The sequence below is a fragment of the Camelus dromedarius genome, chromosome 9 (assembly GCF_036321535.1).
Source record: "Camelus dromedarius isolate mCamDro1 chromosome 9, mCamDro1.pat, whole genome shotgun sequence".
Classification (NCBI taxonomy): Eukaryota; Metazoa; Chordata; class Mammalia; order Artiodactyla; family Camelidae; genus Camelus; species Camelus dromedarius.
The window spans coordinates 65,565,013-65,678,131 of record NC_087444.1 but is presented as its reverse complement, the minus strand read 5'-3'; the positions used below and the strand labels follow the sequence as shown (position 1 = coordinate 65,678,131).

General features: G+C 39.0%; 2 protein-coding genes, 1 long non-coding RNA gene, 1 other non-coding gene and 1 pseudogene across 4 annotated transcripts; 2 read left to right on the top strand and 3 right to left on the bottom strand.

Annotated features, from left to right (window-relative positions):
• Positions 1–20,308: 20,308 nt before the first annotated feature.
• Positions 20,309–28,704, bottom strand: LOC116154618 (zinc finger protein 565-like; annotated as a pseudogene).
• A 10,040-nt stretch (positions 28,705–38,744) lies between these two features.
• Positions 38,745–50,664, bottom strand: LOC105088084 (uncharacterized). Its single transcript, XR_837068.3, has 5 exons — positions 48,245–50,664; positions 45,007–45,092; positions 41,651–41,727; positions 41,365–41,483; positions 38,745–41,113 (listed from the first exon to the last, which is right to left on the bottom strand). It is a non-coding gene; the product is annotated as an uncharacterized LOC105088084 (long non-coding RNA).
• A 16,176-nt stretch (positions 50,665–66,840) lies between these two features.
• Positions 66,841–86,782, bottom strand: ZNF146 (zinc finger protein 146). Its single transcript, XM_010978874.3, has 3 exons — positions 86,697–86,782; positions 78,080–78,316; positions 66,841–69,267 (listed from the first exon to the last, which is right to left on the bottom strand). The coding sequence occupies exon 3, from the start codon at positions 69,138–69,140 to the stop codon at positions 68,262–68,264; it is 879 nt and encodes a 292-aa protein (XP_010977176.1). The 5' UTR covers positions 69,141–69,267; positions 78,080–78,316; positions 86,697–86,782; the 3' UTR covers positions 66,841–68,261.
• Positions 86,783–86,884: 102 nt separating this feature from the next.
• On the top strand, positions 86,885–112,892 carry ZNF565 (zinc finger protein 565). Its single transcript, XM_010978875.3, has 5 exons — positions 86,885–87,261; positions 97,527–97,599; positions 101,345–101,471; positions 102,114–102,209; positions 108,272–112,892. The coding sequence occupies exons 2-5, from the start codon at positions 97,591–97,593 to the stop codon at positions 109,540–109,542; spliced, it is 1,503 nt and encodes a 500-aa protein (XP_010977177.2). The 5' UTR covers positions 86,885–87,261; positions 97,527–97,590; the 3' UTR covers positions 109,543–112,892.
• On the top strand, positions 107,922–107,997 carry TRNAN-AUU (transfer RNA asparagine (anticodon AUU)). The gene is given in 2 exon segments: positions 107,922–107,958; positions 107,962–107,997. It is a non-coding gene; the product is annotated as a tRNA-Asn (tRNA).
• Positions 112,893–113,119: the final 227 nt, after the last annotated feature.

Genomic DNA, 113,119 nt, shown 5'->3' with positions numbered 1-113,119 from the left:
TCTAGCTCCAGAGTCCTATGTTACAAAAGAAATAAGATACCAAAATCAAAGAACTGACCAACTATTAAAAGTGAAAATTAAATCCAAAGCAAAGAAAATAATAAAGAGTGGAAATCAATGAAAGAGAAAAATTGAGATATAGAGAAAGTCAATCAAAAATAAATTGGTTCTGTGAAAGGATCAATGAAATTGATAAACCTCTACCACAGGTGATCAAGAGAAAAGAGAGAACACACAAACTACCAGTATCAGAAATTAAAATGTGGACATCAAAATCTCAAACAACCCAACCTTACAACTAAAGGAACTAGAAAAGAAGAACAAATAAAACACAATGTTAATAGAAGAAATCATAAAGATCATAGTAGAAATAAAATATATACTAAAAAATAGAAAAGATCAGTGAAATTCACAGCTCGTTCTTTGAAGATAAACAAATTTGATAAACTTTTAGCCAGACTCATAGAAAGTACCCAAATCAATAAAATCAGAAATTAAAAAATGAGAAGTTACAACTGACACCACAGAAAATCTAGAACCAGACAGCTTCACAGGTGAATCTTAACATTTAGAGAAGAGTTAACACCTATCCTTCACAAACTATTCCAAAAATAATTACAGAGGAAGAAATGCATCCCAACTCATTCTACAAGACCAGTATCACCCTAATTCACCCTAATACCAAAACCAGACAAAGATATCACCAAAAAAAAAAAAAAAAGAAGGAAATTAAAAGTCAGTATCAGTGATCAACATAGATGCAAAAGCTCTCAACAAAATATTAACAAACTGAATTCAACAATACATTAAAAGGAAGGGGGAAGGCTCTAGCTCAAGTGGTAGAGCACATGCTCAGCACCCAAGAGGTCCCGGGTTCAATCCCGGGTTCAATCCCGGGTACCTCCTCCAACCACAAGTCAAACAAAGAAACCTAATTACCTCCCCCTCAGAAAACAATACAAACAAAAGAAAAAGTAACAATACATTAAAAGGATCATATACCATGATCAAGTGGGATTTATCCCAAGGATGTGAAGATGGTTCAGTATCAGCAAATCAATGAATGTGATCCACAACACTAACAAATTGAAGAATAAAAACCATATGATCATGGCTATAGATGTAGAAAAAGCTTTTGATGGAATTCAACATCCATTTAAGATAAAAACACTCAACTAAGTGTGTATAAAGGGAACATGCCTCAAAATAATAAAGGCCATATATGACAAACCCATAGTTATAGTTAATTTTGTATCTGTATGAAATGATGGAAACTAACTACAAGTATTGTGATAATCATGACACTCACGGTATATGTAAGTCAAATCATTATGCTATACACCTTAAACTTACACAGTGCTATAAGTCAGTGATAGCTCAATAAAACTGGAACAAAGAAATTTATACTTTTTTATAAAATATAGATACCAAAACTATAGTTACAAAAAGCAGATACGTAGTTTCATATGGACTAAGAGAAGGTAGGGATGGAAGGATTGACTGTGAACAGGCATAAGGGACACATATGGATTAATTAAGCAATTGTTCAACATTTGCACTGTACAACTGTTGTTGATAGATGGGCAACATTCATACATAGAAAAGTAATGTAACAAACAATGTCTTTAATTACATTCTTATAATAGATACAATAAGATTCATGAAGTGGTTTCTTAAATCATAAAAGTTGTTTGGCAATTGTGCTGTACACCAGAAATTGACACAACATTGTAAACTGACTATAACTCAATAAAAAATTTTTAAAAAGTTGTTTGGCTACAGTACAGAGAAAAACAACTGTTGGGACCAATAAGATATACCCTAGTTCTCTGCTTATTTGGCTTGATCCAGAGGTAAAAAGCATGAACTATTGGTCCATTAAACAATATTCTTCAAAGAAATTAAAACATTTATCCCATTGGCGAGTATTGTCCTATAGTCACAGGGAATATACATTCTGAATGTTCTAGGACAATTCAGTATAAAGTTCTTTTCCCAAAAAAGGATGACATGAAATATTTAACTCTTGTGAAATTTTTCACATAAATTTACAAATCAGTTTTTAAGTCATATTTTTAAAAGTACACATTGTAGGATTCAATTTGTATGAACTTCAAAAAAAAAAAGCAAAACGAATACAGTTGGTGTTAGTAACTGATTAGAAAAGGGAATAAAAGAACCTCCCATGGTGCTGAAAATATTCTGCTCAGCAAAAAAATAAGTACAGCTTATATTTCTAACTACAAAGGCAATATATTTCATGTCTGGAAGTTTCTGAAGTCCAAAATGTATACAGGAGTTAGAAGAAAGACATTATTTTATAATGGGAAAAGGCATAAAAGAATTTCAATGTACTTAAATAAGGAAATAGTTAAATAATTTATAGTACCTTCATGCAATGGAAAACAATATAACCATTAGAATAGGCTAATGAAAAATTAATATGAAGAAGTTTTCTATGTGTTGTTGGATGGAGAAAGATTTCAAAATACCATGTGTGGTGTGACCCCTATTTTGTCATGAAAAAATACTTATATAGGCCTATATTGCTTCTGATCAACTGAAGGAGAATGACTTTAACATCTCCATTTAATAACAGTAGCTTTTATTTATTCAGCACTGTATGCCAGGCATTCTTCTAGGGTTTCACACTTATGAACTCTCCTAAGCCTCATAAGGATCCTGTGTGCTGATACTACTATTATCCTCAATTTACAGAAGAGAAACTATGGAATAGAGAGATTATTTGCCCAAGCTCACACACCTACGAATTTTTAGAAGTAACATTGGAATCCAGATACTCTAGATCCAAAAAATACAGCACACGGCCTCTCACCGTCCACATAAATCTGTGATCTTAGATTCTTCTGGAAAATTTCACACACCTGTTAACACAAAAAAAACTCAGAGATTCGGTAAAAGAATACCTACTTCGTTGATGCAGACATCTCTGCTCAAACACCAGTTTTCACATTCCATCTTCTAAAAGCCCCACTAAGAAGGCCTTGTCACTTTCTGAGTGAAACTACTTAAATCATCTCCTTTTGGGGGGCGGGGCACAAGCAATTAGGTTTACTTAATATTTGGAGGAGGTACTGGGGATTGAACCCATGACCTTGTGTATACCAAGCATGCGCCCTACCACTTGACCTACACCCTCCCCCCATCTCCTATTTATTTTTGCTTCTAAACTCACGCCTGGAACAGAAGAACGCACTAATCTTCTTAACAAATAACTAAAACTATACTACTAATTCTCCAGGATATGTACTTCAATTCATCAGAATGCTCAGGAGGAAACACACACACACACACACACACACACACACACACACACACGCGGTGTTCAACAATTTGTCAAGGTGGAGGTAAATATTACCTGGAGAGTAGAAGAGGATTTAAGGGGCACTTGGGAAAGGAACCCATCCCACGATCCCATCATTGACTGGGAAGGCGGAGAACCAGGAGATAGAGAGGTCATCATCGGGCAGGGCATTTCAAGAGAAGGAAATCAAATATTCCAAACCCTAAAAAAATGAAAATGCACTTTCTAGAAAGAAAACACAAAACAACTTTGAATTTACCCCCTCCTCAGGGCTTCTCCCTTATGGAACTGCAGAACTAGAGAAGGAAATAAAAGGTACCCTAAGAAAACAGTTCTTTCTTGCAGCGCAGTCTGGTTAAAATAGAACTTTCCACAACCACTTTTGCCCCATCATCTACAGCAAAAATACGCAGTGGGAAATAAACAGTCAGGCGGTAACGCAGCTCAAGGCCAGAAGAACCAGGATGTACGGTCTGCGCGCGGAGTCCGCCAGGCGCAAGGATCGCGCTCCGACCCCAGACGCCGGTGGGTCAAGCCCCCGGGAGAGCGCATGCGCAGCCCGGTGTAGCCTGTTGAGAGGGGACGCTAGAGCCCGACGCAGGTATGCAAAAGCGGAAGAGGAAACCGAGAGCCACGCGCGGGAGCCTCGGACCTGCGTGTGCTAAGCCCCCGAGTTCGGTTCCAGGTAGGGACGCCCTTGTGGACCGTGGGTGTGACCTGGAATGAGCTGCGCGGCGGGGGGCGCGGGGGCGGGGGACATTTTGTGTTCTGTCCGCGCGGAAGCCTCAGCGCCCGGAACCGGGCCTGGCACACCGCGGGCATCGTGTACCTTTGTGTGTAGGTGAGTGTACGGAGTGGGCGGGCCCCTGTGTCTGACCTGGCGCGTGGTCGCGTGGAGCTACTCTGTGGAAGTGGGCAGCGTCGTGCTGCTGTGGGGCGTTTCCTTTGGTGTGTCTGTTTTTGGATTAGGTGTGAATTGTGTTTGAGATTGTATGTGACTCGGGGAGAAGTAACAGGAAGTGTTTTGTCCAGTGTGATATTCTGACTATGTGGAATTATTTATATGAGGTACAGAATGATATGGTGCCTTAGAATTGTGGGTTTGTTGAGTGGATGAATTGGTAGGTAACTGTGAATGTGTCTGTTATTAGATGTGTTAGTGTTTATATGATGGTTGTAGGTCTGTGGTTCTCTTCCGTTTCTTCCATGGTGACAGACTACTGAGTGACTCAGAATCTGTGCCTAACTTTGACTACCTGGGTATCTGATACTGGCTTTTATTTGTGCCTACAGGATTGTGACTGACAATTAGGTAAGTAAAATAATTACAGGTTTAAGAATATAAATCAAAATTGCTTTGGCTGTTTGGGGTATTTTGTGGTTCCATACAAATTGTAGGACTGTTTGTTCTATTTCTGTGGCAAAAAAAATGCCATTGGGTTTTTGATAGGGATTGCATTGACTCTGTAGATTGCTTTGGGCAGTATGGACGGACATTTTAACAAGATTAATTATTATAATCCATGAGCACAGAATATCTTTCCATTTATTTGTGTTTCTGTCAATTTCTCTCATCAGTATCTTACAGTTTTTCAGCATACAAGTTTTTCACCTCCTTGGTTAAATTTATTCCTAGGTAGTTTGTTCTTTCTGTTGGAATTGTAAATGGAATTGTTTTCTTAATTTCTCTTTCTGATTTTGCGTTATTACTGTATAGAAATGCAGTAATTTTTACATATTGATTTTGAATTCAGAAACTTGAATTTTTTTTTATTCTAACAGTTTTCTGAAGGCGTCTTTAGGGTTTTCTATATATAATATCATGTCATCTGCAAATAGTGACAGTCTTACTTCTACCTTTCCAATTTGGATGCCCTTCCTTTCTTTCCTCCTTCCTTCCTTCTTCCGTCCCTCCCTCCCTTGCCTAATTGCTCTGGCTAGGACTTCCAATACCATCATCCTTGTTTTGTTCCTGATCTTAAGAGGAAATGCTTTCAGCTTTTCACTATTGAGTTTGATGTTAGCTGTGGGTTTGTCATATATGGCCTTTATTCTGTTGAGGCATGTTCCCCTTCACCCACTTTGTTGAGAATGTTTGTGGTAAAGGAATGTTGAATTTTGTCAGAATCTTTTTCTGTATCTCTTGAGAAGATCATATGATTTTTATCCTTCATTTTGTTGCGATGGTGTATCAAATTGACTGGTGAATGTTGAACCATCCTTGTGTCCTTGTGATTAAATCCCACTTGACCATAGTATATAATCCTTTTAATGTACTGTTGACTTCACTTTGATAATATTTTGTTGAGGATTTTTGCATCTGTATTCATTAGAGATATTTGACAGTAATTTTCTTTTCTTGTGCTACCCTTGTCTGGTTGGTACCAAGGTAATGCTGACCGCATAAGAGGAGTTTAGAAGAGTTCCCCCCTTTTCTGTTTTTCAGAAGAGTTTGGGGAAGATTGGTATTAGTTCGTATTTGAATGTGTTGTAGAATTCACCAGTGAAGCTGTCTGGTCCTGGACTTAAACATATTGGGAGATTTTTGATTACTGATTCAGTCTCCTTACTAGTAATCAGTCTGTTCAAATTTTCTGTTTCATCATAATTCAGTCTCGGTAGGTTGTATGTGTCTCAGAATTCATCTGCTTCTCCTAGTTGTCCATTTGGCTAGCATATAATTATCATAGAAATGGAAATAGAATCTCAAAAAGATCTGCACTCCCACATTTATTGAAGCATTACTCAAAATAGCCAAGATGGGAAACAACCTAATTATATGTCAACAAGTGAGTGGGTAAAGATGTGATATATATATACATACACACACACACACACACACAAAATGGAATGTTATTCAGCCATAAGGAGGACATCCTGCTGTTTGAAACAATATGGGTGAAACTGGAGGATGTTATGCTAAGTGAAATAAGTCAGACAGAGAATGACAAACACTGTATGATCCCACTTATATGTGGAATCTAAAAAGTCAAACTCATAGTAACAGAGTAGAGTGGTGGTTACTGTGGATGGGGGTTGGGGAAACAGGGAGATTTGGTCAAAGAGGACAAACTTTAACTTCTGAGATAAGTAAGTTCTGGAAATCTAATGTACATCATCATGACTAGAGTTAATAAAAATATATATCTGAAACTTGCTTTAAAAAGTATTCATAGAAAAAAATTATTCATAGTAGTCTGTATGATCCTTTGTATTTCTGTGGTATCAGTTGTAACATCTCCTCTTTCATTTTTTATATTCTTTATTTGGGTCCTCTCTTTTTTCCTTGGTAAGTCTAGGTAAAGTTCTGTCAAGTTTGTTCACTTTTTTCAAAGAACTAGCTCTTAGAGGGGGGATATAGCTCAAGAGGTAGAGCACGTGCTTAGCATACACAAGGTTCTGGGTTTAATCCCCAGTACCTCCTCTAAAAATAAATAAATAAATAAATCCTCCCCACCAAAAACTTTTCTTAAAAAAGGAACTAGCTCTTAGTTTCATTAATCTTTCTTTTTAGTCTCTATTTCATCTCTAATTTTTGTTATTGTCTTCCCTCTATTAACTTTGGGCTTCATTTATTCTTTTTCTAATTCCTTGAGGTGTGAAGTTAGGTTGTTTATTTGAGACTTTTCTACTTCCCTCTTACAACTGCTTTTTCTGCATCCCATAAATTTTGGTATGTTACATTTCTATTTTCATGTGTCTCAGGTATTTTTTATCTCTCTTTTGATTTCTTCTTTGACCCACTGGTTTTTCAGTAGCATAATGTTTCATCTCTACGTTTGTGAATTTTCCAGTTTTCTTTCTGTAATTTCAAGTTCCATACCATTGTGATCTAAAAAAAAAGATGCTTGATATATCAGTCCTCTTAAGTTTGTTAAGACTTGTTCTGTGTCCTAACATGATCTATCTTGAAAAATGTTCCATATGCGCTTGAGAAGAATGTGTATTCTGTTGCTTTTAGATGGAATGTTCTGTAAATATCATTAAGCCCACTGGTATAACACTTTAAGGCCAATGTTTCCTTACTGATTTTTTGTCTGAATGGTCTCTCCATTAATATAATTGGAGTATTAAAGTCCCCTACTATTATTATATTGCTGTCTATCTCTGCCTTTAGGCCTGTTAATATTTGCTTTATATATTTAGGTGCTCCTATGTGCATAAATATTTACAAACATTTATCCTCTTGTTGGATTGACCTCTTTATCATTGTATAATGACCTTCTTTGTCTCTTCTTATAATCTTTATCTTAAAGTCTATTTTGTCTGATAAAGTATAGCTACCTCAGCTTTCTTTTGGTTTCCATTTGCATGGAATATCTTTCTCCATCCCTTTATTTTCTCTCTCTCTGTGTGTGTGTGTGTGTGTGTGTGTGTGTGTGTGTGTGTGTGAGTGAGTGAGTATCCCCTTCTGAATTCAGTCTCTTGTAGGCAACATGTAGTGGATCTTGTTTTTTTTAACCCAGTCAGCAGCTCTGTGTCTTTTGATTGGAGAATTTAGTCCATTACATTTAAAGTACTTACTGAAATTATGATTTTTTGTGTGCAACAGGTGTGTAAGATTTGCCAGAAGAATCTGAGATGACATGTTTGTGTGGATGTTGAGAGGCAGTATGCGGTAGTATCTTTGGATCTAGAGTATCTGGGTTGCAATCTTAACCTCTGAAAAGTAGTAGGTGTGTGAGCTTGGGCAAATAATCTCTATTCCACAGTTTCTCTTCTATATTGAGGATAAGAGTAGCAAAAGCACACAGGATCATTATGAGGTTTAGGAGAGTTAATAAGTATGAAGCTTTTATGAAGCCCTAGAAGAATGCTTGGCACATAATAAGTGCCAAATAAATAAAAACTACTGTTATTATATAGAGATTTGAAAGTCATTCTCCATCAGCTGTCTGTGGATCAGGAGCAGTATAGGCCTATATATGTATTTTTCGTGACAAAATTGGGGTCATACCAGACATGATATTTTGTAATTTACTTTCTGCATCCAAAAACACATAGTGTTTTGTAATCTACTTTCTCCATCCAACAACACATAGAAAACTTTTTCATTTTGATTTTTTATTAGCCTATTCTAATGGCTGTACTGTTTTCCATTGCATGGATGTACTATACATTATTTAACCATTTTCCTATTTGAGTACATTGAAATTCTTTTATGCTTTTTCCCATTATAAACAATGTCTTTCTGCAAATTCTTGTATACATTTTGGACTCCAAAAACTAACTCCAGACTTGAAAGATATTGCCTTTGTAGTTAGAAATATAAGCTCTGTACTTACTTTGTTGCTGGGTAGAACATTTTCAGCACCATGGGAAGTTCTCTGATTTCCTTTTCTAATCCATTACTACTGATAGTTTATACTTGCATATACTTTCGTATAGTTTCATGTTACTATTTAGTGTCCTTCCATTTTAGCTTGAAGAACTCCTTTTAGCACTTCTTGTAATGTAGGCCTAGTGGTAATAAACTCTCTCAGCTTTTGTTTGTCTGGGAAAATATTTCTCTCTCCTTCATTTCTGACTGCCAGCTTACTAGGTAAAATATTCTTGGTTGGTGGTTTTTTTCTTTCAGCACTTTGACTATATCATCCCACTCTCTTGGCCTGCAGGGTGTCTGCTTAGAATTTTGGTAGCTCTATGAGGTTTCCTTTATATGTGATGAGCTTCTTTTCTCTTATTGCTTTCAGAATTCTCTCATTGTCTTCAGTTTTTGACAGTTTTATTATACTGTGTCTGAGTGAAGATTGTTTTGAGTTAAATCTGTTTGGAAATCTAAGAGGTTCATGTACCTGGATGTCCATATCTCTCCCCAGATTTGGGAAGTTTTCAGCTATTATTTCTTTAAATAAGCTTTCTGCCCCTTCTCTTCTTCTCCTTCTGAGATTCCCATAATGCATAAATTGTTCCATTTGATGTGTCCTATAATTTACATCACTTTCGTCACTCTTTTTAATTATTATTTTTTCTTTCTTCTCCTCTAACTGGATAATTTCAAATGACTGTCTTCAAGTTCACAGATTCTTTTGCTTTCTCATGCTTGCTATTTTTGCTCTCTATTGCATTTCTTCAACAGAATCATGGCCTTAGTGAGACAAAAATTCTATTTTAAGACCTACAAAGAGGAGAGATATGTGAGTCGTTTAGGCTTTCACTGAGACCCAAAAGAGCTATACTGTAGAAGCAATGGTAAACTTGTGAGGTGATTGGCCCCATAAACGACTGAAGCTCAGCTTCAGATCATCTCAATCACTATTTAGATTAAGATGATCTGCAATTGCTAGTGCCCTAGCATAGTTACCTATGCTAGCAGAACAAATATAAATTCTCTCAAGAAGGTTAATATCAGGAGCTTCAAAATGATCCCTCCAGTTTTCAGTATACAATGCCTAGCACTCAATTAAAAATGACTGGGCATATGGGAGATAAATATTGAAAAAATCAAGAGAAAGAATTCATGATATAAACAGGCCCACAAGATAATAGAAGTTATCAGACAAAACTTTGAAATTAACTATGCTAATTATTTTCAGGAATATAAAAAGAAAAATTAGAATATTTGCAGATAAATTGAATCTGTAAAAATGAACCAAATGGAATTATGAAACTGAAAATAATTAAAATTAAGAACTTACTGGATTGCTTTATAGCATAGTAGACACAACTGAAGAAGAGAATTAGTTAACTAGAATATAGTTTGGGAAAAAAGTCTACACTGAGGCACAAAGAGACAAAAGGATGGACAATACAGAGAAGAACATAAAAAGACAAATGTGATATGGTGATACTGTCTATTAGATATGCACTTAAAAATCCAAGAAAAAGAACCAGGGCAGTGGGACAGGTGGAATATCTGGAGAGAAAGTAGCTGTTAATTTTTCAAAACTGATGAAATAAAAAATTAAGAAGCACTACAAATCTTAAACAGGAAGAAACAAAATCACATCTATGCCCCCTCTAAAAAAAGTTTTAAAACCCTCAGAGAAGAAAGGATACATTTCTTTCGAAGAAGCACACATAACTGCTTGCTCCTCAACATAATGGAAGCTAGAAGATAAGGTAATAATACCTTCAAAGTGCTAACAGAAAATAACTGCATTCCTACCATTCCAGTGAAAATCCTTCAGAAATTAAGATAAAGCAATGGTATTTTCATATTAAAAAATATGGAGAGAACCTGTCACCAGGGGACCAACAGTAAAGGAAACTCTAAAGGATGTTGTTTAATAGATAGAAGAAAAATGATCCCAGATCACAGCTTAGATAGGCAGGAAGTAAGCAGCAACATCAGCATGTAAAATGGTGATAAAATTGCAAAATCCATAAAGAGAAGACAGACATTTGTGTCAAATAAAATGACCCCTCCAATAAAAAAAAAAGTAAATGCCATGAAAAACTCATGATAGGGAAACTTTTCATAAATAAGACATTAGAAGCATAAAACATAAAACAAATAATTGAAAATGCCACTACCTCGAAATTAAGAAACTTTATTAAAACGTTTCATTAAAATAAAAAAGCAAGAAAAATAATTACAACATATATGGCCAAGAAATGATTAGTATCCAGAATATATTAAAACCTGGGTGTGACTTTTCAGGTCTGACTCTAGGTAACTAAAAAGGCTTTATGTGACAGCCTCTGAGGGAAAGCTGCCCTTCTCATACCAGACTTGTACGCGGCCCATGCACTGCAGTTTCTGAAGGGAGTTGCAATCAAGGACTCAGACCCTCCTGGATGGTTACGTTCTTCATATATTTGCATTCCTATTCCTGATGTCTTCTTTCCTAAGTCTCCTTAGCTGAGACCTTGAGCAGAGGTCGTCTTCAGGTATCTCTGCTGATACCTTCTTATCAGGGGAATATGGGGGAAACCTTGACAACACTTTTCCCCACTCTGACTCAGTACCCAGTACTTTTCCATTCCTGGGGGAACCCTCGTCTGCTCTCTGATCCCAAGGCCCATAAAAGTACCTTAGCCCTGTGTTCAGAACTCCCTCAGTAGTGAGAAGACCCCACATCTGCAGTCATCCACCTGACCCTTGACTGATGCAGCATTTCATAAGGGAAAGTGAAATGGGGGAGTCGGCGTCTACTCCAGTTTTAACATTTTTCTAACACTATTGCAGTAAGTGATTAAAGGCTTAACTCTTTCATTTTGGCTTGTTGCTTTAATTGGCTACCCTGACATCTGGCAGCTCAGGTCTAGCCCGGCTCAGCTGAGTCCCTGACAGATTGGTGCAGCAAGCAGGGTAGCCAGTTAAGCACAGTGCTACTCTAGAAGAACAAAAAGCCTTAAGAATTCTGTAAGGGTAACTTTAGGAGGTGCTAGCAGAGTCCATGGGGACATTCTGGAGAAGTGCTAGCAGATTGTTTACCTGAGTCTAAGGGCCACCAGTGGGTCTTGGGAGGTGCTAGCAGAGCCCACGGGCCACTTCACCAGCCGTGTCAGTGGGTCTGGGGGCATGCGAGCAGAGCCCATGGGGCTTTCTTGAAAGATGCTAGCAGATTGTTTATATAAGCTTTTCTTTTCTGAGGAGAACCTTCCATCCTTCTCTTTAGCCCCTGACTTCCCCAATGAGCTTGGCCAATGGGTCAGGTAAGACATGCAACAGAGGGGTTCAGAGAAAGCTAGGGATGCAATTCCTTCACCACTGTTTGCAGCCTTCCAACAAAAGGACCACAGACAGTCAGTGGGTTCCCATGAGCTGAGTAACTCTAAGCAGGTCCCTGGCATCAGTAAACACCCTTGGTGTAACAAGCTGTTCAAACTTTAAAGGAAAAGTGTAGAGCACTTCAGGTTTGCTTTACCCAGAAGCCCTGGAGAGACCGTAGAGATTTAGTTAGATTCCCTCTAGAGGTAATCTTGCTAAAGCTGGCCAGGGAAGGTGGTACTGTGGGAGACATGCAACTGCAAGCCGCCTCCTTCAGAGTGTTTCCATAGCGGTCCCTGCCAGGATACAGAAGACAAGCAGGTGCAGCTTTCTGGGGGATAACCCCCCCACCCAGGGACGCCTGGGCTTCATTGGAATCGGCCTGCCCTACACTGCTGCTGGAAGTCCTGACCTAGAATGAGCTGTCTGCCCTGGCCAGCCAGCTGCTCCACCCAGCTCTCCCAAACCTCTCCCTGACCCAGAAAACTTACGACCAAATCTTAACAGGTGGTCTCTGTGACTGACAGGTGTCCTGTTGCTTCTCTTATGCCCCTCCTTGTGAGCCTGGGAATTAATCTTTGGTCCATACATCTCAGTTTGCAAAAGTAAACAGGGACTAGGGGTTAGGCCAATGCCCCTCAGTCCCCAGGAGGCACCAGAAGCTCTGTGCCAAGGTTAAAGTCCAATAGGAAAATAAAAAGAAAATTTCACTTTTTAAGGTATGGGTGCACAGGTGACTGATGCCTGCAATTCCCAGCACCAAGAAGAGGGAAAAACATAATATTTTCTGATTTGGGGTCTGAGGCCACTACTACCTAAACCTTTGCCCAAGCCTAACTATGGGTGGGTCACTTCAGGCCTCTACAAACATCCATTATTATAGCCTCACTACTGAACATATTACTGTTACTGATGTACTGTCTGTGTGCACTTCAGCTAACCTTTGCTTTCATACCTGGTTGAGAATTGCTGCAGTTAGGGCCATTATAGAGGGGCATATGGAGGACTGTGAAATTATGACTCATGGGCTATGGGTAGTAATAGCCTGTCGTTTGATCAGGCCATTGGCAAGGCATGAACTAATATATAAAACTCATATGGATGTTCACCAGAGAGGACCCTGTGCTGACAAGGGGGAATATAACCAAAGAGCAAACTGTGCTTATCTACTCAACACAGACTGAACTGCCGTCTATCCCAGAGCAAAACTGATCTCCTGGATCCTGGAGAGGACAGCCCATAGAAATTCAGACACCATCCTAGGCTGGGCCTATTCTCATGGACTGCCACTGTCGTCCTAAGATGCCAAACCCACATGGAAAACCTGTCCTGCCTGCCAGACCCTGCCCAAGACTAAGAACAGTGCCCAGGGATAGATTTCCCAGCCAGTGGGCCAGGATATTCTTGGCAGGATTGGGCATCTCTACTCATCCAGAGAGTTTTGCTGGATCCTGACTGCAATTTGACACTTTGGGTTTTGCCTAGCCATCTCTGTGCATTCCACTGACCCAGGCCACATAGCCCAAACCCTACAAGACCACATTTGCTTCTTGTTTAGACTTCCTGAACATACTGCTTCTGATGATGGCCCCTGATATGTGGCCCAAGCTACACATCAGTGGGCCCAATCACAGGGCATTTTGTAGACTCTCCCCATGCTCCATATCACCCCCATGCTGCAGGGGTGATAGAGCATTGTAATGGACAGTTGAAGGACAGGATTTAGTGGCTGAAAGGAGGAGACAGGATAACCCCAACATGGACAGCACATCTCGGGCAAGCAGTTTGGGGTCTCACTGCACCAGTTCCCTGTAAGGACTTCTCTTTTATGCTGTATGTTTGATCAGACTGTCTGCTCCCTTCCTTCAATTATACGTCCTTCATTTACAGTTATTGACACCTTAGTCTCTGTTGGGCACCCTGCAAAGGTCTTACATCACCTTTGACCATTTTCTGAAAACTCGAATGGATGGAAAATTAAGATGACTATTAAATAGTAAGAGATGGAGGATTATGTAAACTCATTTTAAGATATTTTAAAAATTGAAAATTAAAAAAAATTCAAAATTTTGTTCTAACCAATTTTTAAACATAATGCGTCTTTCTGGTTAAATTACATAATTTTTTTCTGTAAAAATGCTTTTGTCCCTTGTCCATGCAACCCTTCTGGAAGAAAGGTCTATTGGTATTAAACAAGGAGGCAGGAAGACAGTAACCTACTCCTTCATTTACCCCCCAGGTGCAGGGCATGGATTTTTGCCTATAAGGTCTTTGAAGATAATAACCATCAATTTGAGGTTTCTAGGTCAATATTTTCCTTAAGGTGACCCTGCTGTTTTGTCCCAGGTAGCCTCATGGGTTGGGTATCAATATATAGAATAGAAACTTTCCTTGGGCCACAAGAGGATCCAAGCCAGAAGACTTGGATTCATTTTTCTGGGGGAAGTGTAAAAGGTGCTGTTCTTGCTCGTGGTGCAGGACACATCACAGTCGATGGGAAAAAAAATTCTCTTGGTAGGACATGAGTACCTTTGAGCCCATGAGCCCAGATAAAGGGTAGGGAGGGAATGGAGATTAACACTTCTCTCTCTCCCACAGAACTCTGACCTGTGCCTGGGTGTGGAGGCCTGTTTATCCCCTTGCAGCAAGAAGTACCTTTAGGGGAACAAATGTCTATCTGGCTGGCCAGTAGATAGCCTAACACTAAGTGATTATCTGCAACCATGGCTGCCATAGAACACTGCCCACCTTTTAGGGCTTTGAGGGCTATTAAGTTTTAATTACATATTTGGTTATTATCTTGGACATTTCCTGATTGGCATCAATTATTTTATTTTGTTATATAATATTGTGGGCTCCTAAGGCAGCACCAGTGATTCCCATTGTGGTCAGCTGAAGTTTATATTTTGCCCCAAAATGCAGATAGTGCAAGTCAAAGTAAGAAGAGAAGCCTAAGGCAAGGGAATAAGTGAGAACAGAAATGAGGAGATATTTAGGGCAATAATACCAGTAACCCTTAGGGGCTAAAATCTTAGCGTTTTACATGGACAACCAAGACTAACATGTTGCCAAAAGCAATTTGATCAGGACATATTAAGAAGCCATCATGAAAAAAAAAAAGGAAGCCATCATGAAGAGATGAAGTTAATATTTTAAAGGGGAGGCCAGGAAAGCATTTGATGTTTAGATCTAGGGATGCAGCAAACAAAATAGATTCACAGAGGATGGGTTCTAGTATTGTGAAGATTTCTTTAAGGTCAGCTAGATAGGCTGCAGTACAGCCTGGTGATTAAGAGGATGCCTGTGGCACCCCAGCAGCTATTATGCTTAAAACATGAGCTGTTCAATGATGCTTACATAAAATTATTTTGTAATGCCTCCTTGGGGGTTCAGGGAAATGTTATATTAGGGAGTGGGGCTAGAAGAGCAGAGTTCTGAGGAGCAGAGTTCTGAGAAGCAGAAAGCAAAAGAGTCAAAGGAGAAGGGAGTGTAGCTTGCTGTGGTTGGGACTGAATTGGGAAAGGAGAAGTGGAGAGAGGGGCGATGGGTTTAGGGAGTGGAGACTTGATGGCAGGGTATGTTGAGGGCTTGGGGTCATGGAAGATTCCACCTAGGAGGAGTCCAGCTGCAGGGCTGAGGTTATCTGATCAGGCCATCACAGAGTTGGTTAAGGCTGAGGCCATGGACTTTATCTACTAGGTTCATAATAATCTTTAGCCAAATTTAGGACCTTGCAGCATAAAACTTTGTTGCTTGGGAACCTCCGAAATTTATGTGGTTGGATAATGAGGGGCACAATGAATAAGAAGAGAGACCACTGTCTTGGCCTCATCTTGGGGACATAATCGCAAAGAAGCCTCATCGCATGCGTCTCCATGTGAAGCTTTCTGTTGCTCTTTCAGTAATGGTCTGACGTGTACTTTGAGAGGTCAGGCCTGGGCATAGGGACATTAACTCAAGAGACTTAACAATGGGGCATGTAGCAAATATAAATGCTGCTTCCATGTAGTGTGACTCCCTTGTGAATTTAAAAATAGCAAACAGGGGCTGCTTTAAACTCTAAACATATTTGCCAGCACGGTGAGCATGGAATTATGGTGCCATCTAGTGGTTGGCTATGGCAGTAGTGTCAAAAGAGCTGAAGTGAGTATGTATGGGTGACAGGCAGCCAGCTGGGGTCTGCTCATTGGCCTGCAATGTCCCAGGCCCGGGTTATTACCCAAAGTCGGCATGGCCAGGATATGAAAAGCTAGAAGGCCAAGCGATGACACTTGCTCCATGTGGGTGTTATAGCCTGAAGCACCTGGGGCTGCTGACCAGTATAGGTGTAGTGTGGATGGTTGCTCCAGTTTCCAGTCTCAAGTGGCTGGGGAGATCCTGCATTCCTTCGTGGGGGACGCTCTTGGATGAGACCACATTTTAAAATGTAGACCTTATTTTTATTCAGGTATGGTGAGACCAACATATTTGGAGACAAAAGATAGGTTATTACTCATCTTAGGTTATTACCCAAGGGGAGAGGGGCACACCATGCCATAAAGGGCAACATGAGAGAATGCCAAGGTCAGTGGCAGGCAGAGAGAGGGAAGGAACTGCGGGGGAGCCTTTATTGTGGTTTTCACAGAAAGGAATGGGCAAGGCAGGGTAAGCAGGGAAGCAGGTTTGGAATTGGCTAGTTTGAATAATTTCAGTGGGCTCAGAGTGTGGCTGCTTCCCCTAGTTGTCTGATACGTGGCTCCAGGGTGATTAGCGCAGGGGAACAGTGGCCTCAAGTATAAGGGGGTATAAAAGCCTAATAAAGGAGGTGACTGGAGATAAGTGCTCTGGATTGGTTAGTTTACGTATGAAAGGTGCACTCACAGGAGAGTCATTTGCTAACTCTAGGACTCTAACCCTGGGAGGGGCAGTCCCTCTTGATCAGCAAGGCCCGAGATGTCAAAGCATCAGATACAAAAACTAGAAAATGTCGTTAATGTACAAACCAGTTTTAATCTTCCTTGTCCTCTCTCTGCTGTCCACACCATTGTGGGTGTGGGTCCCGGGGTGAGATCATTATTGACATTATTTATTAAATACCCTTTATAGCTTAAAAATTTTGGCAAAGCTTGTGGCTTAGGCACATCATCATGAGGGTGCCTGAATAGCTCTAGTAGATAACCAGAGGAGCATTTGATAAAGAATGGATTATAACTAACAATCCATGTTTGGTCTGACTTCCATCAAAATTGGGGTGGGGGCAGGATTGCAGGATTCAAAAGGGATAGAAGCAGGAAGGGAGGAATTTCCTCTTCAATGTGATCTTCATAAACCCTGACTTGTGAAGTGTCATCACAGAAGGCAAGGATAACTGAGATGTTATCAGTGCATTTTGACATAGACTAGAGGGCCCCAGGGACAAGGAATTAGTTTAATGAGGGCCACTGGCAGGATGTAAAATCATTTAGAAAGCCACACTGCTTTTGTAATCTCAGTAAGATTTGTTTAAATAAGCCTGTATGGTGGTTTATAAGATTAGCAGTCTTGGGCTGAGGTTCAAGAGGCCAAGGTTGTGTATTTTGAGAAGTAAAGTGAATGCCTTCGTCAGTAATGTCTGGAACTCCAAAGGGAATGAAGAGTGTTTTAGTGAGGCCACGAAGGAGAGCTTCTGCAGTCACATGTCTATTGGGGTGGGCATATAAGATGCTCATGCAGGTATGCACTATGGCCAAGGCATAATGAATGGTACCAGCAGAAGAGGGCAGTGGCCTGATAAAATCTATTTGCCAGCAACTGTAGGGGCAGGACCACGGTGGGATAGCACCCCAGCAATTATACTGCCAGTGACAGGTCTTCCCACATAGAGAGCATTGGCTTGTCACCACGTTGGCCATGACAGAACAGGGGAAAACCCTTTTGCATTCATCCCAAGGACTAAAGGCTTCTCTGTGTTCTATATTTCATGGGCCCCCTGGACCAGAAGTAAGGAAATGGGATCTGAAGTGTCATCTGAGGAAGTTTTGGCCTTAGTCTCTAAAATGTGTGCTTATCTAGCAGCTTGGGCATTAAATTGGGCTTAAGCAATCTAAACCTTGGTGTAGGCAGAGATATGTGGGACTTTAATTTTTATCTTTGATGTCTGAGAGGCAAGGAATCACCCAGAGTTCTTTATTACACCAAAGGAGGAGGTCTTGAATGAGAAATTGTTGCCATTAGCTGGATTAGATGGCTAGATTATTGGCAGTGGTTCCAGATTTTTGAACAGAACATCTTCAGTGCTACCTAGAGTACAGCCAGTAGTGCTGATCCTTAGGTCCCATCTTTTATCAGCGATGTTTTGGTTAAGGGATACAAAACAGTAGCCCTCAAGCAAGCTCCATCATGTGAGATGGTAGTGCTACCATCCATAAAATATACAAACTCCATTTGCTATTCACTTAGTTGATCCCAAAGGGCTCCCAGGTTACCAAGGAGTCTGGGGAAGGGAAGACCTCCAGCATGGTGGCACCTGGCAAGGATCAAGGACAGAAGAGGTTACTTCCTCCTGCAGGTGTGGTATACCAGAGCCCAGGTTTGGCACTGTCCTGTAGGTACCACTTCCACTTCAGCAAGGAGATCTCAGTGGCCTTGCCAGACCTGCAGGGTGCTGTTTCCCTGACACAGAACATAATGGTCAGCTATGTGTGGAGAGTCACAATGTCAGGTCCTGTGAGAGCCTCCATTTCCAGAAGGGCCTAGTATGCAGCTAGGAGTTGTAGTTCTAATGGTGTGTAACGTGGTTCTGAAGTGGGCAGCTTTTTGCACCAGAAGCCCATAGGCAACTTAAGGCCATTGTGGGTGGTCACAGATTCCAAGAAGTATAACAGGGGGTTGCCAGAGCTTCCACCATGAAGGAGTCTCCAGGAGGCAGTAAAGGAAGTAATGTTATATGGTCATCTGGACTGACTCTGGTGCCTTCTGTTATAAAGGGCCCCCAATCACAGTGGTTTGCAAATGAAGCCATAAATAAGCTAGCAAATAAGTTACTAATATTGGTAAACAGGAATATGTTGCTTCTAGAAGCCAGAGAGACCTAATAGGTGTTGGGCTTGGTTGAGAGTGGTTGGGACTGATAAAGTTAGAAGTTGCCTTTTAACTGCATCAGGATTGGAGTTACCTTCAGCAGACCAGATGAGCCCTAAAAATCTAACTGAGGTGACAGGCCTCTGATTCTATGTGGGGCAAAAGCCATCCCCTCCCAGTAAGCGCAGTGGTAAATGTTTGTTTGTCCTGTGTCCATGTCTGGTGAGTATCCTAACCTGAGAATGTTGCCACACCTGGGAACATAGGGATTCCTGGATCCAACTGAGGTCTTACCAGCAGAGATTATGTACAACAGCCAGGCTACTTAGGTACCCTATGGGCAACTGAGTCAAAATATATAGCATCCTTTCAAGGCTGAATTTGAACAGAAAGGTTGTTGAAATTGGTACTGAATGGAATGTATTAGTCTAATCTATAACAGCAAAGTGTTTGGTATTGGAAGATTGAATGATGTTGGTCATTTCTTCTCCCTACCCCAGCTTTATTAAGGTATAATTGACAAGTAAAATTGTATATATTTAAATATATATTTAAAGTATACAACATGATTATATATATACATATGGTTATATATATATACTTATACACACACACATAGAGAGAGAGAGAGAGAGAGATACATAGAAATGGTCCCCACAACCAGGTTAACACATACATCATCACATATAGTTATCTTTTTGTGTGTGTATGTGGTGAGAACACTTATGATTTAGTGTCTTAGTGAATTTCAAGTATACAATACAATATTACTAACTTTGGTCACCATGCTATACATTAGATCCCCACAACTCACTCATCTTATAACTGAGAGCTTGTACCTTTGGTCATTTCAGTTTTGTTAGGTCCTATTTTAATGACTGGGGCATTAAGGTTGTAATAATTCACTGTAATGTACCATTCATTCTTTCCAGGTTTAAGACAGGCCAGACTGGGCTGTAAAATGGAGACAGTAGAGATAATCACCTCTTTTCTTAATAGATCATGTTTAATGGACCTCAACCTATAAAGGCCCTGTTTCAGTTTATATTGGCCATATCAACAATTGTAATGGGTTGGGACAGATCCACAAGGTCCCATTTGATAAGACCAACACTAAGGGCCAAGGTTTTAATTTTATTCTAATGGCCACTCAACAGGTAAGAGCATCCATCCTGAAAATGGAAAATCCAAAGAGGGTGTGAGATATGGCCACTGGAAAATGAGGCAGAGTTACTGTGCTCTGAACATTTCTATAGAGCAGAGGCCAATGCCTAGTAGAGACACATGACCAGCAGTCCCAGGCTGAGTCATTTCCCTGAGCCTAGCATCAGTCACAGCTTACGTTGGAACTGAGACACACAATTCTAAGACCCATAGAGATGTATCCAGGCCAAGAGCCTCCTTAGGGAGGGTCCCCATCATGCTACCCCATCTCTAAAAAATAATTATCAGAACTTTTGACTTAAGTTGATTAAATCTATAACCAGGGCTCCGTAGGACACAGCAGATGTAGCACAGAGCAGCACAACTCAAGAGCAGCAGAACCATCTCCCACACTATTTAAAGTGGTTTGTACCCAGTTAGTAAGCAAAGAGCAAGAGAAGAAAGATCTCAAGACAGTGGTGATCACAGCCTAGAGACTGTGCTGCCAGCTACACAAACTTGTGGTCACTCCATGGAGTTGGGATTAACCTCCCTCTCAATTTTACCTTGAATGTTGAGGCTGACACCACACATCAACAGATTTTGAAAGTTTGTTCCAAAAGGGCCTCCTGGGCGGAGTGAGCTCTGTCTGCACAAGCAGGTCTGGAGGGGCTTGAGCAAGACAGAGAGAACAGATCGGCGTTTCAACAGTGGGTAGGACTGGATGTAGGATGGAATTTGCAAAATTTAAATTTCCCACTGGCCCCAAAGGATGAGGTACACATAGGCTTTCTTGTCAGCCTTTTTAGATGTAGGGCCAAAGTGGATAGGGAAGATGAGGCTCGAAAGAAATCAGTGGTCATCCAAATGTCAAAACTTGAGTCAGGCTCTTTATTACAGATAGATACTATTACCATCAATAGTTTACCATTTAGTAAAATTAAGCACAAGGAAGTTAAGTAGTTTGCCTAATGTCACATAAATAGTAAATTTTCTCATTCACTACATTCTCTTGTATGAATCTGTAGAATTTTAATAAGGTTTGAGTCATGATAGAAAACTCTTCTACATTATCAGTTTTTTTTTTTCAGTATCAATTTTCTGGTTCTGAACAGATTGAACATCAGGTAAAAGGAACTGGCACATCCACTGTATTTTACTCATGATCCATGACAAATAAGTAGCAAAATGATATTAGATTCTGAATTCTCTGATGTTGAGTAAGGTGTGCAGTCTGTCTGAAGGTCTCCCCAGTTTCCTGACATTCATGGGGTTTCTCACCAGTATGAATGCTATGATGTCAGGTAAGCTCTGAGACACAGATAAAGGCTTTCCCACATTCCTTGCATTTATAGGGCTTCTTGGCAGTATGAATTTGCTGATGTTGAGTAAGTTGTGAGGCACAAATAAAGGCCTTCCCACATTGTGAGCTTTCACAGGATTTCTCACCAGTATGAATTTGATGATATTGGAAAAGTTGGAAACCACCAATAAAGGACTTCCCACATTCTTTACATTCATAGTGTTACATACCAGGATGAATTCTGTGGTGTTCAGTAAGTTGGGAGCCACGAAGAAAGGCCTTCCCACATTCCCTACACTGATAAGTTTTCTCACCAGTATGAAGTCGCTGATGTTGATCAAGTTGTGAACGCAGTCTGAAGGCCTTCCCACACTCCTTACAACCATAGGGTTTCTCACCGGTATGAATTCTCTCATGTCAAGTGAGTTCTGAGCCACAAATAAAAGATTTCCCACATTCCTTACATTTATAAGGTTTGTCACCAGTATGAATTCTATCATGTCGAGTAAGGTGTGCAGATTGTCTAAAGGCCTTCCCACATTCCTGACATTCATAGGGTTTCTCATCTGTATGAATTCTCTGATGTTGAATAAGATGTGAGCCATGAATAAAAGCCTTTCCACATTCCTTACATTCATAGTGTTTCTCATCAGTATGAATTCTCTGATGTTCAGTAAGATAGGAAAAATGACTAAAGACCTTCCCACATTCCTTACATTTACAGGATTTCTCACCAATATGAATTCCTTGCTGTCCCATAAGTCCTGAGCTACGGCTCATGTGACATTTATGAATGAAGGCCTTGCCACATTCTTTGAATTTATAGAATTTCTCTCCAGGATAAATTTGCTGATGCAGAGTAAGACATATTTGCAGGCTGAAAGTTGGTATTTTTTCATAAGTCAGTAACGCTTGCCCCAAATATCCCTCCTGATTTATCTGTTGTGTCTCAAACTACCTTTGCACTCCCAGTCATCTCTGATACTGGAGCCCACAAGGCTATGACTTTTTCCCATAATCATCCATTGGGATGATGTTTCTTCATAGATTTCTTTTTGCCAACACAGTTCATTGGTTTTACATCTGAAATCCAAGTCTGAAAGATAACCAGAAAGTAAACACATGTTGTTTCCCCTTTGGGGAGAAATGAAACTTCTGTGGTAGAAATGGGGGGAAAACTGAAAATAATGTCCATAAGAAGTAAAGATGGTATACATGGCTTTCGATTTGAAAAAGAAGTCAAGAGCATAAACACTTAAGGTGAGGGAGTTTGTTAGGAAAACAGGTTAAGTCAGTAGTTTCCAAATTCAGGTGTAGACAAGAATCACCTGAACGGTCTATTAAAAGATTGGATGTCAGTGTGCCACCTCACATCAAGTAAATAAGAATTTACACCAATATGTCTTGGGTTTCTTATTTTTAAGACATTCAACCAGCCAATTCTAATGTTGTACAAAAGTTAACAACCCTCCCTAAAACTTTGCAGTGGTTTCCAGCTGCACCAGAATAAAATCCAGGACTCCTAATCACAGTTTATGAGATTCTCCATAATCTTTTCTTTGACGTATCTCAACCAAAATCCTATCCAACATCTTCTCAACCCACTTTTCTCCACTGTTCATTATGTGTGAAATGTTCATCACTTCAGAGCGTCTGAAATAAGCCCAGTCCGTTACCTTTTCAAAATTTTCCAGACTGTTCAATCTTATAGAAATTCTCTAAATTTAGTTCTTTGCATGGCTGGCTTCATATCATACTGTAAGTCCCAGGTAAAACTTTACTTCCTTAAAAAGTGTGAGCTAGACAACGCTATTTAAATTCACTTCATTCTCTGTCTCATCATAGTATTTTCTCACTTTCAGGTTTTTAGAATTATACAATCACTTACTTAGTCATATGTAATCTTTTTTTTTTCTTACTGTCAAAGCTCTTAAGGGGCAGGAACAATGGCTGTTTCATTCAACACAAAATAACCAACATTTACTCATAAAAGTTGTTCCATAGATAACTGTTTAATGAATGAGTCACTGGATTAATGAAAAAAGATTACTATAAGGATGATAGGAAATACTATGCAGACATGGAAGTAGGGAGGCACTTAAGAATAGTAATGATCATTTGTGCTTATAGTTATAGAGTAGTTCTACACATCTGTCCCTGATTTTAATATCTCACATCTCTAAAGGATATGTCCCTTACTTCATCACTTCCTTCAGAAACTAAAACAAAATCACAACCAAAACTAGATTATTACATTGTGCAAATAGAAAAATGATACTATATATACCTAACCACCCATCCATCCAGTTGTTTCTCCCTTTACTTCTACCAGTGCTCACTGCCGTTTATGTGTAGTTATGACTGTCTTTTCCTTTTTCTCTATTTCAATTACTATAACGTGGTGCCTATTTTCTTAATCTTCACTTGAATTTGTAGTATTACTCAGCCTTTCTTCCAATACTCAATCTATTTTGTCCCTCCAGGCCCTTTCACAGGACTTCCCTTCCCTCCTTTATGTCCAAGACCACTGTATTTGTACTTACCAGAAAACTGTATTTTTTTTTTTTTCTCCAGGCATCATCACAGGACTGAAGGATAACAAAAGGGCTACGTAATGTTAAGCAAAGGGACTTGAGAATGTTGGGAGACTAGGATCACCAACTCTTTGGTAGAATAAGGCAGGTAGATTGGAGCGCTAGGAACTATAACAAAGGGTATGCTGGATGGAAACTGAAGGAAATGGAGGACTTTGAATATATCTTGCCACTCCCTTCTGGCCTGTAGTGTTTGTGTAGAGAAATCAGCTGAAAGCCTTATGGGGGTTCCCTTGTAACTCACTCTTTGTTTTTCTCTTGCTGCCTTTAGGATCATTTCTTTATCCTTGACTCTGGCCATCTTGATTATGATATGTCTTGGTGTTGGTCTGTTTGGGTTCTTCCTGTTTGGGACCCTCTGAGCCTCCTGTACTTGGGTATCTGATTCCTTCTTTAGGTTTGGGAAGTTTTCAGTCATGATTTCTTCAAATACGTTTTCAATCCCCTTTGTTCTTTCTTCCCCTTCTGGAACCCCTAGTATGTGTAGATTGGCACACTTTATATTATCCCATAGGTCACTTACATTGTTTTCATTGCTTTTTATTTGTTTTTCTCTCAGCTGTTCTGATTGGGTGCTTTCTGTTGTCCTGTCTTCTAGGTCACTTACTCATTCCTCTGCATTATCTAGTCTGCTTTGCACAGCCTTTAGGTCAGTTCTCATCTCAGCAAATGAGTTTACTAATTCTACTTGGTTCTTCTTTATAGCTTCTATTTTATTTTTGACAAATTTTATATCTCTAAACACTATTTCTTTTAATTCCTTCAGTACTTTGATCACTCCTTTTTTGAAATCTTGATTTAATAGGCCATCAATATCTATTTCCTTGATCATGCTTTCAGGAGATTTCTCTTGATCTTTTAATTGGGAGTGGTTCCTCTGCTTCTTCATATTGCTCATATCTCTCTGTCACTGTAGCCGGTGGGTGGGCGGGTCACTGCCCCTCCCGGTTTTGCAGTCAGATGCTGTGCTCGGGCAAGGCAGGTGGGCAGATCGCGCCCCCTCCAAGCACCGTGGTCAGGTGCTACGTTCCTGCCAGGAAGGCAGGTGGCCACCTGCCCTCTCCTGGCATCAGTCGCTCCACTGCTCTGTGCAGCTGCCCACTCCGCCTCGGGTTGGCACTCCGTAGGCGGGCTCGGGGAAGACCGCGGAACAGCCCCACCCCTGCTCTGTGCCAAATCTCAGCTCCTTGTTTGTCGTGGCAACGCGAGTTCTCTGAGGTGCCAGGGCAGAAAGATCTTATCTGCCTCAGGCTGTAAACAAGTCTCAGTCCTGCCTAGGAGGTTGCGGAGCCCCTGGGTGTGGATTCAGGGCTCGGCCCCACCCCCGCCCGGGCACTGCGCACAGGAGGAGATGGCGGCTGTGGCTGAGCCCCACCTCTCTTCTTGAGAGAAGTGCCAGCAATAGCGCTGCAGGTCTGAGGAGACAAAGGCTACGGTGCCCCTCCTCCCAGGGCACACCAGCCTTGTTGCTTTGCTTTTTTCGCAATTTATGGGGGACCGAGGTTGTTCTGCTCCATATCCTCTCCCAGCCACAGCACGCAGCACCCTGCAGTCTCCGGGGCTGCCTCAGTGCTGCCGCCCCAGTCCTCCACCCGGCTCAGGCAGCCTGTCCTGGCCCCCACCTGCCGGCTCGCATCTCGGGCTCGGTGTCGCAGGGAGTCTTTGTGCCCATTTAACTGAGTTCTGTTGGTCAAGGGGTGCTCGAGGCAGATCTGAGCCTTGGAGGCTCCCCCCCACCCCGTCCCACTGGCCTCTCCGTTGGAGGGGGGAGACCCAGTGAACGAGCGCTATTCATCCTTTGCTGCTCCCTCCCTGTGGGACCGGTCCCACACTGTTTTGTTTTTTCTTCTTTTTTCCTTTTCTCCTACCAGAGTTTTGGCATCTTTGTCTTTCGAAGAGGGCGATGTTCTGTCGGAGTTCAGCAGGTGCTCTGGTTGGCTGAGTGGGTCCGTAGATGTGAGTTTTGGTGTATTTGTGGGAGAGGATGAGCTACAAGCGTCCTTATACTCCGTCATCTTGCTTCTCTCTTGCTTTCCTTTTTTTTTTTTTTTTTTTTTGCATTAAAATAGTTTGCCATAGAAAAATGTAAACTTAAGAAAGTGAAAAAATGTGCCTGATATGACAGTCACTCAGTTTCAACAATTCTCAACTTACAATCTTGTTTATCCACCCACTTCTCATAGCTAGCTCCATAGATTAATTTGAGGCATCTTATAATTTTATCTGTAGGTATTTCCACATGAATCTCTAAGACCAGGACATTTTTGCAAAAACATAACAATGCAGCAGTCACACCTAGAATTTAACAGTAATTCTCTAAGGTCAAATATCCTATTTCCCCAATTGTCTAATTATAAATGTGTATTTTTTAGTTTGAATCAGGATCCATGTGAGGACTACATATGAGACTGGTTGCTATCTGTAAGACTCTTAATTTATAAGATATATAACTAAAGATAAAATACAGCTTGAGTTCAAAGTAATCCTTCCAATTCATCTTCAAGACTGCAGGGTTTTTACTTAATGTTATCAATCTTACATCTATTTCCTTTTTCCCATACTGGAAGTCTCAGTTTTCAAGACTCCAACTAAATTTCTCATTTATTTTATGCCACAGTCTCAGAATAACAATATCAACACTGCGACCACTAATATGTTACTAAAAACAATGTTAGGGTGTTTTTTGTAGTGTCTTTTTCTTAGGATGTATAACCAATGGATACACATTTAGATTGAATTGTTTCCTTTTTCTTTGGGGATTTTTCTAAAGTTAATATTGTTTTATAATTGTGTATGATATTTATACAGTTCCCAACTCAAATCTACCAAAAAGTATAGTGAAAGAAGTACTCTTCATTCTATTCCTTTCCCTCTGCTTGTAGATAACAATTAAACACTTTATTTCTATTTCATTTCCTCTCTGATCTTTATTATTTCCTTCCTTCTGCTGACTTTAGATTTTGTTTGTTCTTCTTTTTCTGTTCTTCTAGGTGATAGTACATTAGGTTGTTGAATTGAGGTTTTTCTTATTTTGTGAGGAAAGCCTGTATCACTATGACTGTATCACTTAGGACTGCTTTTGCTGTAGCCTATAGATTTTGTATGGTTGTGTTTTCATTGTCATTTGTCTCAAGGTACTTTCTGATTTCCTCATTGACACATTAGGTTTTTTGTAGCATGTTGTTTAGTCTCCATGTAATCATTTTTTCCTCTAATTTTTCTTTCTGTGGTTGATTTCTAGTTTCATGTCATTTGAAAAGATCAATCAATGATGCTTGAAATAATTTCTATCCTCTTAAATTTTTTGAGTCTTATTTTGTGTCCTAGTATATGGTCAATTCTAGAGAATGTTCCATGCATGCTTGAGAAGAATGTGTATTCTAGTTTTTTTTTTTTTAGATGTAGTGTCCTATAGATAATTAAATCTAACTGTTCTATTTTGTCATTTAGAATATTTATTGCCTTATTTTTAAAAACTGTTTAGATAAATAACAGCATATTTTAATATAATAATCAGTGTTTAGCCTTAGTTCTCTAATTTTGATTTATGATACATAAACACTCGAACATGCACACATCCATATGTTTTATCTACACAGTCTTTCACTATGTATACCATTTAAATTATTCTCTACTTGGGGACATATCTTTTCATATTTAGACAAGTTTATATTTTTACCTAATGGTTAGTTTTAGCCTAATATATTTATATAATAACAGTTGTCTTCCTCCTCTTTTGCTATTACCTATTGGTTTCCTAATATGAGAAATATAAAAAATAATTATTAACCTCTCTTTCCTTCCTCTGATTTGAAAGACTTACTCCCTGTTAATATCTGTAAGGCAATTTACAAGCTTATTGTACCTTCCGTATACCCCCCATTCTCATCCTGCTTGGATAATTGTAACTACATATATCTACTAAACAATGTAAGTAATAATACTATACTCTCTCCCTTAATACCACTACTTGGTATTAGAGATACAGGTTATTATATACTTAATGCTAACTCCAGTCCTAGGTTGATGTCTCTCTACTTCCATTGTCTGAAGCTTGTTTTCTGGTTGAGTCCTTGGGAAAAGGTTAGGGGAATAATACTCCCTGAGCCTCTGCATATATATAACAACTTGGCTAGGTATCAAATTCTTAATTCAAAATGTATATCTTTGTATAACTTAAATAGAAAAATAGACATTGTCTTCCAGAATAAAGCTTTGTGGTAGAAAGGCCAGATAATCTGATTTTCCTTTCAAGTGACTTGGTCTTTATGCTTGCATGACAAAGTTAAGATTTTCCTGGACACATGGTGTTCTTTTTTAAAATACAGCGTCAGTCCTTTGTTCTTAGTTTTAGTTCTCTTTCATCATTTTTGGCGATTGTTCTGTTTCATTGCACTCTTGTTGGACCTCTTTAATGAAGATCTTGGTCTTCCCTGCCTGTCTTCTATATCTATCATTCTCTCTAACCCCTTTTCTCTCCTCCTTCCTTTCTTCTTGATTTTGAAATTTTTTCCTTTCCATCTCCTATTTCTCCCAAGGCATTATCTGTCACACATTTTAATTTTTATTTTCCTTCTAGTTTGGTCTTCACCTCTGAAATTTTTTGTTTTATTTCTAATTGTTTCCTGATTCTGTCACCATCTTTTCAAACTTCTTCTCCAATTGCCTCATATCTGAGTTTTTCTAATTCTGTTGTATTGCTCTTTTAGAGTATCTACCGTTTTCTGAAATTTTTAGCTAGTTTTGAAACATCATGACAGTTTGTTGATATGGCTTGCTGGTGTGCCTTTCACTGTTTATACGAATGTTTTATTCTTTACTCTCTTTTAAGTCTGTGTAAGGTTAAACTAGTATTTTCCTATTACTTATATTTAAGCTGTTTAAATTAACATACAACAAAGTTTTCTTGTGCACAGTTCTATGAATTTTAATGCATGTAGAGATTCACATGACTACAATAATGATACAGAATAGTTCTGTCACCCTCCAAAAATTCCCGTGGCTATCATTTTATACTCCCTTCCTCCCTTAGTCCCTAATCTCTGGTAAACACTGATCTGTTCTCCATCTCTACAATCTTTTTTTCATTTTCAGATTGTTATATAAATGAAATCACAAAGTATGTAACCTTTAGAGATTTTTTTCCCATTCAGCTTAATGCCCTTGAGATCCATGCCAAGTTCCTTCATGTACTTATAGTTTGTTCCCTTTTATTGCTGAGTACTGTTCCACTGTGTGGGTATGCCATTCCTATGTTGAAGGACATTTGGGCTGTTTTCAATTTTGGGCAATCATAAACAGAGCTACCACAAATGTCCATGTATAGGCTTTTGTGTGAATATAAGTTACCATTTCTATAGAATAAATAGAAGTAGGACTGTTGTTTAACTTCGTAAGAAATTGCCAAACTCTTTTCCAAAGTGTCTGTACAATTTTGCATCCCTTCCAACAAAGTATGAGAGTTCCAGTTGCTCAGTATCCTTGCCAGCACCTGGCACTGGCAATATATTTTATTTTAGCCATTCTAATAGGTGTGTAATAGTATCTCATCATGGTTTTAATACACATTTTCCCAATGGTGAGTAATGTTGAACACCTTTTCATGTGTTATTTGCCATCCTTGCATCCTCTTTGATGAAGTTCTGTTCAAGTCTTCCTCTGACTTACAGGTTATTTAGAGGTGTGCTGTTCCATTTTGAAGTGTTTGGAGGTTTTCCTCTTTGTAAATTGATTTCTTGTCTAATCCCATTACGTCAAAGAAATTATATGGTTTCAATTCTTTTAAAGTTTGTTTTATGCTCCACGATATGGTCTGTTTTGGTGAATGTTCTTTGTACATTTGAAAAGACAGTGTATTCTAGTACTGTTGGCTAAAGTATACTATAAATGTTGATTATATCCTTTTGCATAATTGTGTTATTTAGTTCTTCCATATACTTGCTAATTTTCTGTCTACTAATTCTATCAATTACTGAGAAAGTCATGTTGAAGTCTATATAAAATTGTGGATTTACCTATTTCTCCTTTCATCTCTGTCAGTTTTTGTTTCATGTATCTTGGAGCTCTCTTGTTAGGTACATACACATTGAGGATTAGGTCTTCTCAGTGAATTGACGCTTTCATCACTATATAATATCCTTCTTTATCTCTGGAATTTTCTTTGCTCTCTAGCCTTTGTTTCCTGTTAATATAACCATTCAAGTTTTTTTTTTATTACTGTTTGCATAGTATATTTTTCTATCCTTTTACTTTTAATCTACCTATATTTGAAGTGAGTTTCTCATAGATAGCATATCCTTCAGTCATGTATTTTTATCCATTTGGACATTCTGTGTCTTTTAATTGGTGTACTTATTAGTCTATTTGCATTTAATGTAATTATTGATATGTTTGGATTCAGGTGCACTATTTTGTTACTTATTTTCTATGTGTATCCTGTTTTTCATTCCTCTTTCCAATTTCCTGCCTTCATCTGCACTGATACCTTTTTTTGGCCCATTACCCTTTTCTTTTTAATGGTGGTAAAATATACATAACATAAATTTCACTATCTTAACCACTTTTAAGTGTACATTCACAGTTTTAAGTATACATTCACATTGTCGTGCAACCAGTCTCCAGAACTTTTTCATCTTGCAAAACTGGAACTCCATACTCATTAAACAAACAACTTCCCATTTCCTTCTCCCCACAAGCCCTGGCAACCACCATTCTACTTTCTATCTCTGAGTCTAACTATTCTATATACCCTAGAAAATAAAATTATTCAGTTTGTCTTTTTTTGTTACTGGCTTATTTCACTTAGCATAATGGCCTCAAGTTTCATCCATGTTGTAGTATATGTCAACATTCCTTCCTTTGTAAGGCTGAATAATATTTCATTGTATGTTTATACTACATTTTTATTCATTCATTTGTTGACAGACATCGGGGTTGCACCCACACGTTAGCTATTGTGAATACTGCCGCTGTGAACGTGGTTGTACAAATACCTGTTTGGGTCCCTGCTTTCAGTTCTTTTGGGTATATACCAAAAAATAGTATTCCTGGATTATATGGTAACTGAACACTTTTTAGTGTTCCATTTTAATTCTTTTACTCATTTTTAATTGTAATTAGTGTTATTCTATACTTAGGAGGAAGAGTTGGGCCAGGGTAGATTTTATAGCTTCATATAGCGTTAGATCTCCCTCTCTGTGGTTTTCTATGAGTGCTCAAAACTGTAGTCTTAAATTTTAACATCTTGAAATCTCCTCTGCTCCCCTCTCCCACTTTTAGACTACCTTCTTCCTTTGCCTGTATCATCCCTGTCCTGTTCTTCAATTTGGATTCCACTACCAGAAATGTCTCCTGAGTAGTAGGTGTTGTCCTAAAAGGCACCTGTGGTTTGGTTTCTAGAGTTTGTGGGGCCCAGGCTGCTCTAACACCTTTAGCTGTGCTGTGTTTATGTTGCATTTACCTGCCTCCGGGAGGATGCCTTCTGGTCCCAGCTGCTGCTCTCAGAACTGGCCTGCTGTACTTTCTAGTGAGTAAATTTACAAGTTGAGGGTTCTCTTCTAAGAGCTATCAGACAGTCCCTTGCTTTGCTTCTACTTCATTCCACAAAGCTGCAGACACCAAAAGGGTCTTAGGGCTGTCAGTTTATTCCCAATTAATCTCCTTTTAGGGTTTGAGGGGAAGACTTGTCACTTACCTTTGATGTAGATGTTACTGTGGATTTGTATTTTGCTCTCTTAATTTCTCTTCTTTGGTTTGTTTGTTTTGTTTGGTGGGAGATGGGAAGGATTGAAGGAAAGCAAAGACATACATCCACTTCCACCATTTTCCCGGAATTCTCTTCCACTTTTGAAAAAGCCATCTCAATCAGGAATAGTTTTTACTTCACAACGCCACTGAAAAACCACTCTTTCTAAGACTACCAAAACCCTCCCATTTGTTAAGTCTGCTGGTCAGTTACTGTTGTTGATCTACTGTTACATCCACAGGTACCTTGGTCATTCTCCTACTTTGCTCACCAGTCTTTGTCATTCTCCTTTAAGATACCATCTAGGGTAATCAACCATCTCAGTTTGCCTGGGATTTTCCCGGTTTTAGCACTGAAAAGCCCCACATCCTGGAAAACTCCAGACTTGGGCCAACCAGGACATCTGTCAACCTAATGTGCCATCCTCCTTTCCTGACTTCTAAGTGGAGGAAGGTCTCAGAGCACAGTCTTCGACCCTCTTCTCCTCTCAGTATTTAACTCATTTATTAAGTGATCTCATAGCTTAATGAACTATCCGTATGCTGACGATTCCCAGCTCTACCCTCTCCACCCTGCCAGAAGCTCACATATCCAACTACTATTGATCCAGTTGGCTCAATCTTCTAAAAAATAAAATGCTGAATCTAATCATTTCTCAAGATTTCTACTGTTAACATCATTAAGTGTCAGCAAATTTTTTCTTAAAGGGCCAGAGAGTAATAAGTATTTTAGGCCTGCAAGCCACAGTCTCCATCGCAACTACTCAACTTGGCTACTGTAGCACAAAAGCAGCCAAGGACAACATATAAATGAATAGGTGTGGCTATGGTCCTTTGAAACTTTACTTACAAAAAACAGGCAGCTGGCTCACAGGCCATACATAGTTTGCTGACCCCTAGTCTAACCTATTATCATCGCACGTGTGAATTACTAACCCAGCATCCTAACTGGTCACCTTCTTCCTACTTTTAGCTTCATTAGTAGTCAAAGTATTTTTTTGTTAAATACATACAAAAGCGCGTGTTTTTGTGCATTTGTATATTCATATATTAAAAAGGTATGAAGAATAATGTACACCATATATCCATTACTAAGCTTAAAAAAAATGAAAATGAATATATGCATATTCATGTATGAATGACGCATTGTGCTGTATACCAGAAATAGACACAACATTGTAGACTGACCATACCTCAATAAAAATTTTTTTAATAAAAACTAAAACATTACAAATATTATTGATGCTTCCTGAATATCCCTCCTAAAACAAACTGTTCTCACTTTCCTGTATAGGCAACCACTATTTTGAATTTTGTATTTCTAATTCCCTTTCGATTACTGTTTTACTATATATATGTGAATTCTTATGTAAAATACTACGTAGTATAACCAAATATGAACACTATATAAATAGCATCATACTACTGGTATTCTATGACTTTTATGCTCAACCTGATATATTAGCTATAATTTGTTCATTTCATGATACTGTGGTTATTTTGGCATACAATAGAAATTGTATGATTTATTGATATATTCTGCTGTTGATAGACATTTAGATTATTTATAGTATTTTGCAAAACATCACTGGTTTGCAAAATACTGATATTCTTACTAGTCTCCCATTGTAACCTCTGCTTTTAGCAGTATGCTACACTATTTCTATTATGAAAAGTAGTCTTGTGTCGCAAAACCCCTAAAGGCTGGATATGTCAAAATAAACATATCTTTAAACTTACCGCTGAGTTTTCAAGAAAGTGAGGGAAAGTCCCTAGAGACAAAAGCAATATAAACAGACAAAACACAGAAAGGAAAACTGAAACTGGAGTGGCAAGCAAATCTGAAAACTGAAACTTTCTTGGGGAGAAATCCCAACAGAAACCAAGAGCTCTGTGGGTTAATATCCACATGAGGGAACAAGGTTAAGCTTCAGAACCGTGCAAGGTGAAGAGCAAAACTTGAGACCACAGCATAAAACCCAGATCTTAAAAACAGTGATATGGGGGAAAAGTCTTCTGCTAGATAAGGGACTAACAGGTAAATCTGCTTTCCTTGGCCATGGTTCTAGATTTGACCACCACCAAAAAAAGTCTCACCTGCAAATTAATATTTAAGATCTGCCCTCACGTAGGACTGGGGTTCAAATTTACGCTCCCTGTGATGGACACCTCAAGCTGAGATATTAAAGAGTAGCCCTGGTCTCTGGTAGAAACAAGTAAATAATCTTCTAGAGGAATGCTTCAAACCCAGATCCGTCAGTACTCCCACCTATCAAATTAAGACACAAAGAAATTCACAATCAAAAGTAACCAAGGACTAGCAGAAATAAGTCACCATGTATGAGCATTAGCAGAGGTAACAAAACAGAAGATTTAGGCCACCAGCCACTTAAGATACTGAGAGAGATAACAGAAACTCACTAAATATATACATATATTGTTTTGTTTGTTTTTAAGATGGAGTCAAAAAAGTGAGAAAATACCCAAGTATCAACGGGTATACCAAGTACCCAGATCTTGATTTCTAATAATATTCTCCAATAAATGGAACCAGGGCTATTTCAAGAAATTGTTGATTCTAGGGCTGGAAGAGTAAATACACAGGAGGAGTCTGGAGCATCTTGTATATCAGAAGTAAGGAAACCCACAATGATAGGGTACATCAAAAGGACACTGAAATCCCTTGAAAGAGCTCCCAGTGGTCAAAACTGGAACAATCTGAGCAACAAATAATAAAGTAGCATTAAAATTGTAACTCAAAACATAAAACAAATATTCACGAGTCCATACTGAAAAAAATAAAATATTGAATAAATAAACGGAGAAGAATAGACAAATCTCCTGTGTAAAAGAATTCTAAATAACTTATGTAGATACTCTGCCCCAAGGAGGTGGAACATAATTCCCATTCCTTAAGTGTGGATTGTGCATAGTGTCTTCCTTCCAAAAAGTGTAATATGGAAAGGGGGGGAAAAGTAACTTTACAGAGGTGAAACCTGACAAACACTACCTCGGCCAGGTGAGCAAGGTTAACGTCATCAGTGTTATGTTACCATGTATGGAACCATGATATTACGTGATGAGAATGGCACTTTACCTCTGTGGTTTTCCTCCCAAAAAACCCATAACCCCAGTCTAATCATGCAGAAAGTACCAGACAGGTCTCAATGAGAGACAGTCTATAAAATACTTGACCAGTACTCCTCAAAACTGTCAAGGTCATCACAAACAAGGGAAGTCTGAGAAACTGTCACAGCCAAGAGGAGCCTAAGGAGACATGATAACTAGATGTGTGTGGTATCCTGGATGGGATCCTGGAACAGAAAAAAAAAGGACATTAGATAAAAACTAAGGAAATCTGAGTAAAGTATGGGCTTTCGTTAGTAATAATGGATCAATATTGGTTCATTATGACAAATGTACAAATGAAAGATGTTAATAATAGGGGGAACAGTGTGGGGTATATGGGGACTCTCAGTACTTTCTTTACAGCTTTTCTGTAAATTAAAACTAAAAGTTTATTTTTTTTTTTAATGAGAAGGTAACAACTGATTGGCAAAATGACCAGGCAAAATTTTTTTTAAAGATCCAAATGGAACTTCTGAAAATAAAAAGAAAAAAAAAATGAAATAACTGAAATTTAAAAGTCAGTGGATGAAAAATGTGACAATGAATATATATATATGTTCATGTATAACTGAAAAATTGTGTTCTACACTGGAATTTGACACAACATTGTAAAATGACTATAACTCAATAAAAAAATGTTAAAAAAAAAAGTCACTGGATGAATTGGAAATACGAGAATGGAGTCATAACATGTTTCTTAAAAATACTTCCTAGTCTCATCCACTGAAGACTTCCTAGTCTCATCCACTGAAGTCTTAGAAACAGTGACCAGCCCAGCAGCTTGAGCAGGCTAATGACTAGTCTGCTGTCTCTAAGTACCATTTCCCACTCCAAAGAATTAGGGCTCCTTGGAGCATCTCTGGGACAGGGCAAAAAATGTATATTATGAGCTTGGAGCAAAGTGCCATATTAGAAAAACAAAAAAGCTATCAAAACTTCCTAGGATCATGTCAAAAGGACTCAGAAACTAATTTGAAGAGGTTCCCACTGGTCAAAGATGGGACATTTTGAGTATAAGTTTGATAACTGATGAAGCACAAAATATTTGTTAAATCTATGAGTTTATAATGATAATTTTTAAATTATTTGGTAATTTTTAGAGGATGAAATCAAGAATGGCTGCTAACACCACAAGAGAAACAATTGGACATAAGCTTCCTGATAAAACACACAATACTAATACAGCTTGTTTATAGAAGTAAAGGGAATGAAGTGGAGAGAAGTACATGTTAAATAACAGGAAAATGATCCAGTTTCTTTAGCACATAAATTACAGGAAAGAGAAAGAAAAGAATCAACAACAAAATCTCACTGGACTGATGAAGTAGCAAATCAGATACAACTCATGAGAGAATCAGTGACTAGATGACGGCTCTGAAGAAGTTTCATATCACATAATATATAGAGAAAAAGAGACTGGAACTATGAAAGTGAGGTTCAGAAGCGTGAAGAAAAGACAAAGATCTTATCAGTCTTCCAAAAAAGAACAGGAATGAAACTATATTCAAAGATGTAAAAGCTAAAATTTATTCAGAACTGACGAATTTTTCTTTCTGGAATCATTTGAATTTTTTTCTAAAGTATATGCTTAGAAGTTTCTTTCTGTTCATGGTTAATTCTTAATTCTGTTCATCTGAAAATGTCTTTATTTTACCTTGGATCATTTTCAGATAAACAGAATTATAAGAGTTTCTCAAGAACAAAAAGAAACTTCTAAGGATTTACTTTAGAAAAAAATGAAAATGATCCCCAAAAGAGTAACTAAGAAGAAAATGTAAGAGATTGGAAAATGTAAAGAGTCAATGTGTGTAATAAAACAGTAACGTTTACCTAATAACATTAAAATTCTGAATAATAGCAGCATATGAGCCAGAAAATGGGGGACTGAAATTATAACATTTCTTAAATCTATAATTGCTTGAGAATAGTATGATAAAGATACTGATTTACACTTTAATTACGTATGATGAAATTTCAAGAATAAGAACTAAAAGAAAAGGGAAAAGACTAACAAACTGTGCTTGCCATGGGCCAGGAACTGCTTTACACATATGAACTAATTTTAATTTTTTTTATTGAAGTATACTCAATTTATAATGTTGTGTCAATTTCTGGTGTACGGCACAATACTTCAGTCATATAGGAATACAACATATATTTATTTTCACATTCTTTTTCACCATAAATTACTACAAGATATTGAACATAGTTCCCTGTGCTATACAGTATAAACTTGTTTATTGAACTAATTTTAATAAATCTCAAGAATCCTATGAGTAGGTATCACTACCATCTATGTTTAGAATGAGAAAGCAGAAGCCCAGAGAGGATAAGTGAGTCGCCAAAAGTCATAGCTATTAAATGGCAGAGCCAATGACACAAGCAAAGGCAACAAAAGCAAAAATAAACAAATGGGACTACACCAAACTAAAAGGATTCTGCACAGCAAAGGAAACCATCAACAAAATGAAAGGCAATCTACTGAATAGTGGAAAATATGTAAATCATATGTCTGAGGTTAATATCCAATTAACCCAGGACCTTGTGCATGCAAAGCAGTAGCTCTACCACGGAGCTATATCCTCTCCACCCTCCAAAAAATATATTAAAAAAAAAATGACACAGCCAGGATTTGAATACAAGCAGTCTGGCTCCAGAGTCTGTGCTTTCAACTTCCTAATCAGTAGAGTAAAAATAAACACTGGAATAAATTTTATTTTTTAAACTTCAAATCCAAATCAACCCAAAACAGTACAAAATGAAACAAACAACAAAAAATAAAAACAGAAGAAGTACGATAAATAGCACAAAGTAAAATGGTTAACAAGTTCAAATACATCAGTAATTTGAATAAACGAAACAGTTAAGGAAAGAGAATACTCCAGTCTCATTAAAAGAAAAAATAAATACATGAAGACAGAAAGTTGAAGTTAAAAAAAAAAAAAGCAACAACAGCTACTCCTAGAGGGATCAGAGGTGATGTACTTACTATATTATATGAAATGAGTTTTCAACAAAAATCTTAAGACACATAAAAAACCAGTAAGTAGGACCTATTCATAAGGGGGAAAAGCAGTCACTTGAAATTGTCTCTCAGGAAGCCAAGAAGAGGACTTCAAAGCAGCTATTATAACAAAAGTCCAAAAAAACTAAAGGAAATCATATTTAAGAAGTAAGGAACAATGACTCATTAATTAGAGAATATCAATAAAAATTATACAAACAAACCAAATGGAAATCCCAGAATTGAAAAATTCACTAACTGAAATGAAAAATTCACTAGAGGAGATCAACAGTAGATGTGAGTTGATGGAAAAAAAATTCAGTGAACTTGAAGGTAGAGTAACAGAAATTGTACAATCCGAAAAACAGAAAAAAGAGACCTGTGAGACATGACCAAGTATAGCAACACGCATGTAATGGGAGTCCCAGAAAAGGAAGAGAGAAAAGGGCAGAAATGATATTTGAAGAAACATACCACGTTAGATGAAAAACAATCTACATTTCCAAGTTCAGTGAACTCCAAATGGGATAAATACAAACAGATCCACACTAAGTCACATCCTAGCCAAACAGTTAAATACAAAGAGAAAACTTTGAAAGCAACAGGAAAAAAAAAAAATACTCAACATGTATATGGTGAAATGACAATAAAATTAACAGCTAATTTCTCATCAATAATAATAGAAGCCAGAAAACAGTAGAATGAAATAGAAGTGTCAACCAAGAATCCTCCATCAAACAAAACTATCCTTCAAATATAAAAGTGAAATAAAAACATTTCCAGATAAAAACTGAAAAAAATGTGTTGTTAGTAGGCCTGCCTTGCAAGAAATAATAAAAGAAGTTCTTGAGGCTTCTTGAGAAGAGACCAAATGGTAACTTGAATCTAGATGAAGAAATGAAAATCCCTGGTAATCATGTAGGTCAGTATAAAATGCAGTATAAATATGTAATATTTTCTCTTAACTAATTTAAAAGGCAACTGCATAAAACAATTAGAGAATTGTATCACTGGGCTTATGGCATATAAGATGTAATATATATGACAAAAATAATACAAAGGGTAGAGGAGGAGGAGGAACCTATATTTGGAGCAAGGAGATGACAACAGAAAGTAACTTGAATCCACAGGAAAAAAATGAAGAGTACCAGAAATGGTACTCTTGTGCATGCAGAATTAAATGTTTTATTTTAATTACTTTATGAAGTTCAATTTAAATAGCCACATGTAGCCAGTGGCTACTGCATAGAACAGCACAGCCCCAGAGGATTTTCTATTCACAGTGGGTTGCAACAATCTGTTAATCCCTTCATGTAAAAAATTTAAAGCTTAAATTATGATTCATGCCTTCTGGGTTTATTATGGATGAACAGTAAGGCAGATCTCCAAATAGGAGACCCATTTTCAAAGAAAATGCCTGGCCCTGACATCAGAAAATGGGTGGAAAAAAATCCATAATTAAATGATTTCAGTTAAAATAAAATGGTTGTGGTATATCACACTTTTTCACTTTACCCTTAACTTTTAGGTAAGGCGACAGTTAATACCTGGCTGAATTGATTGATTAAATCAGCTTCCCTGGATCATGCATTTCTGTGATAGAATGTCAGGAGCTTTAAAAGGTTTAAACTTTTTTGGCCCAGAAATCTCACATCTTAGAATCAAATATGAAAATACTCATCTAAATAAAGATACATCAGAGTAGTAATTTTAAATGGAAGAAACTGTGAAAAGCAACGTATACATTTAATAGTACTTAAATGTATGAAGTCTGGTACTTGCTTTAAAATACTTCAGGGGTGGGGGATGCAGAGGTCAATGGGGATAGCTGAAGTGAGAGCAAAAACATGTTGATAATTGTTGAAGCTAGGAAATGAATTCATGGGATGTCCACTCCACTGTCCGTAAAAAAGTAAAAAAGTGTTAAAACACATTTGTAATGTTCTGTGAAAAAAACTAAAAATCATCTATATCCTACAATTAGAACACTTTTTAAAATGGATAGTGTTCCTGTTACTTAAAAGCACATTTTTAAAAAATAAAAAGCCTTATCTTTTCTCATATTGCAAAAGAAAATTCCCATCAGTCTTTGCTACTTACAACCCAGTCTCTGCCCACTTTAGAATGTCACCAAGTTATTTGAAAATGGATGTCTCGCTTTTCCTGGACATCTAAATCTTCTACAGTTACTATCTTCAATCACTTCTGTGTGCTTTTTCCTCCTAAAAGCAGGCATATCCTTTTCTCCCAGCACTCTCCCATATTTATATCTTTAGCTCTTTATTCTCAGCACCATGTTAGAAGTCTTATAGTTGAGTCTATTTTCAGGAATTTATTTATGGCCATATTCTAGACCCTTTATTAGACTATCTCTTAATAGTATATATATGAAAAAATTTTTTTTAATTTATGTATTTATTATTTGTTCACTTGTCTCTTGTTTTTTGGGGGGGAGGTAGTAATTAGGTTTTGGGTTTTTGTTTTTTTTTCATCGAGGTGCTAGATTAAACCCAGGACCTTGTGCAAGCTAGGCATGCACCCTACCACTGAGCTGTACCCTCCCCCACAATAGTTTATATACTTTAACTCCCACCTACCAAGAAAAGAAGACACATGAATTTTTTTAAGTTGACAGATGCTGATTAAAAGTCAATGAATATCCATTAATGCACAGAATTGCTGCATCAAAGCAAAACTAGTCAGGAAAAAAAAGGTCAGTTATCAGTAGGAAAAATGAATAGTAGGCCTTAGAAATGCACTTTAGGAGATTTAAAAAAAACACACACAAGTTTAAATTTAAAAGGGAAAGAAGTGGATCCAAGTTCTGTGATACAGGATGGCTCTTAAAGAAAAAGGGCTTTGAAATGGGAGGGAATTATGACAGATGAATCGCACAGAGGGTACAGGTGGGGTAAAAGGGGAGGACTTCACTTTTTTCCATGTGTCTTAAGCCTTTTCTTCACAGCCCTTGGATGGGCCTTCAAGGGAGAGATTCCTCAGTCAATACCTTTAAAGTGCTGACCTCCCTCACCAGCTGGGCTCTTAACTGCAGCGCCTTTCCCCGTCTGTTCAATCTGCTCACCTGGGCGCCATCCTCCCGCCAAGCTCCTCAAAACCATCCAGGGCTCCTTCCCTTGCTCCAGTAAGAAAATCACATCAGGCTTAGGAATAGAGAGTCCTGTTTGTAAGAAAAATAATGAGACATAATCATGCTGTTCCTGAATTCAAACCCAGTCCTCAAGAAAACTGGCAGCTACATGAAGGACAAGAGGAAGGTATAAAGCAAGGAGATAAAGGTACCACAAAGAGCTGCTCATCTCCTTATCTGCAAAGTGCAAAATAATTCCCAAGAGAAGAGGTGAAAGTCCACCCAGACAATTGAAAGATACACCCAAAACTCACAACTTATTTGGGGACAGAAATCCATACCCAGTAAGACCAGGTTGCTGTAATTCTCCATCATCACATCTCTGTATAAACCCCTCTGAGTAGAGTCCAGGCCCTCCCACTCCTCCGTCCACAGCCACGTCCCTGAACATCACCAACCCCTGAAATGACAAAACCACGTAGTGCTGTTGAAATTAAAGGAAATGTTTTTCAGATGAAAGAAGACCTGGAAGAGGACACTGACGGATGGAGAAAATACACTGAGCAACTGGGCGAGGCCAAGGATGGGGCAGAGTGAAAAAAAATGAGTGTAACTAGAACAAAGTACCTCCATCTTCTTGAATATTCTTGTTGCTGTAGACAAAGCTTCGTACAGTGAGACATTCTCATTATCCCACGCCTAGGCTAGGAATGAACAAAACACACAGTTGTCTGCAGTCTCCCAAATAAATGAAATAGAGTAGGAAAACACACAGCAACCTGCAGGCCTGGCAGATTACTATTTATCTTATGAACATCCATGACTTACCAATATTTTTATTGTGGAGATTTTCAAACATACAGAAAACTGAAAGAATTTTATAGTGAACATCTGACATGCTAATTACTACTTAAAATCAAGTCTTAAGTATGACCTCCTCCCTTCTGTTTTGTTTTTTTTTTTTTTCACTTTGTAAAGGAAGAAGTCAGAATCTTTCTAAAATACTTACCAAATAAAGAAAACCTCTACTGTACATAATAGGACTTTGATATAGTTAAAGTGTACACCAAATACTAAGGATCTTCATTTTTAGACAAAATCATAAGTATTTTTCCTTATAATGCAAGTTCTTTTTTTAATATCATCAAATATTTAATCTCTATTCAAGTTTTCCAGTTTGTTTCAAGAATTTTTTATAGTAGCATACATATATTCATTTTCATATTCTTTTTAGCAAAATTTTTAATAAACTTTAACTGAATGTATCTTTCATCTTAGGAAGGCGAGACGTAACCATTCCATTATTTCAGATATTGACACTGAACAAGATCTCTAAGTTACTTCACAGCTTTGAAAGAATAAAATTCTCAAAAACGTATACATCTAGCTAATCTTACTTGTTAAAAAGTTCAAAACTATGGAAAACCTAACAGCATATTGTTTAGGGATATACAGTAAAACAATTGTGAAAAGCAAGAGAATGATGACTGAAAAATTTTCTTTACAGGTTACTCCTGAGAGAGCAGGTATGAAACGGGCTTCAATAGTCCTTCCTGTTCTAGGTTCTGTTATTTTTTTGTACTTCATGAAATACTTCATTTTTTTAAAAGGGGAACTCAAAAATTAAGGAAAAATAAACAGGCTTGTGAAGATGAGTTATTCCACTCAACAATCATTTCCACTTCATTAAACCACACTTCTGACGTGGGAGGCTCAATGGAATGTATTTAGGCTCCATTGTAGAGCACTGCACATAAATGGGAACACTGTTAGAAAAGATCTGGTATACCAGAACAGAGAGCTCAGAAATAAACCCACACACTTATGGTCAATTAACCTATGACAAAGGAGGCAAGAATATACAATGGGGAAAAGACAGTCTCTTCAATAAGTAGTGCTGGGAAAACTGGACAGCTACATGTAAAAGACTGAAACTAGAACATTCTCTAACACCATATATAAAAATAAACATAAAATGAATCAAAGACTAAATGTAAGGCCAGAAACCATAACATTCCTAGAGGAAAACATAGGCAAAACACTCTGACATAAATCACAGCAATGTTTTTTTGGATCTGTCTCCTAAAGCAAAGGAAATTAAAGCAAAAATAAACAAATGAGACCTAATTAAATTTAAAATCTCAGGGAACTATGCTTAATATCTTGTAATAATGTAATAATGAAAATAATAATGAGACATAATGAAAAAAATATGAAAACGAATATATGTATGTATATGCAAGATGGGGACATTGTGCTGTACACCAGAAATTGACACATTGTAATTGACTGTACTTCAATTAAAAAAAAAACTTTTGCACAGCAAAGGAAACCATCAAAACAAAAAAAAACAACCTACAGAATGGGAGAATATATTTGCAAATGATTATGACCAACAGGGTGTTAATATTCAATATTTATAAACAGCTCATACAACTCAACATCAAAAGAAAAAAAACCCAATTAAAAAATGGGCAGAAGATTGGAGAGGGTATAGCTCAGTGATAGTGTGTGTGCTAGTGTGTTCATGAAGTCCTGGGTTCAATCCACAGTACCTCCATTAAAAACTAAATAATAAATAAACCTAGTTACCTCCCCTCCTCACCAAGAAAAAAAAATTTTTTTAATGGGCAGAAGACTTGAATAGATATTTTTCCAAAGAGGACATGAATATGGCCAACAGGCACATGAAAAGATGCTCAGCATCACTAATCATCAGGGAAATGCAAATCAAAATCACAATGAGATATCACCTCATACTTGTCACAATGGCTATCATCAAAAATCACAAATAACAAACGTTGACAAGGATGCAAAGAAAAGGGAACCCTCATACACTGTTAGTGGGAATGTAAATTGTTGTGGCCACTCTGGAAAACATTATGAAGATTCCTCAAAAAGCTAAAAATAGAATTATGTTATGACCTAGCAATTCCACTCCTCGGTATATATCCAAAATAAACAAAAACACTAATTCAAAAAGATACATGCACCCCAATGTTCACAGCAGCATTATTTACAATTGCCAAGGTATGGAAGCAACTTAAGCGTCCATCAGCAGATGAATGGATAAAGAAGTTATGGTGTATATATACACAGTGGAATACTACTCAGCCACAAAAGAATGAAATCTTGCCATCTGCAACAACACAGATGGACTTGGAAGGTATTATGCTAAGTGAAGTAAGTCAAAGACAAATACTGTATGGTATCACTTACATGTGGAGTCTAAAAAATACAACAAACTAGTGAATATAACAAAAACAGACTCCCAGATATAGAGAATAAACTAGTGGTTACCAGTGGGGAGAGAAGGGGTGTAGGGAATTAAGAGGTGCAAACCGTTATGTATAAAGTAAGCTACAAGGATACAACGCAGAGAATATAGCCAATATTTTATAATAACTATAAATGAAGTATAAACTTTAAAAATTGTGAATCACTATGTTGTACACCTGTAAATTATATGGTATTGTCCATCAGCTATACTTCAGTTAAAAAAGAGAAGAAAGGAAAAGAGTGGGACACTAAGGGACAAGACCCTGCTGGGGGCCATCACTCACTCCCTGACAGAATGGGAGGATCTGGGGTGGGTTCATAGATAAAGCTCAGCTGGGCAAGAAAGTCTAGATGAAGAAATGTTCATGTAAATTAAAAAAAAAAAAAAACCAAGAGACAGGATTTCAAAATAAATAAGTTATGGGATGTAAAATATAGCATGGTGAGTATAGTTAACAAAACTGTACTGTAGACTTGAAAGGTGCTAAGAGAGTAGATCTTAAAACTTCTCATCACAACGAAAAACATTTGTAGCTATATATGGACATGTTAACTAGACTTATTGTGGCAATCACTCTGTGATACATACAAATATCTAATCATTATGTTGTATACCTTAAACTATGTAATATGTCAGTTACACCTCAATTTAAAAAATAGTTTTAAAAAAGACATTGTATTTCAAGGGAGAAGAAATAACTCACCTGGTGCATGGCTTTTAAAATTGTAAACCTGAGTTGTATTTCTCTGGAGTCCTCTCCTGGAAAAGTACAGCATGGCAAGAAAGCAGCTGTGGAGAAGGAAAAAATAACTCCCAGATATGCCCCCAGATAACGCCACACTCCCCTTCCCATTTCCTTGCTATGCTGCCCACCCAGCTTCCCCCACCCCAACACTTTCCCTCTCTCCATCTCTCTCTCTCTCATAGGAACTGAAAGGGGTACATACAAACCTCAGCCCTTCCCTAAGCCATGGAACTCAGGAACAACAGGATGGATTCAGAGCAGATAGGCTGCAGCACTGAGAAAGGCACAGGTGCCTCTGCAGAAGGGATTCAGAAGGACCATTACCTTAATCGCAAGATGTTACTCTGGACCTCAGGTGGGTGTAATAATAACACAGCCCCGTGCAGTTCCCCCTTTGCAGGTGCAACTGGATTTCTCAAGCCGAGTTACCCAAGTAACAGCTGAAGTCAAAGATAGCGTCCTCAAGCTAGAAAACCAGTATGTTTGCACGTGTTCACCACCTAGACAAAGACTTCCAGAGGCTTCTAGTATACACCAGGCCAAAAGATATAAAAATCACTTGGCTTCTCCCTGGCTATATTTTGAACCACCAAATTGAAGAAGGAGCTGCCCAGCCCATGCCAGAGACCACAGGCACTGAGTACCTGGCCACACAAACTAGAAAGGAAGCAAGACAAGGGTACAGACACAGCTGGTGATGGACACGTGGTATGAATGAGAAATAAGCCTGTCATGTTAAAAGACTGATAATGGGTGTTGTTAACACTGCATGGCCTAGCCTATCCTGCCGCTGCTACAGTAATAAACACCCTGTCCTTAGGACGCCACAGAGATACACTTCAGTTTTGTTGTAGATGGGGGACACAAACATGTATGTATTTTCAAAATGGTATGCAAATCAAAACCACAATGAGATATCACCTCACACCTTTTAGAATGGCTGTTATCAAAAAGACAATAAAAAACAAGTGTTGGCAAGGATATGGAGAAAAGGGAACCCTTGTACACTATTGATGAGGATGTAAATTGGTGCAGCCACTATGGAAAACAGTATGGAGGTGCCTCAAAAAACTAAAAATAGAACTACTGTATGATTCAGGGATTTCACTTCTGGGTATTTATTCGAAGAAAACAAAAACACTAACTTGAAAAGATATATGCACCCACATGTTCACTGCGGCATTATTTACAGTAGCCAAGACATGGAAGCAACCTAAGTGTCCATCAGTGAATCAATGAATAAAGAAAATGTGGGACACACACACACACACACACACAGACAGAGGAATGTTATTCAGCCATAATAAAGAATGAAATTTTGCCATTTGCAACAACCATGGATGGACCTTGAGGGCATTACACTAAATGAAATAAGACAGAGAAAGACAAATATCATATGATCTCACTTATATTTGGGATCTAAATAAATAAATAAATTCATAGATACAGAGACTAGACTAGATTGGTGATTGCCAGAGGTGGTGGGTAGAGGGCGGGCGAAATAAATGACGGTAATCAAGAAGTACAAACTTGCAGTTATGAAAGAAAGAAGTCCTGGGGATGTAATGCAAAGCATGGTAACTATAGTTAATAATGTAGTATTATACACTGAAAGTTGCTAAGAGATTAAATCTTAAAAAGTTCTCTCATCACAAGGAACTTTGTAACTGTGGTGACGGATGTGAACTAGACTTATTGAGGTGATCGTTTCACAGCATATGCATCTATTGCATCATTATGTTGTACACCTGGAACTAATACAATGTTGTATGTCAATTATATCAGTAAGAAAAAAAAGGTACTAAGAGCTATGGAAAAAATAAAATAGGATAACAGTGATAGGAAGTGTATTGGTTGAGATGTTATTTTATTCAGAGTGGTCAAAGAGGGCTTTTCCAGTTTGGTGGCAGGTGAGGAAAGCTCTTGAAGAAGTGAAGAGTAAGTGCTGCAGACATCAGGAGTGAGAAAACTCCAGGCAAGGGAATCAGCAAACTCAAAAGCAGAGGGGGCAGAAGTAAGTTATGAAAAATATAGAAAATCAAGTCAGAGGGATAAGTGGGAGTCAGATCACACAGGGCTATGGAAGCCACTGTAGAAATACTGGTTTTTATTCTAAGATGGGAAGCCACAGAAAGTTTTAAGCCAGGGAGCGATATAACCTGACTTACGTTTTGGAAGAATCACCCTGGCCACTCTGTGTTAAGAAGTAATGTCAGGCAGGCAGTGAAAGAAGTAGGGAGACCAGTAATAGGCTATTGCAACAGATTAAATGAGAGAGGACTATGGCCTAGATGTGGACCAGCTGAACTTCCACATGATTGACAGAAAAGTGGGTCTTTGAGTCTAACCCCAAGGCCCCCATTATGTATTCAAGTAGGAAGTACGAATCCCCAGCTCTCCTGAATGGGCTTTTGGTAGTCAGGAACTGTCATAAAGGGGGCGAAAAATAAGATTTTAGAGAAGAAAGAAAAAACCTCAGAGCACCTTGATCTTGGCCTTCGGATGTTCAATAACCATGCTTTCCTCTTCCTCTTAGTGACAGAACTGAGGAAAGAAATTGATCAGCCACTTGGCTTTTTTTGGAAACCCACACTTCCTCCAGTCCCCTCCCCATCCACACACACAGAAAGGTCAGGGAAGAGTGAAGAGTTCAGCCCAATGCAGTTACAGGAAAGAGCTGGAATCTATCCTGAGCTCACAGCTGACTCCTAGGTAGAGTGAAGTCACATCTGCACAATCACAACACTACCACCATGTGTACACATAGTGCTGTATGTACCACATCAGCCGGCTACATACAATCCCACATACATGCCTAGGGGACACACAATCCCTGTCGCAGTCACAGGAGTCTCCGCACCCACACACCAAGGTCACACTAGTCGCACCTGCACAGACACAGACGCCTACCACCACACAGTCACAGACCTCCAACTCCCACACACACCCCGGGACCCACAGTCCCAACTGCACAATCACTGGCCCTCTGCATCCCCATGGCGCACGATGCAGTCACAATCACGTACCCATTCCAGGAACACGTAAGAGTCACAAGCATCCTACTCCATCCATCACCCAGTTATCATCACTTACAGTTACAGTCACACAGCACGAATACACACAGTCACACACACTCACACGATCTCCATTCTTCAGCTCGTTCTGAACACGAAAGGCCCGGATCCACACTCCTCACCTTAGTCCTTCCCCGGTTCCGGTCCGGTCCGGTCCAAACTGGCGGAGTGGTACAGGATTCTAAAGGTCCCAGAGCAGGTAACTCCGCGCAGCCAAGGCACAGCCACTCAATAAAGTAGCGGCTAAGTTTCGCGGGACACAACGTCGGCCTGCGGGGTCCTCTGGGAAATGTAGTCCAGAGGCGGACAACAGCGCCTCCGTTCCCCGAGTCCATCCACCGCACCAAACAAAACTGCGAGGCCCTTACGCCGAGCAGTTCGCAGATAGAACCCGTCGGCCTGTTGGAGTTGTCAGTCCTCCTCGTCCCTGGCAGCCCAGTGAGCGCCGGGGCGCACTGGTCGGAACGACCAGTTCGCGGAGGAAGTAGCTCCGAGCCACAAGTCCTATGAAAAATGTAGTCCCGGCCAGAAAGCAGGCGAACTGATTCTTCTCAGCTCCGAGGTCGGTCTTGGCAACCGTTACAATGCCCGCCGTGCCCGGAAGATTTCTATAGGTTCTGGTTCGCCCTCGGAATGCAGAGGGGTTGAGACATTGACTTGACATTTCATCTTTGTCGGTGGGTGAGTCCAGGCCTCGGTGCACGCAGCGCTCAGGGTGAGAGTTAAGGTGGCACCAGATGGTCCTCAGGTGAGGAAGAGGGCGCGGCAGAGGATGCTGAAGATGCTGAGTTGTGGCCGCAGGTGTGACTGGGTGTTGTGTATGTGTGAATGTGGATCACCTGCTTGGGAGATCTGGCTTGCATCTGTGTATCAGAAATTAACCTCTGAGCCTCATGTTGGGCGTTTGTAAAATGGTAAGAAGAGGGCATCTTTCTGGGGCATCAATTTAATTTGAGGGTTGACAGAAGAAAAATACCTATTATATGATAAAGAACATTAACTGATTTCTGTGTTTAAATAGGCATGTTTATTGTGGATTAGAATGCAAATTCAACATGCTTTTAAAGCAAGAAGGAATACTGCAAAATAATTTGTTAACAGATGCGTGGTCTCATCTGTCCCAGACCCCCAAGTATAGACACATACTCTCTCTACATTAAATGAAACTACTAAAATATTTGGGTTTAAATCTACCACCTTACTATTTGCTGTTTATTCCACCTGTTCACAATCTTAACACTTTCAGAGAGTTCAGGTTACTTATTTTGTGTAATGTTCTTCACTTTGGGTTTATCTGATGTGTCGTCATCATTTAACATTTTGGGGAGGAAAACTCCATCAGGAATACTGTTCTCTTCTCAGTTTCATCAGGAGACGCACAATGTCAATATGTCCCATTACTGATGATGTTAACTTTTATTACTTAATTTAAATGGTGTCCATAAGGTTTCTCCACTCTAGAGATAATTAATGGGTATGTTGGGTTTGTCAGTGAATAAATAAAAAGAAGCCAACTGGTAAAGGAGCCTGGGAAATGTAGTATGCAGACTCCCAGTCCCAGCATTACAGACAAGCATATAGAAGGCTCAGTGTGGGACTGAAAAAAATAAACAACCAGCACATGTTCATCTTGGGAATTTCCTTCACCTCTTAAGTTGGAGTACTGGTTTCCTGGAACTTATGCCTTCTCTTTTTTTCTTGGTTTAGTCCCTCATTTTTGTTTAAAAACAAACAGAGTCTTCTGTTAGCAATTTTAGAAAGGTTAACTTGGAATAAAATTGGGGGTCCTTACAAGTCTAAAATCATCCTTATTCTACCTCTTTTGGATGATAGCTTAACTAGGTTGGAATCTTCGGTTGGATATAATTTTCCCTTAGAATTTCTAGAGAATTATATATACCTTTGTCTTCTAGCTTACAGTTTTCATCTTAAAGTATGATGACAGTTTGATTTGTATTTTGTTGTTTTTATTTTTCCTCTTTGCAAGCATTCTTAAATGCTACTCTTCTTTCTGAAACTTCACAAAGGTGTAGTTTGGTATGTTTTTTATTTATTGTACAGGGTACTCAATGGACCTCATTATTAGAAGAATCATGATCTGTATTTCTAGGAATCTTTTATTTGTCCTCTGAAATTTTCCTCCATTCAGTTTTCTCTTCTTTCTTTCTGGGACCTTCTCTTACTGGGTGTTGAAATTCTTGATGTCATTTTTTTTTTTTTACTCTTTTTTCCCCCCTATAATTGAGTGATTTCCACTACTCTTTACCATATCTGCTATAAAAATTTTAACAATATTTTATTTTTCACTTCCAAGAGCAGTTTTTATATAGTACATGTTGTTTCCTTGATATGACATCTGCTCTTTTCTCTTTGTGTTATTGTAGGGGACTTCTGGTGATTTTGGGGTGGGGGAGATGTCTTTTCCTTAGCTGTATCCATTTCCTTAGAAGTTCTTTTTTAAATTGTTTTTATCTGTCTTTCATATTACTAGGTTTACTTTTATATTATATTCACATATTGTTAGATTTTCCTAGCTTGTTGATTAATATTAATCTTTTATTAATAATGCACTAAAAAGATGACTATTGTTGGGGCTTAAAGCAGGCCACCCCCAAATATGCCACAATGGCATATTGATTATTTTGAATTAATGTTACCTGAGAAACAGCTAGTGAGAAAAATGATATAAGAAAACACTGTGACCTCCTTTCCCCCCTTGAAAATAGGAAGTAAATATCTCATGTAAAAGTATCCTTCCTATACCAGGAGGATAAAAAGCATCCTCATCACCAGAGTGAAGGGATTCAAGGCTAAGAAAGCTGTATAGACTTTTACTTCTTCATAGTCTGCTACCCTAAGCACAAGCCCCTTTGTTAAATCTTCACAAATAATTGTTGGTCTAAAATTGATATATAAACAGCTGCTTTGGTCATTTCAGGGGTCCCATTTCTATCAGGCTTTCACACATACGAATTAAACTGGGTTTTTTTCCTGCTGTTAATCTGTCTTATGTCAACTTAGACCAGCCAAAAGAGCTCAAGGGGTAGGGGGAAATGTAATGTAATAATGATAGATAGATAGATAGATAGATAGATAGATAGATAGATAGATAGACAGACAGACAGACAGACAGACAGACAGATCTGTTGACTTGTCAACTCTTGGTCAAGATTTCAGACATTTGTCAGCCCCAAAATGTTAGTATTACAGGTTTTCTCCTGGGCTATTTCATTTCTCCAGAGAGTCTTCTCATTTCTTAACTACCAGAATTTTGGGGGTCCAACAGTGATGAAGTCCCACTATTTATTTTTACAATAATTTTTATTAAAGTTTAGTTGATTTACATCCCACCATTTAATCTTTTTGATTTCAGCTTGGTGCCTCTCCCTGCCATCTGTTCTTCACATCCTTGTGTCTGAAGCATCTGATTCAATTTCTCTAAAGAATAAATTTCTCTAAAGAATAAATATTCTTTTCTTTGCCAGTGGGATGTGGTAGTGTATTAGTTATCTGTTTCTGCATAACAAATCGTCCTACAACTCAGCAGCTTAAAACAACAAATATTTATTCTCTCAAATAGTTTCTGAGGGTCAGTTTCTGAGGGAGATAGCTTAGCTGGGTGATTGCTGCACAAGCTCTCTTGGGAGGTTGCAGTCAACCTGCTGGCTTGACTGGGACTGGAACATCTACTTCCAAGGTGGATGGCTCACTTCACATGGCTTTTAGTAGTTCCTTGCTGGCTGTTGTCAGAAAGCTTCAGTTCCTTGTTACATGGGCCTCTGCACAGGCTGCCTGACAACTGGCTTAATAGTCCCTCCCCCCCATCCCACCCCCAGATCAAGTGATACAGGAAGGAGAGAGAACATAGTCAGGAAACCACAGTACCTTTTATGATCTAGGTTCAGAGGTCACATCCCATCACTTCCACCATAATCTGTTCATTAGAAATGAGTTACTAAGTCCAGCCCATACTCAAGGCAGGGGCTAGGGAGAGTATAAAACATGTGTGGACGTAGTTGAGACTTAGCACAGGTGCTAATCACTTGGCGTGAATGGAGGTGGTGGAGGTGCTGAGTTTCAAACTACTTAATCCTTTTTTGAGCTCCATGCTTTATCACCACCTTTTGGGGCATTTGGTTCCTCCAGTCCACGAGTTGTCGCAGTGATTTGTTTATACCTTGTTTTCATTGGCATTCTTTTCTGTGGGCACTTTTATTGAGGTACCTGGTCAGCTAACAGTCTTCTTTCTGCTGCCATCTTATGTGTTGACATAACTCATCAACTATCAATTCTCTTTTAAACTTTTTTGTGGGGAGGGGGAGGTAATTAGGTTTCCTTATTTATTTTTAGAGGGGATGCTGGGGTTTGAACCCAGGACCTCCTGCATGCTAAGCGTACCCTCTACCACTTGAGCTATACCCTTACCCCCCACCAATTCTTTTTTCCTGTAAGTTTATATTGTCCCACCTTCCCATTTACATAACTTTGATGAAGTTGCTGGAGGAATCAAAAATAAATGCATGTGTCAGTCTACTGTGTTTAATACACTGTGTCCTCTGTGTATGTTTATCCCTCTGGTCATTCTCTCCTCTTGTCTAGTCTTTTAAATAGATTCTTTTTATAAACTTACTCTTTCATCCTGTTGTTACTTATTTTGTGATCACTTCATTTTGCTGATTTCTGAGTTATGGAAGGTTAATTTAAAAACATTCAAAGCTATACATACTAATCAAACGTCAGTGTCCTACCCAAAGTTCCTCAGGAAGTTTCCTCCTCAAAATTAGAGGCCAGTGGATATTAGCACTTGTAACTTCCTTCATATTGGGTGATTCTTTAGGCCTGAAACTGGAGAGTCTACCTTATAATAGCAAATATCTGAAATTTTATTAATAATATAGTAGTGGGAAAAATTTTAAGTGGTGATGATGATGATTACAATAATAAGTTTTTTTGCATACTTAGTACATACTAAACAGTGTTTTAAGCAATTTTCACATATTAATTTTTAATGCTTCCTCTCTTTGTACTCCATTTTAGAAGAAATCTTAGAAGTTATAAAGCAGATAGAAAGGCAGCTGAAAGACTTGTGAGTCAAACTGTATGCATCTCCAAGAAAATAGAGTTTGAAAAAAGGCAGTGAATTTGAGTGAATCAGAAAGACATCCTCTCTGAATTCAGCCATTATTTCTTTAAGACAAGGCCTGTATCAATTTGACTCACTTGGAAAGAGCTGAAAACTTATTTAGATTTAACATATCATGAAGGAATCTATGTAAGAAAGAAATGCCATGACTGTATGTAGTATATTATAATTCATCTTGTCTTATAGTAACCCCCATTAAGTGAAATCTGTATAAACAAGGATTCAGCAATAAACCTCATCAAATACCTGAGAATTACACGGTGAGGAGAAATCCTACAAACCTTGTCCATGTGGGATCCTTATAGTCACAAGCCTAATCTTACTATAGCCACCAGGGAAATAATGCAGCAGAGGAAAGCTGTACATGTAAGGACTGTTGGAAAACCTTCAACCAGTTACTCAAACTAATTGAATATGAGAAAATTTAAACTGTGGAGAAACTCAACGAATGTAACGAATTTGGAGAACTGTTTTTCCAGTAGCAAAACTTCATAGAAATGAGAAAATTTAAACCTTATGAATATGAGAAAGCTTCCATTCAGATGTCAAACCTCATAAGTCACCAGAGAATTCATATTGGAAAGAAATCTTATTCATGTAAGAAATGTGGGAAAGCCTTCAGCCACAAATCAGGTATCACTGACTGTGAGAAAATCCATAAGGGAGAGAGTCCTTTGAATATAATGAATGTGGGAAAACTTCATCCAGAAGCAATACCTCACCGAGCATCGCAGTGCTCACTATAAAGAGAAAACCTACTAACGTAAGGAATGTGGAAAATCCTTCAGTCAGAAAGAAAATCTCATTACCTATCAGAAGATTCATACTAGAGAGAAACCATTTGGATGTAATTACTGTGAAAAGGTTTTTATACAGAAGTCAAGCTTCATTAAACACCAGAAAATGTGTAATGGAGAAAAATCCTATATGTGTAACAAATGTGGGAAAACCTTCAGCGGCAAATCAAATCTGACAGAGCACAAGAAAATTCATATTGGAGAAAAACCCTTTAAATGTAATAAATGTGGAACAGCCTTTAGCCAAAAGCAGTACCTCATTAAACATCACAGTATTCATACAGGAAAGAAACCCTTTGAATGTAATAAATGTGGAAAAGCCTTCTCTCAAATCACATCACTCACTGCACAAGTGAGAACACATGCAGGTGATGAGCCTTTTATGAAGGTAAGGTATGTGGGAAACTCTTCTCTCAATTCTCAGCTCTTGCTTTATACAGGTGAGAAGCCTAATCAGTGTAGCAAATGTGGGAAAGCTTTCAGCCAGAAATCACACCACATTAGGCATCGAAATCCCTACTCATTAAAGGTAACATGAATGCCCTGAATATAGCAAAACCTTCAGTAGGAATATGCACCCACACATCAGAGAATTCGTTCTGGGGTAAAACATTATGAGTTTAGGAAAGCCTTTAGCAGGAACTCAAAACATCTGGGACACAGGACATTCTTAAGAAGAGAACAATAAAATAAAAAGCCAACAGAGTTTCAGTAAACATCACAGTTAATGCTGAATCCTTGGAAACATTCCCATTGAAGTCAGAGACAAGACACGATGCCTGATAGCAATACAACAATTCAGTTAATCTGCAGACAAGAACCAGTGCAGTAAGATGAGGAAGAGGTATAGGATAAAGGGATAAATCTTTTCAGACAATATGATTTTTCTATATAGTTATTATTATTAAAACTTTGAAATAGTATGCATTAATAGAGTTGAATACGAAGCCTAGATGCCTAGATACAGCCCAATTCAGTAAAGAAATGATGACCTATTTAAACGGTATTTGGGTGATAATTAGCCTTCCCTGAAGAGAGAGGTTCCTGCCTTATATCCTACATTAAAGAAAGAAGAATCCAAATTGAAAAAAAAAATCTAAAACTTTAGGAAAATGACTCAATAAACTGGGATAGAGAGGTTTTCCTAAGGTGCCCCAAAACTTCTTTTAGTATTATTATACCTCAGAGAAACTCTGAGACATACACCCAGGGAGGTGTGTACCTTGATGTTCTGTGCAGTGTGATTTCTGGTGGCCAAAAACAATTAGCATGCTTTCTACAGCCAGATATTGGGGGTGGGGGAACTGGAAATGCCTATCATTAGGGAATTGGTTGAATAAAATGCATTATATTTACACTATGGAATAATGTATAGCAGTTGATTGAAACAAATGGTATCTATGTATTAATAGGGAAAGATCTCAAAAACATGATGTTGAAAAAAAGGGCAGATGATGCAAATAATATAATCATCTTTTTTTGGTAGGACAGTTCTCTTTATGCGTGTAATGTAGCTTTTTGTATATATATTTTTTCGAAGTTAATTGTATTTTTAATTGGAATAAAAGCAACATTGATATTGTATATTGGTTTTGAGTATAGATGTGTATGTAAAAGTATAGAAAAGGATTGGAAATTTGTTTGCTAAGTTCATGATGGTAATTGCCTTTGGAGACAAGTTAGGAGGGAGAAGAATGAGAGAAGGGTGATGGGCAAAGGAGATTTTTGCTTCACATCTAAATGTATGTTATTTTAAAACTACAAAGATTACTGTAGCTCTGTAGTATTGTCTTACAAGAGGCATAAAATGTGACTTTTGGACAATCTACACCATTTGTACCCTACATCAGGTCCAGGCCCTGATTAATTCTAAGGGAACTGAATGGCTGTCGCCTGGGAAATCCATTCAAGTTCAGGCCAAGTTGTTGGACAACCTTGTCGTAACCATAAAAACTGGCCAAACCCTGAACCCTGAGTCAAGCAGAGTCGGGAAATCTAGAGAATTGTATAAAGACAATAGCCACAGTTTATTCCAGCAGCCTGACCTGAAGGCTGAGCTAATCCCCCAGGTGGAAGAAGAGTAGATTACAGACGGTATTAGCTTTATAAAGGAAGGGAAGAGACATGCAGGTTATGCCACTGACACTTTGGGAGAAGTAAGAGAAGCAAGTGCCCTTCCCCTGGGGACCTCTGGTCAAAAGGCTGAGTTAATAGCTCTACCCGGATGCTAGAGCTGGGGAAAGGGAAGGGGAAAGGGAAGCGCCTCAACATTTATACCGACTCTTGGTGTGCCCGGGCCAGTGTACGTGCCCATGGCACAATCTGGGAAGAAAGCGGTATGCTGCCACAAGCAGGTTAAACGCGGAGCAGAGATCCTAAGGCATTCACAAGCTGCCATACCGCCCGGAGAGGTGGCAGGTGTTAGTCACTGCAGAGGCCACCAAAAGGGAGCTGGGGAGGTAGTAAAAGAGCACAGAGCAAATGCAGCAGCTTAGGAAGCTGCCCTGAGATCTGACTCCCCTGTGGTCCTGCCCTTAATGCCAATAAAACCTGACCCGCTCCATTACACCCCGGTCTATGCAGAGGAAGAGCCCGGAAGCCTTCCCAGGGTGAGTGGCTGACCACGCAACAGGGACAGCACTTCTTCCCCAAACCCGCAGCCCACCAGGCAGCGAGAGAAGCCTATCAGGGAGCCCAGGGAAGGAGGCCCTCCATAACTGGCTCGTAAGGATGCTGGTGACACCCAGCCTGAGAGACCTGACAGAACGAGAGGTCAAGTCCTGTTCCAGGCCCGAACACTGGGCCTCCGCCCGGGCCCAGTATCCAGGCAGGCCAGATAAGGGGTAACTACCCTGGGGAAGACTGGCAGATACATTTCACTGTCACACCCCGAGTGACAGGAAATTTCAGGTACCTCTTGGCGTTAGTGGACACTTTCTCTGGGTGGACAGAGGCTATTCCCACCAGAAAAGAGATGTCCAGAGAGATCTCCAAGATATTATTAAAGGAAACAATCCCAAGGTTTGGGCTCCCCAGTTCTCTTCAGAGTGACAACAGGCCTGCCTTTGTGTCCCCAGGTCAGCACACATCCTGCCCAGGCTCCTGGTGTGAAGTGGAGGTTGCACTCAGCAGGGAGACCTCAGTCTTCTGGAAGGGTTGAAAGGACAAATCAAACCCTTAAGAGGACACTGGCTAAACTGTGCCAGGAAGCCCACGAAAGCTAGATTAAGCTTTTGCCCATGGCCTTGCTTCGCTTACACCTGGCCCCACAGGGAAAGTTAAAATGAAGTGCCTTGAGCTAATGTATGGTAGGTACGCCGATTCCCTGTGTGGAAAAAGAGGGGCTCTGGAGTCCTCATGAAGTGGGACAACTCCGATACAACGCCTCTCCAGGTGGGAGAAGCTATGAAGGCCGTTACTGCCTATGGAAACCAGGGGGCTCCTGCCCCCAGATTTCATGCTACACCCATTGCAGCCAGGGGACTGGGTTTTTCTAAAAACTTGGAAAATTGGGAGACCTCAGGACCAATTATCACCTAACTGGAAGGGACCATATCAAGTAATTTTGACAGCTCATTCTGCCCCAAAGCTGTATGGCATTACTCCGCGGATACACTACAGCAGAGGGAAGGGCACCCCTAAACTCAAGACAGGAGAATCGCCCTCACAGTATCCCGTGAACCCCTTTCGGACCTGACGCTGAGTAGGTATACTCCCCATCTGAATCTGTCCATGTTTTCACTCATGATCCTGTCCCCTGCACCCACGGCAGGTCCATCATTGAGATAAGAGGGGAACTAGATTACTTGTATTTGGAACAGTAACCCTCGTCAGAACCTTGATTGGTCCGGCTTGGGGGGCTGTTTATACAATAATGTGGTTGCCAAGAACCTCACCGGTGTGGTGGCAACCAGAGCTCAGGAAGCTAGGCAAGACTTTAAGATCACACAAAAATCCCTAGCTTATCTGGCCCGGATGGTGACTGTCCAGCCCATTGCTCTGGATTATCTCTTGGTTGAACAAGTCTGTGGATGTGCACTGGCCAACACTTCTTGCTGTTTCTATATTAATGTAACAGGTGAAATCGAGGTTAGTGCAGATAACATTCTGCAACAAGCCACCTGGCTGGGGAAGATCAAACTGCCTCAACCATTTGGGAAACAATGAAGAAGGCAATTCCAGGCTGAACTTGGTTCGTCCCTTTTCTGGGACCCTTAGCGGCCATTATTCTTCTGTTCCCTTTTAGATGCTGACTTCTTAACTGCCTGTGTCTTTTGTCAGCAAGAGGCTGGACTCCAGCTTCAAGTGGTGGTAGCTCAGGGATATGAGCAGTTGGGCCTTCAGCCTGGTGGCAACCGAATCTGTCTGAGTTGGCTAGGGAAAGGTTCTGCTCCTCCACTGGGCCCTAGACCTCACCAATGTTTCAGCAGGAAGCAGTTACAGAATTTGGGACGTCGCCCCTCAGCATCCCTCAAGACTGAGTAGCAGGACACAGAGGAGGGATTTTGTCACTGGAAAGAGACCCCCACCTGTGCAGAGACTAACCTACTTTATTTTCCCCCCACACCACAATCCGTTAGTCATGCCCACAGCTGTGCTTGCTTAACAGAAACTAAGGCAGATGCTACATAAGCAAAATCACAGAACCAGCCAGAGCCAGAAAGGGCCCAGATGGCAACAGTCAACTGCCCCGAACCCGTTCCCACCTGACCGCAGGGGCAGCGCCTGCTCAGATGAGACCCAAAGGGTCTGAAAGTTGTCTCTGCCTCATTACCATGCTAAGCTCTCTGCCCAGAGGAGGGCCTTACGCTTTGCCAGGCACAATTAGTGACGGGCAGAGGAGCCCAAAGGACTGCACATGCCCCGGCTACTTCTGGAAATCGCCGCCCCTCTCCCAGAATTCTGATGGCTTCCCCATTTCTTACCCCTAAAAGCTTCCCCACTTCCTCCCCACAGGGAGAGCATGAGCTCTCCCTTCGCCATTTGTTTATCTACATGTAAAGTTTCTGCTCTTGGCTGAACTTGGTCTCGTTCAATTGGCACGAGTGGCACTGGGCAAGGAAAGGACCCAGCTCAGGGCCCACTTGATCCAAGATCGGTAACACCTGGAAGGGCCTTTGCTCCTAAACCTTTACTCTGGGTTCATGTTCCTCTGGCCATTTCTAGGAAACCGAGGCCTTTGTCATAATAAAGTGAGAACACAGAGGAGCAGCAGAAACCCCACGGTCACAAGCTCCTAGAAACTCCAGCACGCACAGCTAGCCTCAGGGTGCCCATCACTCCCCTACCGATCTGTATCAGCTCCTCGCAGGACACAGGAGTAGGAGATACCAAGAAAAACTCTACAGGATCTGCTCCCATGAGGGTGTGGAGGCACTACTGTGAAAATAGGGGACAGGCCCTGAGAAAAAAAACAGCAGAACACAGACACTAGTACCAATCCCAGAAGTACAGAAAGGAGAATCTGTGCCCATCCCCTGCCAGTTACATTCCTAGAGTCAACATCGACCAATGGTCAAATGCTCCAACTTCCTTTAGAGTCTCAGAGATCCCCCAAAGTACCATAGCACAGCCAACAGAGGTCTCAGAAACACTGAGATGAAGACAGGAACCTCCCACACCCACTTAATTCACAGCCAGACCCCTACATCACTACACAAAGTAACAACCATACTCACAGAGACACAACAGCACCACTACAAACCACAAATCCACCATTAGAAACACTGAGATAAGTACACCCTCCTCCATACTCTCAGCCCGTTCACAGCCAAATTCCCACCCAGTCAGTAACACAAATGGTGACATACAGCCACACAAATGATGCTCACCATTCTCAAAGGTCCACAAAAGCACTGTAACACTGCCACAATTCCAGCCAATATAAATCCCAGTGACACAAGAATGACGAGTCACTCTATCTCCACCTCCCTTCATCGCCAAACTTAGTAGAGCCAATAACACAAACAGGCGCAAGCACATAAAATTACATTCACACAGTCGTACTGTCACACTCACAACCTGGACAACACAGATAGAATGACAGTCCCTCCACATGACACCGAGGACTAGATCCATTAAACTATAACTTGCTTATCTAATAAACAGTGAATTGTAACTTGCCTTCACTTATCAAGCTCGCTTTAATTGTTCTTGCAAATTGCGTACCCTCCAAGCTTCACGCAGCTTAGACAATATCACAAGACTCTTCTAACCGCTCCCTATGGATAAAACCTCTGAGTATGGGTCACTATGGTTAACAGTTGCCTAAGTTGTTTTTCAGGAACCTGGAGCTAGTTCTTGCCCAGCTTAAGCCGGTAGAGACCACCAACCATTCAAATGGGCCTGTATGAGTGTCAGATGGATGGCCTTTTGATGACCTTTTGACGTCAGAGGGCCAAAAAAGCCACTTTCTGAACACGCATCCTATGAAGAAGCCTGAAGCTCAGTTACGCCTGCACGGAAGAATGATTACCTCACCTTTTCCTGCACCCAATCACTCTCCCCTGCACCTGTGACCACCCATAAATATCTCAAGCTCCTAGCTTTACAGGAGTCAGATTTGAGGCTTATTCTCCTATGCCCTCTCTTGGCTTCCCCTTGAATAAACCCTTTCTCTGCTACAAACCTGAGTGTCAGGCACCTCAGCATTTGGCTCGCTGCAGGTGGGGCAAATGAACCTGGTTGGGTAGCACACATACATAGTCAGTAACATAAACAAGAGGCACACACAGCCATGGAAACCCCATTCACATCGTTGCAAACGGCGACAAACATAAACCTGCAGTCACAATCATGCACAATGTTACATAACCTGCACACACTCCTCCCCTTCCCCAGCTCCAGCACCCGAAGCCTTCAGATCCCCGCCAGGGCTCCTGGCTTCCTCACGAACCACCGGGTAGGTTTAGTCCGGATCGGCCTCAGCTGAACCCTCCACTCAAGCGGACCTCCAACCGCTGACCCGAGACATCGACCCGGGGACGCCGGCTGCCGGGCCGAGCGCTCCAAGGCGAAGGAACTGAGAGAGTAGCCCCGAGCACAGAGGCCTCCGGGGAATGTGGCCCAGAGTCCAGAATTGCGGGACTTCGGGAGACAATGAATTCACTCACGTCGTGTACCAGAGATTTAGCTGAAGCACCAGCTTGCGCAGGTGGTTGCCTAGAGGCGGAGAGAGTTCTGGGAAATGTAGTCCAGGACGAGACGTCACAGAGGGGCGCGGTGGACCCTGGGAAATGTAGCCCCATTCCCCATGGCCCGAACTTCTCTCCGCACGGACCTGCTGCGTTGCAGTGGCTTTCGGAGCGCGGAGAGGTCCAGGGCTGCCGTTAGAAAACCTGGACCGAGACTCTTCTCCCGGAACTGAGCTTCCTTTGTTGGCTGTGGTCAGTTCACGCCCTCTGGGAGCGAGTCAGTGCGTCCCTGAGATGGGTGGGAGTCGCCGGGAAGGGAGAAAAACTTGCAGCTCTAAACCGAGGGAGGCTCTGGTATGGGGAGTGGAGGGAGGCAGTTGCCGAAGGGATTCAGAGGAGAATGTGGGATCCTGAGTGACATGAGCGTGTGATTCTGTGCAAATGTGATACATCGCTCCTGTAGTGGGCATTGTGGGAGGCTGCATATTTGAGACCGTGGGACGTAAAATCAAAAGAAATTGTTTTTAAAATGTCAAATGATAAGAGAATTAGAGTTTCAAGTCTTCTAGACACTGAATAGAATAATAGGAATCCGAGAAGAGAGAACAGAGAAAATAAAATGGTGAAAATTATCAAATATTCTGAGAAAATTTCTCAAAAGTAACACACATGGTTCGAGATGAAAGTCCATCAAGTTAAGCATCAATGGATGAAAAAGAGCCATTGTAAGGCATATAATGGACAATTTCAAAGTATCTGGGTTGGCAGACATCGACTGCTAGCCAACAAGGAATAAGTCTGTTACAGCATGTCTCTTCCACTAATCAAAACTTAACACTCTGGACCAAAACCAAAAAGCAACTACCCTATGGCTCAGAAGTGTAAATAACAGCAAGTAGAAGAGAAAAGAAATAAAAACTGAAGAATGAACAATATGGAGGCATGTTTACTGGGATATTTACCTCCTTTATTTCCTGGCTTTGACTGGACTTGGGCATGTCCCAGAACCGTGCAGTGGGTGCAAACAGCAAAAGCTATGAGAGAAAACCCTTCTTTCTAGACAGATGACTAGAAAAAGAGGCTCCTGGAAGGGGTGAGGAATCCCCCTCCCTTTTTCTCTTTTCTTCTTTATTCTCTACTGACTTTGCACTACTAACACCGGCCCCAGTCTGAGGCTGCACTGCCACTACAGTAACTGTCAGCAGAACTAAGAGACTGGTAGGGTCCAAAAAGGGTGTATTACTGTTTCTCTTTCTCTCTCTTGCTACTCTTACCTCACCCCAAAGTGAGTTGTCTGACAGCATAGAGAGGGGAAGCAGACAAAATTCTGACAGAAACTCACTCTTTCTAACCAGAGGACTAGCAGAAGGAGCTCCTGGAAGATGTAGAATGTGGAGGAAATCCTGGATAAGAGACCTACAGGAGGACCCCCTAATTCTGTGAATGAACTGACACAAGACCCACACTTACCTGCAAGCTGTACATGAGTGACAGACCCAAAGAAGCATAATAAAGGCTCTGAGAACTGAACTGTGATACAGACCACTGTATAAGCCCTAGTCTAACAGAGTGGGACATGTGCAGGCATTCTCAAAGTAGCACAGCAAAACCTTTGAAAACTGAATTGATGGCTCCACTGCCTACAGAAGGTTAAACAGAACTTTCAGTCTGGATCTAAGTGGGTATATTGCCTACTAAAATTAAAAAAAATAATTATCCAGCTGCTTTTAACAGAAAACAGACTCTCAGAAAATATGTTAAATGTCCAGTATACAATCCAAAAATAATATACAAACAACCAGTAAAAGTAATCAATTATCAAAGGAAAGGAAAATCAACAGGTACCAAAGTAAAGATGATTCAAATGTTAGAATTATCAGACAAAAGCTTTAAGGCAGTTATGACTATGCTACATTTCACTCTTTAATTGAATGGAAATACAGAATTTCTCAGACATAAACACTATAAAAAATCCAAATGGTAATATTAAGACTGAAATGGGCTCACTGCAGAATGAAGATAACAGAAGAAAAGAGTCAGTGAATTTGAAGGTTGATCAATAAAATTTACCCAAGCTGAGGAACGGAGAGAAGATTGGCAGGGGGCTAGGGGGAACAAAGAACAGATCCTTAGCAATTTGTGGGACAATATCAAATACTCAAAAATTTATGCCATTGATCCAAATTGGAAATGGACTGTATTTTTTAATTAAGTTATGTACATTATTTTTTTAGACATATTGCTGTTGTACCTTTAATAAACTACAGTATAGTATAAACGTACCTTTTATATACACTGGGAAACCAAAAATTTGTGTGACTCGCTTTATTGCGATACTCGCTTTATTGCAGTGGTCTGGAACGGAACTCAGTATCTCCAAGGTATGCCTGTATTGATTTTTACTCGTTGAGATTTTCCTGTTTCTGTGAAATTTCCTAGTTTTCCTGTAATTTTTCTATTTTTGGTTTTATATTATAATACTAGATCTTACTTAAACCTTCAGTTTTAGCTGGCTTCCTCTGACACTGTCATGGCTGGGAGAGCTGGAGACACTACCTTGTTTCTTCCAGCTGTGGGTACAACTCTAGGTTCCCCACTCAGCCTCCTTTGACTCCTGAGGAGGGGAAGGCTTCCTTGTTCCTGCTGAACAGGGAGGGAAGTTCCAGCTCCCCATTAGACGTCCACTGGTGACCACCCCGGCTAAGAGGGGTAAGACTGTGTATCATAACCGTGCCCTCGGCAGTCTCCACTGACGCTACAAGGGTGTGGTCTCATTAACGCTGAGCAGCGGTGAACGTCCTGACATTCCAGTTGGCCTCCCTGAGACCACCCAGTAAGGCTGAGGGATACAGGTGCCTCATTACTGCTGCGCAGAATTCCCAGCTCCGCAGTCTACACTGACAACACGGGTGGGAGGGCTGTCTCACTACCACCCAGTGGAGATAACAGTCCCAACCCCCTAGTCATCCTTTTCTGAAGGGGACGTAGGGCTGGAGCACCTTTTCACAGCCTGGCGATGGTGGAAATCTAAGCCCCCAACACAGCCTTTGCTGGTACAGGTGTAGCCAATCTTTTCTATGGTGTTTGGCTAGAGGAGAGCAGCTATTATCTAAAATTCTTCTCTCGGGGGAAGGGTCGTAGCTCAGCGGTAGTGTGTGCTTAGTATGCACAGGGTCCTGGGTTCAATCCCCAGTATCTCCACCTAAATAAATTGTATTCAAGTTTTTTTTCTAATTAAAAAAATAAAAATTTTGTTTTACTAGGCTGTCCCTTTACTTGTTCTCTGGTTAGAGAGCAAGCTTGTTGGGGCTTTACTGTCCTAATTGGCATTTCTGGGTTGCCAGCTTCTTCAGCTCCAAATCTTGGATATTCAAGGCAAAAAGAAAACCGAGCACTAACCACCATGTTATTCCTTAGGTCCCATGGTCCCAACCCTGCCTTCTTTTTTCCACCTTTCAGTCTTATGTTTGTTCTCTGTAAACATCCAGGGTTTTTATTTGTACTCAGTCAGGGAAATAGGGAAAAGTACATCTATTCAACCTTCCCTGAAGCATTAGTCCCTCTTCTATTATTTTTAAATTACTTCTACCTTATACATCTGTTCTTTTCTTGCCCTTTAAGATGTCTACTGTACATATAGAGGTATTCTAGCAATACTTCTTTCAAAATTTCAGTGTCATTTTCCTTGGTCCTGTGAACTCATCAAGCTGTTAAGGCTGACTGACTTGGTACTCTGCCATATCCATTCTGCTAATTATAGTTCCTGAGTCCAACTGCTCCATTTTATTGTTCACTTCTAAAGGGATTGGACTGAATAGTCTTTAGCCTCCCAATTTATCTCTAAAGATGTACTATTATCAATCCAATAATGGTTTGAGAACTAATGGTTAATTCCTAGCCATGTAAATTTCTCTCATCTGTAAGATGAAAATGATTTACTAGCTATGTTAATTCTATTTTCATCTGTAAAATGGAAATAAATGACACACTTCAGAGACTTGATGTGAGTACTGACACATTATAAGACTCAATTATTGGTAGTTATTATTCAAAACCCTATGATTCCTGAGGAAAAAACGCAGAAAGGAAAAGGAAAGTGTCAGTGGAAGAGGGACAACGGATCTCTACCTCTGATGAATACATTTGGATAGCTGGTAGTTAAGAGTTATAATGGATGGACATTCCGAGCAGAGGAAAAGGCAATAAAGGAAGATGTTTTATGGTCCCTCACATGGTAGGGTACAATATAAGGTAGCTATTAATATGTATCCAGGCAACACAGGCAATGTGGGGTTAACCATGACTAATAAATCTTGACTAACAATGATTCAGGTTTCCAACAGTCAGGTCACTTATACCTACACTCTATTAGGATGGAGTAAGACATACTCAGGGAGTTCAGGTCATCTGCCTCCTGATACACTGAGTAAAACGACAATTTTGAATTTCAGACTCAACTTCCCTCTAAGGGTCAACACTACCAGCCTTGCTGGGGGTGGTGCAGGCAGGTACCTTAAAGGATGGCCAACAGACACATGAAGGTATTCACCTGGTTTTGTTTTAGCAACAGGCTTTACTCGGTTGATGCCAAAGCTGCAAAAGCACAGGAACATAGTTAAGAGCTAAGTAAAACATAAGAGATGAAGGAGAAAAAAAGTAGTTCAGGAAAATTTCTTACAACAGAAATCCTTACAGAGAATCTTTTTCCTACTGTGGGTGATAAGTGGAGGCAATTTTAAATGGTGTACAAACATCTGGTGCAATTCCTTAGTAGATTTACTATGTAACATCCTTTTTTAAAAACGGGTTGGGAACTTCGTATCAGAAAGGATCAAGACTCACAAAGACATTTAAGTATATAAGTCATGGTCATTCTTCCAAAAAGGCTAGTAAAAGATATACAGTGATGCTGTGGTGTTTAACTGAGTTTAAGAGTTTTTTAAAAAGGTTTTTAAAAAATCAACCTCAAATGCTGTATCACTGATGTTCATCATTCAAGAAAACCTTTAATAACATTATTTATATCAAGTTACATTGTGATGAGGGACTAAATAAAAAATACCTTCAGGAAAGATCGGCTTACACAGCAGAAGTCTTGTCCAGTGTGAACCACTTTTTTCATACCTATCCCATCCTCTCCACTTTGTAAACAGTCACTTGATGGTGAGAATCCCTTCATAATGTGTATGTATATCAAATCCTCATGTTGTACCCTTCAAATATCTTACAATTTTGTCTATTATACCTTAATAAAGCTGGAAAAAACAAACAAAAAACTATTTGTGTCAAAGCAGTGAGAAGAAGGAAATAATCTGCAGGTTAAAACAGATCCAAGTGTTGGCATATAACTCAAACTGTGGAAGTTCTGGGAAGCTAAAAGGTTTTCTCTTTTTAAAAGTGAAACAATCAAAAACTTAATTTTTAATGCATATGCCGTTACCATGGAAATTTACAGAGCAGGAAAATGAACATTCCAAAATCAGTTTATTGGAAAAAGACAAACTATATGAAGTCTGTCCATGTATCCTTATTTAACTAAATGTTCTTAAAAATTCCTAAGCTCAAATGACATATCACAAAAGTGTCAGAAATGTGAAGGCAGAGCATATAGTGTACACTATAATGTAAAAATAAAATAGAACAAATTTGGATTATGCTGTCATTTTTAATTTTAATAAAATAGATATTCATACTACATAGAGAGCAAGTCCATCCACTCGATAAAATTTTAGAAATATCTTCTATAAAAAGTTTAGTAGCTGATTGAGAATGAATCCATCAGAACGTGGTTTCCATTGGTATAGTGTTCCCATCCTCACACCCATTCTTATTAATTTTGAGAAAATTTAAAAATACAGAAAAGTACAAAAAATAAGACAAGATATCCATATACCACAGTCCAGAATTAACCAGTATTTTGATATATTTACTTACAGTCCTTTTTTTTTCTTTAAAGAGAAATGGATGTTTATATATAAAACTGAAGCCCCCTCAAGCCAACCCCTCCCCTCCCCCACACGCATCCCCCTCCCTTCTTCACTCTTTACAGGCAACCACTACCAAGAGTTTGGTCTGTATCCTTCTGATCATTTCAAAAACAATTAAAAAACATACATACAGAAGGTATTCATTACCAATATATAATAGCACTGAATTTTGTGAGAACTTTTACTTCAAATTTACAAAAATGTCATCGTATTATATGTCATTCTGCAACTTTCTTTCCCCTTAATGTGATATTTGAGATCTTTCTCTGTAATACACATAGATCTCATTTATTACATTTTTACAGATATACAGTATTCCATCTTAAGTATTTCCCATTTTGTTCCTGATGGGCATTTAAGTTGTTTCCAATTTATGACTACTACAGATCATGCCACAGTAAAAAGCCTGGTACGTATTTTCTGAGCACACAAACTCAAGAGTAGAACTGCTACGTATTTTTCAATTTGCTGTTTAAGGAATGTTCCCCAACTCCCAAGGTCATAACCATTTTAGTATATAGCATTTTCATATTCCTCTTTTTAATCCCCTTGGTTCTTACCTTTGTGTGTAAGTTCAGCATCTACTTTTCTTTTTCCCTGGAGAAGAAATTACCTCCAAATCATTTTTAAAATAGTCCCATAATCTTCTCATCTCCTGATGCCGTTTCTATTGTATTATAAATTCTAATAAATGCATAGGTGTTTCCAAGAGCTCTTCTGTTCTGCTAAACCAATACTATAAGTCTCTTCCTTTCTAATACTTCCAACTTATTTTTATTATGTTGGTGAAGATCTCCAAATCTATGCAGATAGCAATGATAAGCGTGTTTTCCATTTCCAGTTTTAGTGGAAATGTACCTAAAGTTTCAGCATCACTTCTGCTGTAGGTATTTTGTTGGATACAGGGTTTTTATCATACAAGTGTCTCTCTTCAGGCTGAGTTCTCTGGTGTCCTTTTAAGTTTTTAGCTTTTGTTTCCCTCATTTGTGATGTTTTCCTTCAGAATGATTATTTCTCATGTGTTAGGAGGTGTAAATTCCTCATGAACACTTATCAATTTTCATGATATCCACAGGTTTTTAATGAGTATGAATTTTCTGGTGTCTAATGTGGTGTGACTTCTGGCTGAAAGCTTTCCCACATTCACTGCATTGATAAGGCTTCTTACCTGTGTGAATTCTCAAATGTAGAGCAAGGGTTGAGAACTGAGAGAAAGCTTTCCCACATTCATTACAACCATAGGGCTTCTCACCTGTATGGCTTCTCACATGCACCGTAAGAGATGAGCTTTGAGAGAAGGCTTTTCCACATACATTGCATTCATAAGGCTTGTCACCTGAATGAATTCTCACATGTACAATAAGTGATGTTCGCTGAGAGAAGGCTTTTCCACATTCATTACATTCATATGGTTTCTCTCCAGTGTGAATATTTTGATGTTTTATGAGGTACTTCTTCTGACCGAAAGCTGTTCCACATTCACTACACTTAAAGGGTTTCTCTCCAATATGAATTTTCTCATGCTCGGTAAGGTTTGATTTGCCACTGAAGGTTTTCCCACACTCCTTACATACGAAGGGCTTCTCTCCCGTGTGAGTCCTCTGGTGTCTGATGAGGTTTGACTTCTGAATGAAAGCTTTCCCACAATCCTTACACTCAAAAGGTTTCTCTCCAGTGTGAATTTTCTGATGGGTAAGAAGGTTTTCCTTTTGGCTGAAGGATTTTCCACATTCGTTACATTCAAAAAGCTTCTCTCCAGTATGGGTGTTCTGATGTTTAATGACATACTGCTTCTGGCTGAAGGCTTTTCCACATTCATTACATTCAAAAGGTTTCTCTCTATTATGAAAATGCTCATGCTCAGTGAGATTCGATTTGTGGCTGAAGGCTTTCCCACATACCTTACAGGCAAAGGGGTTTGCCCCACTACAAATTCTCTGCTGACTGAGGTGTGACATCTGAATGGAAGCTTTCCCACATTCACAAGGTTCCTCTCCAGTATGAATTTTTTGATGAATGAGAATTTACTTTTGGCTGAAGGTATTTCCACATTTCTTACATTTGTAGGGCTTCTCTGTGTATCACCTTTCAAATGTAGAGTAAGAGATAAGGTTCAAGAGAAAACTTTATCATACTCAGTACATTCAAAGCTTTCTCTCCAACTATAAATTTTCTAATACTCAATGAAGCTTTGTTACATTCGTTGGTTTCTATCCAGTATGAATTTTCTCCTGCTCAATGAGATCTGTCATCTAGCTAAATAAACGCTTCTCAATAATCCCTAAAAGCACAGGGTTTCTCTCTAGCCTGACTTCTACATTTAATGATGTGTGACATGAGTAAAAGTTTTCCCACAATTCAGTAAATTCATAGGATTTCTCTCCAGTATTAATATTCTGATATCAGATGGGGTTCAAAATTTTTTTAAACGAGGCATTTCCCCACTGATTTACACCTAAAGGGGATTATTACCATAAGGAGTAAGCTGTGGCAGAATTTCCAAGTTAATTAAATTGATGATTCTTTCCTACATAGCTAAGTCTAAATTGTGTTTCAAAACCCTTTCTAGGTTAAGCTGAAAAAGCTGTTGCCTTAAAAAGATATACTGTTCGAAATCAGAGGAAGTATTTTTCCAATTTTCTTAGATTCACTGCTTTTTTCATTAGTCTGTACTTTACTGGAGCTGGATGCAACTTGCCTCCCAAGTTTTGCTGCCTCTCTATCTGCTTATTATCTCCTCAGGCTTCTTCTAAAATGGAGTACAAAGAATCACCATTTAAAGGAGTTACTGTATAAGGTGCTTGGAACTGCGGCTGACACATGGTAAGCACTCAAATGATAGCTTTCAGTTAGCAGCATCACTTATGAATTTTCCCATTACTAGTAATTTCAGACTCTGCTTTTGGGGGATAAACTCTGGTAGCCCATCTCATAGTATGAAAGAATGCTCATGACCAATGTTTCCAACTAAATTTTGAGAAGAGGACCCCTGGTTGAAAATTAACCTTCATAGGTACACGAAGTTTAGATTACTCTTGAAAAATAACCTAATTTCATAATCCAGCAAGTTGAATGTAACAAAAAGTGAGGAATTAACAAATAGGATAAAGAGATGAGCACATAACACTAAGAAAGTCTACCAGGAATTCCTAAGAAAGGGAAAGAAAATACTAACTACTTCCTTCTAAAAATCCATTAAAATGACAAGAAAAGGGAAAACGGCACAAACCAACAAGAAAAAAAGAATATGATAGGAGACATCAACACACAGAAATATTCACAAAATTTCCGATACCAAAGTACATGGAAGATTTCCAACACAGAGAATAGCTGAGCAAGTTCAAATAACATAAAGGTAGTACAAAAGAGGACACCACTGTCAAGCAAGCCAGTTTGTGCCACAAAATAACAGAAAGATTCAGGAAATGGAGGGAAATCAAGTACTTCAAAAGACGGAATAAAGGATGGTGGCTGGAAAAAAAAGGATTGTCTGAGGTGCAGCTGAACCTCTACTGTCAGTCAGGAGGCCAAAGGACCACTCCTCTGTATGAAATGGAAATTATTCTTTGCAGAAATTTAATCAGTGAAGCTCCAGTCTCAGGAACACTCAACAAATGACAGGAGAGAGGTGCTGTAAACTGAAATCAGTGGGAGCTATATGTAATGTGGTGAGACCTCCAGGTCTGTCTGCAGCTGAGGCCAAAAAAAAGTTGGCAACTTGTGAGCAGGATATGAAAGAATTCTTCTCTGGACAAACTGAAAGGCCCGTGAAAAACTTAAATAGGATGTCCTCCCTCCAAAATGATACTTGTCTGTACTCATATTTTTGCCTAAACAAAGGGGCTGGCCACATGCAAGTTCACGAGAGGAAGGCAGTACAACCCTTCTGCAGGGAGGAGACCCTGAGTCCATGAGGCAGTCCACTTTTCACCCACTGAAGTCTACCAGAGACTAGAAGCACCCAGGCGCAAAAGAGCTTACCTTTCAGTCAATCACCCTTAAATATGATTGTGCAGCCAATATTCCACACATATTTGAGGAACCCCACTAAAATGAAAGATCAACATTAAGAGGAAAAAAGACTACAGAAATAAAGGTAAGGCACAGCGAACAACCCTAAAACCAATCACAGACAGTTATGAGAAGATGTTTTATCAGTGAAACAATAACAGAATTTTGTAATCAAGAAATGGAGAGAAAAGGATCCCACAGAAATTAAAACGTTGGGGTGGGGGGTGGGAGGGAAGGTGAGGCAGACTGTGTTACCATTCACCAGTAACAGGGTCTCCTTAGCGCAGGATTATATTGCTTCACTCTAGCACACTCACACATGGCCAGGCACCTCATCTGGCCAATGAAATATGAGCAGAGGCGCAGCGGTCATTTCCTGGTAGAAGCTTTAAGAAGACAGTTCGGATAATAAGCCAACGTAATAGCTGAGTAAAAGAAGTCCCAGAAAACACAAGGAGAAAACTGATTAGAGGAAATATTAAAAGAACAAAAAAAATTCCCTCTCCTCTAAGTCATGACCCTCTAGACTTCTTTGCTGGTACCCTGCGCAATGAATGTAAGATGCATACCTGGAAACATTACTATGACATTTCAAAACAGAAAAGAGGCCATAAATGCTTTCAGAAAAAAGAACATATGTCAAAGAGGAATCAGAATCAAATTTCTCAACAGAAAGACAAGAAGCTAGAAGACAAAATTCTTAGGGAAAAATTTTAAGCTTAGCTTATCAGTCTAATGAGATAGTCAGATGAAGGCATTTTTCAAATATGCAAAAGCCCAAAAATGCACCTTTTCTCCCAGGTTACTAGTAGAAGATGTGTTCCACCAAAATTAGTAGACAGAGAAGGCAAAAGGTACAGAATCCAAAAAGGAGGAGATGCATGGGGGAAAAAAATGAAGAAAATTTCTACCGTAACTATGATGAAAGCTGCAACGTAAGAGCTGACTATCAGGTCAGAGTACAGCCAGTCTAAACTGAAAGAGGAGGACAAAAATTCTAGAAGTAATACCTCCAAGAGGAGAAATGTAAAGAGATTTCCCAGTGCATTTGACCACGTGGAAACGAGCACCGAGAGGGCTTTGATCTAGTCTGAAGAAAGTCCAAGGGAGCCTGTGCTAAATACAGGAAACCAAGCAAGCAAACAAAAAGTATGGTAAATATCAGTTATTTACATATGTAAAGAAATATAATTTCATACATATGCACATATACTTCTGTTGTACACCAGAAGAAGACAGTCATCTCAAGGAAAAGCACTTGGGCAGATCATTTAAGTTGTGAGCTAAATTTAGCCACTTTTTTCATGGGGCACCATTTTTACTTTATTTCACAGAGCACCATTAATTTGCTTTAAATAAATTAATAAATGCCTCACAAGCTATGGTTATTAAGACTTGGGTATTGTTTGCTGAGAACTTTCTTCAGACAGAATAAAGTAAGATAATCATCTCAAGGGAAACAACTGACAGCCCATGTTGCCAATAATTGAATTTGAGTTTTCAAGCAAAAATCGGAATTTTGGAAAACCTGTATCCTCTACCATGAGACTGATAGTTTCCCAGTACTTTAAAGATTTTTCTAGTAAGATTGGTGATGTTAACAAAATACGATGTTTTGATATTATGAGATATGTCAACATTTGAAAGATCTGCATAATTCAGTTGACCAATGTGTGATGTTACAAAATCATGCATAAGTAAGAGATCCATTCAAAGTTTAAGACAAACCAATGGATTTTACGTAAGAGAACAAAAATATAGTTTAAAATTTCACATTACAGCTAATCTTGAAAAAACTACCACTTGTCAAGTGTTGGTATAGTACCAAAGGCTATTCACAGTTATCTGAAAAGGCTACTAAATCACTTCACCCTTTTCCAACTACATCTGTGTGAAGCCACAATTTTTTAATACACTTCAACCAAAACAACAGGTTACAACAGGAGAAATGAGAATTGGCTGTCTTCTATTAATCCAGACAGTAAAGATATTTACAAATATGCAAAACAATACCATTCTTCTCACTAAACTTTTTTATTGTGGAAAACTATTTATTTAGAAATGTAACTTAAGTTTATATGTAATTAGATTATTATTTGCGGTATTTGTTAAATTAATAAATGTTTTTAGAAGTTTCTCAATTTTACTTTAATGAAAGTAAATGCCACAGAAGTCCACAGAAACCAAAGCTCTCTGGGGGTCCTCAAGTTTTAGGAATACAAATGTTATTGCTAATGGGCTCCAGGTTTCCTTTTATGGTGATGAAAATGTTCTGGAAATAGATAATGGTGATGATTGCACAACTTTGTTAATATACTAAAAAATCACTGAATTGTATACCCTGAAAGGGTGGATTTTATGTTATCTGAATTATATCTTAATAAAGCTGTTATTAAAACAACAACAAAACATGAAGAGATCCTAAGGCCAAGAAGTTTGAGAACGGATACTCAAAACATTTCTCATTATTCATTCAAGAAATACCTTCTCCCCTTACTATGTGCCTGGCACAGGTCTAAACTTCAGGGGTAAACAGTATTGAACAAGACTGACAAAATTCCCTGCCCCCATCAAGTTTACACTCTAATGGACAGAGAAAAATAATAAACAAACTAATAAAGGAGGTTTGCTATCAAGTTTTAAGTGCTATGGGAAAAAATTAGGGAAGGGATAAAGAGTTTCAGTTTCAGATGGAGTGGCCCCTGAGAAGGCAAGATGCAAGACATGAAGAGTGATCCTTACAGTATCTGGAGGAAGAGCATTCTAAGCAGTAAAGTAGTTCAGGGCCCTAAGGAAAGCCTGCCAAGCATGTTAAGGATGCAGTCAATTAGTCACAATTACACACACTATGTTCCTCATGTCCTTTGGCTTAACCTGATCCCCTCCTACTTTTTACACTTCTTAGAAGCTAAAGAACCTCCTGGAAGCAGCTCCAGTAACGTGCTCCTAAAAAGACTTCTCCAGTCTTGTCTCTTACTTTCCCTTAACTTCTAACCACAATCACATTCACTTTTCCTAAAATATTTCACATGCAGTATTTTTAAACACAAATTCGTACTTAGCTAAGTCTTAACATGTATGCTATAACCTGAGGGGCTGAACTGTAGTGACAGCGCTACTCTTCTCTTTGAATGGCTGACAGGAAGTATTTTTTAAATGCTGAGGGCAATGTCAAGGGGGGAAAAAAGGAGGAGAGGACAGTTTTAGAGTTTAAAAACTAAAAAGCCTTAAACCTAGATTGGATTCTGGCATTTGGGGAAAAAAACCCTACAGAAGGTATTTTGGAAGTAAGTGGGGAACCCTGAACATGGACTATTCCATAATGTTAGCACACTATGACTAATCATCGAAGGTGTGATAATGGTGTTTTTGTTATGTAGGGGGAGGCCACTACCTCTAGAAAATCCACACTTAATTTTTTAGGATTCATGTTCCGGTACACACAATATGCGTGCACTGGGACAGACACATCAAACATGGCAAAACACTAATTACTGAATATATGTGATGGGTATACAGAAGATCGGTGAACTCTTCTTTCAATGTTTTTAATGTTTGAAGATGTTAAGAATTGATTTTTTAAAAATCCTTCCACAACAATAATTCAAGATTATTTAACACGTTACCACAAGATTATTTAACAAGCTTGTGTAATCAAAACTGCAGACAGAAAGAATAAAAGAGGCCTCCCTTTCAATAGGTTCATAAGACAGATTCCAGACATAAAAATTTAAAAACATGTAAGATGTTATTTACTGAGGACTTTTGAATTTCTATGGAAAATGTGAAGGATGGAGAGGGGTAACAGGTTTAAATGATAAGCAGGAACTGGATGGGTGGGGCATTTCATAATCAAAGGCCAAGATTCAAAAAACTTTACAGAAAAAGGAAATAGGTTCACATTTATATTCACAAGGTTAACATGTCATCTCTTAATTAGAGCAAAGTATACCTTTTAAAAGGTTTGACTGACCATATCACAAGGACCATGAGAAAAGAAATAATCCAGATATAATCTGAAAATGCTCTGAAGTGGTGTCTGGACCTGAAAATAATGAGCTGAAATCTCTAGTTTGGGTGGGATAATGATTTCACTCTCTGACACAATGAAAATGAAGCCAGTTGGACAGCTGTTTATTCTGTAAACAGGTGAAATTATGGTGGGCAAGACGGAAAGCCTACGGGTGCCAAAATAAAAATGGATATTTACAGAAAGCATTACTTCTGACTCCAGAATGGATGAATCCTTTTTGGAAATTAATTTATAAAAGACAGGAGGAAAGGCAGACTGCAGACTTCCAGCAGCCACCTCCAGTAAGAGGACAGAGAGAAGGGGCAGGGGGAGCAGAAGATGAGGAAACACTTAGATCGGTAAAGCAACATCTCAGGTCTTCAAAGATACCAATCAAGCCAAAGAGGGAGAGAATTCCTAGAGGGATGACTCAAACATAAATAGGTCCTTTCTTCTAAAATGGCAAAATAAAGACACCTCTGCTCATTTTATGTCTGGGAAGAAGAAAGAGGAAAAAAAAAGGGGGGAAATTGCATTGCTGGTAAGAGTAGTAGGTAGCTATAATTCTAATGTCTTATGAGGAAGGATATGAGCTGGCAGCTGCCATTGCTGTTTTTAGAAGACATATCACACAGTGCTCTCCAAAAACACAAGGCACAGCTCCAAGGGCCACATCACTACCTCCTTGTTAACAACAGAATCCAGGAATGGAGGCTGGATGCAGGAGACCAGGTGGACCCACTACCCTCCCTGAGTGGTAAGAAAAGTAGGACTGAGTGAGGAAATGCAGAGACACCATGCCGAATAAAGCAGCTTGTCAGTATAGCAGAACAGAAGAGGTCTCAACTTTCTAGCTCCCTGAATTCCTGACTTGTGTATCCAAACTGCCTACCTACATGTGTATGCACTGACATGACGGATCAGTAGACATGTCACAGTTAACAAGTCCAAAAGAAAACTCTTGATCTGTCTCCCAAAATTCCTGAAGCCCCTCCCATCTCAGGAAATGGTAACTCATCCTCTTCCAGTTAGAGAGTCACCAGTGACTCCTCTTTCTCTCATAACTGACATAAAATCTACCAGTCAGCTATTCCTTTAAAATACCTTAACAATCTGACTACCTGTCACTAACTACAACTACTACCGATTACTGCGGGAGCCTCCCATTATCCCCCCAGCCTCTGTCCCCTACACCGTACTTTATAGCAGCCAAAATGTAATTCTGATCTTTTCACGCCTCACCTCAAAACCTTTTGACGGCCTCCCAAATCACTCAGAACAAAGGCCAAGTCTGTGATCTGGCCTGTTACTGAACCACACCTACTCTTACTCTCTTTTGCTCCCTCTGCCCCAGCCCACTGCCCTGATTACTATTTCTTGAACAGGAAGCTCCAGCCTTAGGGTTTTTAACAATTTTAGTTCCTTGTAGCTGAATGCTCTTTGCCAAATGCCGGCATGCCCCACTCTCGTACTCTTCAGCTCTTTTTTCAGATGTCATCCTCTTACTGAGACCTTTCTGTAACCAACTTTTTTAAAATTATAATCCCCAAATGGCCCTCTATGCCAGTTTTCCTTACTTCATTTTTCTCCATAGCACTCACCACCATCTGACAATATATTTTTTACCTATTTACTTATAGTCTGTTTTTCCTAACCAGAATGTAAGCCTCAGGAGGGAGGAATTTTTGACTACTATGATCACCTACATCTCCCTAGTACCTGAAATGGTGCCAAATACAAATCGTTCAATACTTACTGAATACATAAATATACTATGTTGGTAGCAATGTAAATTGATTTATTTCTTTTGAGAACTATGTGCCTATTTTTATCAAATCTATAAACGTAACTTTGATCCAGCATTTCCACTTAGAGTAAACTATAACGTGACTGTATCTGCACATCTCTGCAAAGCAATACAGACAAGTATACACACTTGTACCTTCAATCCCATAAGCCTGGAAACAACCTAAATGTCCATTAGTAGGAGACATGTTAAACAAATTAAGTGTTGATAGAGAAAAAAAGAAAATTCTGGACACAATAGAATACATACCACCATTTATATGAAAAGGAAAACTGAAGGCTTATATATATTCATATTTGCAGCACAGACACATAATATATGCTGGTTTATACACAGACTACCTCAAGAAGGATACACATGAAACTCTTAAAAGTGACCGCATCTTTGAAAAAGAACTACAGGACTGAGGGACAGAGATAAGAGACTTTCTCACTGAATATCTTGATGTTCAAAAGTTACTAATTCATGTATCATATTAAAAAATACAGACTCGTACACTCATACATACATACACGCACACAGCAGAAAGGCAGAACTGCTTTCTAAGGCAAAAACTTCTGAAAGTGGGGTGGCAGGGAGGCAGGAGTTTGTTGATGTAAAATGGGGCACTGGGTAAGAAGACAACAGGAAGGATGATCACAGATGTGAAACATAATGCCAAGGCATGTAACCACTGAGAATGAGAGGAACTGGTAAGTAATAAAAAGGAAACTAAATACCAGACGACACGTAAAGATCTAAGACATATAAAAGACAACGCACGAGGAAAGGAGTCTACACACATCAGGAGAGGTGAGACTGAGGGTGTCGTGAAAGAACCATCACACAGAGGCAGCACAAATGAGTGCGAAGTGTTGACATGCAGAATAGAGATGAGGGGGCACACGGCCCTCGGGAATCTACTAAGAAGTAGACTACTGAAAGAAAAAATGTCCTTCAGGTATCCAAAGAATTCATACCAACTGATACTCTAGGACTAGGGCCTCTAAGAAAACATCCTTAAAAGCATTTCAGAGGTGGCAATGCTGACTGCACAACTGTGACCTGCCTGGCTGTGATTCACTCACCTGCACAAATTTCTGTTCTACCTCTTCCTCCACCATCCAGAGTTCGTCTTCTTGCTTCAACAAAGGATCACACACAGCTTGGGCAGTTTATAACCTGCTACTGGGGAAATGACACAGCACTAGAAGGTTAATGCTGGAGCCAGAGTCCTGTCCTAGAACTCGGGCTGAGCCCTGGGCCGCCGGGCCTTCTGAAGGATGAGGAGGCTGCGGTTCCCAGGACTTCACGAGGAAGAGGCCCTGTGAAAAAGAACAAAGTAGTGACTTTCTGCCTTAGAGATTAAAGCACACACACAACTATATGAGCAAAGAGACTAAGACTATTTGGATTCCTGAATCTCAAAGCCATACTCATTAAACCACTTTAGGCTCCACAGATCCAGAACGGAGGAAGAAAGAGGGAATTTATTTTCAGAATTTTACTTACATAGGGAAAGCTGCCCACACCTTACACAACTGGTTCCTACAGTTCTCTAGCACCACACTCCCACACAGCTTCCTGAGCGGATTACCTGGCAACTTCTTCCTGCATGAATTCAATACTCTGATCTATGACTATAACAACATAAGCCTATCAGAACCAAGCCACATGGATGCAGTGCGTAGGAAGTTTTACTTGACAGTATTCAGGAAAAAAAACAGCCAAAGTTTTCGTAGAGTCCTAATATTTACTTTGTTTGCAATATACCCTGAATGAAACTACATATTTAAAGTGTCCTGTAAATATATGTTCATCCATACATTCAAAAAGATGTTTTTAAGGACATTATTAGGACAACGGACAGAATTTGAATGTGGACTTTGGATTAAATAATAGTATTGTACACTTTCTGGTTTTGATTACTATACCGTGGTTAAGAATGTCCTCGTTCTTAGAAAAACGAATGCTGTAATTACAGCTATTACAGTATTATAGTACATTAGATATTACAGATATTACAGTATTCACAGATAAAGGGATAATGTATACAACTTAGTCTTATAGTTCAGTAAAGAAATTAAAAGAAGGAAAAATAAAGAAAAAAAATACCAGTGTAAATGGTAAATTTGGGTAAAGGGTATATGGGACTTCTCTGTATAGACACCCTTCTCTAGAAAGGGTATATGCAGATTTTCTATAAAGCTGAAATCATTTTAAAAAAAAAAAGCAAAACCCTAAAAAAGCATAAGTTACTACTCATACACTCTATCTACTATGTGTGTTGAAAAAGCTTGGTCACCAATTTGTACTAGGGTGGCAGGTGGAAGGCTTAGAGCTGATTTAAACAGTAATGCACACAGAGATAAACACGAGAGGGCGAGTTGCCTAGAAACCACCTGCAAGAGGAAGGAGATCAAGTTTGATCTGGACATTCAGAGTGTCAGGTTTCTGAGGAACATGCAGGCAAATGTATCCAACAGACAATTGCATATATAAACAAGGAGCTCAGAATAGGCCTAGAATGGAAGCAGGAATTTGTCAGTTGTCAGAATATCATTGCTGCTGAAGACCAGGGAGTAATGTTGCTGTGAGTGTGGAGACAAGGAAAGGTTTCAAAGAAGGATGGAGGCTGCTTAGTTTGAATCTTCCAAGTACTTCTGAAAACCATATAGAACATCAAGAATAACAGGGTGACGGGTGCGTAGCAAGCAGCTAATCCATACACTACAATTTTAGTGAAATTAGTAGAGAGAATTTACACTAACTCTAAATTATACATAAGTATGGCTCAAAATACTCAAAATGGCATAAGTGGTGCAGGAACCACAACAGCGTGATAGGTGTAGTAAGAAAGACTAGACAATGGTGAGAAGTCTTTGAGGTAACAGATCCCAGAAGTAACCAGCAAATATTCATTCTCCGAACTGGGGATTCACCCCGATAAAAATTATTGTAATCAAGTCTAATAATGAACAAAACTGGTGACCAAAACCCCTCCCAGACTCCACATGTCTCTGTGAAAGGGAAATTCAAACAGGAGGCCTAAACAGGAAGTTGCAAAGAAGCCCAGGAAGAACTGGGAATGCTGAGGGAGAGTCTGAGGACTTAGGGAGTTCAGAAATCTGCAGCTAATACTTCCTTACAGAATGAGTAGGCCTCACCTAAGAGGGAACTGATGAAAGCCAGACCTAGATTAAACCGAAAGAGATTGCAAGGGAAGCAGAAAAAGTAGGCTTAAAAAGTACTTGGGAGTGGGGTGACCCCAGATTTAGCAACTTCTAAAGTGAATGCATCATCCTAGAAGGCAAGTTCCACGAAGATTGATGGGAGGTGGAGATAGAAGTCAGCCTCAACCAGGTTAGGGTCATGGAGCCAGAGTGGTGCGGCAGTCCTTTGCTATTAGACACCAGAAGAGGCATGTGAGCTTTGAAGCACAGAATACTACTATGTACTGCATACTAGGAGAATCTACCTCAAACAAACAGGAGTAACAAAATATTTTGTTTGTTTATACTGTTTGAAGAGTATAATTTTCCAAGTTAAACTCATCTGAAAAATACTGTCACAAGCAGATAAAAAATGAAACAGAATGTAACAAAACTCGTTTTTTAGAAAGACATAAAAACTTTTAATAAGCAAGCAAAGCTATAAAAAGAACACAAAGATAAATGAAGGAACTGAGTTAAGAAATGGTCACCAAAAGGAGGAAATGGAAAGAAAACAAAATAGGAACGGACATCTTACTTTTGTTCTGTTTGACTTTTTAAAAAACAGCAGTTATCAGAGTTTAGAGGGATTTGTGTTTTCTTGATTAATGTGATCTTTCGTGGTTGTTGCATCTGACGCACAGCTGTGGCCTCTGCCTTAAACTTTTTGTCTCTACTCACATCCCCAGAGACACAGGCAGCACTGGCACATATATATATTGATAGTCATAATCTATATCTCATCACCAAAGCCAGCATCTTATATAAAGCACAAACACTGGCAAAGGCATTTCTATTAAATTCTAAATAAAGATAAGGATGCCCACTGCCTCATTATTTAATATAAGTAATAATTCAGTAAGTTAAGCAAGGAATAAAATCAATTTATAGAAATCAACAAGCTTTATATGTATCACAACAATAACTCTATTCATACTAGCAATATAAAAGATAAAGTACCTAGAAATAAACTTAGCAAAAAGTGTCTAAAACTTTAATGAAGAAAATTTTAAAACACTCTTAGGACCCAAAAGGAAACTGGAATATATAAAAGACATGTCATGTACATGGACAGGACTATTTAACATGACAAAGAGCTAATGTCCCTTTCCCTAAATTATTTTATAAATTTAATACAGTATCAGTAAGTTTTCTTCCTAGCAAGCTGATTCTAAAGTTTATATAGAAAAAAAAAAGCAATAGCTAGGTAACCAAAAAAGACAAGAAATAAGAGGAAATTAACTACACTAGATATTAAAACAAAATTATAAAGCATATTTAATAAAAAGATAAATATTGGTATGTGAATATAGACCAGAAGATGGATGAATATAGTCCAGAAATAGACAAAATACATGAGAATTTAGTATATGATCAAAATGGAATCTTAAAATAGTGTTTAGGCCTTTTAATAAACAGTGTTGGAAGAACTAGGTTTCCTAATAGAAAAATATAAACCTGGATGCATACCCAATATCATATGCCAGGATAAACTCCAAATGGATTAAAAATATAAATTGAAAATGAAGTCCTATAAAAATTATAACTGTGTGAGGATCTGAAAGTATAGGTGAAACCTGGAGTGGAAAAGGCTTTCTATGACCATAAATGAAGACTGATAAATCTAACTACATAAAAATAAAAGCTTCATGATTCTGCATGGTTTAAAAAAAAAATGAACAATGTGAACAAGGTCAAAATTTAAAACTTAGAAAAAAACTGCAACTCATTTCACATAGGGCTAACGTTTCTAATGTAATGTAACAGCTCCTAGAAAAAGCACCCCATAGTACAATGGGAAAAAGGATATGAACAGACAGTTCCCAGATAAATACATGTGGTCCTCCAACATATGAAGATACTCAACCTTACTCATAAAAGAGATGTAAATTAAACCCACACCGAGATACCAATTTTCACTCATACCTTTAGCAAAAAAATCAAATATTCAGCACTACAGTTTGATGGTAAGGTCCTAGGAGGAAAGGTGTTCTTGTGGACTGCTAATGGAAATGAAAGTACTTAGCTCCATAGGCAATTCCACTTGTAGCAACCTACTCTGGAGATAATCTTGCGTAAGTACAGATGACAACAGAAAAAAATTATTCACTACAGTAACAGCAAAAGATTGGAAACAACCCAAGTATCCAACAGCAGAATCAACTACAGCACACACATACAATGGCATCTTATTTATACAGCAATTAAAAAACAAGAGAGATGACTAAAAAAAGATCTCCAGGACATATTGTTAAGTGAAGAAAGTGAGGAATACAAATGTACACAGTACACCTTTTATGTAAGGAAGGTGGGGAAATAGGAGGGAAGAACAAATATACATTAATGACCCAACAAACAAAAAAATCCACTTGAAGGATAAACAAGAAACAAACAAACAAAAAAACCCTGGAAACTATATTTAATTGCGAAAGAGAAGAATGTGATGAGGGAGGGGAGCAGAATGAGATTATCTCTGAGATATCGTTTTCGTTGCATCATAAAAATGCATTACTTATTTTTTTATATAATCAAATTCATTTTCTAAAAGCAGTCCTTGAACTTGAAAACAAATTGAAACAAATGACTCAACTGTACATTAACTTGGTAATACAATTCCTCAAAGAATTTATTTCAAATGACTTTAGAACAGAGAACTTTGACTAAACATCTTTACTGGGATGCATTCTAAGGACAAAAATAACTATAAAGAAAATTTTCAACAAGGTCCTACTGAACAGCACAGAGAACTATATTCAGTATCTGATAATAACCTATAATGAAAAAGAATATGAAGAATATATACATATAACTGAATCACTATGCTGTACACCAGAAATTAACATAACATTGTAAATCAACTATACTTCAATTAAAACAACAAATTAAAAAACTTTTTTTCACATGATATAGTATGTTTATAGTTACTATTACTATCAATATTGTTATTTTCAAACCGTTTTCCTTATACTGCAGGATAAAAGAAAGAAGTACATATTTATGTGAAGCCATTTAAAATTTTTTACTATAAAATACTGTTAGGAGCTAATTATGAGGTAAAAGTATTAAACCATTTAAACCGAATTAGAAATACTAATATGAACTCATGTTTTTTAAAAATGGATTTTCTACCTCGGTCTCTGAAATGGCCTTGAAACAACGTTACCTCTGCAGCCATGAGAACATCAAACACCCAGATCTTGGTCTCCAACACCATTCTCCAGAGAAAGGAACCAGAGATACCTGGAGAAATGGCTGATCCCAAGTCTGGGAGGGAAGGAGCAAGGTGGGCTTTTAGTGCAAGAAAGCTTTCAAAGTTAAATGGTGGCAAAGTTAAATGAGACGAGGAGTCAGCATGAAGGAGCCTCTTAGCTAAAACTATGACAATATGACTACCAGAAATAAAACTAGTTGTAGTTATTAGAATGTAGCTTTAAAATGATGCCTAAACAAGAAAAAGCCAGGACAAATTTGACACGATTTGAGGTAGCAATCAAATAAATGTAAAAGAAATGAAAAAATTTGAAAATCATCACTTTGCTACCCTGAAAAAAATCATTGATTCAGCTAAGGATTATTTATTGGTGTCAAAATCTTCTATTAAATGACTGATGGGGAATGGACATTTGTATGGTGCCAAATTATGAAACCATGCAGATTACATTTTCGTTATAAAGGGAAAAATACAATCACTAAAGGTGGACCAGTCATACAGTACTTCTCTCCTGATGTTCTGCAATTTGAAGATCATCTCTGATATAGTCTGGCCCAAATTAAGTCACAACTGGGATTATAAAAAAAAATCTCCAAGGGAGGAGGGGTATAGCTCAAGTGGTAGAGCACATGCCTAGCATGCCTGAGGTCCTGGGTTCAATCCCCAGTACCTCCACTGAAAAATCAAATAAATAAGTAAACCTAATTACCTCCCCCCTGCAAAAAAACAAAACAAAACAAAACAAAACAAAACAAAACAAAACAAAACAAAACAAAAAAAGAAAAAAAAATCTCCAGCGAGGAGAGTGTAGCTCAGTAGTAGAGTGTATGCCTAGCATGCACGAGGTCCTGGGTTCAATCCCCAGTCCTCCATTAAAAAAAAAATGAAATAAATAAGTAAAAAACCTAATTACCTCCTCCCCCCAAAAAAATTTTTTAAAAAAATCTCTGAATTAGAATCACGAGAAAATAACCATCATAGAAATCAAAGAACAAAGCTCATGAAGGAGGTAGTGGAGTTTCTAAAGGTGAGTGTAACTTGAACACAGAAGCTTAACTTCCTCATTTCAGTTACAAAAAGAAATGTAAAAAAAAGGGTTTAAACCTGAAAATTGGAGCATCTGAATATCTGAATCTTTCAGAAATTTTTACCAGAAACAGTACCATTTTTAAGGAAATATTATTTTGCCAATAATAGTAATAACCACCCTGTGAATCAGATACTGTTATTTCCCTTAAAATACTATGAGAAACTGAAGCAGCACAAGGTTTAAGTACCTAAGGTCACGAAGGTACAAAGTGGCAGAAGGGGTCTGGCTCCACGGCCTATGTCCTCCTTTTAAAAAAAATAACTACTTTGACTTTTAAATATATACTAAATTCATAAAGTTAGGGAAAAAAAGCATAAAAAAGTATTTGCCTTTGTTCTATATATGCCAGTACCTCTACCCTCAACAGAATATGATAGCCACTTTTATGTTTCCTGTGGATCTTTTGAGTTTTTTAAGAGAAACAAACACAAGTATATTTATCTATTCTTATCTCTCCTATTTCTGACTCCAAATGAAGCATACCATGCATTCTGCATCCTGCATTTCTCACTTAACACATGTTTAAAGTTATTTCAGTGTCAGTATATAAAAAGCTTCCACTTCATTCTTTTGCTCAGCTGCAAATCATTCTATTGTATACATATACTATAATTTTATCAAACCAATCTCCTACCGATGGGCATGAATTGTTCTAACCTTTTTCTCCATGAAACATTGTTGGCAGGAGCAATCTCCTACCTGTACCATTTCATGCAAATTCAGGTACATTTGTAGAATGAATTTTCATATGTAAAATAATTAGATCAAAAAGAAAATACATATACAGATACTATCGAACTGCCCTTCATAGGCCTGCTTCCTAATAATAGTAATACTATTTCAATTTCTGAGAATTTAAAGTGTTACTGATGGGCTCTCAATCTCCCCCCACCCGAACTGCTTTCCTTTTGCATTTTAGATGCAAATAAATGGCCACTCCATTTAGATGCAAATAGATGTCTATTCTAGCCCGTCTTATTTTTCCATATGAACTGCAGAATGAGCTTACCTAGTTAAAAAACAAAACAAAAAAACCCCTGCAAATACTTTCATTGGGATAACATTAAAATAAGGTTACTTAAATTTGCCCACATTTGTTTTCCTATTGAAAAAGATACATCTATTTGTTCACATCTTATGTTATGCCCTCTACCAGTATTTTAAGATTCTTTTCCAATAGTTTGCACATTTCTTGTTTATTCCTCAATTTTTTTAAACTGTCCTTGTAAATAGTGGTTTTCTTCTATTATATATTCTAACTGGCTGTTGTTTGTCTATTTAAAGGTTACTGATTTATAGCTACTGATTCGGTACCCAATTATTTAACTCTTACATAAAATGTGAAGAATGACTACACGTAGATTCCTTAGAAAAAACTATCCTCGTTACTTCACAAAATCCATACAACCTGGGAACACTTCGATGCATCTAGGAGTTAGGTCACCGAAAATCTAGTCCAGATTCATGGATAAACATTGCAAGAACCAAGTTTTTTTTTAATAGAACGAGGATAACTGTCTAATATAGAACCCCAAACCCTTGACTCCCTAACTCTCGGCTTTCTATGCTATATAACACTGCTTCTCAAAGTGTAACGCTGCTGTTTACCCCACGACTTAATAGCAGCCCTATTAAAGTAGCCTAAAGATCAGGATATTTGATATCGTTTGAGACTGGCTACCCCTAACAAAAAGTTCATTTGAAATATTCTTGCTTGTTAAAAAAAAAAAATCACAGTGATTTGTATTCTATCCCAATTTTTAAAATGCGCTTTTATATAACTGTCCATCTTTAAATTATTTACCACTTAGCTTTTAACCTCCTTCAAATCTGCAAGTAAATTAGATGTTTCAGGAACATGGCACCATTATTACCAGCACTTTCGACAAGGGAAGGGCGGCTCGGATGTTATTATCTCAACGCTGGTCTCCTACATCTCTCTCTCAAACGCAATCATACACAACCCTGCATCCACAGTTTCTCACTCAAAAATCTTAAAACATCCGGTCAAACTTGCGGTCAAACTCTGGGTCACGCACGCTCGAACCCTCCTCAGAGGCCCCCATCCCCACCCGACACGTAGGCCAGAAGCACTTAAACCCACTCCCGACCTTCACGCCGCACCCCAATAGATCCGGAATCCTCCCCTTCAACCTCCCCGACCCCATCAGCCCAAGACGCCCACATCCCACCTCCTATTTTCGCGCCACGTGGACCCAGGGGCCGGACTGACCCGCGGACAAAGACCAAAATGTCCACTCGGTGCGCTGCGCCTGCGCACTCTGAGGCCGAACGAGCACTCCCAGAGATCTCCGCGACGCGGCCCGCACGGTCACAGCGGCCAAGCCCAGGCTGGTATCTGATTACCTTCTATCAACAGCCACGCCTTTTTCCGGCCTTGGACTACATTTCCCTTAAGGCTTTGCCGGTCGACACCCTGTCTCCCACGCGAATTTGGCGGCCTCTTCCTGTGATTATGAGGCTATTGGGGTGAGGAGTCCTGCCTTGGAGGAAGATCAACCCAAGCCTGGTAGGAGGTTTGAAGCGGATACTCCCCTCTTTGAAATTTATCGGGGGCAGTGTCAAACGGGCCAAGACCAGACCCTGAAGTAAGAGAACGCCATCTTGTCGGTGGCTAGTCTGGCCCAGGACTACATTTCCCAGAGTTCACGGCGGCCCAGCTTTACGTCTCGCTTGACGTCGTGGCGAGATCGTTAATTCCGCAGAGACCCGGACGCGACCAAGGGGAGGCAGAAGGTGAGGGGTCTGGGAGTCCGGGGCGGGGACGGGGCGTGTCCAGAGCCTTGGGTTTGTGCGCGTTGGCGGGAGCGGGCTGAGAATGCGCGATTCTGAATGTGTCTTTGTTGTGTCATGGTGGTGAGCAGATTGTGTGTGTGTGTGTGCCTTAGTAGGTGTGAGACTGTGACTGTGTATAAGGGTGTGGAGGTGTCTATGATTGTGTGATTGTATCCTTATGTGTCTTAAAAGTGGATATGTGGTTATGTTTATGTGACACTGACCATTTGCGCAGCCCCAAGTGTGGGTGTGAGGTGCCTGTGACTTAAGTGCTCTGGCATATTGTGGCCTTGGACAGTGATAACCTCACCCTTTTCCTGTAACACCTGGCTTGGGCATAATGTCGTTTCCTCTACCTTTCCTCCCTGGTGTGGGAGGATTGGGCGATAATCCTTTGAAAATGCCTTGGTCCCGCATGATTGCTTTTTTTTTTTTTTTTTTTAACTCTTCTCCAAGAAACATGTTGGGAGGAGAAGGAAAGAATTGCTGTCGAACATCCAAAATTCAAGTTCCCCGTGCATCACGTTTTCTTCTTTCCCTGAAATCAGTATTGTTTTTCGTGATGTATGTTTTTAAAATGCAAAAACTTCAGCCAAATAAATTTGAAGATTAATTGGCTTTATTCAACAATTCATGAATCAGGCGACATCCTGTCCAGCAAGTAGAGAGGTACTCACTCCAAAGAGTTGTACAAAATGGGAGGTTTTTGTAGGAATTAGGAGAGTGGGGCAAGGAAATTATTAGCAAAAGAAAAGAAAGGATTGTTTTAGGCCTGGATATCTTCTTTTAGGGGAAGGGAATGGCAGGGGTCTTATCATGCAGATTACCTCACTAATGCTAATCAAGAAATTTCACATTGTTAGTTTAAAAATCACATTCTTGAGAGAGACTGAAACTGGAATTAAGTTTCAGTTCGCTGTTGTAGGGGCAAATGACTTCATTTTGGGTTTGTTATTTCTTAACGTGCTTTTCTTTCCTTCTTCTGAAACTTCTTGCCTAACAAAGACACCACCCCACCCCCTCTCCAGTATTTGCCATAGGAGTAAATTACTGGGTGCCCTGGAGGTGAATTGAAAGGCTTATACCCTCCATGCTCCCAGCACACCTAATGTTTATCCAAAATTTTTCAAAGTTTTCATCTTGAATTAGCTTTAGACTTAAAACTGTTGCGAAAGTAGAATTCCCAAATACTCTTAACCCAACTTCTTCATGTGTTACCATCTTACATAATTACAGTACATGATCAAAACCAAGAGATTAAGACTGATACAATATTTATAACTAATCTACAAACCTTATTCCAATTTCATCAGTGTCCTTTAGTGTCCTTTTTCTAGACAAGGATACAGTCCAGGATCATGTGTTGCAGTTAGTTGGTAACTCTCCTTAATCTTTGATCTGGCACAGTTAATCTTTGTCTTTCATGAGCCTGACACTCTTGAAGAGAACTGGTCATTTATTTTGTAAATTCTGCAATGTAGAATGTTCCCCAATTTGAGATTGTCTAATACTTACTCATAATTAAATTCAGATTATGCAGTTGAGGGCCGAATACCCCAAAAGTGATGTGTTAGTGCATCTAATTGGGAGACCCATTAGATCAATTTGTGTCATTGTTAGTGGTGTTAACTTTAATTTGCCAGGTTTCTCCACTGCAAAATCACTCTATTATAATTAATGTGTCTTATGGAGAAATATTTTAAGTCTTTATAGATATATTGTTTGTCATCCTACTTCCACAATTATCCATTGATAATTCTTGCCTGAAAATTTATTACCAGGTATTTGCCAAATGGTGATTTTGTTTTGGTGTCTGTTATTCCGTCTACACTTAGTAATTAGAATCCTCTCAGAAGTAGATTTACCTTCTCCCCATTTATTTATTTACTAAATTACGTAAATATAGTCTGAATTTTTTTACATACTATAGATTATAATCCATTACTGCCAACTATTTTATTGCTCAAATTGTCCCAAATTTGGCCATTGCGAATCCCTTCGGGTTGACTCCTGTGTCCTTTCAGTGTGTCCCCTTTATTTACTTTTTTTTTCTTAGTACTTCCTTATTTTCTTGAATCACAGGAGGTTCCAGTTTGATACTATACCTTTTCAGCCCCAGTCCTGGAATCAGCAAATTGCCCAGGGATCATTGACTCCTTTTATTAGAAAATTGTATTTGGAAACCAAGATTAGATGTGCTCATTGCTACAGGGATGTAATTGCCAGTTGACTTGACCAGACGTGAAATATATGCATCTGTATCGACACATCTGTATCTGTGTATGTATACCTGTATAGATAATCTGTGATTTTACACGATATCTCCAATTCCAGTTCAATCATTTGAACTGGGTTCTTCTAGCCTTCTCCATCTCCTTTTCTGTAACTCCTCTCTCTGACAGTGAAAAACTTGGCTCTCATTAACTACAATATTTTTATTTGCTCAGTCTTGAGTAGAAAGTAGTTTAAGAATTGCTAACCCAAATACACATACAGTTCTTTTTGCCTTTAGTTTTACAGTTCATAGTAAAAATACAGTCCCCCCCCAAAAATGAAAAATACAGTTTTTCTTACATCTTTCTGTATGATAATGTTACTCATTTATAATATACATAGGTTCAACATCCTGGTTGATTTTAATTATTTTTTGAGTATGTGAGACATTAACATATTTCTGAAAGTCAGAATTAGATCAGTACTCAGTAACTCCTCCATCATTCCTTCTCTCCCAATCCCATTTCCTCATTCTTTCCACAGTGTTCTCAATCACCCATTGTAGGTAACCAATCTTAGTTTGTTGGAGGTTTTTATGATTAAATATACATAACAAAATTTACCATTTTATCTATGCTGTTCAGTAGCATCAAGTCCATTGACATTGTTGTGCAGCCATTACCATCATTCATCTCCAGAACTTTTTTCATCTTCAGAATCTAAAACTCAGTGGAGGAGGACATAACTCAGTGGTAGAGCTCGTCCCTAGCGTGTACAAGGTCCTGGGTTCAATCCCCAGTACCTCCATTAGACATAAATAAACAAACCTAATTAACTTCCCCCCAACAAAAATTTTTTTTAATTAAAGATAAATAAAAATAAATATTTTTTAAAAGAATTTTTAAAACCCTGAAACTATACCCATTAAACAGTAACTCCCTTTTCCTCCCCTTCCTCCAGCCCCTAGAAACCACCATTATGCTTTTTTATCTCTGAATTAGACTTTCTAGGTACTTCACTTAATTGGAATCATACGGTATTTGTCCTTTTGTGACTAACTTATTTCACTTAGCATTATAGCTTCAAGATTCATCCATATTGTAGCATGTGTCAGAATTTCCTTTTTAAGTCTGAATAATTTTCCATTGTACATGTATTACTACATTCTATTTACTGGTATCAATGAACACTTGGGTTACTAACATCTTTTGTCTATTGTGAATAATGCTGCTATGAACATGGGTTTACAAATATCTGTTCAAGTCCCTGTTTTCACTTTTGGGTATGTATCCAGAAGTTGAATTGCTGGATCACATGGTATGTTTACTTTTTTGAGGAATCACCATACCGTTTTCCACAACTGCCCTATTTTACATTCCCACTGGCAGTGCACAAGAGTTCTCTGCATCCTTGCCAACACTTGTTATTTTCTGCTTTTTAAAATAATAACCATCCTATTGAGTGTGAAGTAGTATCTTATGTTGTGGTAGAAAAACACTCCTGAGTCTCAGAGGTTTACAAAATAACTTTTTATTTCTCGCTCATGCTGTGTGTCCAGTGTGCATCAGCACAGGCAGGGTCCCAGCCCAAAGGAGGCTCCATCGTCCTGAGCTGTACCATCTGACAGGCACAGCCTCCTCTAACAAAGATTAGAGAATTGTGCAGTCTTTCCAGTGCCTGAGGCTGAAGTGACACCCATCACCGCAGCTCATGTTCCCATTGGTCAGAACCAGTTTACGGTTCTGCCTAACTGCAGGGGGCTGGAAAAGTCCAAAAGGAAAGACAGACAGCACAATGGCGAAACGTTAGTAATTCAATCAGCGGTGTCTACCACACTGGCTAAGACCTCTTTCTTCTTCAATGTGTAGGAAGTTGCTTCTGCTTCTGTAAATTAGGTGTGAATTACAACTATTTTTGGAGCAAGAAGACATCTTGAATGGTGGAGAGAGGTTGACAAGAGGCGCGTGCACAAGTGAGTGAGGAGACCAAGGACACAGGAAGCCTTTTGTATGAAAACTCACCTCCTCGGTGGGAAGTTAGGAACTTTAAGTTATTATTTGAGAACACACTCCTCAAAGGCTCTAGAACCATGGAGAAAATAAAGCTCCTTCAGCATACAAGTTCCCAAAGGCACCTCACTGTTCCTCATATCACTCCATTCATACTTCCTTTTATAATTTATCCGCACCCAGGAGGATGGGGTTACTTGTATTATTTATGATTGTAAAACATATGCTTAAGGTAAAACTTGAAAATATAGAAAAATAAAGATTCCCCCATAATTGTACACCTAGAGACAAATCTAAAAATTTAATTGAAAATCCTTTCAGTCCACTTTCTGTGCATATACACATGCATATAGATATTTTTCCCATAAAAATAAGTTTACACTACACATACCATTTTATTACCTACCTTATTCACCCAGAGTTGCTTGTTTAACATCTTAACATTGACAAAGATAGGTATCATTCTTTTGATGGCAAGTGTTTCCATGGTGTGAATATGTTATCGTTTATTTATCACGTATCACTGACCTTCTGTAGAATATTTAAATTCTCTCCATGTTGTTTCCATCGTCAACTATCTCCATCGCATTCTCCATACTCACCTTTTAGATAGAGTCTCAGATACAGAATTACTTCATCAGAGGATATACAAGGCTTAATTTCTGCTAAGTTGCCTGGTTGCAAGTATGTGCCAGCTCTAGTCTACTATATGCTATGTCTGTTTCCTCACATCATGCTATTATGAAGTGTCATCATATCTTTTAAATCTTTGCCAAACTGGTAACTGTAAAATGTTTTTTCCTTATTGCTTTAACATGCATTCCCTTCATTACTAGTGAAGTTTAAAAACTTGTTTTAAAATCAATATTTCTTTTTTTTTTTTTAATATTGTTTGTGGGGCAGGGGGAGGTAATTAGGTTTATTTATTTTTAGAAGAGGTGCCAGGGATTGAACTCAGGACCTTGTGCATACTAAGCATGCGCTCTACCACTTGAGCTACACCCTCCGCACTGAAGTTTAGAAACTCTTGATTGGTTGATAAGCCACTTTATCATCTACTGAATGACCCATGCATATCCTTTGCTCATTTATCTAAAATCACTGCTTTTTTCCTGAAAATTTAATTTGAAAAGCACTATCCAATAAGTATTTTTGTCGTTTATCTGTGAGTTAAAGACATTTTTTTCCCATTTTATCATTTGCCTTTCATTTTGATTTTAGTATTTGGGGGTAGAATTTCTTAAATCTTCTCAAATAGATTTTTTTTTTCTTTTTGATTTTCTGCCTTGTATGTTATGTGCCCACAAAATATAAATATATTATATTTGTTTGAAATACTTCTACAGCAATTTAATTTTTATATTAACTGTTTATCAAATTAGAACTTTTTGACTTACGACCACAAAAAATAGGGTGAGAAATTGCTACTTTGATAAATTCTTAAAGTTTTCGTTGTGATCTTGCACATTCATTGCAGAGTTTGAGTGCCTCCCATGCAGTATTTTATGTCCTGAGGGATTAATAATGAACAAAACCAGCAAGATTTCTGCTTTGAAGTTTAGTGGGAAGAGTCAAATAATTGACAAGCAAATATATAATGTAATGTTTAGTAGCACTGAGTGCTATAAGGAAAAATAAAGCAGAGAAGGCTAGAGTGGATGGCAAAGAGTAATATTTTAATAGTTCGGTCATAGAGGTGACATTTCAGAGGAAATCTTCATGAAGGGAGAAAGTGAGCTCTGTAGCTGTCTAGAGGAGCATTCCAGAAAGAACACAGAAAGCCTCCAAAGGGAACACGCCTGGTGTTGTATGATGAGTTCTGAATAATCCATGGACATTTCAGAGTAACGAAGAATTTCAGGATCGTTACCAGGATACCTTTAGGGGTGGCCCTTTGTGAATTTTTATAAGCGCTCATGGATTCTTTTGAATTTAAAGATTCAAGTATTTAATTTCCTCCGGAAAATCTTCTTTTATTCACTTTTCTTCCTTGTTTTCCTGCAGCTGTTCTGTTTTATTCTCCACTTTTATACATGTTTTAGGGCTTCTGAATCTCTCTTCCATATCACTGACCTTTATTTTCCGATTTCATTTCTTCTGTGTCTTTTTCCCTCTGAATTCTGAGATGTTCTTTTAGGCTCCCCCCTCCCCGATTTCTAACACATCTGGTTCCTTCTTGTCTAATAATTCTTAGAAGAAATTACTACTTGTCAGAATTGTGTCCTGTGGCAAAGCACTTACAAAAGGTTCCATTTTCTTTCTCCCGTTAACCTCTGACTCTCTTAATTGGCCCCTTTCTATTTAGGGATTTATTGTTCCTTCCCCCATTGATGGCAGTAACCACAGGGAGGCAATTTACTCTGATGGAAACTTCTCTGGGCAGTAAAATAGAACACTTGGGTTCTTGTCCCACCCAGTGTGGCCTTGGGTGAATCTCCTAACCTCTCAAGTATTTTAGCTCCTCTTCTGTATAATGTGGGGAATAAAGTCAACTTTATTTAACTGACAGGGTGACTATAAGAATAAAACTACACGTAAGTGTATATGAATGGCACCACACACTAGAATTCTGGGGCTCATTCCTGTACCTCGCTACTAGGCCTTCCCTAGGGATGAACTAACTATCTGAAGTTCTGTAATTCAGCTCCCAATTCAGCGTCAATTCAGTTGGGTGCTGGATCCCATCCGCTCCCTCCTACTCAAGATCTCTGCTCCTGTGCAGTTGTCTCCTGTGTCCCTGCCTTACTCATTTTTCTCCATCACTATAAAACACACTGTAATTTCTCCCACATTCAGAATAACCCTACCTGGATTCCGTATCCACTTCTAGCTCCATTTCTCTCTTCTTTTCAGCAAAACTCTTTGAAAGGACTGGCTGTTCTGTCTCCACTTCCTTTTCTTCCATAATCTATTGAACCCACTCCAGCCAAGCTTTTGTGTCCTCTGCTCTAGAGAATCAGCTTTCGTCAAGACTTCTAAGGATCTCTAATGCCAGATCCAGCAGACAGTTCTCATTCCGCATACCACTCGACCTTTCAGTAGCACCTGACTGTTGTCCTCACCTTCCTTCTTGGTATCCTTTTCTCATTGGAGCCCCCCCAGGCTCAAGTCTTGGACGTCTCCTCTTCCTTACCTTCACTCCCTCTGTGGGCAGTCTTATCTAGTATCAGAGCTTTCAATATCAGCTGTACATCAGTAACTTCCATTTTTACATTCCTACATTTGGACTTTCCCCTGAACTCCAGGATCAGATGTCTAATGGACACTTGGCACTTCCACTTGGATGTATAATAATCATCTCAAGTATTAAGGTGAAACAGAACTCATAATTGGTCCATCAAACCTGTTGCTCTCACAGTCCATTGTGTTAAAAAACGGCAGCTTCATATTTCTAGTCGCTCAAGGCAGAACCCTTAGCATCCTCTTGTTCTCTTTTTTTTCTTTTATACCTAAAATCAGCAAATCCTGTCAACCCTACCTTCAGAGAATATCTAGAATCTGATTTTGGCTCGTGTTACCTCCCCTGTCACCATCCCACCCTAATGCGAGCCCTCCTCACCCCTTGCCAGGATTCCTGCAGTAACCTCACTGGTCTCCCTGCTTCCCCCTTGTCCTCCTAGTCCATTTCCCTTGAGTGATCCCTTTAAAGGTAAATCAGATTATGCCATTCCTTGGCTTAAAATGTTTCAGTGGCTTCCTGTCTTACTCAAGAGTTTTTACCAAAGTTCTCACAATGGCCGACAAGCCCCCTGTGACCCAACTTCCATCTCCCTTGTTGACCCTCTTTTTCCTGCAAACCCCATTCCAGCCTCTCTAGTCTCCTTCCACTTTGTCGTCAAAGAAAGCCTGTTCTTGCCTTGAGGACCGAGGACTTTGTAGTTATTGTTCCCTTGGCTAGGACTGCGCTTCCCATAGACACCTGTGTAGCTCACACCCTCCATTCTGTCTGTGCTTACACATCACCTTCCCAATGAAAAGCCTTCTCAGGCTGCCCTCCACTCCCCCAACGCTCCCCATCCCCTTAATCTTTTTTTCTCCATGAGAATTTGGCCACTTGACATATAAATAGGAATATCAGCGTTACTATATCAATATTTGTTATTGTCTCTTTCCATTAGAACATGAGAGCCACTGGGACAGAGACTGGATTTGTTAACTTCCTTACATGTAGAACCATGCCGGTTGAGGTGGGAACTCAGTAAATGTGAAAGAATCCCTGACTCCTCTTTCTTTCTCTGTGTCCATATCCAGTTAGATGCCAGAGCCTGTTGATTTTACTTCTCTGCACCTTGAATTCATCCTCTTCCTCCTCATTTCCACTGTCACTGTCCTGGCTGAGGCCCTTTGTTGACTTGGGAAAGTACAAGCACCATTCAGCTGATCTCCCTGACTCCAGTTCCACTCCTCCCCAATAAAATAATCTGGCCACATGGGCCCTGTCACTTCCTTCTTTAAATTCTTCAGTGGCCTTCCATTCATTAATGGGTGAAAACCAAATTCAAATGTATTCAGTCAGTATTCGTTGCTCACCTTTATCCTTCAGTTACTGTGGCAGGTGCCAGTTACAGAGATGATGAGACCTGGTCCTTTCCCTCATAGTTGCTAATTTCATTCATACATCTTCGTTTTCCAACCCTTAGTGTCATCAGCATTTTCTTTCTCTAGATTTTAGAGTTAATTAAACTTAAATTAATTAAAGTTAAATTAAAAATTCAGTTCCTCGGTCATACTGGCCACACTGCAAATGCTTAGTAGCCACATGTGGCTCATGGCTATGTAATTGACAGTACCGGATAAAGAGAGTTTCACTGTCACGGGAAGTTCTGTTGGACAGCACGGTTTAGACCTTTCCCTAAACTCTACAAGTCATTCCCACTTACTCTGTGCTCTCCAAATCCACCGTGTACTTTTGGTCCTCTGTTTTTGCCACTGCTCTTCACTGTGCTCAGAATGCTTTTCTCTCCCTTTTCTGTTTAAATTCTCTGATTTTTAGATCTCAAATCGTATTCTATAATGTAGAGGAAATTTTCCTTGACACCACCCCACCAGTGATTAAACTAGTCTTCCTTCAGACCCCCCACCATGGGTAGCTGCTTGCACCTCTAACTAGAACCAGCTTTACTGCCCTCCTTAAAACCCCTGAGTTCTCATTACCTTGAGGTAGGCCGAACTCCACACAACTCCAGCCTCAGCAGCTGCCAGCCAGTGAGGAAGTGCTGTTCTGCAGGGAAGCAGCAGTGGGGGGCTTAGAAGGAAAGTAAAGAGTTTAGGGCCATGAGGCTTCCAGAAATCAAGTTTCCCCTTGGGTCAATACTCTGGATGTGCAGGTATTCTTGTAAGATGCCTTTATTACTGTGGTTTTCTTGCTCCTGTCTGGTGAGTACAGCTAGGGGCTTTGATGGAGCCTCTGGTGTGGACAGCCTGGCCCCTTTTTGGACTTTGAAGAGGCAAGTAGAGGTGCCCAAGAGGTTTTGCCAGTTGAGCCCAGAGAAGCTGGAAGACTTTACTTAAGGATGTCTTTTCGGCCAGGTTTGGCCTGCACACATATGCTGTTCTCCTAGCCTGTAGGCACTGTCCTTGTCCTTAAGGTGTAAAGTCTGAGTGAATCTGAGTTGTGATCCTTCCTGTTGCAGCTGCAAAGGAAGGCCTACTTGGAACAGGTAGGAGATGTCCAGGCCCCATCTAGGGTATAGATTAGCATCAACAAATGGGGGGCTGTCCAGGCCAGAATCCCTCCTGCTGAGGTGCTTGGATTCTGTGTCAGTGCTGGAGCACATCCCTGCCTTGGAGCCATCTTTCAGTTCCCTAGGGTTTGGAGAGGGGCTGGGTTTTGTTAACTCTGAAGTCTTAGTATTGGTGTCATGTGTTGGGACAAGGGGAGGGGAGAGGGAGCAGAGCAGGGACACTGGAGGTACAGTTGTTTTAAGCTCATCTGTTTAGGCGTGCTGTGGCAAGCTGGTTTATGAGAGATCTGTCCCTTCTCCCCCAACTCTGCTTTTTCAGGACTCTGCCTTGTTCAAGAGAAGAAGCTCAAGAAATCCAAGCGGGTTAGGTAGTTCTAAAAGCCATGACCCAGGTAAGTTGAAATTTCCTCTATCCTTGAAATAACGTCTTATCAACATTTGTGTTCTTTATCCTGAAACTTCCCTGTCTTGCTGAGCCCCATTCAGTAACCTGTTCCCAGTGCCTCTATTCCAGGGAATGAGGGATGGTGCCCCACCGCCCTTGGTGGCCCTCTCTTCTCCAACGGTTTCCACATATGTGCTCAGTGCTCTTTCCAGAGCACGGATGAAGCAGAAAAATGTTCTTTTTTAATAGAGGTACTGGGGATTAAACCCAGGACCCTGTGCATGCTAATCACACACTCTACCACTGAGCTATACCCTCCCCACCAGAAATATGTTCTCTTGAGAGAAATGTAAGAGCCACCTTTATAAGAACCATGGTTGAACAGAGCTGCAGATAAGATAACTTTGATCTTTTCCATTAACCCAGGTAGTTTCCTTTTTTCTTCTATTTTTAAATGTCACCCCCTCTTTAAAAATCGTAAAACATTTCACACTATCAAAGAATATAAACAAAAAAAATCTATGACGTATATATGGTATAAAGAATAATAAAATGAGTATTGATATATTCATCACCCAGATTAACATACCATCTAAGCCACCTTTACACCTTCCCACAGCCCTTCCCATATTGCATTACCATTCTTGCCAGTGTTAATGACTGCTTTTAATTTTGTCTATTGGTACTTTGAGTCTTACAGTACTTTTACCATATATGAATGCATACTAAACAGTATACTGTTGAGTTTTCTGTTTTTAAATTCGATTTACAGTTATTACACTCTATATTTTTTACCAGATTTTTTTCACTCAACACAATGTGTTTTCAAATCATTCATGTTAAATTGTATAGCACTCGATCAGCAGGTCTTAAAGTGTGGTATAGGAAGACTTTGAGATCCTTTCAGGAAGTCCGGGGGTCAAAATTACTTTTATAATAGTATTAACATGTTATCTGCCTTTTTCACTCAACTCTAAACAGTGTATAGTGGAGTTTCCCAAAAGCTACATGACATGTGTTATCCCAACAGATTGAACACCAAAGTTGTGAAAATCTAACTCTTTCATTCAGCCTGTCATTAAAGAGATTTGCAAAAATGTAAAACAATGCTACTAAATTCTTCTTTATTTTGATGTTATTTTTCATAAAATGTATATTATGTTACTATATAACAGGTTTATTATTGGTTGTCAAATAAATTAATATTCTTTAAATTTATCACTTTTAATTTCTAATATGGTATATATTGATAGATATAACCAGCATTCACAAAAGTTCTTTGAGGTCCTCAGTAATTTTAAAAGCTTTATTTATTGTGTATATATAATTCACATACAATGAAATTCACCCATATAGGTGTATAGTTCAGTGGTTTTTAGTGTATTTGCAGAGTTGTGCAACCATCAGCACAATCCATTTTAGAACATTTATATCACCACCCAAAAAAAAATCCTGTTTGTGTTAACTGTCACTCCCAAATCCCCCTCATCCGCTGGCAACCACTAATTTACTTCCTGACTTTATGGATTTGCTGATTCTGGACTTTTCATGTAAAGGGAATCATATACTATTTGATCTTTTGTGTGTGATTTTTTTTTTTACTTAGCATAATGTTTTCAAGTTTTATCCATGTGTTAGCATGCATCATACTTGGTTCATTTTTATACCAATCAATATACCGTGAATACGTATAGACCACATTTTGTTCATCAATTTATCAGTCTATGGACATTTGAGTTGTTCTGTTTTTGGCTGTCATGAATAACGCTGCTATGAACATTGGCGTATAACAGTGTTTTTAAGTGGACATATGTTTTCACTTCTCTGTGCCTGGGAGTGGAATTTCTGGGTAACATGATAACTCTGTGTTTAACATTTTGAAGAACTGTCAAAACTTTTCCAGAGTGGCTGCCCCATTTTACATTCCTACCAGCAGTGTAAGAGGATTCCTTCTAGTTTCTCCTCATCTTCATCACTATGTATTATTTTGGTTTTTTGATAATAGCCATCCTAATGGGTATGAAGTGGCATCTTATGGTGGTTTTGATTTGCATTAGTGATTTGATTAGTGATGCTGAGCATCTTTTCATATGTTTATTGGCCATTTGTATATCTACTTTGGAGAAATGTCTCTTCAGATTTTTTGCCTAGTTTATAATTGGGTTGTCTTCTTATTACTGCGTCATAAAAGTTCTTTATATATCTCTGGATTCAAGTCCCTTATCAAGTATACAATTTGCAAATATTTTCTCCCAATTGTGGGTTGGATTTTCACTTTCTTGATGGAGTTATTTGTAGCACAAAAGTTTTTAATTTTGATGAAGTTTAATTTATCTTTTAGTTCTTTTTTGTGTTGGTGCCACACCTAAGAAACCATTGCCTGAGCAAGGTCATGAAGTATACTCCTATGTTTCCTTCTAAGAGTTTTATGGTTGTAGCTTTTACATTTAGATCTATGATCTATTTTGAGTTAATTTTTATATATGGCTTGAGGTGGGGTCCACCTTCTTTGCATGTGGGTAGCCACTTGTCCCAGCACTATTTGTTAAAAAGACTAATCTTTCCCCATTAAATTATCTTAGTTGATTTAACATGTAGTAGTCCTTAGGGAGCTGGTAGAGACGATGCCGTTCTTCCAAGAGGTTTTGCACCTAGGAGTGTTCTCAAATTCAGCACACTTTAACTTTTCTCCTGGGGTTTCCCCCAACTGCATGAATGATGTTACTTTGAATTCCAGACTTACTTGAGAGTAGGCCTTTCGTTATAGACTGGCAGAGGCAAGATTATTGGTAGTGATAGTACTATCATCAGTAATAATCCTTTTTTTTGTAACTGGAGTGCAGCAGGTTCCTTGTCCCTCTTTTCCAGCCAGGTTTTTGTTGGAACCCACCATTTCACTGAGGGATTAGCTCTTCTAGGATGCCAGCTTTAAGTGAGGGTCACGGGTTCACATCGCAGTTGGTATGTGTCCCATTTCCCAAAGCATTTCCTAACATATTTGCTTATCTCTCTGGGTTCAACTGTGTGCGTGTGTGTTAAAGGGTCTGTGGGGGCTGTTAGAGATTTGAGAGACTTTAGGAAATCTATCAGCTAAGTTGTGTGGACTTTGTTTGAATCCTGATCTGAACAAACCAACTGGAAAAAAAAATTTCTTTTGAGAAAATTGGGATTTTCTGAAATTTGAAACTTGATCTGGAAATTATTGTTAATTATATTAAGTATGATAATAATATTCTGGTTATTATGGCTTTTTTAAAAAGTAATCTGTTAGATACTAAAGTATTTGTGGGTGAAATAGTACAATGTTTGATATGTGGGATTTTCCTCAAAATACACCAGGAGCAAAAAACAGAAAGGAAGAAATGAAACAAGATTTGCAAAGTCTTTTCTTTATTTTTAATTTAAGTATAGTCAGTTACAATGTGTCAGTTTCTGGTGTACAGCATAATATCCCAGTCATGCATATGTATATACATATATTCATTTTCATATTCTTTTTCATTAAAGGTTATTATAAGATATTGAATATAATTCCCTGTGCTCTACAGAATAAATTTGTTTTTTATCTGTTTTTATATATGGTGGTTAACATTTGCAGATCTGCTAAGTCTTGTTAAACTGTTGAAGCACAGTGTTGGATTCATGGGGGTTGTGAGACTATGCTCTGTACTTTGTGTATTTTGAAAACTTTTTGTAACGAATTTAAAAAATAAAAGTCATTTCGTTTACTAGTAATTCACGGGCTCTTTCAGGGATTGGTGACCTTCAGGGATGTGGCCGTAGAGTTTTCTCAGGAAGAATGGAAGTGCCTAGAACCCGCCCAGAGGGACTTGTACAGGGATGTGACTTTGGAGAACTTCGGTAACTTGGTCTCACTAGGTAAGGCCATTGTATAATACAGGAGCAGCCAGGAAACAAAGCCTCCAGGGGCTACCTTTAGATGGAAAGGGTAAAAGGAGGAAGCACTACCACCGGAAGGGGGTAAGAGCTGGAGTCACGAAGGGCCAGCTGGCAGCAGCCCTAGAAACCAGGGTGCCTGGGCCAGAGGAGGGGTGAGAGGTTAAGAGATGTCCTGAACTCTGTCTCTTCCTGCCCGCTGACCTCCTACTGATGCTTTCCATCTACCAAACCCAGTGAGAAATGACAGGGCCAGGGTAATACAGTCCTTACAGGTAAGCTGTCTGAAGCACAGAGCCGGGCACGGAGCAGGGCCAGGAATAGCGAGGAATGGCTTAGGGGGATGGAGAGGGCAAATGAAAAATAAAATTTCTGGTTGCTTCATGGTGAATTTCTAGGGAGACTTTAAGTTTCTGGCTAGGTTTCTGCTCTCTGTTTCCAAGGGAACTGTTTTGTGCTTTGTGGAAGCGGAAATGGGTAGTTCCATTGGCACCGCCATTTCCCATCCTTTGGGCAACCTTCACAGCTTCCTTCATGTAGTTGTCTCTCTTCCTTGGTGACCAAAGGACTGGGTTTGAATTTTGGAACAGCACATTAATGCCCCATTTCTTTTCCTATAAACAGGACTTTCCATCTCTAAGCCCGATGTCATCTCCTTACTGGAGCAAGGAAAGGAACCCTGGTTGATTGCAAACGACATGACAGGACCATGGTGCCCGGGTGAGTGAGGCAATGGCAGGAGGTCATTGGGAATAACAGCCAGCGAGTCAGTCAACTCATAGCAGTAACCTTAGTTGTTGTCAGGAAACTCTCTTCAAAGCCCTTCCAAAAACTGAGGAATAAAAGCCTAAGACATGAAGACATGAAAAGCAAAGACCTTGCAAACATCAGCTTCCAAGGGAACCTTGCCCTCATCCCCATTAATTCCTCTCTGTTCTTCTCTCATATTTTCCTCCCCTTTCAAACAGAGACGTGCCCCCTTCTTGCCCAGTCGCAGCCGTTTTACCTGGGCTTTGGATCCTTTTTTTCTACAAGTGTCTTAATTCCTTTAAAAAATACTTATTTTCTTAAAACAGCTTCTCACTTTACCTAATTCATTTACTCTCTTAACTTTTGAGAGGTGAGGATGTGTGGTGGCTGAGGGAAGACTCTGGAATCAGATTTTCTGAGTTCACAACCAGGCTCTGCCACTTACTAGATCTGTAAGTTTAGGTAAATTTCTTAAATTCTCTGTGCTTCAGTTTTCTCCTCTGCAAATGGGATAAAAATAGCACCTTCCATGTACAGTTATTGTGCCTTTTCATGACTTAATATGTGAAAATGCCCAGTACAATGCAGGCAATATTGACCACCAAATAAATGTTAGCAAGTGTCAGTAATTGGCACTTGCTGGACCAAATTAGAGCCTTTGAATACATAGTTATCAGTTACCCCCTCCTGACTTCTCTGTATTGTTGTCATTTATTTTCATCTGGGATCACTTTTTTCTCTATCTGAAGAACACCCTTAAGTGTTCCTTTTGTGTGGGTCTGCTGTTGACGGAATTCTCTGTTTTCGATCACATGAAAATGTCTTTATCCTGCCTTCTTTCTTGGATAGGCAGGATATTTTTACTGAGTATGGAGTTCAGTGTAGCCCAAAGAAGAACTCATTCCACTGCCTTTTCTCTTCCAGTGTTGTCAACAAGTCAAGTTGTTCCAGTTCTGGAAAATGTTCCACATATATTTAAAACTAGTGTTCTTTGGATGGTGGTGCTCACCTCTTTATAACCCTGTTGATGATATGATTTAGAGTCTGCTTATCCTTTTAACTTTCTCTGTACTTGTGCTATCAAATCTGAGAGCTGTTTCTTGTGTTATGTATTTTGCTACATTTTACATTTTTATAAAGGTGAAAAATAGATCCTTGTTTCAAATTGTGTTCTTACCAGTACAGTCCATCCTTCATTTTCACACTTAGTACTTTTAACCTTGAATTCTATTTTTTTCTGATATTAATATCAAATGCCCTGTTTGTGTTAGTTTAAAAAACTACGATGTATCTTTGCTTATCCTTTTAAAAAAGTGATTGCCATTTTAAGTGTGTCCATTGTAATCAGAATTAGTTGCCTTTCTTAATCAAGCTGAGATTCCTTGACTTAGATAGAATTTAATCCATTCTCATTTATTGTGATAATTAATGTGTTTTGATCCTGCCATTTTATTTTACATTTTCTGTTCCTAATTCTTCTTACCTTTTCTACCCTCAAGCAATTTTGAAGTTGTACTTCCTATTGCTTTATAATAGTCTTTGACTTTAAGAAACATGCTTAAACCTGTATTTCTCTTCCCAAGACTGAAATAGAATTTTTTTCTTTTTAGTAAAGTTTTTTAAGAAATATTTTTATTTTGAAACAACTTTAGGTTTATAGAAAATTTACAAAATTATTACAGAGAATTCCCATGTACTCTTCACTCAGCTTTCAAAGGTTAACATTTTACATAACCATCGTACAGTTATCAAAAACAGGAAATTAACACTGGCACACTGTTAATAACTAATCTACAGATCTCATTAGAATATTATTGGGTTTTCCCCAGTGTCTTTCTTCTATCCCAGGATCCAGTCCAGGATTCCACACTGGATTTAGTTGTTGTGTCTCCTTAGCATCCTCCCATCTGTGATGGTTCCTTTCATGACCTTGAACCTTTTGATGAGTACTTTTTTGGAGACTGTCTCTTACTTGCCTGATAGTTTCTCACAATTAGATGGAGATTCTGCATCTTTGGCAGGAATACCACAGGAGTGATGTTGTATCCTTCTCTGGGCATCACATCAGGGTTTACCTCGGGTTGATATGGCTTATTACTGGTAGTGTTAACCTTGATCACCTTGGTTAAGGTGTCTCTCATGTTTCTCCCTTTTCCAATTGTAATTGTATCTTGGAGGGAGATACTTTGAGACTGTATAGATTTACCATTTCTCCTCATTTTGCCCACTGGTTTTAGCATCCACTGGTGGATCTTATCTGTAACAGTTAATGCAGTAGTGCTGCCTAGTGTTGATTTTCTATGTCCCTTATTGCTTCTACATTTATTAACTGGAATTTTTCTGTAAGAAAGGGCTGACCATTTACTCAGTGATTTGTTTCTATCAGTATGGGCTTCTTATTTATTCTTGTATTCTATGAATTACAGTCCATATTTATCATTGCTTATTTTGTTGTTCATATTGTTCAAGCTTTGGCCATCGGGAACACCTACAGGTTGGCTCCTGGGTTCTTTTGGCATGCCCTCATCCTTTTTTGACTACTTCCTTATTTTCTGGTACTTAACATTTTCTGGGCTCGTGTTGTATTCTTCATGCCTCATCCCTGAAATCAGCTATTCCTCAAAGGACTCCTGGTTTCTTTTATTGGATTAATAGTGTGAAAATAGTATTTTTGAATGTCTTTTTCTGAGCAAAGACAGACCTGAAGACTTTACTGTATATAGTATGACTCCACTGAACTTCTTTATTTTGTTGCTAGTAGGCCCATTACTGTTTATTCCAAAACAAGTATTAGGATCGTTCACAGAATATTTGGTTGGTGTGTTTTCTAAGTCCTTGTAGTTCTTGGTGGGAGAGTAGGGGACTTTTAAAATTAGATTTTTAAAACTTGTGATAAGCATTACATAAAATTTACCTGTTTGACTATTTTTAAGTATACAATTCACTGGCATTAATTACATTCAGTGTTGTGCAGCCATCATCACTGTCCATTTCCAGAACCTATTCATCCTCCCAAACAGTAACTCTGTACCCATTAAACAGTAACTCTCCATTTCCCCCACCCTCCTGTCCCTGGTAACCTCTTTTCTTTATGTCTCTATGAACTTAACAATTCTAGGTACCTCGTGTAAATGTAGTCATGCACTTGTGTATCTGACTTCTTTCACTTAGCATAGTATCTTCAAGTTTCATCCATGTCGTAGCGTTTATCAGAATTTCATTACTTCTAAAGGCTGAGTAACATCCCATTGTATGTATGTACCACATTTTGCTTATTCATTCCTCTGTTGATAGATGCTTGGGTTCTTTCTACCTTTTGGCTGCTCTAAGCATTGCTGTATAAGTATCTGAGTCCCCGTTTTCACTTCTTCTGGGTATGTACTAGGAATGAAATTGCTGGATCAGCTGGTAATTGTATGTTTAACTTTTTGAGGACATTTCTCAGTTTTTAAGAGCCTTTTATATACTGTGAAGATCATCCCATTATCTGTGATATAAGTTTCAAATACTTTCTCTGTCATTTGTCTTTTCACTTGGCCTTTGGTGTTTTTTGTTGACATTGCACGTTTTTTGTTTTGTTTTTCACCTTTACACAGTGGGATTGATCAGCCTTTTCTTTTGGTGCTTTTGGATTTTGAGTCATTGTTTCATTGTTAGAAGGCTTCCCTAAACCTAGTTTATAATCTAGTAATTAGATGATTATTATTAAAAGTAACCTAGTAATCTACATGTTTCCTTATAGTATTTGTCTGGTTTCTATTTTCTTTTAACATTAAAACTCTATTCAGAGTTTATTCTGGTATATGGTAGCATAACATATGGATCCAATTTTATTTTTTTCCAAATGACTATCTAGTTGTCCCAAATTATTTATTATAAAAACTATCCTTTTCTCAATACTACTCAGTGATAAAAAAGAATAAAATGCCATTTGCAGCAACATGGATGGACTTTCACTTCATTCTAAGTGAAGTAAGCCAGAAAGAGAGAGAAAAATACCATATGATATCACTCATATGTGGAATCTAAAAGTAAAAATAGAGGGAGGAAGGTGTAGCTCAAGTGGTAGAGGTGCATGCTTAGCATGCACAAGGTCCTGGGTTCGATCCCCTGTACCTCCTCTAAAATAAATAAATTACGCCCCCTCCAAAAAACTAAAAAAACAGGACACTAATGAACTCATCTACAAACAGAAACAGACTTGCAGACATAGTAAACAGTCTTATGGTTACTGGGAGAAAGGGGGTGGGAAGGAATGAATCTGGGAGTTTGAGACTTGCAAATGATAACCATTATCTATAAAAATAAATTAATAAACAAATTTCTTCTGTATAGCACAAGGAACTATATTCAGCATCTTATAGTGGCCTTGAATGAAAAAGAATATGAAAATGAACATACGTATATGTGTGTGTGTGTGTGTGTGTGTGTGTGTGAGGGAATGGGACACTGTGCTGTACACCAGAAATTGACACGTTGTAACTGACTATACTTCAGTAAAGGAAAGGGAGGGGAAAAAAACTGTCCTTTTCTCCTTTGAGATACCACCCTTATAATACATTCAGTTTCCATATAAACTTTAGTCTTACTTCTGGCCTTTTTATTGTGTTGCGTTGGTCTGTCTTTAGAATCCAATATTTATTCATCTAACAATCCATTATTAAAAGCCTACTGTGTGCTAGGGTTTGGTGACCATGGCTAGTGAGAAAGGCATTACTTCTGCCATCAGGGAGATAAGAAACCAAATAATCAACAGATAAGTAAGTAAATGGAACTCTTAAGTGCAACTGAGAGAAGTGTTATGACAATAGGACCCATATGATGTGGGAGAGAGAATCCAGGTGTACGCTTAGGGTTGTCAGTCTGAGAGCTGTTGTGAAAGTGTGAGTTTTAACCGGAGACCTGAAGAGAAAAGTAGCTGTACAAAGAGCCCCGGGCAGGATTCCTGATAGACAGAAGAGGCTGATGAGCGGCCTGAGATGGAAAACACCTAGACTGATTCTAGATGCTCAGAGGAGGCCTGTGGTTCGTTACATGGGGAGGAAAGGGGAAAGTGCTCCCAATGAAAATGCACTGTCCTTGGTTGAGCTAGAGCGACAGAGTGACAACAGAGACAAGCAGGGGACCCTCTTTTCCAAGAACCGGTGAACTGTGGCATTGAATTAGGATTTATTCAAAGTGCGATGGGGAGGCTGTGAAAAAGAGATTTTCATTTTGATTGGCAGCAGCATCAAAATGTTAAAAATATAGATGCCTTATTTATATGAAATGCCCTGAACAGGCAAATTCAGAGACAGAATTAGTGGTTCTCTGCCACTGGTGATTGCCAGGGGCGGGAGGGAGTGGGGAGTGGCTGCTTAATGGGTGGCCAGGTTTCCATCTGGAGTGATGAGAGTGTTCTGGAACTAGACAGTGGCGATGCCTGCGGGACACTGGGAATGTACGGCAGACCACTGAGCTGTATACTTTAAAATGGTCAAATGGGAAATCTTATGTGAATCTTACCTCAATTAAAATGCATGTATTACTTTTAAAATATGTATGTAGAAATGTCTGTACACACGTTCCTTGACCCTCTTCTTGTACATTCTGACTCAGTGTGGGGTGGTTCTTGGACATTTGTTTTGTTAAAAGGCTTCCTGGATGATTCTGATCTCTCCTAATTGAGAACCACTAGTTTGGGGAGGGTGTAGCTCAGTGGTAGAGCGCATGCTTATTAGCATGCACGAGGTCCTGGGTTCAATCCCCAGTACCTCCTCTAAGAATAAATAAATAAACCTAATTACCTCCCCCAACCAAAAGAAAAAAGAACCACTGGCTTAACTTGTTTTCTTTCTCCTTTCTGGCACCATATGAGCCATCATATTTGTGCTTTTGTGTGCTTTTAGAAGTTGAATGGCAATATTTGAGACTTACACAAGCAATTCATCTATTGTGGTTATAATTTTCACTTTGTCTCTCTAATCTGCTGTAGAATTTCTTTATTTCTCTTAAAAGAGAACAAGTTGCATGTACTTTTTTTTCCCCCCCAGATTTGGAGTCCAGGTGTGAGAAATTTCTACAAAAAGGTATCTTTGAAGTAGAGTCATTCAATTGGGAGCTAATGGAAAACCTTAAATGCTGTGATTTTGAGGGCTCCAGTTTCGGAGATGACTGGGCATACAGAGGCCAGTTTGAAAGACAACAAGTAAATCATGAGTGCTGTTTCAAGCAAGTGAAAATTGCCTATGAGAACATGCCCACTTTTGAGCATCATATGTCCCTCCCCCTACGGCACAGCAACAAGACTGGCGAGAAGCTGATAGAATGTCATGAATGCGGGAAAGCCTTCAGCCGTGGCTCACACCTTATTCAACATCAGAAAACTCACACTGGTGAAAAGCCCTTTGAATGCAAAGACTGCGGGAAGGCCTTTAGTCGTACCTCCCACCTTGTTCAACATCAGCGAATTCATACAGGTGAGAAACCTTATGACTGTAAGGACTGTGGGAAGGCCTTTGGTCGCACTTCAGAACTCATTCTGCATCAGAGACTTCATACGGGAGTCAAACCCTACGAGTGTAAAGAATGCGGAAAGGCCTTCAGACAGCACTCACAACTTATTCTGCACTGTAGAACTCATACAGGTGAGAAACCCTATGTATGCAAAGACTGCGGCAAGGCTTTTATTCGTGGTTCACAACTTACTGTTCATCGGAGAATTCACACAGGGGCTAGACCCTATCAGTGTCAGGAATGTGGGAAGGCCTTTAGACAGCATTCACAGCTTACTGTCCATCAGAGGATTCATACTGGGGAGAAACCCTATGAATGTAAGGAATGTGGAAAGGGCTTTATTCATAGCTCAGAAGTTACTCGACATCAAAGAATTCATTCTGGGGAGAAACCTTACGAATGTAAGGAATGTGGGAAGGCCTTCCGACAGCACGCACAGCTTACACGACATCAGAGAGTTCACACTGGTGACAGACCCTACGAGTGTAAGGACTGTGGGAAGGCCTTTAGTCGTAGTTCATACCTTATTCAACATCAGAGAATTCATACAGGAGACAAGCCCTACGAATGTAAGGAATGTGGGAAAGCCTTTATTCGTGTTTCACAGCTGACTCACCATCAGCGAATCCATACCTGTGAGAAACCCTATCAGTGTAGGGAATGTGGAATGGCCTTTATTCGTAGTTCACAACTTACAGAACATCAGAGAATTCATCCTGGTATCAAACCTTATGAATGTAGAGATTGTGGGCAGGCCTTTATCCTTGGCTCACAGCTCATTGAACACTACAGAATTCATACTGGTTAGAAAGCCTTCATATGGAATCCACGCCTGACTCAGTATTAGATAATGCTTAATGTAATGTGATTATTGGCAGAGAACCTTCATTTGTCACTTCCATTATGGAACATCAGATAACCCTGATGAACGCAGAAGAAAATTCAATAAATGTGGGAATTTTTTTTTGCCTCACACTCACTGTTTACTAAGCATCAGAGAGTTTATATGGAAAAAAAAGTAATACGAATATAGAAAAGCCTCCTGTTACCACTTAAAGTGTGTTAAACTTCTGAGAACTCCCAATAGAAAATGACCCTCTTAAAATATTTTGTGAATGTGCCTTTCGCCATACACCTTACTTAACATTATCTCATTTCCACCAACTACTGACTGTATAGCATTGGGCAAATTACGCAATGTCTCTGTTCCTCAGTTTACTTATTTTTAAGCAGTAATAATTATACCTACCTAATAGAGTTTTCACGAGGACTGTCAGATATTTTATATAAAGCCTATGCTCAATAAATATTAGTTATTGTCAATAACAGTATTACTTAATAGTAATATTTAAGTAGTAATAAACTTAAGGCGTGTGAGGAGAGCCTTATGAATGTATCAAATATCAAAAAGCCTTGTTAGGATGATTCATTCTGAAGAACAATAATAAAGTGTCATTATCATGAGAAGGTCTTCATTTTTAAAACATTAAAAAAAATTTTTTTAATGTTATAAATTTTGAAGATTAGAAATTAACAAAAGAGTAGCAAAAAGAAATCTGCCCATTTAGAAATCTAAAAACACCTCCAAATATAACTACATCTCAAGAGAATCAAAACTAAAATTACAAACTAGAAATGAACAGGGGTGAATTCTGCATTTCAAAACCAGTTCAGTGTAGCCAAAGCTAAACTCTTGTCAGAACCCAAGGACTGAAGGTAGGGCCTTTGTTCTACAAATACAGATCTCCAGAACCTACTCATTGCCAGTAACGTGCTAAACACATTAAATGAATGAGTAGTCAACTCTAAAAGTTAGCGGGGGGGGGGGGGGGGGTATATAGCTCAATGGTAGAGCACATGCTTAGCATGCATGAGGTCCATTTAAAAGTTAGTTAATTAATTAGCCTAATTACCCCCCAAAAAAAACAAACAAAAAAAGAAATTACCACATAAACCCAAGTCAACAGTAAGAATGATTATTAAAATAGAAAAGAAAGTGGGGGACAGTAATAGCCCAGTGGTAGAGTGCATGCTTAGCATGCACGAGGTCCTGGGTTCAATCCCCAGTACCTCCATCAAAAAAATAATAAAAATAAATAAATAAGGAAACCTAATTACCTCCCCCAGAAAAAAAATTTTAATAATAATAAAAATTAAAAATTAATTTAAAAACCCAGCAAACTTAATCTAAAGGTTGTTTACTTAACAATATAATAGACAATTGACAACTCTGATATAAAAAAGGTATTTAGGATTATGAATGAGGAAGGGGTGGATTTTTATTTTAATAGCTACTATGCATGACTTTATTCTAATATATTTAGGAATCTAGAGAAAAAATGGATTTTTACAAAAATATCAAAGTTGATTCAAGAAGATGTGGGATTTCTGGAAAATCAATGGTTATAGAAGGACATGAAAAGTCATCAAAGCTCTGTCCCTTTAAAGAAAACAATTTAACCTACAAAAACTTTAGGGAATAGATAATCCCTGAGAGGAGCTTACCAGTTCATCTTCAAGGCTAAATAAAATTATTATTAAAAACTCAACATGGATAGCTCCTGAAAATCAAATCATAGGTGATTATCACTTGTGAAGATAAATATAAATGAAATTTCTGTTACTTTAATCCAATCTATTAAGATTAATTTTAGATGAACAGTCTGGAATTGCGTCCAGCGCAGCTCGGGACCCTGTCTGAGGACGGGCGACACAAGACTTAAGAGACAAAGTAAAGAGCAAAGATGGGACCAGGCGACTCAAGATCTCATCGATCCAGAGTGCCGAAAGCCTGGTGGACATCATATTTACTAGGAGTATAGAGCTCAGAAAAAAATGTGATCAAAGAGGTGGGGTTTAGATATTCCATGCGATAAGCACTAAATTCTGCTTGCTGGTTAACTGATTAATTTCAGGCCCATCCCTTCCAGGAACAGTCACCCTCCTGGGGGTATGCAAAATTTCTGAGTCTATCCTGTTATTGCCTCCAGGACATCTCAAGATAGCAAGTACTTCCCCTAGGTTCAAGCACATGCTTTCATGCCTGAACAGAGTTCTGTTAATGGATGATCTGGCTTCCAAGACCGTCCATTGTTTCACCCTAAGGAAATATCTGCCCTCCTTCGTGCCCTTATGGTCAGTCTCAGGATCGCTCACCACAAATTTTCTTTAGCATAATCCGTGCTATAGATCATCTACTGCGCAAAACATAAAAACAAAGCAAGCATGTGCATTTTAAGCAAGCAAGTGTGAATATAATATTTTAAGCTCATGGAAATTTAGGAGTGGCTTCTTTTCTAGCTGCTTGTAGTCTAGCAGCTTGTTTTCTGGCAGCTTGTTTCCCAGCGTGGAATGTCATCTATTTTGGATTAAATATCTTTTCAGAATTTTGATACTGTAACTCCAGGACGAGACAATGATGGGGAAAAGAGCCTTGGTCCAGCTCCAGGGATATCCAGATCAGGGCTTGTGAATGAATCTGAGAAATCTTAAAAAAAAAAAAAACAGATCCCCTCAGCCCTTGTGGCAGGCAGTCAGCATCTGGGGCAGAGGACATACTGCACCCATATGCCGCTCAGTCATCCTGAGTGTTCAGTAAAAGCACCTGCATTTTCTGCACATGCCACAGCCTCCAAAGGGTGAAAGCAATGTTCTGGATGTGCTTTTTTTTTCTTTTAATGGTTTAACGATTAGAATCTACCGCTGGAGGGGCTTAAAGCTATGAAATTAAAAATTACCACTCTGAATAGTTAAACCACAGGTACAAGGTAAAAACTTTCAAGTTAAATTTTGTTTACAGGCATAAGTGAACCTCCACACCATCTCTGCCCCTTCCCACCCTGTTACCCTTTATTTAGCAATTACTGCTATCAAGTTCTTATATATACTTCCTGATTTCTCTGCTTAAGTACAGATGTAGACGTAACACTCTATAAAAATGTTTTACGTAAGTGGTAGCAAATTCCTATACATTGCTATTTTTGCTTATCCGTACACATTAAAGACTGGACCATATCAATACATATAAACTGCCTTATTCTTTTTAACAGATGCATAGTATTCCATATGTGTGTTTCATAATTTATTTAACCTTATCAATTTAGTTTTTTATTATTTTTGCTCTTTCAAACAATCCTATAATAAATATCCTTGCCCATACATTATTTTGTATGTGTGTGCTGTATCTTTAAGATGAATTTCTAAATGTGAAAATGTTAGATCAAAATATGTACACTTTTAAAAAACTTTCTATTCTCACAGAATCATACAGTGTACCCCAGGGCCTGTGTGACCGGCTTCAATAATTTATCAGCTCATGGCCAGGCTTGTTTTATCTGTATTTCCAGCCACTCTCCAACCTCCATGTTATTTTTGAAGTAAACCCC

Excerpts from the sequence above, each read along its gene's own strand:
- ZNF146 (XM_010978874.3), bottom strand. The coding sequence starts at position 69,140 with ATGTCACACCTCAGTCAGCAGAGAATTTGTAGTGGGGCAAACCCCTTT.
- ZNF565 (XM_010978875.3), top strand. Across the intron at positions 101,472-102,113 it reads CGGTAACTTGGTCTCACTAG|GACTTTCCATCTCTAAGCCC; the intron begins GTAAGGCCATTG and ends TCCTATAAACAG. Across the intron at positions 102,210-108,271 it reads GACAGGACCATGGTGCCCGG|ATTTGGAGTCCAGGTGTGAG; the intron begins GTGAGTGAGGCA and ends TTTCCCCCCCAG.